The 144,179-nt window shown below is 39.5% G+C and overlaps 11 protein-coding genes and 1 non-coding gene across 16 annotated transcripts in view; 7 read left to right on the forward strand and 5 right to left on the reverse strand.

Annotated features, from left to right (window-relative positions):
- Positions 1 to 18,770: 18,770 nt before the first annotated feature.
- Trnam-cau (transfer RNA methionine (anticodon CAU)) lies at positions 18,771 to 18,842 on the forward strand. Its single transcript has one exon. It is a non-coding gene; the product is annotated as a tRNA-Met (tRNA).
- A 949-nt stretch (positions 18,843 to 19,791) lies between these two features.
- LOC128268539 (microfibril-associated glycoprotein 4-like) lies at positions 19,792 to 20,737 on the forward strand. The gene is made up of 2 exons (XM_053005662.1): positions 19,792 to 20,537; positions 20,611 to 20,737. The coding sequence occupies exons 1-2, from the start codon at positions 19,792 to 19,794 to the stop codon at positions 20,735 to 20,737; spliced, it is 873 nt and encodes a 290-aa protein (XP_052861622.1).
- A 767-nt stretch (positions 20,738 to 21,504) lies between these two features.
- On the forward strand, positions 21,505 to 24,238 carry LOC128278899 (pancreatic lipase-related protein 2-like). The gene is made up of 7 exons (XM_053017625.1): positions 21,505 to 21,515; positions 21,647 to 21,663; positions 21,909 to 21,926; positions 23,054 to 23,126; positions 23,194 to 23,777; positions 23,845 to 24,031; positions 24,124 to 24,238. The coding sequence occupies exons 1-7, from the start codon at positions 21,505 to 21,507 to the stop codon at positions 24,206 to 24,208; spliced, it is 975 nt and encodes a 324-aa protein (XP_052873585.1). The 3' UTR covers positions 24,209 to 24,238.
- Positions 24,239 to 27,437: 3,199 nt separating this feature from the next.
- Positions 27,438 to 32,322, reverse strand: LOC128278252 (neuropeptides capa receptor-like). The gene is made up of 7 exons (XM_053016935.1): positions 31,804 to 32,322; positions 30,373 to 30,515; positions 30,196 to 30,293; positions 29,970 to 30,088; positions 29,744 to 29,853; positions 29,594 to 29,676; positions 27,438 to 27,523 (listed from the first exon to the last, which is right to left on the reverse strand). The coding sequence occupies exons 1-7, from the start codon at positions 32,320 to 32,322 to the stop codon at positions 27,438 to 27,440; spliced, it is 1,158 nt and encodes a 385-aa protein (XP_052872895.1).
- Positions 32,323 to 34,413: 2,091 nt separating this feature from the next.
- Positions 34,414 to 37,198, reverse strand: LOC128278900 (growth hormone secretagogue receptor type 1-like). Its single transcript, XM_053017626.1, has 7 exons — positions 36,362 to 37,198; positions 35,640 to 35,782; positions 35,423 to 35,529; positions 35,102 to 35,220; positions 34,870 to 34,982; positions 34,614 to 34,693; positions 34,414 to 34,539 (listed from the first exon to the last, which is right to left on the reverse strand). The coding sequence occupies exons 1-7, from the start codon at positions 37,196 to 37,198 to the stop codon at positions 34,421 to 34,423; spliced, it is 1,518 nt and encodes a 505-aa protein (XP_052873586.1). The 3' UTR covers positions 34,414 to 34,420.
- A 4,784-nt stretch (positions 37,199 to 41,982) lies between these two features.
- LOC128269234 (melanotransferrin) lies at positions 41,983 to 45,326 on the reverse strand. The gene is made up of 4 exons (XM_053006636.1): positions 45,198 to 45,326; positions 44,339 to 44,772; positions 42,572 to 44,265; positions 41,983 to 42,513 (listed from the first exon to the last, which is right to left on the reverse strand). Exons 1-4 carry the CDS (start codon positions 45,262 to 45,264, stop codon positions 42,276 to 42,278), a joined length of 2,433 nt encoding a protein of 810 aa, XP_052862596.1. The 5' UTR covers positions 45,265 to 45,326; the 3' UTR covers positions 41,983 to 42,275.
- A 227-nt stretch (positions 45,327 to 45,553) lies between these two features.
- On the forward strand, positions 45,554 to 47,184 carry LOC128267236 (kelch domain-containing protein 10 homolog). Its single transcript, XM_053004036.1, has 3 exons — positions 45,554 to 46,056; positions 46,145 to 46,356; positions 46,421 to 47,184. The coding sequence occupies exons 1-3, from the start codon at positions 45,565 to 45,567 to the stop codon at positions 47,073 to 47,075; spliced, it is 1,359 nt and encodes a 452-aa protein (XP_052859996.1). The 5' UTR covers positions 45,554 to 45,564; the 3' UTR covers positions 47,076 to 47,184.
- A 393-nt stretch (positions 47,185 to 47,577) lies between these two features.
- On the forward strand, positions 47,578 to 55,256 carry LOC128268652 (TRPL translocation defect protein 14). Of its 4 annotated transcripts, none has more exons than XM_053005812.1 (10): positions 47,578 to 48,027; positions 48,401 to 48,468; positions 49,031 to 49,068; positions 49,461 to 49,498; positions 50,260 to 50,397; positions 50,591 to 50,719; positions 50,801 to 51,151; positions 51,398 to 51,728; positions 51,888 to 52,069; positions 53,422 to 55,256. In XM_053005812.1, the coding sequence occupies exons 1-10, from the start codon at positions 47,979 to 47,981 to the stop codon at positions 53,484 to 53,486; spliced, it is 1,389 nt and encodes a 462-aa protein (XP_052861772.1). In that variant the 5' UTR covers positions 47,578 to 47,978; the 3' UTR covers positions 53,487 to 55,256. The 4 variants fall into 4 exon arrangements, with proteins under 4 accessions (XP_052861772.1, XP_052861773.1, XP_052861774.1 ...); XM_053005813.1 differs by having other exon boundaries at positions 50,308 to 50,397; XM_053005814.1 differs by lacking the exon at positions 50,260 to 50,397.
- A 483-nt stretch (positions 55,257 to 55,739) lies between these two features.
- LOC128267858 (kelch domain-containing protein 4) lies at positions 55,740 to 57,514 on the reverse strand. Its single transcript, XM_053004804.1, has 3 exons — positions 57,385 to 57,514; positions 56,011 to 57,289; positions 55,740 to 55,921 (listed from the first exon to the last, which is right to left on the reverse strand). The coding sequence occupies exons 1-3, from the start codon at positions 57,496 to 57,498 to the stop codon at positions 55,740 to 55,742; spliced, it is 1,575 nt and encodes a 524-aa protein (XP_052860764.1). The 5' UTR covers positions 57,499 to 57,514.
- A 928-nt stretch (positions 57,515 to 58,442) lies between these two features.
- On the reverse strand, positions 58,443 to 119,365 carry LOC128268925 (ankyrin repeat domain-containing protein SOWAHB). Its single transcript, XM_053006229.1, has 13 exons — positions 119,209 to 119,365; positions 118,323 to 119,056; positions 109,307 to 109,339; positions 109,131 to 109,235; positions 81,586 to 81,597; positions 78,330 to 78,332; positions 71,082 to 71,171; positions 70,972 to 70,977; positions 66,800 to 66,872; positions 65,285 to 65,374; positions 59,174 to 59,200; positions 58,888 to 59,090; positions 58,443 to 58,804 (listed from the first exon to the last, which is right to left on the reverse strand). The coding sequence occupies exons 1-13, from the start codon at positions 119,336 to 119,338 to the stop codon at positions 58,565 to 58,567; spliced, it is 1,746 nt and encodes a 581-aa protein (XP_052862189.1). The 5' UTR covers positions 119,339 to 119,365; the 3' UTR covers positions 58,443 to 58,564.
- Positions 106,261 to 107,429, forward strand: LOC128268926 (uncharacterized). 2 transcript variants are annotated; one of them, XM_053006230.1, is made up of 4 exons: positions 106,261 to 106,389; positions 106,485 to 106,732; positions 106,802 to 107,219; positions 107,302 to 107,429. In XM_053006230.1, the coding sequence occupies exons 1-4, from the start codon at positions 106,311 to 106,313 to the stop codon at positions 107,370 to 107,372; spliced, it is 816 nt and encodes a 271-aa protein (XP_052862190.1). In that variant the 5' UTR covers positions 106,261 to 106,310; the 3' UTR covers positions 107,373 to 107,429. The 2 variants fall into 2 exon arrangements, with proteins under 2 accessions (XP_052862190.1, XP_052862191.1); XM_053006231.1 differs by lacking the exon at positions 106,261 to 106,389 and having other exon boundaries at positions 106,485 to 106,572; positions 106,641 to 106,732.
- Positions 119,366 to 124,950: 5,585 nt separating the features above from the next.
- LOC128275728 (homeobox protein caupolican-like) overlaps positions 124,951 to 144,179 on the forward strand; it is an 87,135-nt gene continuing 67,906 nt past the window's right edge. The window contains exon 1 of the mRNA XM_053014340.1: positions 124,951 to 125,055. Coding sequence (XP_052870300.1) covers positions 124,951 to 125,055 — 105 coding nt within the window. The remainder of the gene's footprint in view (positions 125,056 to 144,179) is intronic.

A 144,179-nucleotide genomic window follows, 5' to 3' on the forward strand; every position in this document is an offset into this window, starting at 1 on the left:
CTCTTCACCACACTTTTCGTTACTTTTTCACTCTTATTTTTCTCATCGATAAAACGCGCCTAATGCACTAACTCGACCACTTCCAAATGATGGGAATTGACGAACGCGCTGAAGTTACGATGAACACGATGATCGAACTAAGAGCGACTGACGGCGGACGACCGAGAACTCAACGGCGTGACCCCACTACAGGCGTAGTTTGCTGTTGTGGCACCGACCGCTGCTGAGTGGCGGGCGCTCTTCAAATTTGGTCGCTCAGACAGTATCTCATTCGCGAATGCCGCGGCGATCTCGCACATCTTTGCCTGGCGTTCTGAACTTTCAATTTTGTTGCGTATCCGCGTAAGCGAATAGCATAATGCTATACTATAAGCAAACGAAATACGCAGAACAGGTGTCGATATTCAGTATTAGATTATTATGCGCCGGTTGATACAGAACCGGTTGTAAAAGTCGCAGTCGGTCGATCGTGATGTAGTTCGTTTGGAGATACGGTGGTTTGTGGCGATTCGCTGGGCGAGCTAATTGAAGTCCGATAAGACCAAATTTATTTATTATGTTTTTACTATTAAATATAAACTTTTTACCCAGTAAGGTAAGGTAAGGGAACAGAATGGAAGATGAAGGGAGAGATTGTGAAATAGGCAAAGGGAGACAGAGGAAGACAGAGAAAGAAACAGCGAGAGAGAGAAGGAGACATAATAAAAAAAAAAGAATCAGCGAAGCAGCAAACGCAAAAGTGAACGAAAAAAACGAAAATGTTGAAAACATGGCGTAAACCGAAGGCACCGTCGGGGTTGTGATGCAAGTATCACATAAAGAGCAATTGTGCCGTACCCCCTGCAAACGCATCCGTTTTTCAAGCGTTGTTGAACTTTCTACTGATAACGGTTAGGAAAAAAAGGGCACAAAAACCTCACAAACCAAACCATTGATAATCGTAACAAATGGGCGCAACACAACGGCTGGTGATAATGTGTTTTTGAACTCGCCAAACCGCTCACCATTTTCGCACGCCACACACCAGCTTGCTGTTATCTGAATGCTAAGGTTTGAGACGTAATCCGTGGAACGATTTTATTGGTTGCCGACGACGATCTTCGCGTAACGTACCGTTACATTCTAAAAACATTGAAACGGACTACCTAGAGGATAGACTGCCCGTTTGAACATGTACTGCCAGCTCACAGTTGTTCTTTGCTTCACGGTTCACTCTACGGTTCTTTGCGTTGACTCTTATCAGGTTATCAAATTTAAGTTCGGTTCAATATGAACTGCATAAGGATTTTTACACCAAAATGCTTTGTATGTTGTTCAGAATCCATAACATTAAGCTCATGTATCATGTATATCTTATACAGTTTCTTCAAATATGAGACGACGGGGTGGGTTTTATTTATGTATTTATTTATTTAACAAAATAATCGTAAAAAGTTAAGATGCACACAGTTTTGACATACACGACAGTTTTCACGTCTGGCAAGCATTTACTGGCTTTTACTCACAGTGCAGGTGCAGTTCGATTAACCGACACGATCAACTGAAAACAATTAACCTACCTGACGGTATGTCAGAGGCGGATCACCCCCCCCATGCTAATCTTGAAGGCCATAGAGATCGCCACTGTTTTCGGGCGTCTTTCCAAAAAGCTACAACCGTCAGAGGCCGGAGTTTGAATTGAAGCGGATTGCGTGAAACATTTGTCATGTTGGCTGGCTGAGGAACTCGATACAGAACTCACACGCACGCACGCACCTCTCTGTCTCTCTCTTTTGCTCTGTTTCACCCTTTCGTACGTACACGTGCGTGCTGCACACACGCAGGCGCATGCACGAGAAAAATAAGCAACCTGGACAGCAGAGCTCGTTTTTGTTCTGTTTATAGGACGGCTCCGTTTTCTTCGGTGAACCAATGTGTGGCGGGGTGTGACGTTCACTTTCGAAGCCTTCAGCAGCAGCCTGCGAAGTCACGCGGCAAAAAGGTGCTGCCAAGAGTGACTTTGCCTGCCGCGCCGTCGTGCGCTGGCCGTTGCCGTTCACTTTGCGCCATTCACTTTGACGAACCGGCAACCACGAAACCGCGTGCAGTGTCGAGGCGGGCGGACGGGCGGGCTGGGCGGGCGGGTGGTCGCGGTCACATCGGGAAGATTACATTATGGCATTTCGTTCGTTCCTCTGTGCACCGCGCGCGCCGTACCACAAATATACGCTCGCCAAGTCGCGCTCGCGCGCTCGACCTTACGGAGACCCCGCCGTACCGGTTGGCACAACAAGTTGTTTTCGTCCACCTCCGCCTTGCAATCGCGTAGCCCCCGCCCCCGCCAGGGCTCCGCTGGCCTCCGCAGCAACGATCTGCCCTTTGTTCGGGCCCCCGTTCTGCCTAGCCGTGTTCTGCCGTGCCCCAGCGGTTCAGCCGCGGTTTGGGTAGTTGGGATCGGAAAACCGGTCTATAAACCGCCCGCGGCTATTAGGGCTATTTCAGCGCCCAACTCCTCCAACGGCTCCCGAAAGAGCTGCGGCCGGGCCGGAGAATGCTAGCCGGTCTTCCGATGTCGATGGCGGAGCGCAGAGATGGTTCGACAAACGACAAACACGCGAGGAAAGATCGAGAACCTTCGGGTTGGCTCTCGCACAATACTGTCCTCCAAAAGAACTCAGCATCTCCGCCATCGGCGGCCGTGCTCTTTCGGTGCGGGAGAGAATGTGCTTCGCCTGCGCTCGGAATGGCGCTTTTGGCGCTCGCTTTTTTCACGCAAATGTCAGCAAACATCCTTTGTGACCTTCTCTAACCGTTTCCAAGGAGCCAAGGAGAGCTTTCCACTTGCTACTGCGTCACTACAGCAACAAACAAATATGTTTCGAATGTGTGTATCGCAGCATCGCATTTTAAGGCAGTGAAGAATTTGTCTACATTCCCACTTACAGTCTTACACGTAAACGCACGTTGCAAACGTAAATGTTGTCAAACTAAATACAGGTCGTTGCGTTGAGAATCGGAATTTTAAAAAGATAGCTGTACCTGTCGATTAGGACTTCCCAGTTTAGCGGTTCATTCGTCCATACCTTGTGTTGACATCTGGTAAATGATTTCAGGTCGAAAAAAAATTATTTCAGTTTGCAACCCATCATTGAAAGGGTTAACTATGTCAACTTTTGTGCCTCAAAATGACGGTTTGCGGGGATTATAATATTTCTGCTCCTCTTGAAGAAAACTACTTCGGAATCGCATCAAATGCTTGTCGGGACTTGTGTTTGGAAGATCGCATTTACATAAAAAGCGTCCAATGATTCCAAGAAACGGACTTTCGGATGAGACAGAAAGGTGTGGTGTTTCACAAGCTTCTAAAATTTGACGAAAACGTTAATTCAGATCGCTACTGACAACAAATAACCAATTTAAACCATGCATTATTCAAAAAACGACCAAAATGACATTTCTAGTGTTTTTCAATGGAGGCGCCTGGTGGCCGGTGTCTGTCGCTGACATGTGACAATACCTTTTCAAAAATTTTAAATGACATTTTCAACGATACCTCAACGTATTGTGAGTTCTCCGAAGCTTCCTTAACAGCGGGTGGGGGCTACTTTCAATGTTAGTTGTTTCAGAAAGTTCAAAAATTTCTTTCAAAACGTGTTACAAGCCCTTAAAACGTGTTTGGATCAGCTGGTTAGTCTATTATAGAGTTCACATATGATCGAGTGAGAAGAAAGCTAGGATTACCAAACGACCGACCAGCAGCCCTGGCAAACAACTCGGATAATATCAATACCATAATACAATACCTAAAAGAAGCCGATCTCTACTACAAAATATAAACCAACGAAACATCAAACCATCCAAAACAACAAACCAACAAACCAACAATTTAAAACCATCCAAAACAATAAACCAACAAACCTGCAAAAAGAGATGAAAGAAGCTTCAAGCTCAAAAACCCTCTAATAAAGATAATAACTACAACAATATAAAGTTCACGAACATCTGAGAAAGCGTAAAGCTTCCAGCAAAGTTGATGCTATATTTGTCCTCTTTGAGAAAAAAACCCTGAACTTATGAAGAAAAACAATCAGTGGACCTCTTTAGGGCCAGTCTCGCTACCTTTGACGGTAAAAATAATATAAAATTTTACTGAAATGCAAATGGGAAATTGAAGTTCAACTAGCGCGATGGGCCTTATCGCTTCTTTATCTAGTTCAGTAAACATTTTTATTGGTATTTTTTGTCTTGGGAAAGGGTGTCATTCACCAAGAGCGTATGCAGCTGAAAATTCGATCGGCTTTGAAGGTGAGCTCCCTACCAAAACGGAGCAGACTGCCGAACGGTTGCTTTCAAGGTCCGAGGTGATAGTTGTAGTCCAATCGGAAAGAACAGGTACAATCTATCGCGTAAGCAGGTCGAAAATTCTGCAATAAAAAGTGGTCGGAGCTCACTTATAAATGTACATATCAAACCCAATCGCCAGACCCGCCCAAGAAGGTCGATAAAATTGAAAGCTGTTTACTTGACTCGGTAGCAGCTGATCACCTTGTTTCCAGTTTGCACGAGTATTATGTCAGTATTATATGATTACCGCACGAAACGTTCTTTCGTGGCTTCGACGTTCGCGTCGGTTACATTAGCATGTGTTATTAATACACGTGCGGTAAGCTTAACATGGTTATGATTGTCATGGTAAAATTACAAACATCACAAGTTGAATACTTGCGGTACTAACTTTGAAAACAAATACGTCAGAAATGGTTAAACTTGTTTCGCTTATTCGCCGTTTAATTGTAGTAGTTTTAGATCTACTATTTAAAGCACTTGCAATTACTATAATATTGTAGCGATTTCGTAAATGTGTTAAGTGTGTTTAATTAAGTGAGAAATGAATTATTAATGAAACATATTCACAAGTATAACTTTCCGCTTTTGCTAGTAACTAGTAACAAAATTGATCACACTCTTATAGTGATCGTGGAAATATTGATTTGTATTGAAATATTGAACCACATTTTTATCGTCTTGAGGGCGCATTTGCAGCAGTATCCTGCATAGTAATTTGAATTTTCCAGGAACACAGGTAAGTTGGACATTGGTAAAGGCGAAATGGTGCACCCAATTTCCAAGGCTACAGATTGATTGCTAGTATGACCTACTCATAGACAGCCTCGTTGCAACGACATTGCAGTATTGAGGTGTTTGATGTCTGTCTTACTAACTGATGGCAAGGGAACTAGGAATGTACCGAATGAAAAGCGATTGCATTATGGGTGTACCGATTTCGAGGGCGACTCCGATCCTGCAGCTATGGCTTTGGTGTTGACTGATGGACCTACATTAGGTGGAGGCCATCTTGAGCAACCTTAAGTCGAATTCGAACCATCGGAATGATAATCGGAATACTCAAGCGTCAAGCGAATGGGACTTTCGACAATAGATTTAGATTGATGGTCGATTGCGAGCAACTATCTGAAAGTGCTAATTTATAGCGTGCAACTGGGTTGGTTGCGCAGAACACGACACGAATATTTCGATTGACAGTTTCGTTAATTTTGTGATAGTCTTGGGAACGACGTACGACCATTTAGGTTTTTTTGTGGCAGGAAGAATGAATCAATGGCTATGATAGAACTGTGCTGGGTCTTCCATAGGAAATGACTTACCAAGCAACTCAATCAACTTTTCCTTGGTTCTTCTATTTCTTTCCGGACCGCCGTGAACGGCATTACACGAAAGAAAGATGGGGAGCGAGTGCACTGCGCTGTAAGATCGAAATAGGTTACTTAGTTTTTAATCCAAATTGTACTGGAAAACGTGCCTAGGCACGTTGCTTCAAACTAATAAGTTAATGAGCTTTTGCGTTTCGTGTTAATGGTAAAATGTGTCAAAGACGAAAACAAGCCGTCAAAAAGCCTTCTATGGTGGACAAGTGAAGGCACTGTCAGTGTAAGGACCCTTTTCGAAGAACAGGCCTAAACAGTAGTTCCGGAAGAGGTTGGGGATGGAGAATTAAGAAAAGCGGTAAAATCTTTTCCTTCTACTATATGTAGAGCCCTGCTAGAAAATGGCCCATACCCACTACTTGTGTTGAAAAATCTTAAGAAGTCTTAGTCTTAGCAAAGTTTTAAGAAGCTGGTGTCTCTAAAACTTAATATGTTATGTTTTTGAGCCAACAGACCATCACGTATAATGGGCGATCATAAAACCATTATAAGTCTGAGTTTGATACAATAAAAGTTGACCAATGTATACTAAACAGACAACTACCTGACATTTACACTGATCACGAGAACGTGGACGTCAACAGACGAATACGCTGCTGCAATATGGCGATCGAAGTTGCTCGTTTCTCGTTCTTTCAATTTTTTCATCCTAGCGACTATTATTTGTTCCCAAAACGCAAACAAATGATTTAGGGCATGAGATTCACATCGAACAAGGAATTTAACGCTCAAACCAAGACGAATTTTGGTTTAGACAGGTTTAAGCATTTTGCATTACAGACAGACTGAGATTTTAAAATCATACAGTCAGTCAAATAACCTTATAGAACTAACAAATGGTGGTACTTCAACCAAGCTCTGCTTCGGCATCGGCGGGAAATGCTTCGTGAATATGCCGCTGGTTGACGTTCGGCGTATAACATGACTACACCATGCCATTGGCCTCACGAATGAGCTATTGTGACTACTTACGAATCTGTTGTTGCTAAGGGAAATTATGAATGCGAACCCAAATCAGCTTCGGTACTGCAACATTTTTGCGTTTTTGATTATGGCACTTGCGAACATAAATATAGATAATACATCGAGAGATGTAGAATGGCTGGTGGAAAAGAACTCAAAGAGAATAGTTATTTGCATATTTGTTATTTTGCGTTTAGTTTAAAGTACAGTTATTTGTACAAATTACTATTAAATTTGTATACTTGGATCATTTGAAATGTTGTAAACTTTAAATAAATCCATAACAAAAACAACGCTTAATGTAGATCTAATTGAATTCAATTAAATATTGTTAACTTTAAAAAAATAGTAAAAAAAAAGTAAAGCTAATACAACATTTACACATTTATTAAACTTTTAGTTTTAATTCATTATGCATTAATTAATGAAGAATTTAAGAAAGATTTATAAGCTTCAATATACTTGTAATCAGAACAGTACAAACGAACCTTCGAACACAAAAAAAATAAAAGCATTGTTCAACAACAACAATTAGAAGGAAGCTTGATAGCGAAGCATATGCTTTATTCGTGATGTTGGGTGCTTTGGTAAGCGAAAGTCATCGTTTCAGTACTAGCCACCCACGCGGTACTATGACGTCATCAAAATGAGATCTTCATTGAGTCTGCGCTTTGTATTGTAAGTTATGTGCACTAATACAGTCCTACGCACTTGCTATATATAATACGGTTAGCTACCCTCAGTTCATATACTTCAGGTTAGATTTTGTCGTGAGAAGTTTATTGCGTTTTACAAAACGTGGTTCAATGTTCTATTGGTTACATTTATGCAGGAAATTGGTCAGTCTGTTACGTAATATAGGATAGGTGGAATAAAATGATGTTGTCTGAAGTATCGCTTTTCCACGAATATCTTTAATAAGTTGAACGCGCTTTACTGTTTTTCAACAATGTAATCGTATATGATCTCAGTATATGATTATACTCATTATATTGTGGTTTTTCTACACATTCGATTGTGGTTACTTTACAGTCGAATATATTGGTTGAAATCGCATATTGTTTGGAAAAACCTCATTATACTTAAAACAATTACTGGAAACTACTCCCACAATTTATGGCTATAACAATCAATCAAGAAACAGAAATAACTTACTTTTATTGTTTATGCGTTACTCACCAATCATTGAATGTATTGGAAGCTGAACTTAAGCCGTGGTTACGTGGTTCTAAGTTCTACTCCCTTTCCAGGCTTCTCTTGCTTGTGAGGCTATAAAGAAATCCGACCACATTACATTGGGTAATTAGGTAGATTACTGCTTATCGCTTTATGATTAGACAAAATCAAACACAACTTGCAATTCCGATGCTTTTTTTTGTTTTTTAGCACAACAACATGTGAATGAACTGATACGTACGTCGTCTTCATGCTTTCCTAACCTTTGCTTTACAAGTCATTTTCTTTGTAGCTTTTCTCTACGACTGAAACGACTTAGCAATCTATTCAATCAATGAATGTGATGCCAATCGACCAGCTGAGTGCATAATGTTTCTGCTAGGGGCAACCGCTACCAGGCTTGCGCTATTCGATCAACAGATAGCTTTCCGTTTGAAAATCAATAATCGTCTAAAACGGTCGTACATAGAGTATTATTCGGCTCAACACAACTGCTGCTCCTGTAGTTGGTATGGTATTGAAGGTTCCAGTAAATTTTTATGAATGAATTTTGTGTTTGTATCGCTCGTAGCGTTTCGCCTCGCAGTATTTTCGAACGAGTTCGTGAGTTACTATTATTCTCTGGCTCAGAGCATCATCACATACACAGACGTCAATATCTCAGCCTCCATTCAAACACTGTTACCCTGCGTCCACACTTACAGCAAGTTGGGCCAGCTTTTTGCTGTCAAACTAGCAATTTCTAGACGTCAAATCTGTGAGCTCCAGTGAGTGAAATGACAGTTCGTTTGTTTATGTTTTTAATTTGGCAGTTCACCATTTCATTCTTTTGCCAATTGTAGTTTTGCAGCGAATAGGCTTCTTCGAATATTAAAATGCCTTTTAAAAATAATAAAAACAAATCTAAATCGCGAAAAATGTGTTTAGCTGGTGCGTCTGTGCTTGTTGCATACGCTCAGTATTTGCGTGTATCACGACGTTGTGGAACGCGAGAGCTTCTCGCGGAGGCTACACACCACGGATTACATTTAATCGACCAGCTGAACGATGGAATAGGGTTCCGGAATTTCACCCGAATGACCGCAACAGATTTTTGGCGCACCGCTGCCATTGGTAGCTATAGCTGGGCAGTGGTTCCTCAACAATTCCGTTATGGTTCGCCATTCTTTTCTGCGGATAACATGAACAACGACTTTTTCTTGTTCACCAAATTGTTCTTAAAATTATTTTCCGCATTTCGCACATATCTTTCCCGAGGACAATTTGCACTTATTTCTCAAATTCACAAACTTGCAATCAACGTAAACAACAGCTGACACCAAACTACGTTTACAAATAATAACAAATGATGTTTTCCTTCTCTTTCTATTGCCATTTTTGTCATAATCTGATCCGCTCTCGAAATGCTGTCCAAAAATTTGGACATCGAAAAAAGTTGCCCGTACCAACTGTCAAATTGAAAAATATGGCCTCTCAACCCGAATCGGTACAAATAACCGATAAGCAAGAGGAACTCAACGGCAACTCAAAGTAGCTCACGGATGTCCAACAAAAATGAGTGAATTTTGCTGGGCCTACATACATTTTTCCCCATTTACTGTAAGTGTGGACGCAGGGTTACACAGCTAAAGGCGTCCGATTCGACACGAACTTCGCTGCTGGCGTAGTAGGGATTTTTTATCTATTTTATCCATACAACCCCATAGATTTCATAGTGTTAGTGTTCAAGCACGATGCAAAATCGCAATTATCATGCCTCCACAAACAGGTCTCCGTATGACGTCATTGGCGCAATAACAGTGCCACGTAGAAGGCAGATACCCGAGTTGGTGACGATAACAGTTGCTACTTCTCTAAGGTACTGTTAGGACGAGTTCACACAATAGTAGTCGGTATTATCTTATTCCATTTAGTGCATACACATACATATTTCAAGATGCATGTATCAAATTGCACATTAGATGAAAAATGCTGGAAAATTGCTTTCTTCGAGCCAAAGAAGTCAATGAACAAGCGACAGAACACTTATGAATGAGAGGACCGCAGCGTTTCCGCTCATGCGCGGAAATTCGCTTCTCTTTTCAAACAAACCTTTACGAAATCTACACATCGGCGGAAGTTTATCGCATGGAGGTCGATCGTACGTTTCATACACTAAAGCTTCAATATGGTGCTTTCAAAGAAATTATTGTGTGTTTATACATCTCTAGTTTATTATCATAACAATTAGCATAGCAACTAACATCAAGAAATTTAATTTAATTTGGTTCATTTATCATTTCGTAATTATTTGCAATAAGACGAGTATCTACCACCATGCGTCTCCATGACTTCACATCGTATCATGAATACACTTGGAAACCGCGATCAGATAATAGTAATGATTGTTAGTAATGGAAAGACACTAGCAGATACATAAATATAGTTTACATCGAATAGGACCAAACGTTTCTAAGTGGTCTCGAAATAAAATTCACCTAATCTAATTTGGATGGTCCTAGAACATTTTATGCTCAGCAACGTATTGGTTCGGAAAATAAAGTCCTTTTTATTATCATTTAAATAGCTCATCGTTAGACTCAATCCATCGCTCCAGTAGTAAAATGCTAGAAATGTGTAGGCGGGAATGACGTTGTGGGAAAAATGTTGTCGCTAAGATTCGAAGAGACTATTTTTAGAAACTCTCTTTTACATTCATTCACTGTTCGTTCCCAACCCTCCCTTTATATCGCAGACTCTTTCTCTCAATTACCTTTCACCGACCGTGAGATGTCTCTCAGTTTGTCGTCCTGTCTCTCCATTTGCATCTAACACTCTACCCTCTGTTGGTATCTCTCGATTTTGCTTCAACTCATCCCAAGGACTTCTAACAGATTATTCCAAAAATGATTCATTCGTAGAAAATAATTGTTTGCATCAGAGAGGATAAATGAAAGAAAGGATATTTATCATACTGATGACGGTATGAACAATTATATAGTACTATACTTGCTTTGATTATTTTTTTATATTCCTACCTTTGCTGTTCTATTCCATGCACTAGATAGAAATACAAATACGTTTTCATTGTGTATCATTTATTAACAATTTTTGTTCATTATCATATTATTCGTTGATTAATCATCATATATTCATTTTTTATTGATGATATGCGAATTTATACAAACTAAAGGACTTGTTACATACACTAAAAGACTGGTTACTATATCGATTGATTATACTGAGTTTTTTACAGGATCCCTGTTTGATGCTAGCTGGAAAATGTCAATACTAATTTTACGTAAAGTACTTCAATCTACTTGTGCAGCAAAGCACAAGTTCAATCGTGTGTTGCTTCAATCATGGCATGAAATGGTAGCGTGCATAGACGCAAGGTAATTCCCATAATATTTTATTCCTTGCGTAAGAATCTTCTCTTCTTATTCGGAACGACAAGCCCCGAGCGGTCTTGGCCTGCAACATAGACAATGTTAATTTTCTATTGTTTTCTGTATTTCCAAACAAAATTGGTTTCAATTGGTTGTTGAGGTGTTCTAGGGAATACCACAGAAAGCAACAGAAGGTTAATATTGCCTTTGTTGCAGACCATGATCGCTCGGCGGTTGTTCCCGGATAAGAAGAAGAAAAAGCAAAATATGAAATTTGACACGTAAGTGTAATCGTATGAATGTTTATTTGTGAATAGTTAAATATGCAAAAATTTCAGACCAATGTAAATCTGCTGCTAGCAATGTACTGTATGAAATATAAATCTGCAGCTAATCTACTGGTATTTTGAGGAGACATGTAGTGTTGTGTTCTTATAAGATACAAGCTTCCACAATGTTGCAAGAGTCAACAATCTTTGAGTCGAAAGATGTCAAACTGTTTTGTGTGTGAGTAAAATTTTTGTGCAACCATGCGAGAAACAGCTTTAAAATTTACCGGATTATATTAGACACATTTTGGTATTCCACTTATATTCATATCAATTGGAACAGAAACTAACGACTAGCATATCTTTACAAGTAATACACACATCTTTTAAACTGTTAAAGGGTATTTAAAATGTGCGAGCAGATGTTGATTCGTGTTGTTGAAATCGTGTTTGGTCCATCAGACACAGTGATAATTTGATAATAACATGTACGATTGCAAAGGTATTCACAAAATACACAGTACGAACTCCATTCCAGCTCCCACTCCACTGCAGAATAGCTCCATTTGAAAGTGAAGACTTCCGCCAAGAACAAACGACTGCTGCTGACGGAGTTAGAGCGAACGCTACCATTCATCCTTCGCGGATAATAGATGATACTACCACTGGTAAACTTTGCACAAAAGCCAACTGATCCACACTAGACTGAATTTTTGAACTGAAACACTAGGCTACGTTCATCGCGTGCTTGGCATTCGTCAAACTCAATTGGCAGTTAAGTCCAAAGAATGTTGTTACTGCACCAGTATTTGATTCGTTTTATTCGTCAGCAAATTTTTGTACTTTTTCTGGGGTTCAATTGGGCCTTAAAGAATTGTTTATTTTGCTTCTGCTTAGGTGCTTTTAAACATTATATTCACCTCCTCTTATGGCGTCTCCACTACGATCGATGCAATGTTTTGCTGATGCTCGTTTTCCTCGCTTCATCGCCGTTGTGTATTGCTTTTATTGATCTTACTTACCGCACGAAAAAATGCGGCTTTTGAGGGCAGCATTAATCAAACCAAACATAAGCACATATCGGGAAAAAAATAGTTTGCCATACGCTGAGTTGTGGATAGGAAGTAGCGATATTTTTTTACGGTTCTAAATTTACGGCTCTGTGTATTATAGGTATCGATTACGAAGTGTGAATCTAACTCCAATCCGAAGCAATTGACAGTTTAGATACGGCATACGGCTGCCGTTACGACTACACTAGGCATGTCTAGGTATAATAAATAATGATCATGCAACAGACTCCCTCAATCCTTTAGTATTAACAGGGATTGAATGCTTCAAGAATCCATTTCATAGAATCTTCAGATGTCATTACCTTTGTGGCTTTAAAAGTTCAATTGCCATCATCAAACAACTTATCATATCACAAATCTAATAATACATCTACAATACAATCAATACGTAGATTAAGAAGTATCCATTTACATTTGAGTAGCACTTCACCGAAACAATATCATTCGCGGACATACTCATAAGCAATGCACACAAGGTTGTAGCAGCTGTAGGCTTCAGCAGCTGGCTTGGTGGCATGTAAAAGTACTATTTCTACATGCTTAAGTAAAAGTACATACATGCCTGCGTAGTTTGATGCCGTTGCTTCCATTCAGTTTGTTTTGAGTGGTGGAAGTATGGAATGGTGTTCTAGTGATATGCGAGTTTTCAAATGCTGAGAAACCGAATATTAGTGAAATTATAATGACGTTTACAGACTGTTCATTGTGACGACACTGTTGATAGGTCTGGCCTGAATCGAATGGGCAATAAAATTTCGTGATTGCATCCTGGAAAAGCCTAAATTGTGGAAAAAACACACAGCGGACGTCCAATCATTACCTCGAACGATAATCGTCGCTAACCCGTTGAAGATTAGATTCAAAATTATCGGCCAATCACTCCCTAAACAGCGTATCGCAAACCAAATTGGAAAAACCAAGGAACGTGTTGGATTCATTTTTGTACCGTAATCTTGCAACACGATAACGCTCGTCCAGACACTTCGCGAGCAGCAGATGAAGTTCTGAAAAACCTAAAGTTTGAGCCAATTCCACCATTTGGCGAATTCGAACGTGTTTCTCGCTCAGCGGTGTTCGCGAAGAAGAAGAAGAAGTAAGTCACTAAACAAGCAAGTAAGTATAAGCAAGTAAGTACAGGATGTGTCAAAACCAAAAATGGCCGTATAGTGCCGGAAGTATTAGACCGAATCGCAGTAAAATTGGAATAAATACTTATCATTTAGACTTAAAGGCAAAACTGTGTCACCAAAAGCAGCGCGATTCAACAATCTAGTTGAACCTAGTTACAAACCAAACCTGTTAGTAAATAAACCCGAGTATGTGTCAGTGAATGGTTTCATTCCAGACCCCGTACGCATTACCATGCTTAATGTTTTTATCAAAGAGTATAAAGTATAAGTATAAAGAGCTTGTGCTAATATGTCAAGCATCAGTGACAATGACCTTATTAAAATTTAGCCTAATCTCTGTAGATTGAGGACAATGTTATCTCTAGGGTTTTACGACTCACGTTAATCGCATTCACTTGACGGTGATAGTAAATTGCACAAAAATGGAGCACGCATGTTCTGCTTTAGATTTTATCATATAAAATATAAAATTTATGAAAATTATCCTTTGTTTTAACCCTCAAGACTCTTTCTCTACGTTAGTGTTTCACATTGAAACATTTTTTTAAGTCGATAAGTCGATTTCCCCAATATCTTCACACCAACATCACTAGGGGTGACTGAACTTCATGCATGACCCCGTTGAAGCCACGTTAAATTTTCTCATGCAACGGAAACGGTATTATTTATAAATGGGCTACCAATTCGATTGCACACGAAACCCAGTAAAGCGTTTCGTCCTTCGTACCACAGAAAATCAACACCAATAGAAACATTCTAGGCGGACAACCGTTTTCTCCTACTTCGACGAGCCTCAAAAAACGACTAACAAACCTGCGAATTAATGTGACCATAGTAGTTTCTATTTTGTTGGACCATTGTTGAGGGCCGACTTTTGACATCTTTGATGATGAACCATTTCCTGGGTGGCACAATGTTTATTGATCAGTCTCGCATTCCTTTGCGCTAGGATGCATGAATGAACGTAGAATATGGAATTTCACATGCATGTTTCATGTAGGTCATTCACGTGTTACAACCGGCTACCAAGCGTAACTTGAAATGTTTTGCTACCTGCACGTTTACAAACTAAACAAGGTACCCTTCGGACATTGCTCGATTCTGTTTGTAGTGGATAAAACTATTACATAAAGCGATGGGGAAACAATTTTGGGTCACTCAACAATAACAATAGTCTTATCAAACCTACATGCTGCTTCAACAATAGCACAGATTTGAGTGCTTTGTTAACACCTTTGCAGTTTGTATGTTATTTTAATGTAACTTAGTCAATGAAACATATTGTCACAATAATACCTAACTCGTTTTTGCCTCCAGCATGATGTAATGGTTTTTTGAATGCCTAAGCGCTTCTTATATCCATGTCCTCTGTCATTTTCAAAAGCTTCAAACTTTTATTCTATTCAAATGCTATCTGGTCGAATAAGTTAGGGCAAACCCGCACGAAACGAAACATATGAGACTGAATGCAGTATTAAACTGTGGCAATATGAAACAGGTTTCTGTGCCATTCACTGCGAACAGCCGGTTTTGCAACATAGCATTCTGGATATCTTGCTCGCCATCTTACTTTTCTCTGAAAACCATTTTTGTATAGGTGGCCCATTCTTGGTTGTCCTTTGCCACATTTGATCTGATTGACCGCTCATGTTGCAAAAGAGTTGCAAGTTGCGATTGCATACTGAATTGGAGAAAAGGCTTAAAATTATTGAAAACATGTGAAACTCTATAAAATTTATTGAACCAATTGAAACTTTTCTCATTGTGTTCCCGACATGCAACGAATATTTCAGTCACACACTACGGCTTTTGCAACTGCAAGATAGCTAGTGCAACGAATATTCGAGTGCAACGAATTAAAATTTTAGTTAAAGCCATTCGAACTACAATGATTCGGGCAGGCAATCCGTTGGCGTGTTTCATTAAGTTGGTGACTGAATCAAGTTTCGCAAGTATGCCACTCCAAAATATTCAAAATGAATAAAATACACCAAATGAAGACCAAATCCTACAGTGTTTGATGTGGTTTGTATATACGGCGAAAGCAATCAACACGTGGCATGTGCATTTCCATGTGCTGCGTTCCAACCCCAAAAAAAGCTTTCACAAGCTCAGCTTCTTCGGTTCTTGTATCGGAAACATTGGCGGGAATCAATGTACTAATGTTGCCTGAAACCTGAAGTGAATGTTGTTTACAGTGCTCATCTTGTCACACCAGACAATGAACAGTCATGCAATGATCTGACTGTATAAAAAATATATATATTTATTTTTATTGGGACTACTCCAATTACATTTTCTTCAAGGAAACGTACTGAGTTGTCCAATAAGTTTATCACTTCAAGAACAAAACAAATTCTAAAAATATGACCATCGGGCGAATTACTTTCATGTTTACAATGAAAGTTATGCTTGTGGAAACAATAATAGCATGATGGGAAAGGATGAGGTATTACAAAAAGACTCACTCTGTATTTGTATCCAAGTTTTTCATACGCCATAATAAAACCTTAATAAAACCAGCCAGAACGGATTTCAAAATTATCTTCGTTGTTTGGTTTGTGTCCCCTATTCTGCAAAGCAAGGTGTTCTAGTAGCACTGTGTGTGTACGACACCAGAGCGATAAAGTGAATGGCTCGCCCTAGTGGCAGCGCGTAGTAGTGCACATCTCAAAGTATGCAAAAAAACCCCTTTAACCACCGTCTTGTAAAAAAATTGAACGGTTCAACTTTGGAGCTTAAAACGAGGTTGAAAAATTGCCTTCAGCAAGGCCGTCCACCACGCCTCACCGTTAGTAACATAGAACGAATAAGAAAAAATAAACAAAGAGAAAATATGCAAAACCATCGAAACGTTGCATTAGTTTCGAACGCTGCTGTGGTTATTTCGAAGAGCTGTGTTCAGTCAAATCAGTTGGACTGTTGTGGTTCGTCCGTAGATCATCCTCTGCGATTTCTATGCGAAAGACGACAGTTTGAAACATGAGTGTTGAGTTCTACCAGTATATACTTTTTTTTGTTAAATTCTAAAACAATAAATGAAACATAAAAAAATAATGCAACTGAAATACGGGACAAAACTAGTTACTATCGAACAGAAGTTACCAGATAGTTAGGTCGCAATCATTCGACCATCGACCAAAAAATTAACAATACGTATCTGTGTGAAAAACTTTATCCCTAGTGTTTGATACGTTTTCATTCCGCGTAAATCTCTAATTTAATAAAACTGTATTCTCTCTAACTGCCTTACTTCGTAGAAAGATCCTGTTCCGTAACTTCTTCACAATTTTCCATGTTAGCAGCTCCCTATTGTTCCTCAAAAGCATCCTCATCGCAAGCTGGGAATGTCTGCTTTTTAGTTAGGCAAAGGCGGTTACGTATGCGTCTGTTATGCTACGATTCACTGCCATTGCTACAAGCCATTAATTTTGAATGCCATTTGTTTAAAACCCTCGCGAACCACACCTGAATGTCAAGGCCACGCACAAGCCAAAGAAATACAACCTACTTCGCCTGACTTCTTTGATCTTCCATCTTATTCACTTTCGCAACTCCACTGAAGCAACTATCATATGGCAACATCTGCTCCGACACTGGGTTCTAAACAAATGTCATGTGACAAACGAGAATGTCAAGAACCAAAGGATTTTATTGAACCTGAAGATTCGTTAGCCGTAAGAGGATATGATAAGTGTGGTTTATCGAAAAACTCACAAAGATGATAGAAACGAGTGAAGCGACTAAAAACAATGAAACAGCTGAGTGCAAAGATTATTTCAACCTTCAAATTTGAACGTTAACTTGTCGCACAGCACGCACTCGATACAGAAAGCAGTCGTACCGTCTATTGTTTGTTGTTAAAGTTTGTTTATTGCAAGAGCTTTGGCTCGAGCCGGAGTGAATCGGAGGGTAAGAAAGTCCGAACGGCGGTTCGGGTATTACGTCAAATTAGGCGACAGTGGGGAATTTGTGATAGGTGTACACTGATGGTTTTAAGAAGAGTCTACGGACTATTTTAATTTGTTTGTTTTCCTTGCATGTGTTTCGATCAAATTCAACATTTTATCTGTGATACACGCGCTTATACATATCAAATTAGCCATTTTTCGATACTACAAGCATCTTAGAACTTTCACTTGTCTCGAGTGATGCTCTGAGCAAGCGTCTAATACTAGGTGTGTGCGTTGAGACCACACCTTTCTGTCCCATCAGAAAGTCCGTTTTTTGGAGTCCTTCGACGCTTTTTTTTGTTAAGTCAAAATCGCCATTTTGAAGTTTTTTAAACCACTCAAAGCACACCGATCTTCCAAAACCAAGTCCCGACAAGCATTTGGTGCGATTCCGAAGCAGTTTTCTTCAACAGGGACAGAAAAATAATAATCCCCGCAAAACGTCATTTTCAGGCACAAAAGTTGGCATGGTCTAACCCTTTCAAAGATGGGTTGCAAACCGAAATATTTTTTTTTTCGACCTGAAATCATTTACCGGATATCAACACAAGGTAATGATGCATGAACAGCAAAACTGCGAGGTCCCAATCGGCAGGTACAACCATCATTCTAAAATTTCAGTTCTCAACGCACACACCTAGTAAGTTAACTCTCTCATAGTTGCCTTCTTTTCGCTCCATTCTCCTTGTCAATTCAACCAGTTCCTTCAAACTGTATTTGTTTTTCAATAAAATTTTAATTTCGCTTATTCTGCGTTGCTTTTGATCTACTTCTGCAAACTTCTGCGTAGATTTTCGTGGTCTACGTTCGTCGTTCACTTTAATGAAATCATTTATGTTCAGCTCAACCACGTTTTTTTAGAAGTATGATCGAAATTATTAGGGGTTAGCTCTGTGACATGCCTTTTTTGCTTAGATTAAATTAGATGAATAACATCTTTCAAAATGAACTAAATTTTGATTTCGATGTTTTAGATGAAAAAACGTGGTTTTTTCATGCGATTTTACTTGCATGCGAAAAGAATGCACACAATGTTGAACAGGAAAGTCTTCTGACTGAAAATGTTGCATGCAATTTCGGTTATATATGGCACTAACGGTTCTTGTACACTATAAATACACCATAGTCCAAAGAGCAGAGTGGCGCAGTGGAAGCGTGCTGGGCCCATAACCCAGAGGTCCGTAGATCGAAACTACGTTCTGCTAATATACATTTTTCTTGGCTGATTCTTTTTTTCTTTTTATGTGTTAGATGGTTGGCCACTCCGCAATTCTACAAATTCGTCAAACTCCTTCATTCTACTAGCTATAAACAGAAATTAGTTATGTAGCAACTATCCAGCTAGTTTAGTGCTAGTACACCTACAATGTTGGGATTTTTATTGAATATAATTTTTGTAGTACGTACAAATAGGACACAATAGGACACAAATACAATAAGGACTACACATGGTTGTAATCACATTTAAGACCAGATGCTCTCCGGATGCTGAATCTAAATCATTCATCACAAAATTCATATTTAACGTATATTTAACGTTAAAAGTGTATATTTTTGTTACCGGAAAATAACATTTCAAATTGTTATTTTCACTCATTAAAATGAGTAACAAAATTCTCCCAATTCTCATGATACAATGAACTCGAGAGACACCGAACAACTCACCTAGTCTTACATATTTCAATTGCATCCAAAGTTATTCATTGAACATTAATTAATTCATCGATCAAATTGTACATCGAATATTTTAAACACCCGAATGGATCATGAGAGATCTCATCTCAGACACTTGAACTACTACAAAAATCTACACAAACCTGTTTCTTGAAGCTGTTCGATTTTTTTTGTTTTAGTTGAAAAAGAACAGGTAACTAGGAAATAGAAATAGAAGAAATAAGTAGAAAATACTAATGCCTTAGAAAATGTAGCACCAACCATTTGCTTGGTCTATTTTGTCCTGGTTATTTATGAAACTTGTAAATATTGACTTTACCTAAATTAAAATTGCACTATGTATGTATTACGATACATTTCAAATATTGGTTTACAATGTTTTCCATTAGCTGATCAGCTGATTAAATATATTTCTTTCAATCGTTTTTCGACAGTTTTGCAGTAGCTTCATACCAGTACAATACCGTCTTTCAATCAATCATGTGGCTGGAGAGAACATTGCTTTTGTTAATTTTGCTTAATGCAGTACAAACCCAACACTGTGATTTTCCTGAATCGTTGTGTTTCGATGCGGAACCGGCTTTATCAAATCTAGATCTACTCGAGGCAGCACTAGAAAATTCTGGGACACCAAGCAACTTTACTCAACCAGCTGAACTCGTTTCCTTAATAAATGAACTGTCGGTGGCGATCAAGGAATCGTATGGGAAAGGTTACAAAACATGTGCTGATGTCCCGGTTGGGTCACCCTCGGGACTATACTTACTCGAGGGAGAGTTCAGGGATGCAATAATTGCATACTGTGATATGACATATAATGGCGGAGGCTGGTTGGTGTTCCAAAAAAGATTCAACAATCAGACCGTGTTCCAACGTCCTTGGAATTCATACAAAGTTGGCTTTGGAGAACTAGCATCCGGCGAGTTTTGGTGGGGTTTGGATAATTTGTACCGAATAACAAACTTAATGCCACACGAGCTGACCATCATCTTGGAAGACTTTAATGGACGAACAGTTTTCGCGAACTACAAGACGTTCCAGATTGGTGACGAAACCGAGCTATATCGATTGAACGTTTTAGGACCATACAATGGAACAGCTGGTGATGGCATGAGACGGTGTCAAAACATGTACTTTACTACAACCGATAGGGATAATGATCTTTATACACTAAATTGTGCTGAAGTATATACAGGTGCGTGGTGGTATTCTGCTTGCCAAGACAGGTATGTTACATGCAGACAAGTTTATATTTAACTTTGTGCAAATGAAATATTCGATTTTGTCATCATTTTGCAGTAATCTTAATGGACAGTACTTGAATGGTAATACAACACTGTATGGAAAAGGAATAACATGGCTTCAGTTTACCGGACAAGACTATTCTCTAAAAGCAACTAAAATGATGATACGTCGAATCCCGTGAATGAAACTAAAAGGGATAGTAAAATATAAAGGTAGCTTCATAATAATTTTCTCAGTGAAGTCTTGGTTCTTATTGACGAAAACCTGTACTAATCGATTTTCACAATATTCGCTTGATTCCAATTCTCCTTCTTCTTATTCGGCTACAACTGCCGAGCGATGTTGGCATGCACCAGAGCCAATGATAATGTCTGTTGCTTTCTGTAACGGTGTGTTTTTACCAGCGGCGATGTTGGCCTGCACCAACCCCCATATCACCAATCGTACCAATTTCTTATTGTGAATAAAACAATACAAAAAACAACAAATTCAACATTTCTGTAACTAAAGACAATAAAAACGAAAGTTGTATGATTCGAAATATATCTTTATTTTGTATGCGCGAACTTAATTCCTTCATATTTCTTTACTGATAGCATTATGGAATGAATTTACGTATCATCATAATAGAAGTCTTGAGAGGTTGCGAATTTCCTTTGAAGGCGGACCACGTCATAGCTGTTTTTGGGGTTGTTGTGGGAGTGGATCCACGGTAGAATCCATTCAAGTTGCTGAAAATAAGTAACCAAGAAAAAGAAGACAAGTATTACTACTTTAAAAAGAGTGATTTTTATAAAGTTAGTATGCGCTTTATACCTGTCGCCACAATTGTTAAACCACCAACCACCACCCCAAACTCTCGCACAGTTAGTTGTATTCGATGCATCTTGGTCTTTGTCGAACGTGGAAAACGGTTTGTTAAGGGATGTTGTGAATGAATTAGGCGTAATGGTTCCATTGTAATTTCCAAGCGATGTCAGACGAAAGTTGTCGCTAAAATTGCCAATTTTAAAGTCGGTGTATCGAACTGTCGCTTTGGTGCCGTCGAAAGCTTCCATGTAAATCATCAACTCATGTTGGGATTTTGAAGTTCTGCCATTGATACGCGTAAGTCCAATCCAAAACTCGTTGTTTGGATGCCCAAAGCCGTCAGTGTATTCAGTGAAGCTTCTAGTAAAGTTGAGTTTTCCATCTGTTCGACGCTGTATTAAGGTCCATCTTCCACCCTGCAATTGCGTATCGCAAAAGAAATACCGGGGCAAGATTCCGTCTCGAATTCTATACAACCCAGGAGGACCTGTGACATCTTCACACGAGTTATAAATTCTGACAGATTTTAACAGATTGGTAAGTTTTGATTGCAAAACAAGCAGGGGATCCAGTGGGTTTTGTGTCTGTCCTGAAACACTTTCCGTTAAAGCAGCAATCGCGTTAGCAATTCCGTCATAACCAGCACAGCTTTGACGTGGTTCGCTCAAGATCGATAATGATCCCTCGCATAAATAACTACAAATGAAGCCGATAGTCACCAGTGCGAACGATATCTTTTTATACTTCATTCCGATGCAAAGACGCTTTGAGAACTAAACGTGTGGGTTCTAACATTTGCTCGTGTTGCCAATTTGTGGATTCCAAATGCTATCATTTTTTTATAATGTTAAGAGTGTTCAAGACACACGTAAACTGTACCACATATGGTTCATGTTTGAACAACATGTTTTCAAATAAGTATGTATAGCTGATTATGCCGTTGGAACGGCGTGAACCGATTAATAATGACCCATTTAATAGAATGCATTTATTAATGAATGAGTCGAAAAAGTCTTGTTGGCTGAATAACAAATAAGAAAACGTCCTTATTGGTATTATTAAAAGGTAGTTGGAAAGCCCAGTAATGTAAAATGTTAAATAAGCCCAGTAAAATGGAATGTAAATGTAAAAACTACCCAAAAGGCATGCATTGATTAATATTATAACATAAACAAACAAAACAAATAATGAGAGGCATGGGGTAGAATAAGCCAAACAACATAATCTATAAAGAGGGACACAAATAAATGAGTAAATTTGAACTTCAAGATCGGTTTCAACAGCCACATCACCTGTTTGCCTTAACTGTCAGCCATTTCCGTCAGCTGCAGCAATTTTTATACCGTACAAAATGGTAGAGTAGAAAAATGCATGATTTCTTAACGCGAGAGCAAGCATTTCGCATTGTAAATAACAACCCTCTCCTCATTTTAATTTCCCATTTAGTTCAAAACTGCTTGAGGATCATTACAAAAATTCTCATAATGACGATCTTATAATCATTGCAAATACTAGCGTTTACTGTCACGCAATCAGAAGACAGTTCATAGTTATCGGTTGATTCAGTGGGTTGCATAGTGTATAAAACTGGAGAGCTCGTCTTCGTTTCATTTGTAGTTTTACTGCGACTAGGCAAACAAGATGAACTGCGTCTGTGCTTTAACGTATTATCTCACACTTTTTGGGAAAATTTATGGAACATCATTGCTACATGAATACCATAAAGAATTGGATGAAATAAAATTGTACCACTACACACCGTGGAACGTTCTATCTTCGATGTCTACACTGAAACGTGATAGTAATGTTTGAATATCATTTTTGCAGATGTTCTGTGCAGGAGGTCAATTTAGAAGACATCCAACAGCTTTCAAACATCAATCCACGCAAGCAACTCCAACTCAAGGTGCTAATTCATGGATGGACGGCAAATCGTGACCATATTGCAACAGCGCCAATCAGAACTGCTTACTTGCTACGAGACGAGCATAACTTGTTGGTCGCGGACTGGGCCAATGCCTCGGCTCTGCTGTACCCTGTAGCACGGAAATTAGTAGTGCCTGTTGCATATCGTATCGCCAGTATTTTATCCAGATTAATGTACCTTTTGGGCATCGATTACAGCCAGGTTCACATCATTGGACACAGTCTGGGAGCACATGTGGCTGGAAATGTCGGGAATTATTTCAGTGGCCGACTGGCACGAATCACGGCGCTCGATCCGGCAGGGCCACTTTTCTCGCACAATGCGCGAGATGCTGTTGGTCCGAATGCGGCGAAGTTTGTAGATGTAATTCATACGGACGGATTGGTTCTGGGTGAACTAGTTCCCAGAGGACATGTTGATTTCTATCCAAATCATGGAGTGCCTTCACAGCCTGGATGCGAAACTCTGGATGTGTTAACACTGCGTAAGATATCATACCACACTTTGCATTAGCGTCGGGAAAGTTTGACATTCTATTAAAAAAAATCCAGATGCTTGTAGTCACTACCGCTCTACGGGATATTTTGCTGAATCAATATTACTACCAAATAGCTTCATAGCTATCAGGTGTGAACAACGGGAATCTGTGGATCAATATAGCGGTTGCCAACCCGTTAAGAAAGAGAATTTCCCTCGTACAGATTATTCCATAAAGATGGGTGAAGCTGCTGATCGTGGGTGAGTTAAAGTACTATACAATCAATAAAAAATTAAATTATAAAAAAAAAATTAGTATGATTAGTTGTAATGAAATTTGTTCCATCTTACAGTTCTCGCGGAACGTATTTTGTTCCAACATCTCCAACATCTCCATTTGGCATTGGAAACGTCAGCATCTTTTGTGCAACAAACTAAGTAATTTCGAGTATTTATTTTGTAAATTTCCCCAGAGAATTTCATTAAATAAAATTAATTCGAATGAGATGGCAATTTGTTTTTTTAAGTAACAACTACCAAAACATGATATAAACATACGCCAGGGAAACTCCGATTTAAAAACGCCGGAAATGACTTAATTGGCTCATCAGGACGTCACAAAAGCCTTACGTCTTGATTTGGTTGAAATTGGGTTATGCGACGTTATCGTCCTAATGTGTTCAAAATTTTGCTCTCTGATTGGCTAAATTATTACGGTGTTAGAGCGAGTATATCGAAGTATCAGTACAATCAATTTTTCATACCACAGATTCCCACGGCTCAGACTGTTCAGAGAAACTGTTCTTGCCCAGCTTGATGTTCGTTCTATCTTCTGGGATGTAGGCTTCTCGGCTTCCCTTCCGCATACATCTAGACTTCCACGAAAAGATGAAAGAAGCTCTTTGCTCAAAGACCCCCAAGCGATAATAACAACAGCAACACACCTATGCTTCCCAACCTTTTTACCTTTGTTGCTCCTTTTTTGAGTTATAAAATATCTGTTGAGCCCCCACCAAAGCAATCTTGAGTCAAATACCCCCCCAATGAGGAGCTACGAGACTGTGTACTATATACTGAAACATGTTATTGGTAAATTATACTATGCTAAATAATAGCCGTTCTTTCGAAATTCTGTTTATTGTTTGATTTTTGCATATCCTTAATGGTTAATAAATGTTCGTAAAAGTAATATTCAGTTTTCTAAACTTAAGTCAGTATCTAAACAACTAGTTTAATTGTCCAAAAAAAGTTGAACAAAGTTAATCAATATTGATAATCGAAGAATGAAATAATGTATTTATGAATATTATTCAAATATTATTCAAAAATATGTATAAATATTTGTAGGAAGTACATTAATTTCACGTCATTTCGTTCTAGTAGGTAGTTTGCTGTCTGTAAGAAATAATTATGGCATACTTATGGTTCTTGTAACAATGTGGAAAATAGTTATAACAAATGTATAAAAAAATAATGTCGTTTATTGAGTAAATGCTCACACAATGAGCGCTTCTAGTTAAGTAAGCACGTACATTCGAACGTACATGTGATGAGAAACAACATGCGATCCATTTTGTTTCTTAGTTTCAATACTACACCAATACAGTGGTAGAGATTCGTTTGGCCGAAGTAAGTTTTTTCCATTTTATTCAATAGTTAAAGATGTTTGGTCATTTTTAAAAAATCTAGTGTTGTATTTCATTACTCTTTATCATAATTCACAACGAAATCAAAAAACAAAAATCAATTCTGGTAAATATTAAGGAAAACGACTATTTTGGCCTAGAAATTCGTTTGGCCGAACTCTTCAAAAATAGTTTTTACAGAGAAGTTTTACGATGCTAGTCAAAAGTTAGTATCTGGTATGACTACCTCTGCTTTTAATTACTTCAAAAATGCGGTTTGGCATTGACTCACACAATTTTTGTAGAGTTTGTATGTCAATATTGGTCCAACACTCTTGAATACTTGCTCGTAAAGTAGCAATGTCGTTAAATTGACGTCCATTTGCATAAACCCGTCTAGCTAATATCGCCCAAAGGTTCTCCATGGGATTACAATCTGGACTGCAGGCCGGCCATTCGAGTAACGGAATGTTTTTATCTTGAAACCAAGCCTTCGATTGCTTGGAAATGCGGATCGATGCATTGTCTTGCTGGTATATGAAGTCCTCATGGCCATCAATTTCAAGGTAGGGAATTAAAACGTCTTCCAGTAGGTCTTGGTACATTTCCGAGTTCATTCGGGTTGAGATAAAACAAATAGGAAGCTTCGAATGGTATGAGAATGCTGCCCACACCATCAAACTTCCACCTCCAAAATTTCGCTTGGATCGCACGATGTTTTTTTTGTTTATGTCATGCCAATAACAGCTATAGCAGTCTGGGCCATCTAGATTAAACTTTTTTTCGTCCGAAAATATCACATTTTGCCATTCTTTCTCCCATTTCATGTACTTTCTGGCAAATTTTAGGCGGTTCTCCTTATGGGTCGAATTAAGCTTAGGTTTTCCTTTCAGTTTTTTCCATCTGATGTTCGTAGAGTCATTAAGGATCTGTGCAATATGCCTAATTGTTACTGGGACATCAAGTTTTTCTTTAATTTCCCTACATGATAAGTTGTTAGTGGCTGCTTCATGCCTTATTTGCCCTTTCAAGCGTAGGGAAATTTTAGTGTTTCCCTTTGTGGGAGCTTTTATTCCGTAATTTGACCCTTTTTTAAGGTAATTTCGTATGACTTTCTCAGATCTTCCTATATTTATGGCAATTGAATTATTGGAGAAGCCTTGGCTTTTGAAGTTTGTGATCAATCTGCGTTCTTCCTCCGTGAGTCGCTTAGCTCTGGTCATTTCTTTAGAAAATAGTTTTCAAAACAAGGGTGTTAGCAAAATATTCATCTCTGATGCTTAAAATAATCTTACTTAGTTGTACTTTCACACTGCCAAACAAATAATCACTTTCGAACGAAAACGATACGACAAACTCGATTTTGCTTCCACTTCGGCCAAACGAATATCTAGCTTACAACAGCAAAATTTTGACGTTTGCTCACGTTTTGCCTCACAGAGCTCACAAATACTAACATACTTGAATCATATCACACAGGTTTATTAGTAACCCATGCACCAACACGAATGCAGTGCGATAACACGAATAAACAAGTTCGTTTGGATACAATACTGCTTTTTTTCCCAGAATTTTTTGTTCGGCCAAACGAATCTCTACCACTGTAGTAAAGGTATGTGAGGAGTTATTTCTCGCGCCTAATAATGTAAGACAAATGTGATTTACCGAAAGGTATTGACCTTGACTCTATCATCTAATTTGTGATAAGTTATGAGGTCGAAGAAAAGTTTTGCGTGTTGGGAGAATAAAAATCGCTTAATTTTGGCATATAGTTTGGCTGAATTTTAATCGGAACCAATATCCAAGAATACATTTTCGTTGCTTATTCTAAAAGGTTTTTTCATATGGAACTATCATTCCAATGGCGTAGAAAACTGGGATAAAAATATGCAAGGTTTCTCTGAGAATCTGTCGACTTTCGATAATAGCAAAGCAAGAGCTGATGGTCAATCAATTCTTGTGGTACTATATGATTTCTACATCCCTAGACTCAGGTAAAATCTAAGGCATGTGGATTAGCAATCTCCTTCCATGGGAAAATATCATTTGTACGATTTGTGGTGGTAGTGGTTGTCGTGGATAGAGGGGTGCTTGCACGTCGCTATGTTACCATAGGCTCGCATAAGTTCTGTAAACAAAATTAAAGCATTATTATTTTGGAATAGTTACAAAAACATGGGCAGCAACAGCGATAAATGATTTCAAAAGTATTTTGAGCAGAGCTTTGCAAAAATTGGCCCAAATGAAACTGTTTATAAGCAAACAATGTTTATGCTTGATGATTCAGCGGCACGGACTGCAAGGGCAGGAAGGGAGAAAATCCAGCATGTACAATTCAAAAAAATATTGAATGAATGTAGAAATAAAATTAGTTTTTTCTGCGTACGATAGGCAGCTTTCTCTTATCCACCTTCCCCGGTGCCATTCATCATATCACTTTTTCGTTATGGTTGAGCTGGCGTACATAATTCTCAGAATTGGGACGATGAATTCTTTATATCATTAAACCATGTTGCCTTGCAATATTGCTTTTTTTTCAATGTTATTTTATTTTGTTACATATTAGGTCTTTCTAAGGAACATGCCTCAATGTGGCATAAAAGTGGGAACTCGATCATTTAACCGCTTTTCTAGTTTTTATAAGATTTATAAGATCATACAAATCCTATCGGATTCGTGTTAGATACTGCCCCTGCTCGAATAATTTTAAAGAGCATTGTATTTGGATTATTTTGCTTCACTATACACATGGGTTTTTTCACTATGGCTGCATCTAATCTTTATACAAAAGTAAATACGGTTGATTATTTGCACATGTTTAAGAAATTTGTAATTTGCTTTTACAATTAGTGTCACGATTATACAACTATAAACTCTCTGTCAAGAATATTAGAAGCAATCTATACCAAATCCTCAAGAAGATTACAAAACTGAAAACCTTCAATAATTAAACTAAACATTGTGCCAAGTAAAAAGTCTGCGGTTTTAGTCGCTCCCTTACATTGATGTCCGATAAATGAGCAACACTAGTCTGATTGTTGCCGAACAGACATTTGTTTGTAAGCTGAAGTTTTTGGATACATTTTTAGTAAGCACGTATGTGTCATTAATCGTTCGTGTAGAAGTATCTACGCAAATACTCCTTTACTTTTTAAGGAAGCCAAACACGCTACCGAATCTGCCGACAAATATATGAAATTTATGGTAAGAGTACTGTTAGTGAATGACGGGCTCAGGAGTGCTTTGCTTGATTCCGTTCCGGAAATTTCAATTCCATAGCGAGGCCAGTCACTGAAAAAGCTAAAAAAGCTGGTGGAGCAGGTTCATCAGATAGCTGAGGCATTAAACATCAACCATATGACAGTTTGAAATCTCCAAAAAAGAGCAGTCTTTTCGGTTTTCGGTTGCCACATCAATGTAACGAAGTTTGACCGAATTAGTGAAATTGATACAATCAGTGGAACGCAGCGAAATAGAACCATCTTTAAAGCGGCTATGGTAGTTAAGGACAGTGCGAAATGGATTCAATATGAGAAAATTAAACGCAAGTGATCCTGGTAAAGCCAGGTAAGGGAAAACTTTCTACAAACGGCTTCAAACTGGAAAGATTGGATCAACGTTAAATATGGTTATGTTGCGAGTTTGGTGGATTGGAAGTGAATCCATCATGAACGGTTATACTCTCGCGAAACGGTGAAGTCGGTTCTGTTCTGTGTGCAACTGGACCGTTTAGACAAAGTAATCAAGAAGAAGTCAGCAGAATTTTAAAACAGATGAAAAGTTGTATTCGATCATTATAAACCCGCACCAAACAACTGTGAGACGGCTCGTAATAAATAGCTTGGTTGGGAAGTTTTGTTAGGATTGGATCAAGTTTTGACGCATTCACCGTATCACCCGCACCTCCCCCAGCCTTATTACTACTAATTACAACTTTGCTGAGCTTTTCAGCGTTGAACTATTCAAGTACTACAGCGATGGAATTATAAAGTTACCCGTTAAATGGCAAAAGGTCATAGGTCATAACGGCCAATATTTACTTAACTTAACCGCAGAGAATTTTACATGACCTAATACAATGTGTTAGTAATAAACCCATTTCTGGGTAAACCACGATAAACCATGCAAAAATTAGACAACAGAATGTCCTAACCACAGACAACATTAAAAGAAACTAGTACACGATGCTGCATTATACCTGAATTCGTAGCGCAGCCACTTATTGGTTCCTGATTTACTGTTCTTTGGTGATGACGACGAAACATTTCTATCACAGCTTTTCTATAAAAATGATAAAAAGAAACCTGTCACTTTGAACATCGTATGGATATTTCAAGAGAATGCATACCGGAAATTTTGTCCACTAATGCAATATAAGATGAAGTTGATTCCAAAGTTGGTTATAAAAAACAAGTAGCAATAATATTGCACCAATATCGAAAGATATGAATGGCCAGTCTAGAAGGGTGTGCGAAAAATATGAATATGAATATTTTGTTACGTCCACTTTAACGCAAGTGTTGTGCTTTTGAATAGCTTTTTCCTACTATTATCAGCATACTAAATTCACAAACCTCGACAAATGCGCGGACACGCATGACGTAGCTTGGCAAATTTAGGCAAACGAAAACCGATGACACAATGAGTAACATTTTGGTAACTTTCATCTGAGAGTATAGCATTCGATTCTCTCCTGCATTAGAAGAAAATGTCAAACAATTGATATTTAAAAAAACTGGACATGTTTCAGAATGGTATTAAAAATTAGAAGCAAATAAATAAAAAAAAGGCATTATTTACTCATGCTAGACCGCCGCAGTATGTTATTGTTCCCATTTGGGTGCGACGAGAAATACTGGAAGCTAGATTGCCGTCGAATCTCCAAATTAGATGGTTTTCTGCAAAATCGTATGAAATCGTTTAATAAAGAGCTTGGCATTAAAACAAGTATCAGGCTAGTAATTGAAACACCTTTACCTTCTCGAAAGTGTCATGTTTCGTCGCAGTCTCGCAAACCGCCATACTGTGAAGCTGGTAACCGAATTCAAGACAACGATTATCGTGAACGGAACTACAAATACTATTACGGTGTCAATATAATTGAAAATCTCCATTTGAGACTGTGAAATATAAACAAAGAGCGTTGGAAAGTGAGAATGCAATTAAACCTAAGATAATGTTAAAATAAAGTTGAACCAATAAACCCCAACCAACTGAACACCAACTGATGTGTACTGATTTGCCTTTGGTGCTACTTTTGTTTCATATTGTATCTGAAATTTAAGGGATTACTCGCATTTAGTCAATTTTGAAATATTCGTAATTGGAATGATGGTCCACATGATTATTTGTTTTCTTCTTATTCTTACAGCAACGGACTAAGCTTATAACACGATAAACGCTTCACCGAACCAACTTTATTGGCTAGATTTGTATCGTTAACGAGGTAAACTTATCATAAATGAAAGAAGAAGTTACTATTTGGTTAAGAAGTTACCCCCAGTTATGTTTTATATCATGATGTGTGCGTTCTTTGATGGCAACAAAAACATTCTACAGCTGTGCAAATTCAAGCGGCAAATTAGCATAACAAATGGTACGAGCGTGTTCTGGTGTAGAAAATACAAACAACAATAATACTAATGTTATTTTGATCATTTTAAATCATTGTGCCACCGCCAGAAAGCAAGAAACAAGACATTTTTAGATACATTAGCCATTGCCGCATTTTCATGCGCATTAATGTTAGAAAGGTACTGTAAATAATGATTGTGGTATGGTGCGTAAAATGCAAAAACTTCTGTCGATGATGATATGATATGCTGTATTTAGATTTAAATAGTGAGTTCCCAAAAACAATCAGAATTTGGTAGCACGGTTCGTGGTACATTGTTGTTGCAGTTATTGGCTGCGCTGGACAAACATGGTACATCTAGCAAGTGTACAATAAAATGTATGTATAATAGGTGTATAATTAAAATTAAATGTATGGGGTGTATAATTTCCCAGCAGTTTACATGTTTGAAGAATTTATTTTGAGTGCAACGCAAAAGCAAACGTGTAAAGGTAAAACAAACAGATACAAAATAAACAAAAGAAAACAATATTCGCTTAAAACTCGAAAAAGACGGCAAACATGTACTGCTTTATTTTCAAAATGTGCATACAGAGTTTTCAATTATTCTGTACCCTTGAAACTGAAATTATTGTACCGGTACAGAATAATTCAACACGGTATCTATTTTAATTGAGTTGTCAACGACACTTTTACTCTAGTAAAGATGCTAAGCGAATTCACGCAGTCTGTTGACCGACGGTTAGAAGTTTGGATTTGTGAATCCTAATCCTTTTACAGTTATCACAACTGGTTTAAGATAGAGCCTCTCTCCCAAAACTTCTGCTACCTACCGTGTATTCCTTTCGCATGTCGCATATGGTGTCGTTGTTGCGATCCGAAAACTGGGTTCCGGCATAAAAAAAGTATGGTATACTATGCACACTTCCGACCATTGTTAGGCAAGCAATAATTGTCTTTGCACGCCTAACGGTGCACCAACTTTGCCTTTTTAGCGGATAGCGCACGACGATAAAACGCTCGAAAGTGAAGGCAACCACGTACCACACGGAAAGGAAGCTGCTAACACCGCTCGTGTAAGTGAACAACTGGCAGAACGGTTCTCTCGTATAGATGTGGACTTGGAAGAAATTTAACCAAGTTACGAACAATCCCACTAGATAACAAGTGTCACTGACTCCTAGAGCCGCCAGGTAGTAGGAAGAGGAAAGCTTTTTCAGTTTGGTGCCAAAAAACACAAGTACCGACAGAATGTTTCCTATGCTTCCAACAACCACCAACAAAGGAGTGTAGTAGAAATTAAGAAAATTCCCAACTAACTCCATAACTGCCTCCGTCTCGGTCAGATTCATGATGATGCTACCGGCGGTCATTGTGTTGTGTTGTACGTAGACAAGATATTCTAGTCTGCCCACAATTCTTGGTGCACGACACAGCCAAAATATTTTTGAAGCACGACGGCGTTCCATCCGATCATCGAGGAGATAGCAGAAGCTGCGCACGGAAGACTGTCGGCCAGATAGGCCCTTCTTAACGCATTTTTGGAGCGTACTGTCGCTTTTGCTTTCACACTATTGCTACCTCGAACACGACCGACCGACCGTAGTCACATGCTCATTTGAGCCTCTTTCTACTTTGTTTGCTGCCAAATTCGTGGCCAACCGAGCAACAACTGAAGCTGACGGTCCCATCGCTACATGTTAAATGGTCAATGGATTCTCGCTCGTTGGCCTTGGTCATCCTCGTTCGGACAGACGAAACCAGACAGACGAAACGAAGAGTTCCGTACTCAACGAGGAGATCTTTTTCCTGTGCGCATTGCAATGCGCATTACATGATTGCTATATTTTTTCGACTTTAAGAAGTTCATCCGAATACAGAAGCTCACAAGGTGCACATGCGTGACCAATAGAAAAGACATTCATTTATGTAAGGCAAGAAGGATCTGAAACTAACAAAAATTCGGTTCAGTGTTATTTGATTGCTGAAACCAGAACCATTGATGTTTGTCTCACGTTACGGCAGCTAGACGTTCACATAGACGTTTCGATAATACAACTGTTCTACAAAAATATTAGACTCACCAAAAACGCGATAGATCGTATTTTTTATTTTTTATTAGAAAGGTTGCTTCGCTACGAACTACGAATTGGAGAACTTAAAATTTGTAATTAAATAATGTCGGCATATTTTTAAAAACAACATGATGTAATAAATTTAGCCCACAATGTATTATATTATCTATCTTCTTATTCTTACTCATGTAATTTTTTTATTACCATTTTTATTATAATCATATCTGTTGGAACGGCTTTTGCATTCGAGTTGATACAGTCACTTCCGTCGCTTTCGTGCAGAGTAATCCATTTCAATCACCATAAACATTCTGGAATATCTACCATAGCCCTCCAGCAGGTGTTCAATGATTCTAAAATGAAGCTAATTGGAACATCTTTCGTTTCTGGTGTCCGTTTTCACATTCACATACTGAATTTCGAAAGACATTTCCTAACCGTAGTCAAACTTCTTTATGCCGACGACGATGACTCAAGTTTCAGATTAAACGATATCTTGTTTCAGGTTCATGTTATCGGCCAAAACGATTTGCAAATCTAATAAACATGATTCATGACTGAATACGAATGTGTGTGTTTTGGGATGGGAAGTGGTTCTAGGCTTATCGCACCTTCCTAGTTAAACAATATACATGAAGGAGTTTTCTTTGAATGAAGCCTGGGAAAACTGATTTTATTTTGTATGTTTAAGCAATTAACTTTATGGCATCCTAATAACCTAATTATTTGTTTGTTTCATAGATAGGAACGGTCATATGCAATACGCATATCACTAACATAATTAACACACGAAACACTGAAGATAGATGAAAGAGCATTCACTTCTTTTCAATTTTGTTGATTCATACTGCCAATGCCAAACCAATGATGAAAATATTTGCAAAGCATCAAAAATAAGCTGTGTTTTCAATCGTTTTTTTCTGAAGTTAGCTCCACTTCTTAGTTTAGAAATATAGACGATTTACATTATTTCATATAGGTTGGAGGGTGGCTTATGTCCCTTTTGTATCGTATTTTGTTTTCAATCTACATCCTTGATAGTAATGCGTTGTAATGCCATTAAGTAGACTTATTCCGATGCTATTGAAAGTAAGTCGTTGCGAATGCGATAAAGCGAAGTTAGGAGCATTAAAAGATGCTATGGGCATGCTTTACTTACCGTTATTAACAAATTTTTATCATAGTCTGTTTGCGGATTTTCAGTGAATTAACTCAGCACCACAATTCTGATATTATATATGAAATATAAATATATATATTTATTTGCATTAGTAAACATCACAAGACTATTCAGTTTCATCTATCATGCTGAAAATGTTTTAAGAAACTAACAAGGAATATTTCGGTGTTATTTTACAACCATGATGATCAGTATTTACTTAATGAAATTTGTGATTTCATAATCAGTGAGATCTCGCCACGTTGCTACATCTCCAGTATCCGAGATAGTCGTGTTTCTTCTCATCTTGGAACCATTTGAGCGCAAGAAAAACTCTAATGAAATTATAATAGGCAAAATAAATCAAAATATTACCGTATATTTACCTTATACAATTTTCTTAATTTACCTGTTATTTGTGTTCCTGAGGTATGCTCTAGATTTATTTGTCTCTGGCTTCGTTTTTGAAACATCCCAAACACTGCTTTTCTGTGATATAAAGAGTAAGTCACTAAAGTAGTAGTCAGTAGTAAAAGTAGTAAAGTAAAGTAAAGTAAAGTAAAGTAGTAAAAGTAGTCATTAAAGTACGTTACTTTTGATTCACAACTACACGTTTCTATTTATTCTCAACGCTTATTACTACTACACCAATTCAGGGAACTTACCGAAAATTCTGTCCACTAAGGCAGTATAATATAAAATTTATTCCGAAATTTGTCATGAAAAAGAGCTGACAACAGTTTTGTACCAGGTATAGATTCATGTTGGTCTGCTCTGTCTGCAAATATGAAGCACATGCAGAGAACGTCATTGCAATATTTCTAGCAACCTTTTGCAATAGCGTGTTGTAATGATTGATATAAGGAAAACAGTAAAACCATACTTCTATAATCTCACCTCTAAATAAATTTTCACTCTTATTACGTAACTCGGCAAATTCAGGCAAACGAATACCGTTGATACGATAAGAAGCATTTTCGTGACTTTAATTTGAGAATTAGCTACTCGACTCCGACCTAGTTTTAAGATAGAAAAGGCTATCATGAACACATTTAAATTTTATTATCAATGTTCCAATATGAAATATTGTCAAGCAAACCCGTCCTTCGGTTAATGTAATGTAATGCACATATTCATATAATAATCCAATAGTCAATATAATTAATTTTTATTAGTTAATATTAGTGGTAGAATTATTTATTGATTAAGGATACTTACTGAGAAGCTGAATCTGTTGGACGGCAACCGTACCACTTCCACTGCCAAACGACTGACTGTTAGACATGTTTACAAGTCTTCGCGAACCACGCACATTTCCGCTATACCTGAAATAGAACGAAAATAATGCTAATGAATTGAACTGTGCATGAGCACAATTAATATGAAAATTGGCAGCGTTTAAGTTGTCGATATCGGACAACATTAGCTTACATACCCTCGTGGAATGGTCATCGTTCGTCGTATGCTAGCGAACTTCCATACCGTTAGTGCTGTAAATGTGTTCAGAAGAACAATAATCGTGAGCGGCACTACAAAAACTAGAATGAAATCCAAGAAGTTGAAGACTGCGGCTTGGTACTGCAGAAGAAATGGCGAAGCATTTATATTCATATCAGAAGGTGTTTATAGAAAAAATATGAAGATAAAAAAAACTTAAAAACATTGTACCATTGTATATTGGAGTGCAGAAAAGTACGGTAGTCGTGCAATGCTTTGTACAACATTCATGATAATTGCCTGGTATTGCGTTTTGTTAGAAATATAACGTTAAGAAGAATCGAAATATAAACGTAATAGCCACATTTTGTTTCGGACTGCTCATTATGGCTTTTTGCAAATTTAATGACTGTTCATGAATGTAGGCTAGTGCATATGCAATACTGCGACCGTAACAAATTATCTTGTATTGTTTGTGAATCAGAAGGCAATCAAGTTGAATTTCTGTAGTTAATTCCAATGTTATTTCACAAACAGAATTTTGGCAACATTGCTAGGATTCCAGGATTCAAAGTCATAGAATCGTTAGGACAATTCTTACATCGAACAACGCAAACCGGAAAGTACTTGTCGAAGTAAATCTATTGAAATAATAATTGTTGCTTTACTATACTACATGCATACTGGTTGCACTTGTTTAAAATTGAAATTGGCACTTACTTTATATTCCAGCACAATGTCGCAGATGGTATCATTCATCGAAACCGAGAACTGTGGCGAGGCGAAGAAGAAAATCGGTAAGCTGATAAAAACTCCGCCCATTGTCAACGCGACGATAACGATCTTGGCCCGTTTCACAGTGCACATCGTTTGTCGCTTCAGTGGGTAAAGTACAGCGATGAAACGTTCTACGGTAAACGCCACCACAAACCACACCGACAGAAAGCAGCACAATGTGCTCGAGAATGTGAAGAACCGACAACAGATTTCCTGTATGTAGATTTTGAGATCTACCAAATTTAGCCATGCAACGAACTGGCCAATCAAATAAAATGTATCACTTAGACCTAGGGCTGCGAGATAGTAGGAGGATGATAGCTTTCGTAGTTTCGTCTTGAAAAACACTAAAACGGACAGAATGTTTCCGATACTGCCGAACAGTACCAGTGCCGGTACGTAGTAAAAATTTATCACACTCAACACTTCGGCATAGTAGAAAAACGTTTGCTGATCGAGATCCATTGCGGATGGGATTGTAGCATCCGGAATATGGGCGGTGGCGTGTAAGTAAACGGAGGACTCATTGCTTGCGGCAAAACTGGTCACGTTGAGGGTACTTTGCTGCGTACTCAAAGGAAACTGCACATAAGAACTGTAGGAAGTCATCACCATCACGGCGGCCGAAGGTTCACTTACGAACAACGCCCTATCCACATCGAGCAAACTTCTGGATCTGTTTATCCGATTCGCCAGTAACAACATATGCTGACTGGACTGATCATAGCTGTAATCCTCGCCCCGGGGAGCTATGCTAGTTTGCTCACCAGCCCTGGGCATCTTGGAACTGTGACACTTTTATGCTACCACTTCTGTGCAAAACTGCAGTCTACTAAATCACTCATCTTCCTAAACTGCGGACGTTTATTCTATGCCCATCAAGGCAAGCACACTCCTAAAATATCAGTTAATAACACTACTTGATCGCAAGTATGAATTCACGAATCTAAGCGAAACACCACTTATAACTGTACTGCGCTGTAGATGGTTCGCTAAACTCCTTGATTTTGTTTCTCTCGTAAAATGAAATTCTATATTCATCAACACGTTTTATACAACCATGGGTTTTGATGGCCAACGTAGCACTGGGATATTAAGCCAATACTGTGAAGCAACAGGGATTGATTGAAGAGACTGTCGTTCGTCAAAAGTTCATTCACCGAAGATACCGAGGAGTGGGGATATCTCTTGGCGACTTCCAGGACGCGCAAGTCCGTCCGTATCAGGAGAGGGGATAATTCATACACAATTCATTTTGTCAATTCGTCCTGATGAACTTCGTTCTGGTGAACAGTCCAGTATAAACGGATTCTACAAATATTTACGCATTACTTACCACATGATTACTGTTTTTTGCGCTATAGCGCTAGCAGGCAACAGGTCATTCTACAGTCTGAGGAAACTATTTCACGCACATCTCGTGTCGAGACCCTCGAAGCGTGGGTTATACAGAAGCTTTATAATCCCTGTACTCAAATATGCATCTGAACTGACAAAATTCCCTTAGGAAGACGGAAAATGGATCAGGAAGAGGCTCAAATTGATAATTGGCCCTGTATACTAGGTGTATGCATCAAAAATCGGGATTTTTTATCACACAAAAAACGTTTATAAAATTTTTATGCAAATTTCTATTTTATTCGAAGTATGTGCCATCGCTAGCTATACATTTCTCCTATCTCTCTGCTAAATCGTGGATTCCCAGGCGAAAGAATTCTTCTTTTTTTTAAGTAAACTAGTTAGTCATCCAATTTCGACTTCCTCGTAGAAAAACGAAAAGCTGCTCAGCCAATACGTGTCCCATCGATGAAAAAGAATGATGTTCGGAAAGAGCCAAGTCTGGTGAATAACGCGGGGAGGGACAGCAGCTCCTATCCAAGGGATTTGGTAGTATCCTGAAACATTTTTGCTTTTTGGGGCGGTTGTTGCCACGGGCCACCAGGCGCCTTCATTGTAGAAAACAGGAACGGCTTTTTGGTAGTTTTCGATCAATGCATGGTTCAAATTGATCATTTGTTGTTAGTAGCGATCGGAATTAACGTTTGCATCAGGTTCTAGAAGCTTGTGAAACACCACACCTTTCTGTCCCATCAGAAAGTCCGTTTTTTGGAGTCCTTGAACTCTTTTTTTTGTAAAGTCAAAATCGCCATTTTGAATTTTTTTAAACAACTTAAAGCACTGCGATCTTCCAAACACAAGTCCCGACAAGCATTTGGTGCGATTCCGAAGCAGTTTTCTTCAAGAGGACCAGAAAATATATAATCCCCGCAAAACGTCATTTTCAGGCACAAAAGTTGGCATGGTCTAACCCTTTCAATGATGGGTTGCACACCGAAATAATTTATTTTGCGACCTGAAATTATTTACCTGATGTCAAAACAAGGTAATGATGCATGAACAGCAAAACTGGGAAGTCCCAATCGGCAGGTACAGCCATCTTTTTAAAATTCCGAATCTCAACGCAACGACCTAAGTAAACAGAATGCTCGGTATGATAATTCACTGGTTCTGATTGAGCTCATTGGTGTTGTAGTTTGATGTGTTCAAGTGTTCAAAGTTTGATTTCGGTTGCAGCTTCAATTTGGAACGTAGAATATCCAACTCCTTCAGTCCGAAACAGACACCAAATTTGAACTTGAACTTAACCCTTTGCAAACGCAAACGACAAGACTACTCATAAAATCATGGTCGGTATGATTGTACTTCACACTTAGAATAAAAAGATTTTTTTCTTATGGCATAAGTTTCCGAACAAGTACTCAGAACAAGAACTTCTTCGGTTCATGAGTATATTATTTTACATTATTACTTTTACTTGATTGTTTTTAATATTGTTAAACAAGCTTTTGCAGGCTTTCGTAAAGGCTTCCGTTACTCTAACATAAAATATACTTCTTTCTAAAGGGTACGATGGACGATGGACGTTCGGTTAGAAGTACAGCGAATTGATAGCGGCTTTGTGTTTGGAGGATACCGACTCGCTCTATTTGTTTCGATAGATTGCTACCGATAACCGTGATTGGCATGTGTCAAATTAAGTCAGTCACAAAAAAGGATTACTCGTTAACAGCCACAAACATGCAAATGATGCCACTTTGGAGCATTGCTTTTTGCTTTTATCTATTCAAAGCAATAACATTTGTTATAATGGCCATATTTCTGCTGCATGGAGATGAAACACATTCTTGAAGGTCTTATACTATCATCCTTATCAGGGTAGGTATCATCCTTTTTATTTATCCTAATTATCTACTGTTGTAAATTTTAAAATTTTTTATAGGTCTGTGAACAATAAAACAATTTTTCTTTCACAGTTTTGATCAGACAAAACTGTGACGTTACTTTCAGCTGGCAATACAATTGTCTCTCTTTTACTACAGGAGTTGGTCACTGATATCAAGACAATAGAGTATGTTTTATAAGTACGAGGTAGATGTGCAAATCCAAAATGAAATACCCACAGCAATGTTCTAGTAATGAAAAAAATGGAGGGTAAATTTTTCAATGAAAAAGGATTATCGTGTATCCCCACCTAAGAGAATTTCTATTTCCCCGCTTGGTTTGCTTAAGATGAATTTTCGAAATTGATTCATTGAAATCATTGGTTCACTACAAGACATGAACAATATAGGAAGTGCGTCAATGATTGTTTTTGGGTTGAAATGAAAATCCTTTCCAGCGATTCGATTTATGTTATCAGCGTATGCCAGGATCTGGTTGGTCTTCGAGTGGTCCCTGAGATCTTTACTCCAGAGTTCTGTTAGGCTCTCTTCAGGAGGTCAGCTACATCCCCTTGGTTTAATCCAGTGGTCTTAAGCACGCATGCGGCCCTCGAAACTGTTTTGTGCGGCCCGCGGCCACGTCCGCGGAGTATATAATTACGTTACACCAGTCAGAAAGTCAGCAATAAATCACAAGAAAATGTTCTTATCGGTTCAGCTGCCGGCACAGAAATGACCGATACGATTTATTTCAAATCCAAACCAAATCAAAGTGCATAAAATTTAATGAAAAAACATTTTCTCTATGTGGTGACTAGCTGTTGCTTTCCACTGGGGCCCGTTGACTAGCTGTTGCTTTCCACTGCGGCCACCATCTTAATATGAGTTTGAGACCACTGGTGAATCCCTTGGTAGTAGCAAAGGGGTTAGAGAGTTTTCCATGGACCTCTACCCGGCTTTTATAACAAGCCTGTTAAGTTTGTCCTGTATTCCGAATCTAGTCATGATCTTATAGCATAACCGGCAACCGGAAAAACTGAAAACCTGCTCATATTTGGAATCATATTTTTAAGTCGAATAATTTAACGGTAAATTAATCAATAAAATTTACGCAGTTCATCCTGCTGTACGGTTGTATGGTTACTTTAAAAAATCGCAACTAAACTCTTTTCCAATGTGACGAAGGCATATTTATGGCCCTCAAAAGAAAGAGGAAAAAAAGAGTACACGGTAGAGGCACCTTAGAATGTAATGATTAAATAAACCAGGGCAGTCGTCTTGTCGTCCCTGTCCTCATTGCCAAGTGTCGGCTAATGAGTATAGGGAATATTATCGTCTGATACTTGTCTACCCGGAGACGGAGGTAACGCACGCATCGACGCCCGAATCTCCACAGGGAAAGGAACTGTGGGATTAACGGTTACTTGATTGACATCAAGAAAAAAAAGAAAAAAATATTAATTGCACTAATCAATGAAATTAGAGCGGAATTGGACCATCAATGAACATTGATAATGGTCCGAATGCGGAAAAACAAAACTCAAAATCACTGGACAAAGAAGACCATATCAAAGCGATGTTTTCTCAAAGCGCTCAAAGCGATGCTTTCGGGCTGCCAAGCGATGCCAGGCTGTACCCAGGCTCTTTTGCGTTCAGGATTCTCGTAATAAGTCCCGTTTTTCGCACCAGCGATGATTACAAGTACAAGACCCCTCCTTTTCTGCCCTGCAAGTTGTAATTCGCAAATGGTTTTCCTTCTTTCAATTCATGTGGAACTAATAGAATAGAATAGCATGTTCACCATAAACATCAATTAAAATACAGTGACTTTCGATAGCACTATTCTTACAATAGAATCACACTTTCATCGATTTCAACTCGGCATATGAAATATTGGATCGCGATTAACATGGCATATAGTGCACGAGAAAGAGAAGATCCTCTCCCGGGAATCATCGACTACTGATGACCACGGAACATTGTGACAATGAAGGACACCTATAAAACACTAATCACCGAAGTTACACGACTTAAACTGCTGATCAATGTTGTAAAATCGAAATACATGAAGGAAAGAGGCTCCAAACAAAAAAAAAATACAATTGATTAAAGTTTCAGCATGATTCAGTCCGACTCTATCCTAGAAGTAGAAGTAGCAGCAACAAACATCACAAATATGTAGAATATAACAATTGCTGAACAATGTTGAACAATTCAATTCTACTATACTTATTCTGCTTCGTCGACTAGAACAAAATTTCCCTGTTATGGAAAATGGAGATGAAATCACGGCTTCAACTTTTCTATGTAATACCAAAACACCATTTTCTCCTTTTCCGCTGTTATATATTTCTACACGTTCATAGCGCGGATCCCTTTCACGGAATTTTAAACTAATCTTAATCCAGGTTAAAACGTGTTTCAGATTCAGATTCAGATCTGTAGAAAATGTAATGATTCAATTGAAATAACAGGGCAATAATTGTATTTTGATTACAAGATAGAATGGAATGTTCAGAGCATTAAAATCATCATTCTTACTTTATCTTACAATATATTTGTGTTTGGATGTACGATTGGACGGAACCGTTTCCTGTTGTTAAAGGTTGTGTTGAAAAGTGGGTCAGTTACTCCTCCTAAAATATGAACTTCAGAGAGAATAATACAGAAACAACTAGCATACAACTATTTAAGGCACTTATATACAAAATTGAGGACCCAGCATGGCAGTCCGTAATGCGACGAGCGCGCATGAAGTTTGGCCCTAGGTAAGCATCGAACCAGCGTTTATCGGAATCTACTACGCGCAATCCTCTGGTGGCATCGGAAAATATCAGATCATGATACGGAGGAGGTGAGAAAAACATGCTGAAACTAAAAATGGAAAATATTACTTTTCAGCGCCTTACTCTTTGATACATTTGATACACACCTAAATTCATCGGAGAACTTCCTTCCGTAGAACTGTTGAGCGTAGGTAAACAGATTGATGTAAGCGTTCATTTCCGTACCATTGTAACCACGTCCTCCGCGGGCAACAATAGCATTTGCCTTGACTACACCGAGATTACACTTCTTGAACTCGTTCACCTCAGCACGGGTTCCATCCGGACACAGTAGCTCAAAATCATCCGGAAAGGCATCTCGGGCCCACCATTCGCGCTTCTTGCCTCCCGTGTTTTCTATAACGGTTGTATGACGAACAAATGCAACATGACCACCGCCTTCCACCAAGCATCGGAAGGCACCGGTGTTGCCGTAATAATCTTCCGACGCATCACGTCGACAATAGCGGAAGCTATTACCATGGCACAGATCGCACATATTGTCGTATGGAACACCCGTGTTGTACTCTTTGCTGATTGCACCGGGGACGCACGACTTTGTGAAGTATTCCGCGGCTGCTCGAATACTATCACAACCGTACGGACGAATCCAGCCATTCGAAATGAGATAGGCCATCGGATAGACCCAGCCTGCCGCAGTATTGATCCCGGAATGACACGTGTACTTTCCACGCAGGTAAGTAAGCTCGGTATCAGGATCTTCTTCCTTGGCTACCGCCACCACGTAGTACTCTGGTAGACCCAGATCATATATTTCCGACATAAAAGGCATCAGATCGTAGTGAAGTCCCGCTGTGTATACATCGCTTGCATCTAGCACAGCCACATCAGCTGTGCCTGATTGGATGTGCTGCATACACGTTATGTGAGAATGCGCTTTCAAACACAGCATATCGGGCTTTATTAACTGCGCCTTCAATGCAGTTCGCATCTTGATGCATTTCTCGTATTCCGCGTCGGACGTAACGCACAACATCATTCGGCCCACGGGACAGGAACGGGTGCCGTAGATTTGTTCGAGTGAATTACCGAGAAACTTTTGATAATTTTGCTTATCATCATCTATCGGTGCCAGGTGACGAGTTGAGTCTTGAAACATCAAATTCAAACGTCTTCCGTATCGCTTTGATTCGAATAGATCGAAGGACTCGTAAGGCTGAGTACTGTAATTTGTGGATCCCTCGTTGAACGGAGAATATGTAGTCGTTGTTGTGGTGAACCTATTTTGATATGGATTGTAACGATCGTCCTGCCGATCATAGGCCGAGGATGTACTGCTATTGTATCGTTGCTGTTTCGATCCATACAAATTGACTGCTTTCGTAAAAAACTTTTTCAGTTTTCGCCGCTCCGATTTTGAGACAGCACTCGATATTACTAGTGCATGAGACGGCACGCTGCTCCACTGGCATTGGCGATATTGAGCAATCGGTTGACGAGTTCCATCCTTGCACAGCAGTTCAAACTGATCAACGGTCAGGCCCGGTAAAAAGCCACTTTCTACCATTTCTTCCACTGTGGTGTGTTTCAAGAAAGCAATGTCCCCTGCTTCCACCAAACAACGAAAAGCACCCTCAAAACCAGCATACGGGTCTGAAGGGCTACATTTTCCGCCTGGAATCACCCCGGTACACAGAGAGCAGAGATTGTTCGAATTGTCTCCGATCGGATTGTACTTATCGATCAATGCATTGACGGCACACGATGGACCGAAAAAGTCCGTCGTCGTTTTCACAATGTTGTTGCAGTCCGTTATGACCATTCCTCCTTCACGTTGCAGCTATAAAAAAGAGGCGCAGAAAAATATGGACATGAAACGTAATTCCCACCAGAAATGTGATGTGTTTCCTTACGGTATAGATGGGAACCGTCCAGCCTGCGTGGCTACCAACCCAAGCAAAGCAGCCTTTTTTGCCACGCAGATGCCTTAGATGGGTCACATCCTGAAGCGATCCTTTCTTGATAACAGCAACGGCGTGATACTGTGTAAACCCTCCTTCGTATCCTTCTTGCATAAGGGGGATCAACGAGTGGAATCGGCCACCGCTAAAAACTTCTCCGGCGTCCAGCGTCATCACGTCGGCCTTGCGGTCGTTGATTAACGTCATACAGTCGTCGTGATCGTATCCATGGTGGCAGGAAATGTTTAAGAAATAATCATTAAACAGTGCCACATCTCGTTCGAGGGCCTTTGTGAAGTTCTGGCATTTGTACGTTTCCTCCAAACTTGTTGTACACCATACAAAGTTATTATTCATTTCTTTCTCTTCCTCGAAATAATATTGTCCTGCGAAAAAGTAATGAAAAGACGAAATAATATATTGTGTTAACGGTGCATAGAACGAAGCATTAACGAATTTTGAACAACTTCTACAAATTGATTCAGTCATTTTGTTTGTAAACATGAGCGTCGGTTTTTTTGTTTGTAGTAGTAGTGTTACCGTTTTCACCATTAACCATCAATTAATGACGAGCAAAGAAGCAACGCCTTCATTATACACGGGCATATGATTCATATTCACCGCATAAAAGCAATGTTAGCTGATCATTAAGCAGAAGAAAAATATGAAACAGTTACTCTGCTTTGCATAGTAATAGTAATTGTTAAAAAACTGAATTTAAACGCCGTAATACTGAATCAGCGGCGGCGGCTCAACCAAGCAAGCGAACTTTGTTCTATTCCACGCTAACGACAATATTTTAATATCATACCTGAAGAAAGTACTGCTAAACACAGCAATATCGTGCCAAGGGGCACTAAACTATGCGGAGTCTTCATCGCTATACGAAAAACATAAACAACTACCGAAAATCAAACTAAACAGAAATTAATAGAAGCACTGAAAAAAAGCAAATACCGAACACGCCCATTACACATTAAAATGACTCGAGGTTTGACAGCATGGGTGAAAGGTGATTATAGCAAGGTGTATAGATGAGATATTCAAAGGTGTTTTTATAGCATATATTTGGAATGTCTGATGTTACGATAATTTATTTTTACGTATCTTATATTCAAGCTCGCTAGTTAGCGAGGGGAAGCTGAGACGTTTCGGTTTGTTCATGTTGTTTTGCGGTGATGAAAATTTTGCTCTTACTCGTTTTCAAAACACTCGCACGCTTACTTGTTCATACTGTTAATAGGTGCTTTAATGTGCTTTGCTTTCGCTTTATTCGAGAAGTAGTAAACGTGGAGGAAGATCAGCAAGTGTTTAACGTCGGGGAAACTATGGAACGAAAGACTTTTTACGAATTTCGCCCATTCGAAGTCTGTGCCATCGATTATCGCAGCGAATTGGCTGTTAGAAAATATCCGAACGCCAGAAGTGGCCATCGAATCGTCTGCAGCGACTCGGCAGTTTATTGCTTTGGTGGATACAACCCGAGGATGCCTGGTGCGGGTGCGGGTCGATCTGGTAACAATGAAAACACGGAACAATTATGCTTGTTTCAAGAGCTGTGGAAATACGACATTATACGCAAGGAATGGTCTCTACTGATGGACGCGAACAATGATTTGCCGTTAGAGTTGGCATCGAACGCAATGCTGTTGTGTGGGGAAACGATTATGGTTCGTTTTATTTTTAGATCTTCTGCCCTGCATCTGCATGTGCTTTTCAGATAGCACCACGATTATGTCAAATGGATGTTTTTCACAGATATTTGGCGGAAGTGGCTTCCCGTTTGGGTTAAATTGCTCCAACAAGCTGTATGTTTGCCAACCACGTAAACTACCGAAGGAAATGCTAGAAATTCAAGTTAAAGGAGACCCTCCTCCGCCGCAGTATGGCCAGGGAATAGTCTACACTGATAACCATCTGTACACTGTTGGCGGAACAAACGGATTCGACTACACTTTGGATGTGCATAGGTGAGTGAAAGTCAGGCAATGCAATGACCCAATCGTTCATATTTATCCATCACACTCCTTGCAGATTACACCTCCCAAGCAGAACATGGGAACGTGCCTACGAGTGCCGTCCTAATATTCGTGAAGATCCAGCGGGGAGGTATCGCCATGAGCTGGCTTACAATGATTCCAAAATCTACGTATTTGGTGGTGGCACCAGTGAATCCGCCTTCATTTTATCCACTATACCAGTGTACGATATCAAGACGAATCAATGGGAATATGTGGTTACAACGCCGGATTCAAAGGCAAGATTGCCAGGAACACCGGCCGCCCGAAAATGCCATTCTTGTGTCCAAATACGCACCGAGCAAGGAGTGGAAGTGATAGTTGCCGGTGGATACGATGGTAATGCCTACTTTCGGGACATATGGAAGCTTAACCTAATGAGTTTGCAATGGACGTTGATGAAAAAATCCCGATTACCGTACCCGTTATTTTTCCACGATGCTACGGTCACTACCGATGGGTGCATGTACGTATTCGGAGGCATCAAGTTTAACAACAACACGGACGTTCGCACACACTCGCTATACAAAATGTGGACGACCATTCCAAGGCTCAGTGCCATCGCTTGGGAAGCATTGCTGCATTACATTCCCAACCTACATAGCAGAACGAAGGAGCAGCTTTTGGAGTTAGGTATTCCTCGCCAATTCGTAGACAGGATCCACGATTAAGCTCATTGGCTGCAACTTACCAGCAGCTCATAAAAAGAAGCTTCTTATTTTGATATGGTGTGTTAGGCTGTCCAAATGTAACGATTCTATTCAAATCAATGACCGTCATTAAGAAGGTTAAGATACCCGCAAATGCTTTTAAGGTTTTTATTGCATACCACACTATTTAAATTGAATAAAATTGGTTAAAAAAGGCGTAAATATGATTTGGTTAATAAGTTTTTGATGTGTCTCAAAGATTATGGTAAATTTAGGAGTCCAAGAAGCAAACAAGATGAATGAACAGTTGAATGAACGAATGAACAGAACGATATACAGAAAGCTGTCAAACTGTCAAACTCAGTCCATTTAAACCATTCCGTGATGAAAAATCGCATGGATTGGTTGTTGTATTGCGTCGCCGGTCGGAAGTGAAGAACAAGCCCGCAAAATGTACATATTTCAAGTCATTTGATAATAATTTGCTTCGTCCGTTCAAGGCGCCATACTAACATCGAGCTGATCATTACTTCGTTCGCGCATTGTGAAGTGTGGTTTAGTTTTTGGGGAAAGATAATCCTTGGAGAGTGCTTGTGCATGTGTGCGCAAACGTGTGCTGAATGCACTGTAACACAAAATTGTACATCGTAGAAAGAGCGGGATTACGAAAGGCAGCGATCATTTTATTACTATACCACAGGCAAAACCGTGACAATCATTACAACCACAGAAGTTAGCAATTTTGTATTCACCTAACAACCCAACTCATACATACATCAGTAATCTCTTTTGAGGTTGCAAGTAAAGGCCCTGTGGATTTATATAATTTTGCATCCTGTTCGTGAAATTGGCTTCACCGGTTAGTCACAAGTTGTAGAGAATATCGCGTTTGCCAAAATCTCCCAAAGCCACATTTTACTCAGCATGGATGCGATAGAGGAACGCAAGGTGTACCGCCTGGTGCTGACGGGAGGTAAGTCGAAAAAAATGAAATGACTACAGGGAAAAACATATCAGCTAGTTAAATTTAGCACGAATAGGGTGTCATCTTTGCCCGGTGGCGAGAGCGTGGCGCGCTGGTTGCGATGTTTGCAATGCTTGCTGTGTCTCAATAGGGTTTTTGCTCTTAGTACGAGCTCCGTTATTCAATTGTTCAAGGTTAAGGCCGCAAGGAACTGTTTTCGGTCTCTGATTTTCCGACAGGGTGTGAAGCCATGCAAATGGCCAGATTTGACGTTCTAATAAGTTGTAAATGGTATTAGAAAACTTGCTGAAGCAAACAATGGAGCCAACTCACACGTGCTAATGGTCGTTTATTCCTGTTTTACGCTTCACTCACGCGCCAGGTCCATGTGGAGGGAAAACAACCGGTCAGTCCAGATTGTGTACCTTTTTCGAAAACCTAGGATGGAAGGTAAGTTTTAGAATGCTGTCTAGGCATATCGAAGTACATTTTACTTGTATCTTGTTTTTATAGATGTTAATTTTTATTCATTTTAACATACGTGACCGAATACGTTATTATTTGATCCTTTCTTACGGTTAAATGAAATAGTAATTCGTCTTCATTGGTTGTTTTAAAGTAGCACATTTTTGTTTTGCACTGGGAGTTGCAATAGAAGGTTTACGAGAGTCGTCGATCAAATTGAATCATTACCATATCATTTAGTCTGTTTGCGTTTAACAATAATTATTTAAATGTCTAAGCAGGAGAGAAAGTACTGATTCATTGAAACAAATAACTATTTCTCTATCCTCAAAATGTTAATGAAACTCGCACAATATTGTTACTATGAGGCTTTCGTTAAATTGATCTTAATGTAGTTAATTTCTTGTGTGTATGTGGATGACCATATTCGCATAGAAAACATATCAAACGTTATTCATTCATTGACCTCCATACGTTTTTGTATTAAAGGATCAAATAGTTTGTTCTATAGAATGGTTTTGTTCCATTTCTTTTTTAATTTTTACAGGTTTTTCGCGTGCCTGAAACGGCTACAATTCTGCTCAGGTACGGCATTGAAACGTATCCATTTTTAAATCAAATTATCGGCAGCCTCGAATATTCACGAATATTCATAATACTGCAATTATTATTCGAATGCTACGCTGGCGAGCTTCACAGCGAATCTGAAAAGTAAAATGTTTGTAAGATTTACAAGCGGTTATAGTTAAACAGCTACATTGAAGCTCGCCGCAAGCGTGCAACAGATTTGATACTCATCTTCTGTATGTTTTCTGAATGGAACAGTTAATTCATACAATACTTTTCTCGGTAGTTTTAGTTAATGTTTTCGCTGTAGAAAAGGTAGCCGGTGCCTTTAAAATACACAACTAGTATGTGTATGTTGAGTAGGTAGCAAAATGTATTGATGGTCTTCTTGTCATAATCTCGTTTTATAGCGGTGGTATCAAATTCGCTGATTTGGTCGCTGATGAAGGTAAGACATATTGTTTAAGTACTAGGCTTTTGTGTTTGTAGTTCTCATTTGTCCACTTGTTGTATGCTTACAAATCTGATCTCGATCTTTTTGGTTGTTGTATGTTTCGTATGAAAACATTTCACATTGCTTTAAATATCATACTTTAATGGTACTATAAAACCTGAGAACGATGGAAATAGCTGGCACGCGAATTCAAGCATTCTAAGTCATAAATGCATTTGCTAGTATTCTAATGATTCATCGACAAAACACTTTTGCAAACTTTGTCCGTGTATCTTGTTGACATGCGAAATCGACAGAGACAGGTAGTCTGTCTGTCTAACCTTGTCCATGGCTTTGAACTTTTGTCCGATGTCTTCAAAAAGTTTCTAAAACGTTCAAACAGTTAGTTTCATGCTTTGGTTTGCTGCAAAACATGCTTAATTGTCATTTTTCATAATTTGAAACTAATTTGTTAGAAAACTTGTATCACCGCAAAAGTGAAGTCAATCCACACACACAATAGTTCATCAATACATTGAACTGATGGCACACGTGATAGCACGAACGGCACGTGTTCGACTCTTAAATGTCATCGACTAACATCTTCAAACTACTACAATTCAATATACTAATTATAATTAATCGATGTGCGTTTAGAAGCACGTAGAATATTCAAGTCGATTGAGTGTACGATAATAATAATCGCGGCTTTCTAAAATCATTACATTAGCTGTGCACAAGATTGTCACTTTAAGAAAATAATTGTTTTACGTCAGATCGAAGTAAAAACAAGACACGCGACAGTACAAAGCCTGTCTTTAAAGAAGGTATTCCGGAGCATAGTGCTATTGACATTAACGAAATTACAACCTGTCCCCGGTGTATGGTTGCTGCTGTCGGAAAAGTCGGTGATGGTGAGTTGAATTTGGCTTTGATAAGGTTCATAATGTAAGAAAAACTCACAACAACTCCTTGGCTCACACTTTTGACGATCTGTAGCTCGCTGTCTCGTGGCTATGCAAAGTTAAGCTACTGCTTTTTGTTTATATGTTACACATATTTTAATGGCACCGTTTCTGTCTTTCTCGAAAATATTTTTGAAAATAGTGTTCAAGTTTCAAGAAAACTTGCTTCGTACCATGATACAAATCGAGAATACGTACTTCGAACTAGGCAGGACAAGTACCAAAAATTGTTTGATCATCTGCGATCGTGGTTTCATGGATGCCAGCGCCTGTAAGTAGAATCCACTATGAAGAAGCATGACGAATAGTGATAATGTAACTGTATTAATTTAATGGTGTCTTGTTTTGTTAGATATATCGAAGGAAAAATGGGACCGTATGATGCGTTCCAATCACTGGAATCCGGTGGAGTTGCGTGACAATCGATACAACCAAATCATCCATATGGTATCGGCTGCGAACGGTGCGGAAGAGTTTTATGCCACCGAGGAACACTCATGCCGGTCGGAAGGCGTGACTTTGGCCCGAGAGCTCGACTACAAATCTGCTTCGGCATGGATTGGCCATCCGTACTTCGATGTTATCGACAATTCAACAGACTTTGAAAACAAAGTGAATCGTATGATTGAATGCGTATGCCAGAAACTAGGTATCGATATCGGCGATAGGTTGTCGATCACATCGAGGAAGGTTAAGTTTTTGGGTACGTATTGTATCGTGTGTCTGTGTGTGTATGGAGAGAAGGTGTCCCTTCATTCCATATGATATCTACAAGTGTTATGCAGTGTTTCCCTTAAATTTTCGGTACTTGTCTAAAACATTAGACTTTAACAAGAGTTTGAAATGTTTGTCCACAATCGAAATTTTGTTCACAAATGTCTCGTAAAAAACCCGTATGTTTATTATTTCTGGTAGCTATAGATATAGCTTTTCTCTGTCACTCCCACAGTTTCGGGTCCAATGCCACCCGATTCGAGCTTCCCCGCGTATCAGGACTTCGAGGTGGTACACAATTACTTACAGTGCGCTGGTCCTCGCGTGCAGGCACGTTTACGCAAACGTGGTCAAAACGACCGTTGGAGTTACATTCATACGATACGCCGGCCCCAACAGCATGGTCAATCAATAGAAGTGCGCACACAGCTATCCCATCGCGACTATTTGAACATGCTTACCCAGAAGGACGATGCACATTTACCCATCTTTAAGAAACGCCGTTGTTTCCTTGTAAACAACCAGTATTTCCAGATGGATATCTACAAGGAACCCAGTCATCCCAGGTACGCTAAGTTTGTGTTTTACTCAAATGCTGTGCTCAAGATATGCCGCAGTCGTTCATTTCGCAACATGTTGCCCGTTGTTCAACATGACATGGATCTCCATGAGGGCAAGAAAATAGTAACACTTTTACATCTTACATCCTTCCGGGTTTGAAACAGGTGCAAAGGGCTCATCCTATTGGAAACGTACACCTCACTGACAGGTGATAAGTTGAAAAATATTCTACCAACATTTCTAAACATCGCAAAAGAAGTCACCGGCCAACCGGATTATTCCATGTTCAACTTGTCACTGCGAGAAGACTGGAACAATACCAAGAAGTTCTGCTATTCGCTAGATGGTAAGACCATATGTTGTCATCAAAAGGCTGATGCTACGTACAACTCTAACACCACATCCACCACCACTCCCACCTTTGCCACCGCTACTGCTACTACTGACACTGGCGTAGATAAAGCGAACGAAATATCTAATAATGCAACCGATGACTGATGTAATGAACCTGTTATAATGATGCAATGAATGACGCTTAGGTTTTTTTGTGTCCCCGATTTTCGTTTGTTTTCCGCTTTTGTAATATTTTAGAATTATGTATCCCATCGTATTTGACTGTTGTGGCATTGATGAATGAATTCGTTGTCCATAGTTTTTACTGTCAGATTTAATTCCATTGATTCTTCTTGCGTTCTAGAATTGAATTTGCTTATTCCTCGAATAAAAAAAGGCCGTGATGGCAACGATCGATTAGGCAATGTCGTTTGTTGCCATGTGTCCATTGTTTATGTTTTGCTTTGCAACACCTAAAATAAACTTTGCGCATACTTACAATTAATCATCCTGCTTTGGATCAGCATGACTAACCAGTTGTGTTCGATGTGCTAGCGAAAACTATTTGGTGTAAATACGCATTGATTTTCGATTGCAAAATCGATGATAGAGAGGTGTCCAAAACTTGCTTTTAATGTTTTATTCATCTCGCGTTAGTGCCCTACCTTGCCAGTATGCAGTCTATTCTTCCTTTGTTTCAGAGGCTACATTAAAGTAAAACCCTGAGTTTCTACCACCCGAGCAGTAAACAGTTTTGGGATAAATAAGCCATTGTAATTATTTGATGGCTTCTCAAAAGAATCAAATTTAAAAAAACAAAAACCATAAATTCAACAATAGAAAAAGACTATGCTAAAAAAAATTTACTAGGAACGAGTGCCATGCGCTAATGAACTAGGAAAGGAAATTCCCTCAATGGTTAATTATTAAAATTCGACGTCATATTTGGTAATTTTTTCTCCTTGCCAATGATATGTTGCCAATTTATGTTGCCAATATTGATACAGTGAGCATTTTAAGTGCAAACTTTTGGACTTTTCGATCCATCGAATTTCCGTTGATTGCCAGCGAGTAGCTTATGCATCGTATCTTTATATTTACATCATCAATAACATTTAAAACATTTTCTGTTGATCTTTGGTGCTATAAAAGGTGTGTTGCTTTATCGTTTTTATCGGTTAGACATTGCCTAACGATATATTCATTTTTTTTTCAAGCGAAATTTCAATAAAAAGTTGAACATTAATCACCGACGTCGATTTAGAGAACATGTTACAAAATTGTACTACAACTCTAGAACACGTTTGTTTTTTTTCTTTTCTTTTTCCACGATATGCTTCCTTTTTTCTCTTTCAATTCCAATAGATCTAGATGATGGCGATGTTAAAACGAATGGTCATTCGAAAAAAATTATCAATGGTACAGCGTAGTTGAAGCGGGTTTTCCTTCAAAGGTGGTGTTCGGTTTTCAAATTGGCGTGAACGACAGTCCGAGAACGGTTCAACTCAGGAATGTCCCCGATCTGCTGAGTAGTGTGTTGTTGTGTGAACTGAGTAATCTACCGGAAAGGCAAACATTGCATTGGCATAACAGACAAAAGTAACTTGGCATTGCGTTCGCCATTGCCATCATACTCAAAGCGTTTGTTCCTAATTTTACTTACTACGAGCGAACATTTCACTATTATTGCGTTATGATATCGGTTTGTTTCGGTCGGAGTATGTTGTTTACCCCCACGAACATTTATAAACGAAAAAGTATGATGTTGAAAACATCGTATCATTTCAATGAGTGCCTTTATTTGTCCTATTCTGTGTTGGTTAATGTTTTTGAAGACTATTGATTCTTGGGGGATTGTACTTAATTTGTGTTTGAAACACACACAAAAAATATACCGGACAGGCTAACTTCATCCAAAACGAATATGATGTTTTACACTCTAAACTATTAGTACGTGTATTGTCTGTGTGTTTTTTTATGCTTCGACAATCGAAATTTTCTAGGTCCCCCCAATTGAACCTCGCACAGCATTGGCACGATTGGTGAAATTGTCGCCAACGACTTTTGATTGACAATTATTGTTTAAAAAAAATGCCACCCGACACATTTCTACCTCCGCCCTGTAATAGAGACAATGCTCCGATTAATGTTCAACTTAAGGAAATAACGTTGTCTTTTGTGATTGTCTCTTTTGTGTATCTAGGGTTTTTACGGTTTTCTTGTACTTTAATGTGTACCACAACGATCTAGTCGTAGTCTACTTTGAAGCCATGCAAAAATGCTACCGAAACATAGTCCTAACGTCCTAACTAGCGAGCGAACGATATGGGTCTGAATTAAGTCATCCCAACGTGTGCGAACGGTATCGAACCGATGGAAGAAGGATCATGTGTTTTAGATTATGCCTTTTCTAATATCTTAGAACAGAATGATTGTACTACAGAAATACTGTTGTAAATGCCCAATTCTTTGGAATTGAACATAACAGAGTTCATACCAGTACTTAATGTGGCTCATCGAAAATTATCAGCTTCCGTTACTTCTCTACACACTTCCTAAAGGTCCTTTAACTCGAAAACTTTTAATCCGATAAAATCTATCGATATCTCAACAAAAAACCTGCACAGACCATGTTATTCTGTCGCTATAGCATCACGCCACATAAGGAACAAATTTAAAAATTAGTTCTTACGTTGTCATTTTTATGTATAGCTACAACCACGAAACAAGAAAACTTAATATTGGCCGACTTAAATATATGGTTAGAAACAAGTAATTTCTGCAGCAATAGAAGCAGCACTACTGGTACTTATTTGAACAGGGGTGCTAAAAATATTACCACAGCCTAAGTCGGACGGAATAGTACAATAGCATGAAAGAGCGAAGTCGGACGGACCATAAACACGATCAATAATGTAGGTAGCGGTCAAAACTTACGACCGAGTTTTTCGTTCTCAGATCATCGGGCTGGAATCTGCAACCAGAGAAGAACTAATTGGGCAGACGGGGTAAACTTGGCACACTACTTAGCAAAGCGAGTGTTAATCAGCGGAGAGCGAAAGAAACACTGTTATTGATGTATTTTATATTAAAATGAGGAAAACTTCCGTAAATCACTATCTGTTGAAAAGACGCAAATTATATTTCGCCAAGAGAAAAACAGGCGTCACGAAAAGATCAATAAATTGCATACAAATCTTTTCGCTTTCTGTGTTTTTGTTACCTAGATGACCGTTTGAGCAAGAATACGGTATGGACTTATGCGTTGAAGGAGCATAGATTATAGTTTGCAGTTGCAGTTGCAGTAAGTTGTAATGAGCTCTTTTGATATATACATACATTACATTTAACTAGTTTTAAAGTAACTCATTCAATTCAGTCGGAGCATTCAGTTGCATTTCATTCTTATCTGTGGGTCTTAACTCGGCCTCATTCGGTTATCATGTTGTTGTATGTTGTTCTTCAGTGGTTTTTTCATCAGTGGTATTTGTCCTGTCCTTTCTTTTCCACTTCTTTGTAGTGATATTAAACCAAAGTTAACATTATCTTTAATCATCATTAAAGTGGGTTATATTGGTTTTATTTACTGACTTGAGACAACAATATTTGCCACTAACTTGTTGTGACTGTCAACAAAGGGTTCGAAAAAAAAAACGCAAAAGCATGGTTAGAACATTTAGAGGTTAGTCCGTTTCCATATCAGACGAATCGCCGTCACTGTCCTCAGTACTTTCATCGTCATCTTCCTCCTCATCATCGTCCGTATCGTCCCCGGAAGACTCTCCTTCACTGTCCGAGCCAAGCCAATCGGCGGAATCTGAACTGTTGGCAATCAATGTTTTCCATGCTCCTAGCTTATGAAGATCTGTAATTTGGTATAAAACAGAAAACACAGACGTTGGATTACATGTTTTGTAATGATTGGTGCCAAAACTTTGACTTGAGATTACACACCGAGAGAATGAAGATCGCTCAAGGTGTACTGTTTGGACCCAGTTTCAAACAGTCCACCATAGACGTACAGCCGGCCCTTGCAAACCACAACCGCTGCATTCATGCGAGGTGACGGGCCATCTGAATCCAGCACTCCCTTATCCACGGTGACGGCTTTTGCACTGTTTTTGCTGCTTGTTCCACTAACGGTCATTGTAAAAATTCCATCATCTGACACCACTTTGGAACCTTCAGCAGCATCCGTTTTTTTATCGGATAGGTTATCTTCTCCGAAGCATTCGGAGTCAGCACCTTTTCGGGATTTGGCACTGGACTCAAGCTTTCGCCACGTAGTTGAACCGAGGTCAAGGACGTGCAGTTCGTTACTAAAAAGACCTTTTAGGTTTTCTTCGTCCTCCTCGGTGTCCATGACGCCACCAAACGCGTAAGCTTTCCCATTCGGTGCCATTGCAGCGGACATTCCGCTGCGGGGTGCTGGTTTTTTGCCACTCGCCTTGACACTGGTCCATTTGAAGTTGGTCTGCAGATTTCCTTTCGGATCGGCTTGGTCGGTGCCCGAAAGTGCGTACATATCGGTGTACGTCGTGCCACGGTCGACTTCTTTCTTAATCGTTGTTTTGGAGTATCCTCCCCAAACAAGAATTTTACCATCGCCGGCAGCAACCATGCAGCAACCGGACCGTGGCGGTGGAATTACACTACCGCTGGTCTCGATTTTACTCCACACATAGTTCTCCAGCGAGAAGACGTATAGATCATTGAAGTAGCGATAGGATGCGTTGTTGTCGTGAAAGCCACCGAAAACGAACAGCTTCTTCCGGCTTGCGACCATTCGATGACCACTGCGCGCGCTAGGGCCATTTGGTGCGTTCAGTTTCTCCCACTGCTTGCCGGACATTCGGTAGACCCAGAGGTCTCGGTAGTGGTAGAATTGGAGCTGCGAAGGTGACGCATATTCACCTCCGAACATCCAGATTTGTCCTCCATCAGAGGCAACGGAAACCATCTGGTGGCCACAACGCGGCGCCGGGCAGGTCGACGAACGTAGCGCTTTCCATTCCTGTTTGGCAACATTGTACGAGTAGAAGTCGCCGTAGATGGTGCTCTTTTGGCCATTGAAAAATTCTCCACCATGAAGGAAAATTTCTTCCTTGTCGCCAGGATGTGCACAGATTCCCACGTTCACTCGGGCGGTTGGAGGCGCACAAACGGTTTCAGTAAAATCCGACGATTTTGTGTCCTTTGGCTCAAACTTGGCGATTATATTTTCAATGTCATCCTAACGGCACACGGAATAAAGTAGTTTCCAATCACATTCTTCGTCTAAATTCATTGACTGGTTAGTTTGCCGGTTGGCAAAAAGTTATCACTCACCTCGCCCAGTTTGGTCAGCATCCGTTTTTGCTTTGCAATCGCTTTCTTGTCCGTTTTCATGGAGGTCTTTTCGGCCCCCAATCCTTTCTTTTTGTTTTTATCTTTTCGACCCATTGAGAAATTTCTGAGAAACAACGATACCTTGAAAAATGCCGGTAGAATTAGGCTTCGCGTTCGTAGAACGATGGTAAAACGTGTTTTCGGTTTGTTTTTGACGTGGTAGAGATCCTTAGAAACAGATGTGTAGGGAAGTCGTTTTGTTTACTTGCTTTACACACTTCGCTGTAGCTGCAGCGTAACATGCACAATAGTGGAGAAAAAAATGCACAAATAACTATTGCAAAACTGTCTCTAACTGTTCAACTCAATGCCATGCCATCATAATTTTTTTAATAAACCCTTAACATTAGTTAAACCATTTGATTATGGAATAATATTTGCAGCACCGATAAATAGAACTAACCAAAACTGACTGTTGGGTTTGTGTTTTGGACAACAGCAAACTAATATAACAAAACAAATTCAAAACGGTTTTGTCAATAGTTGTTTGTTGTAAAGCTCCGATGAGGTTGAATTTTTTTATATTCTTGAGAATGGTCTGTCAAGATTTTTCTCTCTGCAAGATTTAGTGAGACGAGCCGATTAGAGCGGCTGCGGCTGTGTGCGTGAAAGGTTCATTTTTTTCTATAAAAACTGCTCGATTTTATTCGTGTTGCAGAAAAAATCGACCAGTTGGTCTTTTTTCAAACATTCACATTTCCGTTGATTGGAAAAAATAGCTGCTGTTCTCTGCTGTCCGATTTGTTGAGAGTCGGAGTTGATTTTTATAATTTGTAACACTCACAGTTAATTAATATGTTGAGAAGTAAGCACAATAATAAATATGCCCTTCATTCGGAGGAGAACCATTTGTTTATTTTAAAATTTCGTTTGGCGAACAATGCGAAATTCCATTTCACATGTTTTCGCGTAAACCTGAAAAAAGGACTTTTGAAGATGGAAAATAAATGACTCCGTTCGGATTACGTCGAAAAGAACTACTCATCACTGGCTTTGTATTTGCATATACAAACAGATCGTTTTATTGAGTTAATCAGTACGCCCCCCATATTTCGCAACAAGGTTATTCCATGAATGTAAAGTGTAAAAAAAGTGTGTATATGAAAGACGAAGCAACCCTCTAAATATAAGTTGGTCGCCAGTTTGAATCAAATCCACAGGCGGTATCCGAATCGGAGTCACCCATGGACTCTCCATCGGGATTTTCCGACAGTGTACTAACTGGCGCACGCACCTGAGATGGTGTTGTGGGCACGCTGTGACTGAAATGATCGCCGCCAGAGTCGTACTCGATGTCGCGCTTCTGACGTCGCTTCTTAGTAGAGCCGAGCTTCGGTGGCGGCATGCTCGAGATATCTTCCTGTTCGACCGAGGTTAATTTCACGTGTGCGCCGTGTTAATGGGATAATTGAAAAAAGTCCACCGTAGAATGGCGATGCTTGCCTGAATATTGTCTGCCGAGCCCCAATTCTTGTGTATCTTGTCGATGAAGATACCGCCGTGTGGCGGGGCACTAGACCTAACCACTGTCGCTGCTGGCATCCGGGTCTGGTTGGTGCCAACTCCCAAAAAGTTGCTGAAGGCTTCGGTAGTTTTCTTCACTCGTACGTTCAGAGAACCAATCCTCAGGAATCCCGAGTCTTTTTCTGTGTGAACGAAATGCAGAGATCGCGCGTGGTTCCAGCATTAATCGCAAGGCTTCGCAAACCATTATCCTGCTCCGCCTTACCTGAGTGCTTTTTCCGGGCCTTGATTTCTGCGTTAGGTAACAAACAGAGTTAGACGTTGTGTACTTTTCATTACTAGTGTAACTTTTTAAGGATAAATGAAACAAGGACGTAGTTGCTACTGCATGCAAAACAGAGATTACATGCTTCCATGGGAACACACCACACAGGGGGACGCCCGAAAGTTACGTGTTAGAGGCTAATATCTCTAAGCAACAGCATTAGTATTACGAGAGCTGTCTACCTTAAAGTGTTAAATAAAAGGCTTTATAAAACAAAGTAGTTGCGTACAATAATTGAAACACTTGTAATCAGATTACATCCTACCGTAGCACACTGTAAACCAAAAGATGACGTTGGCGCAGTTAACTGCCATCAACTTAAAAGCTACCAAACTACTAGCAGTTGAAGCAAGAGTGAAATGTATTTTTATACAACCCAATTTTTAGAGGTATCGAAACGAAACGAACGCGGCTTCCGTTGAATAAAATAAAAACCTTTCATCGTCTAATCTTTTTTGTAGCAGATTAAATCTAGTTACAGGTTTTGGTACAAGAGACTACAAGACGTATGAAATGGCACCACCCATAGCAGCAATTGGTGTTATTGTGTTCCACATCAGCATCAGCAGCAGTGTGACCTGTTCCGGATTCACATGCCTGCCACAGCTTCTTTCTATGCGTGGCGACAAGTCCATCCAACGCACCACCGCATCTTCCACGAGTAGTGTTTCACACCTTCCCCACACGATGATGATGATATGCAAATATGTGTGTGAGTATCGTAAGCGCGTGCAAATTAACGGGTTCCAACTGACGACCCAATGGCAGACGACAACCTTTTTCTTACGTTTGCGCGGGTACGACGACGAATAATGGTATTTTTTCCGCCATTACCCCACACAATCCCCACCATACACGAACACGCTCGCCGCCGCCGGCTAAGTAAATAAGCGGAACGCGATGCTAATAACAATAATAATAATAACAAAACAGGCCTGCCTACATTGGGCCGCGTCGAGAGAAATCTCGTACATGCGGATTGAGATCCCCTCCCCACACCAGAAAGACGACCGTGGCTTACGATCCAAGACAATCGAAGTGCACCGCGAGAGGCCCGCCTTTATAGAGCGCGATCGAGCGCGGTTTATCCAAGCGTTAATCTACTGACTACTAATACCCCAACCCCCCTGTTCAGCCTAAGGTATCTCCGCCTTCCCCTTTGTGGATACGCACTAATGGCGGGGGGGACCTTCGGCCCTCACTACTGTGGAAAAGATTTTTTCGTATCGGTGTCAATTCATCGTAATTTCCAATGCAACAATTAATTGTGTAAGACACGTGTACCCTCACTATTGTGTTTCTGGTAGGTGTATTTTAACATTTTGTTTCCTCCGACCGAGGTTTTTTTTGTTTCGTTAGCAAATGTTACAATTTGTCCAACATCCAAGATGGCTCATCCAACCGGCGCGCCTGGCCGTGGCATTCGGAGCGCGGGCAAACAAACGGAATATTCTGCAATTCGCTTTTGGCACACACACTAAATTGATCCATCCACCGGTTTAGGGACGTGTTAAGGCGCTTGTGTAGCATATTTTCTGAACCATTCTAAGTAGCGAGACACGTAGAGTCAAAGTATGCTTAGATTGTGCTACAATTTGCCGAAAGATGCGATTGATTGAAACCGATGAAGCCACGTACAATGTTCGACATCAATCGCTACGGTGGCACACGGGCGGGGTTTATGAATCCCATTAGCCGGTACAGAGCTATGAGCTGTTTTCACCTGGAAGGTACCACGCGAGTGACACCTTTCTGCCGCGTAACATGTGTATTTATTGGCGTTGGACATTTCTTCCGTCAGAGAGGCAATCGCGAGAGCAGAGGAATGCTCAACGGCAGAATGTGTGTGCTACGTCTTGTGTGCGCGCCAGGACCAAGGACGGTCTGAGTGCACTTTGACATCATTACACGATAGCTGTCGGGCCGGTGGAAACCGAACTACCGAACAATGTGTATGGCGTGAGTTTACATCGGTCGGCCGTGGGTCATAAGCGCGATATCGATGGGCACGTATGCCGGCGGTGGTATGTGCTTCTTCGCCATTCCTCCGTTCCTCAGCACCACAAACTATCCGGCCAGAACCGTTCCTAGCTACTACTGTCAAGACAGTGCGCGCGCTATAGAGATGCCCACACTTCTTCGGCTCGATCGATCAGTTATTTCGCATTTCGTAAATTGCTCGGTCTTGGGGTTCAAATATTTCAACTGCACTTAACATTGTATTTCGGTGCCTCTCTGCCTCTGTGGTGTGTGGTTGCGCTTTTCTGTTTGTTTTTGTCTGACCACGGGCTTGTTGTTGCGGGCTACGAAAACACAACTCGGAAGTAATCCATACGTTTCCCTTGTACACACTTGTACCACGCACTTCTTGATGAGTGGTGGGTATTTTGCTGCTCGTCAACATGAACTTTTCTGTTCTGCAGTGCGCGGTAAGAAAAGCGCTTTAAACGAACCGGAAAAGGATTAATAGCATGCCTCGTTTAAAAAGAGCAACAATTCTTGCGCATCACACACATAATTGAACTCACGGAGGTACGTACGCGAAAAGACGCCGTGTGTGCGCGAACGACATGGGCCCTACACGTGGTGGTGGTCCTTGTGCTTCGCGCCGGAAATTTACATATTCGTTTCTGTTTTTTTTTGCATGTTTGTGTGCAAATGCAAATTATAATTAATTTTCTCTTCAACGGGGTCAAGAATTGGTTCGGGTGATAACGTTCGTTAACGGAAAGTAAGCTTTGGAGACACAGAGAGGACGAGGCAGGAGAAGAAAAAAGAAGACCGGAAGGGAGAGCGAAAACGAGAGCGGCTGGCCACTGGCTACTGCAAGCTGCCATCGAGCAGACCTCAACTCCATTCATATCCATCCCATTTGCACATCTTCAACAAACAGAAATTACCATGCGGTACGGAGAAAAGGTCCTGCATCTTACATTACGCGGCTGCTGCCACTCGGAAGCTTATTGGTGCGCATTGCTGCGAGCCGTATATCAGGTGGTCAGTGGCGCGCCCGACCATGAATGTGTCACATATGCTGTGATGCGTGATGGAACGCGGGTCGTTGCGTGATCGTTATGGCAAGGAAAATTGATAATGGATATTCATAAATTAAACACGCGACGCGCGCGCACGCCCGAGCCGGGCCGGCTGATAAAAGTTGCTGTTTTTTTGCTTTGTTGTTGCGACCGTTGGTCGTCAACAGACCGGACCGCAAACACACCGGTGATCGACGGCCGTATGGTTGCCGTCTGTAAAATGAAGCGGCTGCGAATGCATGTTGCACTCCACAGTGCGTTGCGAGTATCCTATGAGATGTCTCCGGAAGCTAATATCAACTGTCTATCATTACGGTGAAAGTCGCAAGCTGCTCTTTACCATGATCCGTTCTGCGCAACGAATGCACTGAACTAGTTTGACAGATATTTTGTAATTTAACCTTTTTTACGTTTAATTTTTGCCAGCATAATACCGGGAGCAAGCTTGTGCGAGAACGATACGGTGGTGCTAGGAAATCAGTTCTGCACAGTGCGTAAACGTTTTATTGTTGTGTTGTGGCAATGCATCATGTTAAACAAAAACAAAGCACATAAAACAGAGTGAAACTATCTAGTACACAAAAACACAATTGTTGATTAGGCCGCAAATTAACACAACAATAGGTATCCTATTGACACGAATTCTTTCGTTTGCACGTACACAAACTTGTCACTGGTTCTCACACAATACAACAAATTGAAAAGAGGTGAAAAAGATAGCAAGGAGAAAGAAATAGCGACGTAACAAACATCAGTCAAACAGTAACAAGAGCTGCAGCGCACAAACAACAGGATCAACATAACTTGCCTCCTGGATGACGATAGGGCGTGCCATGTGGAAAACCCGCTGTTAACTGCCTGTAATCGCATGGCTTGGATTTCTTCGTTAATGCAAACGACCAACGGTGGGACACGTGTTACGAGGAAGGAGTGAACCGCCGTCAGTCGAGTGTACGCATGATCCGCACACAACACGCTCGATTCCAGCGAAGAACGCCAGCAGCAGGCAGGATGAAGAGTATTGTTTTCCGGTAGCGTTACACCGGCAAGACGTCGCGGATTACGCCGCCGCCGTCGAAGATGATGGGTTTTCATAGCGGTTAAACGCGACCCATTGCGTACATCCGCATAAGCAAACAAAGCATACAAGATACAAGTAATAATGATCGGTCGACACTCCTCCGTTTGGGAGATGTAGTGTTGTGGAGCATCATATCGGAAGGAAGTTGATAAGAGATCCGCAGGGCGCAATGTGGTTGGTTGGGAGTGTGATTAGAATGCGAATAAGAGAAAAAGAGAGAGAGACGGAAAAAACTTTAGCCAAACAGGGAACATGTTGAATCCACACCAGGAGCTAGAATTATCTGGAATACCTTACAAATAGCAAAAAATGGGTACGATTAAGTAGTAAATAGTAGCGATAAAAAAACAACGTTACGTAAATTGTAAAAAAGTAGCCAAAACTGCACGAAAACCCAAAACACGGTTAAAGCTAGTGAAGCTACGTAGTAACAAAATAAAAGAGAGATATAGAATAGGCAGCATGAGTGTCAACATACAAGATTTACGCAATTCCGTTCTTCAAGTCAAGTTCAAGTCTTTAGTCCGTTCTTCGAGGTAAAAAAAATATAAAAGGGCACGTTTTTTCAATTTGAAAATTGCAGTAGCTGAAAGCAATTGCACACGACTGACGGTAGCCACCGTCAGTATGCAGGATCTTATAGAGTTAACAAATTGAGCCAATGGTCGCCCTTTAATTGAACGTAAAATTTTAAAACATAGAGCAACAAAATTATAAATTATGGGAACGTTATAATCGGGCTGGTCGGGCGCCAAGTTCACGCGATAACGAGCAGCTGGTTGGTGCGTGCGTATGTTTTCAATATTTTCGCCTTACGCGTGTTAAGTTCCTCGGGGTTATGTCTTCTCTCCCCTCCGACGATGTTGGCAGAGGAAAACAGAAACAGTAAGCGATGGGCTACTTACGGTCTTACTAAGCCTTATGGAAACGCTAGAATACGTTGTAAAAGTGCATTCAGTATCTAGATTGGATAGTTACACGCTGACTCATATTGTGCCGCTTTTCGTTACGCAGCACGGTAACGCGTTTAATTAAAACATCATAAGCCCTGCCGCCTGCCGTCCTTGGTTATGCGAGCTATGCGTGCAAGCAAATGTTCGAGAATGCTCAGGAAGGATACATGCTTGGGCAAGATACAAAAGAACAGAAACAGCTGATCTTTTCGTGAGTGTCGATGAAGAGAGCAGAAAGCAGAAGGGTAATGCATAGTTGACATATCATTCGCAAAGCGCGAACATGGCAAATGAGACCAGGCGAACGTTAAAGCACAAAAAGCCGAACAAAAACGGTATGAATGGTTAGGCATAAATGTTAACAAAAATAATGAGACTATAATAATCGCTATGTACTAAAAAAATTTATAATGCATGCATTCAAATCTTTATTTGTCGATTGATCCAACCAAATCCTAGGCGTACTTGGTAACAATACTTGGCGTAAATCGTAACGTAACTCTCCTAAAGGACATTCTGAGCAGAGCTCAGCTGATAAGCGATAGTAATAGTAGCAGGGCGTAAGATATTTGAGTAATAAATGAAAACTGGTTTACAATGGCCAATATCTAGACAACGTTAGTGGGATTGCGTTTTTTGCGGAAAAAACTCTGGTTGGAACGGAGTCCACGACCCGAATCACCCTGTGAGCTGTCACGGGACGGGGAAGCATTGGTATTGGTTGGAGCGGTTAAAGTGGTAGTGTTTTTAGTTTTAGCTTTAGCCAGACTATTCTTGCTGTTATTGTTACTATCCCCATTATCGCGGTCGGTGGGAGAGGTGAAACTTTCTACAAAAGTCTGCAGGGTTGCTTGGTCCGTCGTCGATGGTCTTTGGCGGCGCTTTCGGCGCATAAAAGTCCCTCCTCTGGTCAGCGGGGACAGTGTCTTCGAGGGCAGGGTGAAGAATTTCTCATGCTTAGTCAGTTTGGGTTCATACTCACTGCTGTAGGTCGAAGCGGAGACACTCGTCATCTGCTTCTGGTACTCCAACGGTTTCTTACCGCTCCAGTCGAGCAAATCTCGATCGGCCTCTGGAAAGATTAGGTCAAATGACATGTTGTGATTACATTTTCGTGAAACGACCAAAAGGTTTCGTATTGTGCAGTCAGCGGTTCAAGGTCTTTGCCCGTGGCTGTATGAGACAAAGTAGCATACGTCGTACCTGTCATCATTTCCACAACCATTTGCGGTGTCCACCCTACGTTTGGGCGCCGCGTGACCAAAATCGGACAAACAGCGGTTGATATGCCGCGAAATGGATGACACTTCAATCGATTGGTCCTAATTAATTTATCTCCTAAACTAAAAATAATTAACCATTCACCCGAAAGAGGCTCAGTTATGTTGGAGCACCTTATGAGAACGAGTTCCGAACGAGAGATGGTAGATAATTTCTCGTGCGCAACCCTTCCCACGTTCTCACTTTCTGATAATGTCAATTGATGATCAATTAAAGCTTAGCCTCATTAGCGCCCACGGCAACGGCAGTACGATCTGTCAAAAACGTTAAACAACGCTCGTACGAAAACGCTTGTTGTGGACAGATGAGTCGTCGCGGATCCACCACCATTCGGCTGTTTGATGACCGCCAACCGTATGAATGATAATTTGGCCGGCCCGACAGTCGTGTCTTTGCGTATAGAAATAGGTTCACTCGAACGCTCCGTTGAAACAAACACATTGAAATGAAACGGAATTGAATGAAAGGATTTAAAAAGAAACAACCAAATCGATAGCACCTTCAAACGGACGATGTCAATGGATGAGGATAGCCGCCTTTACCAGCCGGCTCGGGGAAGCGAATGACGCTTGGCCCTGTGACGGACCGCGCGTGCGATTATCATCTGTCAATCAAAAGTTATCGATCAATTTATTTTCCTTATCACCGTCTTCTGGTGACTGATTAAAGCGGGCGACAACGACAAGGTAAGAAGTTGGGCTCGCAACCTATCCTTTCACAGGGCGATGACAGTATAAAATACATAATTTGACAACTAGAGCAAACACCGCTTCAAAAACTCCTTCAATGTGCCGCCTCGTGTTTTGGTGGTGGCCGCGGTTTCATTACGCCAGCATAGCATTGTCAACTTCCTAGTCGAAACACTGCAGTATTCAAGTTTAAATGGCAAACGAACGATTTCTAAATCACATTAGATTTTTCTTCAATTAACGAATGCTTAGTGGTGCTTACGTTTTAAAACTTGTTTCACGGACTTTCATCAAGTTTAAACATGTGGCTTTGAAAAGTGCCGTTCAATCCACAAAATTCCTAAACATTTGATACGACAAAATGCTATCAAAAAAGCAACCGTCAATTATAATAAAAAAATAATAAAATCGGTAGACTGTTTCCTTTTTGGCGAATTGATCAATGTTACCTCCATTTCTACGTACGGACAGTGCAGTGTACGTTTATTAATGACATCTCAAATGTGAACTAGAATAAAAATACTTACTGTATACGTTGCAAAGCAGTTCAAAAATATCATTTCTTCCGAATTGAGTTGCAATATGCAGAGCAGTGTATCCCTGAAAGTAAAAAGGTATATTTTCATTAGGACACCGTTCATCTAATTGAAATTATTTTATAATTGATTGGTTACGCCGTAGCAAAAGAGAATAGTCGAACCTATGTGTGATTTCTACAAATGCTAGTAAGAGAAAGGATAAAGTGATTGGGTTAAAGATTGTTGCAGAGTGAAAGTTGCTCCTAGGTCACGTATACAGTGTAAGGGTTCAGGGTGAGCAGAACAATGATAGCAGGACCGCAGCCTTTAAAATTTGACTGACACATGACCAAACTATGTTCCGGTTCCGTAAAATTCACATCCCCTACGGTCATAATCAACCGATAGAGTATTGCTATAAGAATCACAGAGCGAGAAAGGCAATTATGATTTGGTCGGAATGACAAACAATTTGCAGGCAGGATGGTAGTGGAAAAATCTGGTAGCCAAAATAGGCGTTTATAAAAAATTACATTAATTTTCTGTTGGATAATAAAAGCGAGCTTCGGCATGGCGTTATTTACCAATAAACAACATGCTGAAATACATCAATTTGAAGAAAAAGGAACAAATAAATCAAATAATTTGAATGCCGAAGAATTGTATGAATGTCGTAGCAAAAATACAGAGGAAGTTGTAGAAATGAAGGCAAAGCGACAAGAAAACGTACAAAGATTGCAAACTTCAATACAGTGCCGTTTGGCCGCCGCTGATTCCTTACATATCAACACATGCATCAAATGTTTATAATGTTGTCACGTATTCCACGATAAGCGTAACTAATGCATTATTTCCGGTTCTCCGATCACTTCCCTTCGTATGCGATAGGTGTTGTAACCGACTGACAGTCACTCTTGCGCCCTATTTTTCGCATTCAATATTTTCTCCCGATTCGGACTGTTTGGTGCCGGCTGGTTCGAGAATAAACGCGAAATTAAAAATTTTAAACTGGAACACAATCTTCGCAAAAGGGCTCTCAAAGGGTTCTCACACTGTAACCGATGTCGGATGCTTGGTTCGATATCATGCCTGTTCCGATGTTTTTGGCCTATTGAAGAATGTAAATAGCCAAACAACCCATGGAGAAAAGATGTTTTTAGAATCGATTTTTCAGATGGTGACTGTTGTGAAGTAATGTATTCGAAGCATATGTTACTTAGAATGGTACTTGTTCGTTATTTCTGGATAAACAGATGGCAAGTGATAGTGGATTCATGTTAAATCTGTTTATACGAACCACCGCAAGAAATACTTTTAAAATAACCACCGTAGAAATACAGATATTGTAAATATATTGTATCTAATCCTCTCGTGTTTTACTAATTTCTGAAAATAATTGAGGAGAAGTTGTTTCGAGAAATATCCTGGTCATATTGAATGCTATTTTGTTAACGTAAAAAAATTAAGTCATTCCCAGTGTTTTGAAAACTCTTAATTGGTATTAATTAATAAGTATGAGCACGGCAGAATTTACATATGTTTTCCTGTTATATTTTGGAGCATGTATTGTTTTGCTTGTTATTTGAGCTAGACGAATAAAATACTTTCGGAACATATGTAGATGGTCACGACAGGAACGAATCAGTGCTGTTCAGTTAGTTGCTCGTAGTCATGGTCTTCAAACATAAATAAATTAAGTCCTACATCAATTGAACTGGGTTTGAAATATTTGTCTTTTTCCACATAACAAGGCGGGCAGGAGTTTGTCCTCTGCAAAGGTGACATTCATCACAGACGTGCTTACTTACACTCGTCACACTCCATGAGGTTTACGCCCAGCTCTTGAATCAACTTTTTGTCACTTTTATTCAACCACAAATAGTGCTATTTCTGAAACTTCCGATCCTAAACTTTAGGGCCCGCCACTGTACATAATCTTGACTATCTGCAGACATTAGATCTGACGAAACACTGTTGACAGTGCAAACAAATTCATCTAACCTGAAACATACATGAGTCTGTTCGGAATAGTGTCAAGCTCCGGTGGTTTGGGGCCTTTTATTGAAAGAAAATGAAACGTTACATGTGCCATTTTCTCAGCGCTATTTCAGTTGGTGTGTCTACAAATAGTCAAAGTTCATAAGAAACATATCGGATGATTGAACTGAATATCAACAATTTCAATCAAAGTAGGTCGTGATCAAATGTTTCTCGTTTTAGTATCCTTATACCATTATCATTTAATGTGTTTAAGTACACCATTCCTGAATAATAATAAATAGATGCATAACGCTTCCGATACGGCGTGAAAAGGTTTGAGAAAAAGGAAGAATTAAAACACGCAACTGGAATGAAGAAAAATGTATCTCAAACGACGTTCGAACTTAACCGACATAGACTTGATAGTTGGTTAAATTACTAATTAAAAGGGTTGACAAGAGAAGTACAAGTTGTTCCACATTTTACGTAATAATTTATAACAAATTGCCAAAGTGCCTTCCTATTGCCCTGACGCAAAAATGTGCATAAGTTATCATTTCAATAGATGCAGATTGGTTTGAATTTGTATAGCTGCTCTACAAATAAGTTAGAAGGGTTTTGTTTTCGTACATCTCATTATTTTAATTAATACCTTAAAGACGCTTCATATCCGGAAAACGTCAAAGTTATGCCTCCTGTTAGGCAATGCATACTATATTGACCCGTCCCTTCACAAATCCGTGCAATTAAGCCGCGCGAAATATTAAACGAAATGGTAAATAAAAAAACAAAGTCCACAACGGCAAAGTGACATTGTGACGCTGCTAGAAATGCTAGTACAAACGGGTAAAGATGTACTGAGATACATTCATGTCCTAAGAGGTAATGCAACATTTGGTAGCATTCATAACATCAAACAACACATTTCTCCTGTAAAATATTTGTGCAACAGTGCCCTTAAAACAGATTGCATTTGCACATGGCTGGCATCAAACAAGAATTAATGTGCGTGCATAATTTCTCACAGCCATTCAAATTAGTCGCACATAAACAATTAAGATAATATGTGTTACAACGACAATGTTGACTTGATACTCGCACGATGACTTATGGATTGGATGTTCCATTATTACAATGAAACAACTTTGCGTAAGGTGTCCCTCAGACGGCAAACGTAAATTTCAAATGGTCCGTAAACTATACACGTATATCAAGAAAGCATTTACATAACCTGCGGGAAAAACACGGATAGTATGGTATTCAACTATGGTTAAAGAGTAGTAGATTAAGTGATGACAAGTACAATCAATGTTAGTTGAAATTGTATTGTGTAAACTCCGTTATTCGTGTACAATATTGTTGAAAAATTAAACATCAAATAAACAAATCATGAAATATTAAAACGTACTTTCATTGTGTTTTTCAAACAATCGGCAAAACACATTACAAAAGATAATAATAACTTGAACCCAAATAACCCGTAACCCAAAAATTAGAAACGCCAATCCGTCTACCCAAAACCAATGGTCTTTTGATTTTTTCTCGATCAATTTAGGATTTTTTGGTAACCAAACTAGTTTGTCATACTGAGCGGATCTGTCTTCATATACAATGGTTACAATTTGCCTACGCCTAACCTACTCAACGACAACTATACAACCTTTCGACTATAACCAGGTAGCAGTTTTCTGGGTTAGTGTTAGTTCTTCTCCGAATTGCTTCTGTTGAATTGCTTTTTGAATTCAACATAGACAAACCAGAAAAAGCAAAAGGCCCATTCCATTTGAATCAGTGATCGGTAGATCGTTGATATCTGTAGGTTATAGCTGGCTCAAGTTGATATTTCATGGAGGGTTCGACTAATTAAACCAAATGTATTTTTTACAGATGTGTTAATGAAATTATAAAAACTAATTAGTGCACACGGGAAATCTCTTTGTATCTGCGCTATGTGTCATTTGTATAACGAAACTAAGATTCCTGGTTGCTGTCGACGAATGTGGCCACATTACTTTAAAAGAATGTCGAATATTTCACCATCAACATTTAGTTTGCTGAATTTGAAGAAAACAATGATTACGTTTTTTTTCAATTTTGCTTTTTAATACAATTACTACATTTACCATATTTCAAAAAACATTTAAATTCCTTGTTGTTTATGTTCCGACACCCATTTAAAGAATGATAGTGACATTACTTACCCCGTTCTGATAAGACATTGACGAGCCATAGAATGTAATCAAAGAACAAAAATTAACCGAAACAATTATTGAGAATTTGTGTACGGAAAATTTGTTTTTGCAATACATACCGTTCTAGAATTGACATCGGCCTTCAATTTTCCTGCTACCAATTTAATGATGTCTTCGTTACCATGTTTCGCTGCCCAGTGAAGTGCCGTCTGTAAAATAATAAAGAAACGTCACTAGAAATTTTTTACCAAAAATAGAAATGTTGCTAAAATATTCTCCATAAATAAATAAATGAAAATAAACCAAGTTTTGTTCACATTTCAAAAACATCCACATAAGAGAGGCAAAAGATTCTTATGAAAATTGAAACATTTTTTACTTCCTAATATTACGCCATTATCAAAGATAAGGTATTTTATGTGATTGAAATGGCACATTAATTTAAAAAAAATGATTCAACACTTTATGCGGAAACAAGAGCATATGTGTACTAAGAAGGCCACAATGCAAAGTGCTCTGATCAGTCGGCTTAGAGAATAAAATGTAATATGTTTCATATGACTTTTATCAAGAATCTTTTGAAAGATCGTATTTGGCACATATTCATTTCTGCAGATTTCTCATGCAGTCGTCCAACCGAGAACATCATAAATCCTTCAAAACTAAATGCATGTTGCTAAACAAGTAAAATACAGCTACATAAACACGAGATCAAAGATAGATTTATATCGACAGCTGGATCTATTCGCTTTCCGGAACCAAATTCTAAACTTCTGCGAAAAAATCTTCAAACACGAATAAAAAAACACCTTACTGTTAAAGACCATCTAGCGTTTTGGCGCAGATGCATTAGAGTGAGCGATATAAATTATCGTTAATATCGAGCAAATTGTTGCAAAGGAGAGCTGTTAGTGCAACGTACAAGCTACCAGCAATTTACAACAAAACACAGCATAGCTCAGGTGTTTTTGTGGTTACTGCATCGTTTTGCGTTCCATTATATGAACTGAGTTTCATAGAATTGAGTTTGTGAAAAGATCTGTTCGGCGACGGAACACCAACATGTTCCCTACGGATAATTAAGAGTCACAGCTTCATGTTAACCTGACTAAAACTTGAAATGTCAAAATAGAAATGCATTGACTGCATGATATTCACAACTTCAATCAGGGAAACATAATACATACATAATCACTATGTAAAACTAATGGCCGTTTTAGGAATAGTTAATATATGAGTATATATATGAACAACAAATGAATTTGAATGATGATGATGGATGTTTTTTTATATCTACCAACGAAGTAAAATTCAAAATTCGGTGAGATAAAGTCACATGTACGGCCTATGATCTGTCTTCGAACGCAAAGACTGATAGCTCATGTAAGGTCATCCATTTCGTAGTTTCAGAAACCAACTTTAAAAAAAAAACACATGAAAAATAAGGTTTTTAATGTGATTTTTCTTATCATAATGGCTGTAGTTTGCCATTATGCGTAAAGTACAATATCGTTCAGATGGCCGCCTCGGGGCCTATGGCAACAGTCGATTCTGATAAGATAATTCTCAATAACTTTTTTGCACATTTCGGGTAGTATCTCGACCATAATGTCGAATGTTATTTTTCAAATGCTCCAAAGTTGCAGGCTTGTCAGCATAAACACGATCGTTTGCGTAGTCCCACATGAAAAAGTTGGTGTCAATCTTCAATTGCAGTCAAATAAAAATTGTTATCATCTGGTGGTATCGCTCCAGTCACCTTTTCTGATGTAATGCTCTCTTTTCAATCGATTGAAGGTTTCAGTGCCTCAGATACGGTAATTTTGCTTGTTTGCCAAGCTTTTTCTTTTGCTCCAAGTAAAAAATTTGCGTTTTCGCATCCTCACTTTTGTAATAAGTTTTAATAATTTTAACGTGTTGTTCTGTTGTTAAGTGATTCAATTTCCGATATGGCAGACATTCAACTAAAAATATGACACTTGGGTATATATATTCAAAGACTGTTAAATGCCAGTCATGTGATTTCGAAACTGTGACTACGAAATGGACATCCCTGTATATGATGAAACAGAGGAGAAATATAATATATACAAAGAAATACCAATCACGGCGCCGACCAAGATTTCAATTGTGCTTTTAGACTTTCTCTCACATCCTGCATCAGCTGGTTGACGATCATTCGATGCCACGGTTTACGAGAACTCGTTATTCATCTTTAACCATCGATCTACGGTTAGCCTGGATAACCAGACTAAACCGAAGCTGCACACTGCCTTGGCCGGCTACCCAGGCAACGGAAGGTTGCCTTCTTTTTAGCAAAGCCTTCTGGCGACATAAGGAATGGTCTTTTCATTGTCAAGCGCATCATCTGATTTCGGGTTTGGATGGTAACAAGAAAAAGGGGATGTTAGGAAAACTTTGCAATTGAAATTGAACTTACACGATACACCGGCGCCACCGTGCGACGGTAGCGGAGACTTGCGCCACAGGCTGCTGTGTCGAGTCTCGTGTGAATCACAGGCGGTTCGTAAGGTGAACGATTAACGAGGCCAAAGCAACGTTGGTGGTAGCGTTCCTGGGTTTGCGGAGAATCTTAGATTTTTTATTATCCACAAGATTGCATGGTCATCATTGTAAGTCCTGAAGATATGTATACTCCAAAGCCTAATGATAGCAACACGATATCCCACAAATAAGCATTAAAAGACCAAAGAATCAGCATTGGTGCATCAGTTTTGGTGCAATAAATGGAGCAAATTTTATACGTTCATGATCAGTCTTTAGGACAAGTTATACAAGGGCAAATTGTGAAATTTTTCAGTACACAATCAAAATAATAAAAACTTTATTTGAAGTGAAAACGCACCAACATCGCATTTTCTCGAACATCTTTTTTTGTTCATTGTGCAAGTCAAGTATTGCTAGTTGACCAATTATCTCAAACATGGTTATTTCAATCCCTAAAATGTACTTTTGATTTTTATGTTTGCTACTTTTGTAATCTTTAAGTGGTAGACTAAACATGGAATTCAACATTGAGCTGACAGTTTCCACTGACCAGATTCCATGTAGTACTTTATAGAAGCAATCATGTTTTGTTTAGACTTTTTAGTGTGGGATATGTCTGTATAACTTTGATAATGGCAAATTAAAAAAAATATAATTCGAGTCACAATTTTGAGCCACATCGAGTCACAGTCGCAATTGAAAGGAAACGTATGTATGAATTCGATCAGACGACAGAGATAACGCCTAACTACTTTTATATCTTTCAAATACTATCAACTATTAAGCTTAGTGAGCTTTTATTAAATATATACTTATTAACAGTGTTTTGCAATGAAAATTATAACCAATTAAAAGATAGAAGTAAAACACTCCAAAATTATACTAACAGCTTTATACTTTTCTTATTAGAAACAGATATTTTTCTCATTTGGATTGTATTCTTTATGCTACCTCAATGACGTGTGGCAGAACCTTTAAACATAGGATTCATTAAGATATTTGATCCTGTTGAGTCACACCGCCGCAAGTGATACTTCAGACGCTTATTTAAGCACTTTACTGAAGACAGAACAACGATCGAAATGTTATTGTTTACCCCGCGCCGATGACCCGCATCCATTTCGCGAATTTTATCTTTGAACTTGCTTTTGCGTATCAGCCGATTGTAGAAAAAAAAGTCTGAGAAGATGCTTTCAATCCATAGCTAAGGGGCTTAAACCAGAATTGATCGTGATGGTAAAAGCGTTGCGGTTATTTATTTATTTTTTCTGCAACCGGACAGCGTTTAAAATACTTTCAATTTATATAACTTGTGTATGTGGTAAACGGTCCGAAACCTTAAGTTTGGTTTCTCGGATTGGCTATACGCGTTACGAAAAGATTGAATCTCCACGGAGGCAGATGCTTAAGATGATCGCGACATTTCTCGAAGAATTCTGAAAATATTTCTTTTGTGGTTTGCTTACATTAGCGTTCGTCGAAGAGCTATTCGAGCACTCCAAGCGTATGTTTCTTCAACTCCTTTCGTAGTGGAAAGAAAAGCAAGAATGTTACTGAGATTTGGGAAGCCAGCGCAAAAGAATGCGTTACACATACTAAGTGACACAAGTGACAAAGCTTTTTCAACGAAGAACAAGAAATCCCAATACTTTCTTGGCTTTGGTGTTTTGTTTCCAACAAAACATCAAAAATCCTTTTATAAGTTCTCAAATGTTGGAACATAAAAAAAAAATTAAACTTTATATTGCCTTATAACCTGATAAATTTACATTATTTTCATAAATTTACATTTACATTATACAGCAGTCGGTAAACGCTCGTCGATGTAACGCAGCAAGCTATGGGTACGAATTGCACCGGTTGTCACGCAGCCGGCCATGAGTTCGATTCCCGATACCGGCGTGACATGTTGGTTGGCGCGGGGTCAACAACTCCACCCGTAAAAACACACCACCGTTACAGAAAGCAGCAAAGATTCACATTGTCGCTAGTGTAGGCCAAGACCGCTCAGCGGTTGTAGGCCGATAAGAATAAAAAAAAATAACAAAAAAGTTTGACAATACCAATTTCAATAGATACATGGATTTATTGACAATGTCGACAATTGACGTTGTCGTTGTCATTGTCACAATTTCTACATAGGTTATTTTATTTTATGTGCACACTTTCTTCATACACTTTTTTGCATGTAGTGCAAATGTTTGTAGTATTATTGTTATTGCAATGTCCCATTTGACACCATTTGCATACAGAAACCGCCCGACTTGTAGCTGGTATATCAGTTTCGTGGGCTTTTTGCCTTGAAGTCTGACATTCTGAAGCAAGTTCTTCTGCCAACTGAAACAAATAGTCTTTCCGTGAGATATTTTCACCTGTTGTGTTTATGTACAATATCCAGCCATTTATTCCGGCTAAATCTGAATTGAAACTGCTCTGTCAGTGAAAAAGGTTGGTCTGGTAAAGGTGTTGTGTGTTGTGTCAAAACATGTTCAGTAAAAAAAATGTTAAACCAAACTTTAACTGAAAATTGTTTACTTTAATTAACTTTAACACCGTTACACTCAAGAGGTGAGAAATATTTATAGGCAAAAGAAATATACAGAATGTTTACTGCAGACAGCAAAAGAGAAATAAAGAAAGGAAATACACAATATAGATAGAATGAAAGAAAGAGAAAGAAAAAGAGAGAAAGAGAGAGAAATGCAACATGAAAAGACAAAACGGAAGTATAGCGAGAAAATGAGGAATGCAAACAAGCAAGGTCGGAATTATGCTTCCATTTTATCAAAATTTGTATCTACAAGCAATTTATTATCAGCGCCGTTTAAAAGATCCGGTGCGCGATGTGGCCAAATGCGATGTCGAAAAAAAATCTCAAACTCCTTTTAGAGTCTACATATAGTAAGGAAACAATAAGTTTAGGTCAGGTCGATTAAGCTCAACATTTGGACACGTTTGCAAGGCTTTGTACTGTACAATGCGTATGTATGCTCTCGGTACGCAAACTGACGGTTACACTGGATCAATATATCCTTTAGTGAGCCATTTCAGAATTTAGTGCAAAAATGTTTGCTGGTCCGTGTAAAGGATCTTTTCATCTCTGTTTCGGTACCGACAATCGTTAATGGAACAATGATCGTAGAGCACCACTGTAGCCTGTGCTACTTCACATAAAAGATGCACCGCATTGGCTTGGCCGCGCAAGATGCCAGACCGACTGCAGACTGTTGATATAGATCTGCGAATCGTAATAAGGATCGTTTTCTGTAGCTTGCTCTCTCTCATGTATTCTTCTCGGTTTGCACAGTAAACAGCTTGTTCGATGATAGTTTTATAGCATAAAAATGAAAACAAATAAACTAAATACTCACATACTATAAAGCACATACGCTCGTTTCCCCACCGTGGGCACCCAGTATCGTGTTGTCGGTCGGCGCATCGTGCAGTTTCCAGGATGTGTTGCATAAGTTAAAATGAAGTATTTCGGGTTTTCGTATCAGCCGTATCGTATCAGCAGAATGTATCCGTTTCGAAAGATGCGTCGAATTTATGATCGGAGCAATCAGAAACGCCGGGTCGGTAGCGCAAGTTTGATCATAGAGATGCACATGTGAAAGAGGGAAATGCGGATAATATTTAATAATTTATTCCATCGTAGACGTGCACTGCATCCTATAGATTTTTATTCATGTTGTTTGCTGAACTGGCTTATCTGACTACTGACTACTTTTCCTCTGAGTACGTCTTTTTCGCATGGGTATATTTCGCACAATTACTTTCGAGTATCCCGATATTTATTATCCTATATTGAAAATAATTATAAAAATGTTTATATTACTGGCCACCGAAAGTTCAAGCAGAACCGAACGAAAGCAATATACTGATCTGCGGGAACTAAAGTAAAAATAATACAGCACAGTGTACAATATCAAAATATATTTGTTAACCCAACTACCTACTTTACTTCTCTAGGCCCACACAAAAAGTAATTGAAAACTGGCGAGGAACAAAACGAAACCCCAAGAAACCACGGCCAATCCGAAATCAGCGGTTTGTGAAGCCCACTCCTAGCAGCAGATCGATCTTGAAGCGTTCTTGAAAAATGTTTACAATCTCTTCGTGGCTTTGCAGAATGTCTCAATTTTAAAATGATTTTGTCTTCATTGAACAGCAGGTTTACAAACTATGGTGCCAAAGGACGCCATGATGATCATGGGAAGCTAAGTCGTGTCTTTTCCGATCGGGAACCATTTGCCATCGCTTAAGCCTTTCAGTTTTCTTTTCGCAGATACGCTTCTATCTCGATGTAAACCAGGCAATTCAACCTCACGATGACAATACACCGCCACCAGGACTAAACGGTTCCTTAATTTAGCATTGTTCGTGCCGGTACAGCTCCCAGAAGAAAATATAGCAAACTCCGGTTGCATGCGTGTGGCACGGATTCCCAACTATCAGTAAGCACTCGACGCAAATCACTGGTTTGCCCTGAGGGCCGAGAGACTGTCCCACGAAGATTTCCAATGGAACTTCTAAATGCAGAGTGGAACCGTCCCAGCGGCGTACAATCGATATGCTGAGAAGGTGGTCATGTTATGGTCGAGTCGGTTAATTCGTGAACATTAAACAATCGTTGGCATCGTAGGTAGCTTAGTTTCTCCCGGCTGCTGCTGCTGATAATCTGAGGCCAATTTATTTGTGACCTTATTCAAAAACAAATAAGGGGCACGTTTGATTACAAGCGCCCTCTTATGTCGTGATATTTGTTGGTGGCACACGGTAAAAAGGAACAAACTGCAAAACTGAATTCGCCCTTGGCGTTCTACATGCAAGGTATAGGGAAGATCCAGATTATTAACGTACTGCGAAAAGGTTTTTCGTCGTCGACGGCGTACGGTGTAGTCTCTTGAACAATTTAATCCCGCGACAATAATGATCATAATCACTGAGTTTTCGCAACGCATTCGCAGGTATTTGCACGGTTACTGGAATATTTCAGACTATATTTCCACATATATACGTAGATAAAAAAAATTGACCATATTTATATGAGTGATGGGTAAGACTTAATGGCATGTAAACAATCCTATGTTCAAAAACATGACTAAAAACCCAGGCTGATGTGTGTCTATGAATGCATACTTTACAAGACGGAGGAATTGTATGTTAGAAGGCATCGCCACCGCTTTTGCCGCGGCTTCCTATCCTATTCTGGCCACGATGCGTGTTGATTTGGCGTCTCAGATAGCGACCAATTCGATGGCGGCAATTTGTTGCAATCATAATTCTTTAAAAATACGACACCAGAAAGATGACTGAACAGATTCTCTATCATCGTTCGTGGTCTGGCAGCGGTGGGGTTAAGACTTATGGTGCGTACCGTTTTCCGCACCACGCAGAATATTGCCGTGTTTTTTATCCAACAATCGTTTTTGAATGAATGAAGTGTTTTTTTCCTTTTCCATTCGTTAGTAATAACGCGTACGCTCCAATAAAGAAAGAGATCAAGAACCAAGGTAAAGGATGATTGAAGATCCGTTACCGCCGCACTGTTAAGATAGCGAGCAGACCGACCCGAAAGACCGAGAGAAAAAAAAACTGCCGAGGGAGGAAAACATACAAAAACGAGAAATGAGAAAAAACTAGATGGCCGAATAAGAAGAACAAGAGAAAAGCGATTTGAAGCAGAGACAAGATAAACTGATGGTGAGTAAACTGACGGTAAGCAAGGCACAGACCTTGGGCTGAAACGCTGATAGCAACTTTCTTCTGCAATAAATTTCAAATTTTAGGCTGGTAGAAAACGGCAGGTGGCGACTAGTAGGTGGCTTGACCCCATGCCACCAGGAGACGGAATGACATTTTTAACTATGTCTCTTTCTGTCTCTTTTCGCTGTCTTGTTCTCCGCTTGAGCTCGTCGCAAAACTTGCAGCGAAGGAAACACGAACGAACGAAAACAAGATTGTTTCAACGAGATACGTCTGCATAACACTACCACCAAATCAACATTGAAACGGGGTAAGCACGTGGAATCAATGTAGGTAGGACGGCGATGGACCATTTCGCGCCACAAGAAAGATATATTCTTCAACTCTTTTATGATTTCTTAAAAACAAAATCAAAAAATTTACAGCCGTCCCTTTCCTTTAGTCCCATTTGCGTGTCACACCATAATTCTCCTCGCCGAGGCGCGTATTTGATGCTCTGGGCTATAGGTTTTCTTGTTTGGTTGTCATATTCTTCGTCCGAGGGAGTGAAAAATTATTCCAAGTGAGCCACGGGAGATTAATTCACAGACATGTTTTAGTTATTTTTAATCGACCGGAGTCGAAGTGACTAAATTGTGGATATCTATAATACGATTAATTAGATGGGATTATAAATTTAGTGTAATTTATACGGATAATCCTGGGCGAAAATGAAGCACGCGCAATGGGCCAAGTAGCTTAGAGAGCAATGTTTGGAAATATTCGTAATATTCGGTTTTGAATAACAGTTTCTGCGAGAAATGTTTTTTTAAACTGATGTTTTTAATGTTAATTTATCAGACACATTCAATACCTCTCGAATCCTGTTAGTTTTGGTGAATTGTTTGATAAATTATTAACAAGTAAAAATCATATACAAAAGATTGCAAGGCTTATCATTTTCATTTCATTAATTAGATTAACATAAATTGCTTAGCAATTGTTGCGAACAAACAAAAAACAGAATAAAGAATGATATTTTTTAGCACCCATCTGTTTAACAAGTAGGAAGAAGTTTGAGAGTTTGGGATTTGAAGTTTTGTAGCTTCATTACGCATCAATTAGCTAATCATAGATCTACGTGCGCGTTCAACGAATGGATATTTCAAACTATATTTGTTAATACAATGAGATGAAAAATGCTTCCGTCTGTACGCTATCATCAAAACCATCATTACCTTTCGGCTATAATCATCCTAGCAACTATTACTGTAACTACAATACCCATAATTTGACCATATTATCCTAAATTTAGATGCATTATAGATGGCACGACTTGTTAGTATCATAAGGTGCCGATGAGGATAAAAAATACTTACGCCCTTTTGTAGTTAGTTTTACACGTCGTTAATGCGTCCATATAACATTGGGGTAAAAGGAGCATTTCGATCGGTTTCACGTTTCCCCCAGCAGGTATCATTAGACGGCATCCACATTACAAGGATTATTAGTGACGATTGCCGACGATGCCGTCGGTGAATCGTCAAAAAGTGTTGGGTAGTTTGATGAACAATCCCACACACGGGCAGATCACGGACAGTAGAAAGATGTAGTTTGATTGTCCACATTAGATAGTATGTGAAATTATAGGTTTGCCAAATTGTGTCATTTCAGAATAACGGAAGTCCAGCAGCGAAAGATAGGATCCATCATCGTGCAACAAGGTGATGATTAGGTACAAATATTTGAGAAGAGAGATGGTCATAAAGATTCCACGTGATGACATAGAATCAATTTGGATAATTTTTAGTTTGAAATACGGTACACGAATGCATTGTTTAATATTTTTGAATAATAACCACAATTCAGCGCCATTTTTAGAATCGTGTCGTACAAATGTCGTAATGATTTTCGTGTTGCACGATTGCATGGAAGATTGTTGAAATTTCTCGCCGATTCGTCATTTCCACAGCAGGATTCCGTTGCAGTACATGTAAAAAAAGGAAACATAAAAAAAACACAAAGTGAGTATGAAATTGAGAAATACAAGTTCTTACTGCAACTGTAGTAAAGGAATCATATTTGCTAGGGAAGAAAAAGCTATTATTGCAACTATACAGGGTAGGCTCTATGCAAAACAATATAAACATTCATTGTTTCAAATCGAATCATTGGCGGTATAAAATGGAAAATAATTCAATTTGCTCAGAGTGTAAAGATGAAGAAGCGCAGAAACCATCGAATATATGATTCGAAAATAGCAATATTACCTGCTAACATAATTCTGATAGATAATACTTAGGATAAATTAAGAAGTAAGCCAGCAGAGAACACATTGATCGACAACTCCTTTGGTCGAGCATCACAAAACTATAGTTGCAGTAGAAGCAGTTGTAGGCGCTATCCAATTTGTTCTCCTTAACTCACCGTGCTGATGTCCTGGAAAGAAAGGAAAATTGAAAACGTAAAAACAACTGTTCCACCATTCAGTCAATTTAGAAAAAATCTTAAATTATGCACTACCAGTATGGTGAGAATGCCGTTATTGGCGTTTGTCGCCAATAAACCTAAAGACAAATCACCTGATTACGTGTTTATGGAACTGTATAAATGGTAATCAGGGTCGACGCCGGTGTCGGTGAGAGTATTGAGAGGTCAGTTGGACCCCGCATCAGATAAAATGTATACCTTGTCTGTATATAATTTTTATCTTGTCGTAGATCGCACAGGAATGAAATATGGAGAAATTAATTTGAATTCATATTTTAACGCTTTATTCTTTCAGCACACTAAGTGATAATAAACACTAACAAGAAGTTTCGTAGAATGTGAAAATAAAATGCGATTGCGGATTCTCAAAATTTAAATTTTTGGTTTTTTAAAACACACATACATGCAACATAAACACTGGCTTGAATGGTCAGCAACAAATTTTAACAACAAGGAAGATAAAGGTAACAACTCAGATACTGGGTTGTGCAATAAGTTTTGCGGTTCGATAAGAAAGACACAATTTTATGTTCTGAAATAAATGTCAGTATAGTTTCCCTGAATATCATTATACTTCTGTTGAAATCTTTTGAATACAATAGATGCTCCAACAATTAGAACTACAATTCATGGATTTTTGCCATTGTCCAAAAGCTCTTGTGGCCCGGTGCATTGCCCTGATGAAAAAGAATCTTTTTCTTCTGTAAACAGGGTCTATTTCACGAATTCCTTCAGCTGGTCTAAAAGGTTACAATAATATTCAGAATTTATTGTTTTACTAGTTTGCAATTAATCCACAAACAACATTCCTTAAGCTTCCAAAAATAAAAATTCAACCACTGCACGATACTTGTGTAACAAAAAAAGTTAGGTTAGCAGCGGCGCCCTCTGTTATTGATGCTCAAAACTTTTGGAACAGCCTAGTAGATGACAAACAAAAACCAACGTTCACACACAATTGGAGACAATAAGCCAAAATTTATGTATTTGGCTGAAATTTATTCTTTGTAAATTATAATATCGAGTCATGTTAGAATGGCTGATAAAGCATTTAATTTGACTAGAAATAACTTCATCGCCAATTCACCCCCTGGTTCAGATTGTACGGAAATAGCGGGCCAATTGAATCTCGTATAATGTCTGTGGTCTGCGTGCCTCGCCAAAGCTATACATGTGTGTTTGTGTTTTAGGACCCTGTATTTGGGTACGGTATGCGTGTTTTTATTAGAGGTCCAATGTGTCGATGGATCGTTTGTGTGGGTCAACAGTGCGACAACAAATCATTACTGCGGCGACACCGTGGGTCTGGGTTTCATTGGCCAGTTTCGTTCTTTATATGGCGGGCACTTCCAGTATAATACGCTCTTCTGTGGCTTCGAACAACGATGTTTATGTTTTATTTACATGAGCAACCACAATAAAAAATTCAAATTTTCTTTAGCGTTTTTTCATATTTATGAAGCCACACAGCCACAAGAGAGTGCCTATGATTAAGCAAGTGACTGGTCCCGGTGCTAGTTAGGCACTAAAAGTATACGTCAAGTCTCAGAAGTGTCTGAGTTGAATATATCGTAGGTACACACCAGATAAACAGTTGTACGGTAGTAAATGTTATCTACTTTCCGAACACTTAAGGAAACTTTTTTAAATTATTAAGTCACGACACAACGCCAAGCGATGATATAGTTGATTATGATATTGGTAAAAAATCAGCTGTCACCGATTTTACTGTTATATGGTGCCATGAGAAAAGGTTACCAAATTATTATGCATGATTTATGGATGGTGCGTATAACTTTTCTATTAATAAAAAGTCGAGAGCGAGAAAGTCCCAAAGTGCCAATTCATGCATATTTGATTAATGTCAACATTCTCGTAAAGAAACCGGCCATGGCTACGATTCAGTCGCGGTGAACATTTTGATTATTCTAATTAATTCTGCGATTTTACGGCGAGCTATGGTGCACACTTATATGCTACATGGACAAGCGAAACTAGAAAATCTGTTACAGATTGAGTTCTTCAAATGTGATTTATCCATGATTTCTTGATATCCTACTGTACCGGTTTGATAACAAATGGGGTAGCGATATAACATGTTGGGGCTTTCCGCACTTTGGGTGTTGCGTGCGTGATCACCTCGTTAGGATCTTCACGAAGGATGTGAACGAGTATTATGGTAACTTTAATATGTCAGACATACGCGGTGTGCCTCGACGTAGTCCGCGTGATCCGCCAAACTTGAATTTTGGGTAGCATCTCCCCTAGTGCTTTAATTTAATGTTATCGGCATCAAATTCCTAATAACTTACTTCCTCGCATACAATGGTTCAGCAATTGAAATTGGTGATATCCAACGGATTCGACGAGCTTCAACTACGTATTGCGAAAGGTATCCCGGAATCGTCGAAGCACGTTTTGTTTGAATGTCTGAGGTTCAAGGGGACATGAAGTAATATAGGTTCATGCATGTTGCCAAGGATTTTGGACGACATCCACGCGGGCACACGTGATAGTAAGAGAAAGTATGATGGGGTGACTAGTCGATGCAATTGAGAGATTGTGCACAGAGGCCAAACATTTGGAGCGGCATCGGTCTGGGTTTATCGGTAAAAAATGCATCAAATTTGAAATGGCTGAGGTTTGGCCACTCTTTCCAGAGGTTTGTCAAAAATGGGACACTAAAAGAATTTTAAGGAAATAAAGTTGCATGCCCGGTAAAATCAATTTCACAAATATCTTTTGAAACATAATTTTTTGCAAGAGACAATTGACCAAGTTCATTAAAAATACGCACTACAACTGTTGGCAACAACCCTTGGTCAAATTGATTGTTAGATTATGGCTTTTGGTTCCTTAAATTATGTTTCAACAAATTTTTATGGTTTTTTTTTTCACATGCTGTTGAATGAAAAATTGTCTAACATGAACATTATATTACATTCTCGCTTCGTGGATGTGGCTGAGTTATCTCAGATAAAAATGTGTTTATGCACAATCTACGCGTAAGATAACTGAAAAACATTTTGTCTTAATTATCTACACTTTGTATGAATTAATTGTTTCATTGTTTAGTGCAAACGAATCCAAATTGCTGCATATTAAATATTATTCATGAAGGTTTCGGACAATTTTCACAAGGCGCGCGCAGCGCTCCAAAAGTAGAAAAGTGGAAGGAAGACACGAACTTCACAAAACACATTCGTGCTAAAAGAAGTGGTGCGAACGGTTCGGCACGGTTTATAAATATTTCATTTTGCCGCCACTATTTTATAAACAAATGTGCACATAATTTTTTGGCGCTTCATTAAAAATTATAATCTTTTGAAAGTAAATGCTAATGTGTCCCTTAAGGTATAAAAAGGAGAGATGGAACTATTCATGCTGTTTGCAAGTGAAAGTGATTGATTCTCTCTTTGACACTACTCTGATTATACTATCATCACCTCGATTGCAATGTATAAACGTATCATGCGGAAGTTTTTTTAAAACACTTTCTCAAACATTTACGCTATATATCGTTGTCATCATTGACTTACTACGCGTATCGTCGTTGACTTATGTTTATCGGAAGTCACGAACAGTGGTAGGATGATTACATCATTTTACTTGTAATCAAAATAATGATAACATACTGATGAATGACGATAATTCGATGCCTTCAGATAATAAACAGTTGTGTACGGTATCCAAGGTTTTCGTCCTATCCGTAAAGTAGAAGTGATGAAGATTGTTATGTGTTGTCGCTCTTAGAGTGCAGCAATATCTTACAAAAAAAAACCTGAAGCATGTGGCGGCGGTAGATCAGTGCAATTCGTTTTGATGTTTAATCAATTTTGACTTAAACAAACTTGCTCCGCGTTGATGGCGTTCTTTTTTCATCATCCAAAAGTGCTCCGCATGATGGTGCGCTTCTTTCATCATGCCAAAATGAGTCTTATGATGAAATCATGATGGAAATGAAAGGCACTCGACATAGCAAAATGACCAGCTTGTGATAAAGGTGTGATTGAAAAGAAAATAAAAATTAGTTGAAAATTGATGACTACGGATAATGTTTCCGGCTACTTTGTTATTAAGTTGAGATACCGAAGGCTAATTTTTCGAACATGTTAATGACGAAATGCATGACGATATTGTATGTAACATTTAGAACGCAATCGCCAGTATGTTCGATGCTCGATAATACAAATTGTAATCACAGAAGTTTACTAACATATTAATGAGTAATGTAATGTAATTTAATGTAAACGTAATCACTAACACGCGAAACTGCATTTTACAAGATTAGGAATTAAAAAAAGTACATATCACAAATCTTACCCTTTCCTCTCAGATTAAAAACAAGTACAATAAAAAACAGTCCTCTATTGGAGGGCGATGGAGAATTAAGGCGGGATCTTGAAGGATAATAGCTTATGCTTTTAATATGAACGAATGTCGCAGTTCAGTTCACATGCGACATTCATGATGCATCACAAAATTGCAAATTGCAAAAGTTACTGTAAAACAGCAAAATGCTTTTACTTATTCGTTATTTTTAAAATTCGTTGTTCATCTTGATATTGTTCAGGGTGACTGCTTCATCTATCTTTTCCCCCAAGCCTGATTTCAACCCCAAACAGCAAGCCTTCAGACACTAAAAGATCATCTTTACCACCCGTTTATATTCTTATGTTTACAAGAAATTAAGCTGATAAAATCAAACAAGTTGTTTTACACAGGTTATTATTACGGCACATGATGATCACAGTAGATGAAAAAGAGAACTAATTTAGAAAAATAATGTTTAAACCATCATTGCTTTTCAAACAATAGTTTGAAACTTCAATCAAAGCTACTCAAAAACTATAAAAGCCCGAAACATTTCCAATTGGATTTGGTTTTCACTGTCTCGCACATTCTGGGAGAGCGAGGATCTAGTTGTTTAGTGAAGTGGAAAAGATTAGGGCAAATGTGTAACTTTCGCCTCTGAGGTGTCTAGCATTTGAAAGCAGCGTCTATGCAATTTTGTAACTGCAGCACTTTTCGTTAATGCATTCGGCAGATCTTGTCGCCTGACAGTGTCGGGTACTGGAAGCAAGATGTCTTTGTCTGGCATGTTGGAACGTTCCAAACCTCGCTTGTGAATCGCTCGACCAAGCTAAGCTAAAGAACAAGGTTGACGTGAGAAATCTCCGGTACATGACAGTCCGGTAATTTACGATTGTCTCTCATCGAATTCATCTTGGGAAAGTAATTTTTGCAATATATCTTTCTCGGAACTGACCTGCTGCAGTTCCTGTTACAGTTGCAAATTAGGAATAACAGTCAAGCAACAGAATTCCATGGCAACGCATTAGTGATAGGCTACATGCTGTCGGTACCATTCGGTGCTGCTTGCTTTTACTCCTCAACGTTATCACAATTCACAACGAATGTATTCATGTAGTGATGGTTTCTTGAACGGTTCCCTCTTACATTTTCTGCCCACATTAGCGGAAGCTTCTTCGTTTACAATGCCAGCATTAGAACTGTACCAAGCTCTACAAACCCTCTATCTGGTGGATTGGAATAGATTCGTTTAGAGTTGGGCAGCCATTTTCCCAATGAAATATGTTTTGAAATTGCCCTTCTATTCCAGCAATAATATTGCTCTTCCATACGAAATGTTATTCATAAACTGTATTAAAAGTAAAATAACTAGATGACCAATAGTTGACAATTGACCTAATAATCTTATAGGAATAATTTTCAAATTTATAAATGAATTACTGTTACTGTTTATAAATGAATAAATACTTAGTGTGATTACGAATTAACGAATTATAAAGGTTGTGATCACATTCCAAAAAGGTAAAATTCATTTCGCCTTTTTGGATCTTTGGAATCAAAATAGATTTTTATATAATTAAAAGAACATTCCACATTTGCTACAAATTATCATTCAGCAGATGGGTACGGATCGGGAAAGTAACAATTTAAGTTTAGATAACAAACAGGCATAATTTTCATCAATAATAAATTATTAACCCGCACATTATTTCTTCAAAAGTATTAGCAGAAGTTCGAGGACAAGGAGTATTTCATTTTAGGTTTCGTTCGGTTATCAGTGATTTGAGGTACCACTTCTGAAAGCAGAACCCAGTGTTCTGCTTTCAGAAGTACCTTCAAACCGAAAGCGAGTTCCTCGGCATGTCGTTTCCGTAATGCGAACGATGGTTTCCTCTATATAGACATGAGATTGTAGCAAACTGCCACAAAAAGCAAATAAAGGTGTTGTAGGAAAGACTCCACATGTGCCGCTCTAAGGTCCACACAACTCTTGACCCGCATTTTGCAGCCAATGCTGTCGGTGTTTCTTCATTATGGAAGTGTTTTCCACTTTGTGACACGTATATCAGTGCCGCTATGAAACATAGTCCTCATATTTAAATTAGTTTAAAAAAGTGGTGTAATGATTCATCATAAATCACAGAACTAACGAGGCCGAAGCTATTAATCAGATTCAAGATGCTGATAATGCCGATCGTTCGTAAGATTTAGTCGATGTTTTATTATTGAAATGCAGCCATATTTTAATGGGATTTTGCTGAACTACGAACTTTTATTTTGTTAAAGAGATAATTTGGTCAACAATAGTGAACAATGGTGAGAAGGAAGCGAACTGCTGATATAATTAAAAATATTATAACAAGTTACACGTTCAACATACATTAGCCATTTCGTTGAAGCGTCCATGACAAACTTTTTCAAAAATCTATTTAGCAGTGTTTTCAATTTTTCAAACCATAAAAAAGGATTTATATGCTATGCGCCTAAAATATTCAACAGCCCCTTCAAGAAATGTAATAAACTCTTGTAGCTCTAGTTCGGTGAACAAAGGGAATACTGTTGCTAACGAAGAGAAACACTGGCGATATAATAGCGGCATTGGAGAAAAGGGATTCAACAAGTATAAAAATCAATGCACACCGTTTCTTGTTCGACTTTTATAACACGCTGTGAGAAGAAAGTTCGACAACAAGCAAATGCACTCAAGATGCTAAATTCAAGGAATGTTGTTATTTGCATCGCGAATCCTTCCCGGGCAGCTGTGTCCAGCACATACAATCTTTTCTCATTTCAACAAAACGAAATAATGCATGGTCGTTTCCACGCCGATGTACAAGAGTATAGGGTAACAAAAATAAAACTAACGGCTAGCCGTTAACGGTTGCTTGCCGTTTGTTCAAGCTGCTTGTAGTTAGGCAATTACGGGAAAAGACTACTAGCGTAGTCTACTGTTGGATTTAGTTTCAATTAATAAGTATTTGTAAAGTTTGTTTTACTTCATGTTTTTTCAAGATTTTTTGTTCAAGTTTTATTAATAACAATAGCTGTTCGTTGCTAATAAATACGACCGGGTCCGTTTTCCTTAGATTAGAAATACTGCTGTTCACTTCTAATCTAAAAAAAATTTAATATTTTTTGGTTTGTCTTGTTTTGTCGACACACAGACGACATCAAAAGCCAACTAGCGGTTTGGCCTAAATGCCGTTTTCTGTTTTCCAATAAATTGGCCCTAAGACTTATACGCTTACGATAAAATTGAATTTAGTGTTTTGGTGTTTAAAACCTTGGTGATTTGTAAACATTCCATAACTTTATTTCATTATTCGTTTTAACATAAAATCAAATTCAGTAGTTATGAAGGATATACGACTTCACCCATTATGTACGAATAATCATCGGATACATCGACCCGTTGGATATTTTACATCTCATAAAATGCTACAAAATTCTTAAAGCCTTTAAGTCAGACGTTCCAGATTATTTTCGTTTACACAGTATGTTGTAATACATACTAGCGCGCGTATGGAAAGGTTGCCTTCATCAGCGCTTCTTATACGTCATTAAATGTTCATTGCGTCCTGCGCTCAGAAACCGGAATGGCAATGCTGTTATTTCAAGCCGCCGACGTGCGAAAGGATACATTTCGATACATGCCCTGGAAAGAGGTTACTCAACTTGGCCGAGTATCGAGTTTGTTCGTTTCGCTCACTTGCACTCTAACGGTCAGCAGCTGCTCTATAGTGAACGCATTGACGAGTGATGCCTGTACTATATGATGCATCGGCAACAGAACTACAAAGAACATGAGGCGGGCAATAATAAGTAGAGAAGCACTGGAGTGTTTTAAAAGCGATGTACATTTTTTAAAACACAATTTTTCTGCATATTATTCAAATGATTTAACATCATTTTTGTAGCCATGTTTCACATTAGGCTATGTAAATTATGTGGCATGAGTTCCTCAGGCAAAATCGCGAATCGCGAGAAAAACCGCGTAAAACGCAGTAGCGACGAGGTGGTCGCGCATCAGGGTTCGCGTTTTTATCTAGAGACGAGGCGCAATAGTAGGATGGGATCTAGACCCTCAAAAATGTAAAACTAAGCGTGGTTTTGCTACACAGTTGAGCAAAAAATCTGTTGTAGGCATATAAAACAATTACATTCGCGAGCATATTAACGGAAGCAGAATTGAATCGTGTAGAAATGGGTCCAAAGCGCAGACAGCAGACGTTTACTTAACTGTAGACGCGCCGGAATCCGATCGAATGCGTTTATGATAGGGGTATATTGACGTTCATAGAAAAACTGCATGCGATTTTCCTTCAGAGCTCAGAAACGCAAAAATGATGTACTCCGTTTGCTGCTGTGCAGTTACCCTTCGAACGTTGTATACAATTGGTTTCCGTTGAATGCGTATAGCTATGTTTTGCGAAAAACATAAGACCTTTCACGCCGAAGGGCAATAGCTGTATTTGGTTTAAACACGGCACGAATGAACTTAATGATATGTAGTTGGTACAGCGCATATAACTTTGGAAGTAATGCATAAAATTTATAGGTTTGTAAACAGGTGACCCATGAAGTAGACATTTGTTGCGTTCTCATACTTGACAACTTCTAGTTTGTTTTAATGGATTGTTGATGGACGGCTTACAATAACCTGCTGATGTCAAAATTAACTTTACTTACACTTAACTTACAAAATTAATAAAATTAGTTAAACAAAAAATATACGAATTTATATTGAAGTAAAAACCTTGTAATTTCAATTTTCATTTCATCAATGTTCATCGTTGAAATATAAATAACTAACTCTTAGGAATACGTTCTTCCAGATGAACATTCTTCACAAAATCATAGGCATTTTTAAAAAATAAAAATAGGCATTTTTATGATACCAGATTGTATTGAAAATATACTCTGGCCCTGGTTACATTATTATATTTGTCATTAAGACAATTTTCGATCTAGTCCTCAGGAATAATAGTTATCTAAAATTGAATTTAAATGTAATAGTATGATTGCGTCACATGCAGCTGAATAATTGAAATCAGCTATTGTTGATAAAATGTTCTGGATCGCGAATTATGAATCGTGGATAAATAGAATGTTAAATAATGTAAAAGAAAAAAGTTATGTTTGTTTAGTTTGGCTAATAGTTAACTTGCCGGACCATCTGAATAAAAAATAATTTTGACCCTTAGTTAAATTGTTAGTTCGATATACTTAAATTGAAATGTTTTTTCCTCAGATAGAAACACGTTAGTTCGCTGCGTCATTAATTTTGTAATACTGCTGACTGTCGCTATGACTGTCGATGATGTGATATCGCAGGTCAGCAGAGGTTACTATAGGATACATGCCACGAAATAGGTGAGAACTTCGTTCTCTTTGGGCGCCTTTGCCCTTAGTGTTTCATGCATAAGAGGTAAGTCGTCTTGCATGATTGTGACAGAATGATAAGCAGAACTGCTGAACAAGCATTGACCCACAGATCATTCTGCCGCGTCGGAACCACATTTCAGCAAGATTTTATTTAGTTGCAAATCAACATGGCCTAATCTTCCATCAATGTGCACGATTCTCAATGAACAGTCTATTTAACAGGTGAACGTTTTCCGCATTACAGCAAAACTATGAAAATAAATCGGTTTGATTATCGTTATGCTTCACATTTAACCTACTTGGATAGTTTTTCAACTGTGCTATCAATGATACAGATGATAGGTAAGACACGATGAGAAATGCCACCAGCCGTAGATGAAGCTTAGCAAACATATTTCATTTGAAATGCCATACGCATATCAATACTTGGGAAAACAATTTTTCAATTTAATTTGATCTAAAATCGACTGGAGTCCGTTAGTAATAAGTATACAGTTATCATAAGAACCAATGCATTAACTGCGTATTAAATTGTATAACACTTTCAATGTAGCCTTGTCAAAAAAAATTTACAATCGTGCAAGTCAACATGAAAATATAAAGTTACACAAGCTTTACATTTTAACATTTTACTCAAAAGCGTTTTTAACTAATCGACAGGATGGCAAAACTTATTGCAATTAATTGGTTAATTATGAAGATAAAAAGTCAATAAACTTGACAATATTTTTCGATAGGTTTTCCTATAAAAAAACAGCGCGATTAATCAACAAACTGTTGGCCGTAGCAAATGTGAAATATGACAATTCTCTATCGATTAACTAGCAACTAACACTGAATAAATGAATGTGGGTTTTTTTTACAAGAATTTTCAACTTTTACAATAATTAAAAATAGGCATTTTTGTTTCCTATCTTCGTGTTTCACCTTCGTGTCCCTTTGCTCAAAAAATACAATTCCCATCGGAGAATAATTTGGCTGTTGTATGGAAAGCTTTTTCCGCACCAAACATTTTCATTATCCAATGAAGCGAATACCACAGTTATGTCCATAAATATCTGGAACTTTTTGCCGAACACTGGTCACGTTTCCTACATACTTACACTGCAATGCAAAGCAGAGATCGACTAAATTTTGCACGGATGGTTTTGGTTACATATGGGAGCACACAAATACTGACATAACGAGACAGGCCGCTTTAATTAACGCACCCTGATCTCTCAAATCTAGCAGGAAGGGATATTCATTCATCCTTGTAACAGAGGTAGCGTGTAGGAATGGGTCAGAAGGTAGTGGCTAACACTTTTTTGACCATTGGTCACCCGGGAGTAGTTGAAGCGAAACTCATTCTCCACTAACGTTTGCCAGCGTCCCTTGGCTAGTGAAGAGTCCTGCTACAAAACCAACCTTCCAACCAACATTCCATCTCCTTTCTTTACACTGTCAGATGAGAGCGTTTGAATTCAGTAAAATTTTACAGGATTGTATTTGAAAGCAATGGATGACATATGCGCAACCGTAATACATTCTTCGTGGAGTTCAAGAGTTGGTAACTTTTTAAAATTTACAACTATTAATCTCTACGGATAATCAAAATTTATGGCTCAACCGAGCGATAAAACTTTTTTTCAAGCATCATTTTCTACCCTTTCATAAAACCAGAAAAACTTTATATCTGCTGAAAATATGTACCGGTGTTTTTGGAATCGGCTCTTTTTCCCATATGTATGGGTAAAAACTTTGAACATTGCGTCACGATAACGGAATTGCGTTCAAATGAATAGTATAAAGTAGGCAAATAAAATACATAATAAACTTCCAATACATTTACAGAAAATATCAATAAACAAAAGAGTACTAAGCTAAGCCATTATAACAGGTCCACAGGCGATCGAATGACATCGGACAGCACGGGTAAGGTTTCTTAGGTGTATTTTAAGTTTTTGTAATTGACTTGAGTCGCCTTATAGACCACGATAAAATGTGGAAATTTAAGATTTCCTCATCTCATCATCAACAAACAAAAATATAACGTTTTGATGGTCAATTCAATTGCGAAAAAAACAATTTTCGTGAATGATGGATACGTTGAAGGTTGTTTTTTATGTCCGTAGAACGTCGCTGCAGATGAGCGCAACTAAATCGCCATCAACATATAACACCATCTCTTGTTTACGATTTCTCAGAAGAGAGCAGAAACACTCGGCCTGTGCCTATGGGTAAAATTATCATTCCAGAAATTTGCCAACCCTTTCTAGTGTTAGTATGAAAAAGGATGAAAGGCTTTTGGCAATTAGCGTCACGTCAACTGATAGTAAAGCTCTACTTGTATTGCAAGCAATACATATTCAAAACGACGGCATAATAAATTCTCAGCAGTACGTAACTGAACTGTAAACGAAGAAGGAAAGCAAATGGTGAACGAGAAATTTCAAACATGTCTTAACTTCAGGCATCTTTAACTGATGAAAAAAATATGAAAATTAATTTATGACAAACCGTGAATGCCATTTTCTATGCGTTTCAAGTTGTATTGAGAGAAAGGCGAGTGGGATTGAGTCTGGGCTATGCAAAAGTTCAGCGAAAGAGGTGAATAATTAATTTAATTTATTGGTACACACATGCGGTGGTATGTAAAGAATTTTGTATAAATCTTCATCCTAACACATGGAAAGAAATATGTCCTGTCGCCGAGAGTATGTTAATTAGGAGCATTCGTTGAAATAACCCCTTCAGCGACGATGAGCTACACAGAAGCTGTCAGCTAGAGAAAGATTCTTTTTTCGATTTTCACAGCTCGCTTTGAAAATATGTGTTATTCGTTCTCAGTTTGGTGACCATTTTTTCCACGATAAACTCGTCGGTTGGTAACAGATGGATTATTTGTCATAAAAAATATGTTTAGATTTTTTCTATGCTTATGCTACCATTTACGTGATTTCTATCTTTCAATAAGTTCCGAAACAACCATCCCTGGATCAGTATACTTGAAGCCAGCTAAGCTTAACACCAGTGTTAAACCAGTTCAGCACATTTTTGACACTATCGATGAATACGGTTTTCATAAACCGTGACATCATCAGGCACCACCAAGATTTAGATTTTATGTTTCACGATGCTAAATCTGGTAGAGAGCTGGTCTGGTAGTGTTTCTATTTCCGCGCGTATTACAAATATAGGTCGGCTGGTCAGTTAACATAGTTTTTGTTCAAAATACAATATATTCAACACATTTCAACTGCTTTTGATTGGGCAGATATTCGGGAACTAATCCAAGTATTATTTTCTTGTTGAGGACAGCATTACGAAAAAATTGAAACACTTAAAATTTGGATAAAAATGAAAGATAAGAGATGTGGTTAACAAAATCCTAATGTGTGTAACTCTTACAATATTAAACTAACACTAAATAATCTATGTACTCTGAAAATCTCAGAAAATCAATTTACTAAAGAACGCCAGAAATCAAATAACTGAAAGCAGTTTACAATTATTTATGATGTTGGTTTCAAATAAATTTGCAGAATAACGCCACCGGTTGATTGAAGAACCAATAAGGTTTTAAGACATCAAATCTAAAATATTTTTCTTTAAATACATTCATTTTAAATTGTTTGACATACACATTTTATGATGCTAATTGTAGAAATATATTTTCCATAAACTGCAGCATATGTAAAATGCATTAAGTGATGATGTAATAAACAAAACCACAATGCAATCGAATTTATTGCGTCTTAATGGTGGGGGTTTTATGTACTTTACGGACGACACTAAAAGAAGCCATCAGTTGATGCACTCCCTTCGCCTTCCAGCAATTGAACTTACGCTTTCCATTCTTTCCTAACACAATGCTGCACCCCACTTAAAGGAATTACACATGTGTCAAATAAGTGCATACAAAACAATAAATTTCCTTATATATGATATTCTACCAACACATTCCAAACGTGACATGCTGAAGACTACAAAGTTGACTTTCTTATTATTTACGATCTGCCTCTGTCTTAGGCAATGTGGACTATGCATTCTTAAACCTTTTCAAAAATACCTTACTTGGTAAAACACATACTAGCCACGGGTTCAACAAACGAATAGCTGATAGTTTAATCACTTTTACAATGATTATTGGAATTTTTTGTTCTGTTAATGAAAGTGCTATTAATTATTTCCCCACACACACTAACTCATACAAGTTTTTTTTTTAATTAATGCAAAAAGGTTCAATTTTCTGTAACACCCTTCAATACACGATACATTTTTCTCCAAACAGATACATATTTTGTCGCGAAGTGTTGAATATCCGCGGCGTAATGCACTCCCCAGCCATGCCGAAAAGATTGTTGTACGCCAATCAAATCTTGTCCCTATGGTAGTATAGTTAATCATGTTTAGCGTCGTGTTAGATGGATGTAAATTGTAAGCCCGGATGTTTACATAGGGGCATAAATAACAAAAAAAAGAACAGATTGCAAGAAAACCATGTGTGGAGTATGTTTCCAATTAGACAAGAGGAAGATGATAAACTGTACGTAATTAGTAGGAATTTAATGGCTTCGTAGAACCAAAGACCTGCGGTGTCTAAAAATATCCTACGTCTGAAAAATAACTAGTTCATAATGCTTAGATACGTTTACGACAATCCCCCGAAACACATTTTGCCGCAGAAACGCGTAGCTGAGGAGATTGCACAACTATAACTTAACTAACTAGATGTAGTTTTACTTTACATTGAACAACAAAATACGATATTTTGGATCGCTAACGGCATAGTAGGATTTTTTTGAAGTCTATAAAGATTTGTTCCTGCAACCAGCTATTGCTATTATTTCACAACAGAAAGAACAGAGCAACATGAAAGGTACTGCCGAAATCGGTTGGAGATTCATTAAAACTAATAAGAGCCAATAGCATCCACATTAGACGGCTCTTCAATGGAAGGTATATTTTGGGATTCAGTTTAGGGATATCCGTTTTCTGTTTTCATTCAGGCAACATTGTAACCATTTCCAACTCAGGAACGATGCCCACTGGAGAACCTCGTTCCGATAAACGTATTTATTAACATCCCTATACGTTTTTGCAAGTCTTCTACTATACCACAAAATATATAGAGAAGAGCATTCCAACCAATTTCGAACCGTTTCAACACAGTTTAGCGGATCTTTGGAACCGACCCCTTTGCGTTTAACTTTCAACAGAATACCGGTTATGCACAAAAAGTGAGTCAATTATCGCTAATAAAGGGAGCGCTAAGACCTGTTAAATGCAGTATGACTGTTTGGGTTCGTGGCTCGTGGATGGTACTTTATTCAAATCAAATTATTCTATCAAATTATTTAACGTGAACGGATACTCTTTGGTGTGTCATTTGGCTACTAAATTGTTGATATATTTTGTTTCATGACATTGACGTTCATTCCTACGATTCCGGAAATACCTACGAGGAAAAACCTAATTTTGCGCCTCGCTTCTAAATGAGTAATCTTCCCGAAATCATCTATTATGTCTTATTTTGATTAAATGCTCTTAAGTAATATAATGTCGATGCAGATCTCCATCAAACCATAGGAGGATATACAATTACATATTTGCCATATTTTAGTTAACGTATCGCCCAGTCAGGTGATACTGTGCGCTCTGCTGCTGGCTGCCTGGTTACACCAATAGCCCTAGCCCTGCAGAGGCAAGGTGTTGGCTAACAAGAGCTTTCGCCACACTTCTGTTTTTGTTTCTTCGCCACATTCGCCACAAGAAACACAAAAACAGGAGTTGTGTCCAACGCAGAATGAAGCAATTGCAATGTTAACTAAACAACAATGAAAAGCACTCGACCAATCTTGCCTTTTTCACGCGGTAGTCCGAGGATATTTGGTATTGAATTGAATTTTTCAGCAACACACCTCGTTCATGCTTTATCGGTTCCGACAATATCGGCGAAGGGTGGACAGCTAGTTGGTAGACTTAATTGAAGAAAATCGATTTAGGACTTGTAATTGTTTGTATTTCAATTTGAAGGATATATATCTTTGCCACATGTGTTATTTATTTACGTTTTTTTTTTGTTAGGTTGAACGATGGACCACCCTTCTGCGGCTGCCAGGATTCATCGAGCAGGGTCGCCGCAGTGTTCATAATTATTTTTATACCCTCTCATATGTTGACAGGTCCGGTTCCCGTCAGAGGCTGCGCTTTCGCATTTGGGTTGCCCAGGTAGCAGGAACGTGTAGTAGCTACCAAACTGTTCGATAATGCCCTGCAGGACTTGTTTTCAATACGCAATTAATAGCCACGGTGATGCTGCCCTCATGCGATCGTGCGTGCATTTTGCTGCGGTGTCGTCGAGCGCCCGGCAACACACAAACGCTCTCACTTTGGATTCCAGTGCTCAGCGCTTTTCCGATCAAGTGACCACCACGGCGTCTAAGCGAAAACATAATTTACCGGGTTCTGCTTTGACTGTCAGAAAATCAATTTCACCGGTAGTTAGCTGCCACTTAAAACATGGCTACCGGGAATTGATAAATATGTAAATAATAAATATTTCTTGCAGCGCCCTTTCATTTGAAGCTTCAACAGTCGCGGCGTTTGTGCGAAATGACCCGGAAACAAGAGCTTTGTCCGAGCGAGTGAAAGCCTTCTGTAACAATTTTAACAATATATTCTGACTTTATTTTTGGATGGCCGGCAACAATTAAAAAAAAAATTAAGAAACGTAATGTTTTTGGGATGTTTTCAAACGGATGAAAAGAGCATTAAAAATGTCACGATTTTTTTATGTAAACATTGAACAGTAAAGTTACCGAAAACAATCAAACACATTGTCGGTAGCTACTAGTTTGGCGAAATGATGTTTTCCAAGGGTTAAACAGACAAGAACTGCGGATAAGAACTCTACCAAGCTGTTTGCCATCTCATTTCTCATTTTCATGACGCCCCGCCAACCAAACAGAAGCACTTTTTACTGTGGGATGATATGTTAGAGATATAGAGGCGAAGTTAGAGCAATAAATAATACTCAATTTATCTAATAAACATAGTCCCAGTTTCTCACGCGCATATCATTCACATTGTTGGACCACCAACATCATCAGCCGTCGGTGCGGTGCTTCAACGACCACCTCTTCGTCGTAAACCCATCCGCGAGGCTGAGGTATGACTAAATCTTAGCGCATTCAGAGCATGCGATCGTCGGATGTGGAAGACAGTGGTGTAAAATATAGAAGAAAAAAAACACAGCAAAGCAGAGCCCGGGAGAAAGACAGTTTCGGCAGGCCAGAACTGGACGAACCGACCAAAGTCGAACTGCGTGTTGTGCGGTAATAGGAAGCGTGACAGAGACCACGAGCAAGGAGCAGAGAAAACTGAAACTATGAATAATAGGTTCAACAATAGCGGCGGGCTAACTACGACCTACTACGAGACGGAGGAGCAGAACGAAGAGTGAAAAAAAAAACAAACAAGAAAAAACCTTCGAATGAATGGACGCGTCTCACAAGCGTGTGCCGAACAACAAACGGCACAAAAAATCTGAAAACGTTGCCCATCTACCCCGAGCGCGTTGCAAACGCTATATTTTACTTCAAACATCGCATAAATCATTTCGTGTTCGGTGTTCTTCTCTCTGCGTAGCCCCCCAACGGGCCCAAACGGTGTGTCCTATAAGGCTTTTCGCCTGCAGCTCATCTGTTCTAATTTTTGTTGGCTCATTTATTTTTCTTTAAATTCCTCATCGCCCTCGATCGAGACAGTGTCACTCCTCACGTGCGACTGTTTTGGGTGTCACAGGTCACGTCATCTTTGCTTACCGAGACAAACGACGGTGTAGTCAGCAAATCAGGGCATGACAGACGATTACTGCGGCTACTGAAATAGTTCGAACGCGCGCTCGTAAGGTTACCAAAACTGCCATCGGAAAAACCATCGGCTTAGAAAGTACCGAAAGCGGTCAGCTATTAAATCATTAACAGCACTTCGGTCGCTCCTAGACACCCAATGCGCTGCATCGTACCGTACGTACCGTCGACGATGTGAAAGGGCGCAACTGCACAGCCAATAATCATCGATCACCGGCCTACCGGTTTGCGGATTGGCTGTGAACAAACAATGCAGCAGTCAGAGTTTGCGAAATTGGATGCACCACCGTGCGGTTTTTGGAGGACTCGTCTAGATTCGTTCGCCTCTCTCTGGCTGCTGCTGCCGTGCGCTGCTAACAAAACAGCAGCATTTAAATTTATTATCCGCAATTTACTTCGATTACGAGTACGACCAACCTTTTAATTCGATGCTATCTTTTTCAATTGGAATTTTCGGTAAACGTTTCCCGGGGAAGGGAAAAAGAGATTGAAAACATGCGGTTGCACGCAAGACGCATCGGCGTGAGCATAGAATTCCACGGTAGTAGATTGCGGTACGGTCCGCTGGGCTGGGCTGGGTGCGGTGGGGCAGCCCATAAACTTTTCCACCACGGTACCGGTACCGATTCTGAAAATTTATTAATTTATCAATGACCGTTTTCGTAAACATGGGGCGTTCAGCATGAGCCCACTTTGCGGCCGTGTCGACGTACCCTCGACGCGCCATGCGAGAGTATGCAACGCGGGACAGTTATTGCACACCGTGGGCGAGCTGCTGCTGTGGCTGGGTCCGAATTTAAGAAATACTCGAATGCGAAACGCGCTCATGATCTACATGCGGTATAGGGCTGGGTGGACGCGAACGGTGGATGAAATGAAGCTTCCACAGCATCATGCCGCATTTGGTTGAAACGAAACGAACAACAATGAAGCCTGAAGTTCAGTGTATCTAATTGTTGAGGATTACAGTACCCGTCTTAAATAGGCTACAGCATTTTCGGTGATTTGTTATGGAATAATATTAATGGAATTTTACACTCGTATGTCTGTATGTTTTAGTTATAACACTATTCAGTGGCGCAAAACCTAATTCATGCAAAAAGAATTATAAACAAAACAATCTAAGCAATCTTTGATATGGGTGCGCGAGAACGTTTAGTAACGAAAATATCACTAAAACAACAAACATTTGGGCCAATAGAGTGTTATTCCTATGTGCAGTTGTGGTTTTGATTGCAGCAACTACACCTCGATGACGATTGTGGAGAGAAATGTACGAATGCTAAGCTGGCACCCGCTGCAGCACTGAATTTTACTCTGATCATCTAAGACCGCCTGACCATACCTGACGGGATGACCGGGGAAAGGACGATTTGAAACGGAAATGCAGCAACCATTCGTACTAGTTGAAGAGAAGGTAATTTAGTGGTTCGTGCGCTCTGCCACCGCCTATGGCACAACAGCCAGGGAATGGGCGGCGAGTTTTGGAATCCGCACAAACCGTGTGTTTGTTTAATCCGTACAGGCGTCCGTAAAAAGCGTCGTGTACCATTCCGCATAGCAACGCTTTAACCACGCTCTTCTCGTCAACCGCTTTCCCGACGCCGGATCTTAGCAACCATATCTTTGCAACTCCGTGGTTTGAGTACTGTTTAAACTACGCAACCAGGATGCGTTTGAAGAGCGATCCGACGAAGGAGCAAAACGAATAACGTTTTATCGCTCCACGGTCAGCATCACTACCTACCTACCAACAGCAAGGACAAAAAACACCCACGCTGTGGTTTTCGGGATGTTAAGCAATTTTCAATGAAGTTATGCTGTTATTGCAGCCCTCCCCACCATTACTCATGATGCTGGCGATTGAACCGCAAGACTGCAAACTGCGACGAAGCATCAGTGTATGCAGTCGATGTCTTTCTCACACACATAACTTAAACAATTCGCGTATTGATACCCAAAAAGTAGTCCGGTGCCAGTAGTTCTGCTTGTTGTAGTGCTTTCCTCTATTTTCACCGTGTTGAGCTTAGTTTGATTTTTGACCGAGTTTAATCCCTTTCCTAATTCTAGAAGCATTTCGTAGTTATTGTCAGTGTGTTCGTTAGCAGATCAAATTTGCAAAAGTTTGTTTGCTTGTACACTTCCACAACAACAAAAAATCGTATCAAGTCACAGTGATAGTGATAGTGAAGTTCACGGTTTTGAATGGAAAAATGTAGAGATTTTTTCAAAGAATTTCGCCAATATAAAATCGCAAATATTGTGTTATTTTTCATATATAATGTGTTAGTTTTTATTTATAAACACTTTTCTTAGTGTTCAATCGATATGAACAATAAAAATAAATAAACCATGGCCGTCCGTCGGTCCAGTAATAGGCTAGACGGCCGTAATGAAAAGTGGGGATGCATTACGTATCTACTATAAAAGGATCAAGCTCCTCCGAAAATAATCTCAGAAAAATAGAATTCCTAGCATCCGAAGAAAAATGGGTTCTCCAAAAGATTTGTTAGAGGTTGTCAGACGATTGACACCCCAATATCTTATAACAAGTTTACGGCGTGGTCGAAAAGCTAATTCATTTCCTTCTTCTTCCGATACCATTCTTTACGTTCCTGCTTCCTTCCATACTACACAGGTACGTTTTCTATGGTACCATCACCGTGAAGATAGTGTTTTTTGCTGATACGATGCTGCTGCTATGTGTGGTAGTTGTCAATAGCACCCGATTAATCGGCTACAGTGCAACTCGAGACCAACTGCAACTACCTTGAATTCATAACTTTAAGTTGACGAAAAATCCGGCCACGTCCCATCTGGCTGCAAAATTACTAGACAAAAGCGAATGTTTGTAGTTTACGGGAACAACCTAATTATTTAATTTGTCCAATTATGTGTTAAAAAAATCTTCTGTATAAATATGAAAATAATATCTCATAACTATTCCACAAAAAAACAAAAAAGCAGCAATATTTTTTGTATATGTTTGTATACAAAAGAACGACAAATAGATTCCCATAGATAGAGAAAGTGGAAAAGAGAAAGCAAGAGCGAAAGAGAAAAAGCGCACAGCACCTCTAGCAATATACGCAACTTACTGTAGCTTTGTGTATGGAGACAAAACGTTTCAATATGTTTGGAAAATAACACAAGCTAAACAGACATCGCATCTGCATCCGATATGAAAGTTAGTGAGCACACAGGACCAGATGTCCATATACACCCACTTTGGTGAAACATGTTTCCTCTTAAAAGAAGACCTTTCTTCACGCTACTGGCAAGTGGCTTGAGCTGTTCAAATGTTCACAGAGACAATTCAATAAAAAAATGCCAGCGTGCTTCATTTGTTCGTTTTGCATGTACGAATTGAAACAGCATGTTTTCCGATTAGTGATTGGAAGAACAGGAAAAACGTTGATACGCGATAGGAAGAGACAAACCCGATAAGGAGAATGGCGACAGATTTTATATTGATTATCAATAAAACTACCTCATATTATTGCACATTAGATACATTAAAATCATTGACCGCTATTATCTGGAACTGTAGTGAAGACGGTAGACATACTATGAAAGATAACACACTAACTTCATACACTATTTTATACCTTTTGACTTTAATAGGTTTTTATTTATGTGATAAATATATTTGTTTCCTTTCATAAATATTACCAATCAAAATTATTCGCGTTTCACGATGGTCGTTGTACTTTTGTAACAACAGATTTATGCTTATCAATTAGTTTGAACGTTTAATAAATGAATCTAAGGCATAGTATTAGCGTAATTTATGTTTCTCATTTGTGTGTGAAGTGCAAAAAAACAATTATCCCAATTACACATCGGAATATTCGATGGTGCTAGGCACGTTAGCCTTGAACACCAAACTCATGTGCGTTTCGTTGCATAAATTAAAAGACACCCATGCCTTCGTCGCAATGAGAAAGGTTTACCTGACAGTGTGCTATTAAAACAAACCACTGAGAAGCGACTCGAAAAATCCGTTCGCTCGGCATCGGTGGCATCCTGATGATCCGCTCTTCTGCGAAAAGCATCTTTTTGCCACGCGTCTTTGCCTGTTTATGAGCACAACATTAAAAGCACGCTAAAGGCATTTAATAATTTTTGATAATATTCAACATGGTTCGTAATAAACATTACCGCGTGCTCCGAGCAAGGACACTGGGACACAACAGTCATCTCCATCATCTCCGTAACGTCACAGGCTCGAATTGCCCTGCACATATTGGACATACTGGAGCTGGCTGGGTTTCAAGGCGCAAGACATTCGAAACGAAAAGGCTGGCAAAAGATGAATATGAATTTTAATGTACTCATCACAACGCTAGCTGCTAACTAAGCAGGCGCGTAGCCTGCTTAATGGTCTTAAGCACATCGCTTGTTGGCGTCTTACGGGATTTGGTTTCTGGCGTCACCGACAGAAACAGCGGCACCAGCAACAATAGCCATCTTGACAACCGCCTTCTTGTCTTCCCCACTCTTCACTCGATGACAACGTCTATTTGTTGTACAAGTGATATGGCAAAACATATGACCCAACGTGTAGGTACGTGGATATTAAAAATGTGTTGTTCTCTTGCCTCTCCGCACACACATTCTGCCTTTCCGTTGCAAAAAGAACGCAAATGCGCAACGAACTGAAGCTTGAAGAATGCGACACGACAACCTCCAATGGCAGGTTCTGCGAGGAAAATTTTAATAAGCGCCACTCGTATATTATAAATACCGAGAAATAACCATATTAACATGACATTCTTCTCGTACGCTAATGTTATGTTTTATAGCAATACGCTCTCCTGCTAGGGACTGTTCCGAATCCAATTTAGAAGGTTGGGGCCTCGGGTAAAGCCTATGACATTGCTAGGAGTATGGACCATCCTTTGTAACGAACCATTTTAACTGCGCGAAGGATTTGGTTTTATCCACAGCTTCGGCTTCGCACAGAACCATCGTAAAATCTTTCCTGCCCTGCATGTATTAGCACCGGGCGAAGCAGCGCAACAAAGTGGTTAACAGTCTGTGGTTCATTTTTCGTGCCTCTCAAGTGGACACAGAACTTGCTGGTTTGAAATTTGAAGTGTCGCCCTTTCCTTTCCGTTGTTTCTTAATTTTGAAACTGGAAAGAAAGTTACGGACCATTTGCTGTCTTGGTTTGCATACCACCATCGAGCTTGTTTAGTTTTTCTTGTAAGAAAATCCTTTTGAATCGCCTTCGTCGAGTCGAGCTTCACACGAAAATGTATTGACGGCGCCATCCATTTACACCAGCAACTGTAACCGAAAAAAGAATCTTACGTCCTTCCTAATGCGCGGTCTGTTGGCATCAGGGTCATTTTACGTCTGTCATAGACATTTTTCAAAAACGGTTTACTGGAAATGACCCAAAGCACTTGAGGCGAGGTGGAATTTAAAATGGAAGACTAAAATTTACACATGTATAAAGGTGAACGATATGCAATTGACGTTGTAGTTGATGCTACTCTGTGTTGAAGTTAATATGTTGAACTGCTCTATGGAAAATTCAAACTACTTTCATATAAACACTAGCAAATAATATCTACTTTGTGCATTGAAAGTTCAAAATATGCTGTGATGTCGTTGCTCAATTTCTTCGGAAAAAGGTTGTTCATTTACATATGACACTTTTGGAAAAAGAAAATCACATAAATAATCCATCGTTTGCCACTTTAATGGCAAACATCGGCTCGCAGCATGGCTGTCCCCGGTAAACGGACTTGTGATGCATCGCAGGCAAAGAACCAAAAAAGCAGCTTGTCTGGAGTTCTCGGAAAAATAACCAAGAACACAACTCAAAGTGGTTCCCTAATGTCGGGTTGCATGGCATCATCATGCTTGTAAGCAGATGCTCTCAATTGCTGGAACGACATAGAGATGTAACTAGGATCATATTTGTAGGATCCTTCCGATGATGCTCATAGCTTACAAGCGCCACGAAAGGATGCACAAATATTGTGGGCGTCAAAGAAGTGATCGAATTTCGGTATTTTGGTGAAATACGATAGGTCCTTGTGTATGTTTAGCTTGTAGAAGGTTCCAGAGCATGGGTTAGAGCAACAACGTCAACTATAATAAGGTCCTTACGCATGTTTAGGGCATACAATATGCTTTTGAATGTGCTCTTTCTAGCCAATTTTTCGATGATTCGTGTATTGGTTATGAGTTGGTGGTGACGGAATAAAAACCTCGTATCTTCGTTCTTGAGAAAACCATTGCAGTATCTTAAATTTAAGCAATCACCATTAATTTAGTCATAATAATCTGCAAACTAAGTACTTTCAAAATTAAATATGTCATCTCTTTCACTATCAATATACTTCTCTAGTGCCCTCTCTATCTTCCTCTCGCTCTTTTTCTCTTTTATAAATCCAACATTTTCTCGCGCTCGCTTTCTCTGATAGGCAGATTACCATCCTTTCCACAGCCCTACAGCTAGCTAGGGCTCATTTTAGCATACAAGAGGGGTAAATTTATTTATGGTTAAATTCAGGCATGTCACAGCAGCAGCATATGGCATTGTTACATTTAAATTAAGTCCATGTGGTATAATATAAACTAAATTAAGCAAAATGTGTATAAATCCCCTTAAGCGCACAAACCAGCTGTTACCACTTGGTACGCACCTGAAACCCATTCCGCGCTGCCCTTTTGCTAGTCGTTGTAGGGAAGGTACTTTATGTACTTTGACACACTTGTATAATCGTATCCGGTTAATTGCTCAAGGGTACATTAAATTCACACGCCCTAGTGCCAAAGTTTTTCAACACGAATTACTGGCCTCTGGTAATGCTTTCACTGTGGAGAATACCATTACTTTAGCCAGGCGTACGAGTTCCTTTATTGATAAGCCGATGCTTATGGAAACTTTAGCCACGCTGATATGAGACCCACAGAGGATGACTGATAACGTCAGTAATCGGTGAAGGTTTATTTCATAACATCAGTGTGAACAGTGCTATCGCTCGTTCCTGCAGCTGATATTGGCTCCGAAAATAATGTCTGCCTTAGTTGCGCGAAGGTTCTCAGCCACGACAAATTGCACCGGTCTCACGGTGTAAGGCATTTCAGATGAGTAACCTCTTAAAGTTGGGCTTTCTTGGTGGAGGAAAAATGGCACAAGCTATGGCTAGTGGATTTCTATCAGCAGGTGAGCAAATTTCGACGTGCTCAGGTGCTCAGGAATATCAGTGCAAGGTTCATTCGTTCATTCGAAATTCTACACGTTAACGTATTGAATTACAGGTTTAACGAGAGGAGAAAACATGACGGCAAGTTTCCATCCATCCGATACAGCAAACATAGCGGCGTTTAAGACACTGGGAGCTGAAACGTATGTGGAAAATTTGCCGGTTGTGAAAAAGTCGGAGATCATATTCGTTTCTGTCAAACCCTCGGTAGTTTCAGGCGTACTGGACACAGTGCGCCCGGCCAGTTCCGGTAAACTATTCATATCGATCGCGATGGGTGTTACGTTGAGTGAACTGGAAAATGTGACTACCTTTAGAGTTTGATCTGACCCACAGACCAATAATGTTCCGCTCCCGCTCCGTGCCTTACAGTCACTGGAATCCGATGCCCGGGTGATTCGAGTTATGCCAAACACCCCAGCGTTGGTTCGCGCCGGAGCCTCCGTTTTTGTTCGAGGATCTGCCGCTACCGAAGATGATTGCCGAGTGACGCAGGATTTGTTTAAGGCCGTGGGTACATGTGAAGAGGTCACCGAAGCAATGATGGATCCCATAACAGCTCTTTCCGGAAGCGGTCCGGCGTATGTGTTTGTGATGATCGAAGCACTAGCGGACGGGGCAGTGCGCATGGGGTTACCCCGTGATTTGGCTTATCGATTAGCATCACAAACAGTACTGGGATCGGGCAAGCTAGTTCGAGAGACTGGTCGCCACCCCGGACAGCTGAAGGATGATGTTACCAGCCCAGCCGGATCAACTGCAGCCGGACTATGTTATTTAGAGCAGAACGGTACAGTAACCGCCCGCCACGGTGCATTAGAACGTCTTTCAGAACAAAACATTAATCACATTTCGTCTGTATTTTCCTGCAGCTTTTCGACATGCTGTTAGTGGAGCAGTAGAATCGGCCACTGTAAGATGTCGTCAAATTTCTAGCAAATAACGTTCACCGTTCATCACCTACAAGGCGAGCCACAAAAACTTTTCGATATACTTACCTCCGAGGAGGAACAATCGCCATCTCATAGAATAGAATAGAATGTAGTAGCTCCCCCAATGTTACTTTCTCTATATCTGCTAAGCTAGTAAGCTAAGCAAGTAAGCTTGCATGTTGGTACTAATTTTCCCCAGAACGCATTAATTATAAAACAATTGCTGGCTGTGTGAAGGAAGAGTTTCCACTTTGCTTACCCTAATGCGAAACCAAATTTTCCGTCATCACATCATTGAGCCCATCACCCTTTCCCATAATTCATTATTCATTGTCGCGATTGTCACCTTCACCCACGAGAGGGCGCTAATAATGCATCACTGATGTTTGTTTTCTAAATAAAAGTCTCGGCGTTAAAATCTTCCGACGTTGATGCCTCTGCTTTCCGGCGGGCTAAAAAGACACGCGCTATCAACCGAAAATCATCTCCTTCTCGCCAGCAAACCGTGTAGAAGAATGATAAATTTGCTTCTCCCCCATGCTTTTGATTTGCTTTTATTTTTGTTTTACTTTCCATGTCACCTTCGCTCGTAGCGAGGGCTCCGTCTCTCTCGTCGGTGGAAAGAAGATGTTTGAATGCAAGTTCTGAATGGTTTCTATTACCGCCATTGACTGACAAGCTATAACGACGGCAGGGTTACAGTGTGAAAGAATTGAAGAACCCGAAAGCGGGAGTTCCTAAATTACGGAAGCGCCTTCGTGTGCACTACGTGCATTTCACAGTCACCGCATTCCCTGCTGTCGTTAGAGGTACCAAACCGACGGCAGCCCTCGTGACACACCAAAATGCGGCGATGGAAGAAAGAGAACCACAGTGGCAAGGGGCAGTCAAAGATATGTGGCACACATCTAATTTACGATATGGATACCGCATGGAAATCGTATGATTGTAGTAAATTAGTGGGATCTCCGCTACTTCTACTTCTATTTTCCCTGAAAACGGCAGTCACGCGGATACCGACACCAATCATAGTCATGCCTAGACCGTGACAGGTTATTGCGGCGTTGTTTAAATCTTACCAGGCCACAATGTTAAGCACGGCCCAAACTGGCGTTCGCTGCACCAGCGCAGGGAAATATTTACTGCCTAATTTGTGTGACATTGATGGCGTGATAGCTTAGTGACAAAAAGAGTTAATACCGACACACTAGTTTAGGGACCAAGCGAGATCGAACGGGCGACAATTGGCAGTTTCAATAGCGGGCGTACTAAATTAGCACTGTTTATTGTTCTTTCTCTTTATGAACATAATGCAAAAACCGAGAAAAAAAGTTTTGATGGTCTCTGGTCTTTGTAACAGTGTGTTTTATGGGCAGGGTTCTTGACCACGCGGCACACACCCTCCCACCCCCACCCTGTTACGCTGGTGACAACCATTCCCGGGTATAAATACCAGTAAACATTAAAGTATCATTTTGTCCATTGAGGTTTTCATTCAAATAACAGAATTAGTGCTATCACTGCCAATGCCGTCAATTGCAGTGATCGACTGTGAAAAATTACACGCTTTCGGGATCTAGTTTTTCACGGTCACTTTTTCTATTGACTTGTCCAACAATTTGATTCTGATATTGGAGCTAAGGATGTTTAATCACAGCACTGTCAATCAATAATTACATATTTTGTTGTTTGTTAATTACAGTCATTCAATGAAAAAAACCTGATGCTATTTGTCAAACTTTTGTCTTCTTCAAATCCATAACACATACCTGCAGTTTCACTAAATTGGGATGTTCAATTGAGAGTTTGGCCAACAGTTGAAAATCCGATTTGGCAGCGGCGATTAACCATTCCTTAGCCTTTGGGTGCTGGAGCTACGAAAACAGTACACATTAAACTAATAGTAAGAAGGATGCATCGGAAATACTTGAAAGTCTGTAATTACCAAATTTTCGGAATTCATTATCTCATCTGAAGCCTGAAACGACAAATAAATGGTAAATACTATTTAGTGATGTGGTATTTTGAATTTAACAACATGTAATAAACATAACTCCAATAAATGAGTTTAACTTGTAAAAACAAATGAAATATTAACATTTGCTGAGACGATGACTGATGAAGATGCTAAAAGTAGCTATTTAATTTAACAACATTACAAATGCTCTTTAAACAACCGCATAGTTGATTACTTACGACAGAAGTTTTAAGCTCAATGTCCGGCACTGAATTCAAGGGAGGTATTCTGCCTACGTATTGCAAAATTAGACAAAATGTTCATCCAACCCATATTGCATTAGAAGCGTCACCGTGTTTAGGTCTTCTAGCTCCTACAGTCAACTTGATAGACTTCTATCACTCATCGTTTGATGTTACGATGGAAAGTGTAGCTCCGTTTAACCCGTGGCTACTCGTTGCCACTACTGTCGATCACCCTGAGCGAGCTGCTTCAACAGAATCTCCACCGTTGAATGTTTTCCTCACTGGGAGCACTATCATCAAGACGAACGTTGCAAAATACAGGTGAGGTGGAAATTGGGCGCTAGTTCATTAGAGAAAGGTACCTACAGTGTAATTCCTTGCCATCATGGTAACTAACAACGGGGCATTCGCTCTTCTTTCATCCTGCACAAATTTGCCATCGCTCTCCATCATGATAACACTGTGCCTTAGCTCGGATGCTGCAATGGAAGACCCTACTTCAAAATTTTGTACAACAATATTACCGCGGGGACTAATGAAGAGCATGTCCGGATGAACGACTACAGTTCCGCTGCTATCATCACCATTTGCATTGCTATCGTTTCGTTATGCTGGAGCACATAACGCACTGAGCAACGGAATATACCCATTCATTGTTAGGATTTTGCGAACCAATGGAAACAATGGAAACAGGAACGAAATGCTTGCTTGAGCTCGTTGTTGTGTAAAATTTAATACTTTTTCTGAAAAATTTACGAATTGAACAAAATCATGATTAAATATAGATTTAGATCAAAAAGACGTTCGTACTCACAAACGCGAACATATTCACAAACGTTGGTGCATTGTGAGTATATCATATATGAAAAAAGAGTACACACATTGTGCAAATTAAATTGTATATGGGCTTTTATGAAATTTTTTGTAGCATTTTGGATAAACTCATTGAACTCTGATTAATTGGGTGCTGATTGTCGAAAGGATAACCATGAAGCACAGACCGTTCGGTTCAGAGCAGAACAACAATTTCTATCAGAGAGTGTAATCTTCTACAGCAGAATAGCTCGATATGGTAAATAGTCTACCTCCTTGTATGGTATACTATGGAATATTTAATCAAAATGTACTTCTTTCGGGGAGGTGGTTTGCAGCCAATGTTTCAGTCTGCTCCCTTGTTTGATGCCCGTGTTTTACCATGACAAAATTACAGACATTTTCAAAAGCGACGGAGGTTCCGACGAGTATACCTACAGCTGGATAGACGTTTTGGAGTATCGATTCTAGCCAGGGTGGAAAATCCGGTTCCAAAATGTTAAAGGGTCAAACTCTGACTAATACAGAGCAATTGACAGCTACTCGAACGGTGAACGATGGTACCAGTAGTCCCCAAGCAAACCAATGTTGAAAATTTAGCTTCCGCATGTTTATTCGGTTAGCTTCTTTTGCTATTTCCAAACAACCAATCACTACGCAGGAGACATCGCTCAACGCCTATGTCTGCTCACTGGCAATCGGGTACCCTACCGTGCTCTGGATGGACTCTCAATCAGAAGAATTTGTTGATTAAGTCAAGGGGTTAATTTGCATACGTCGTATATTGAATCGAAGGAAACACCCATACGAACCAGAAAAGGTTGCCGAATTTAATACACTTCCTACAACCGATGACATTTACATAATCTATGCAAATCGTCAAGATACAAATAATTGTCTTGCGCTTCCTGCCAGTACGTTTTATGCGCGTTACCTGAAGTAAATTGTAAATTTTAATCAACACAGAGACTGCGAATGGCCAAATATGGAACACCTAATGTGACTACCGAGCAAGTGCTATGTTGCGCTGTGTCTGGTAATTAGGGAATGCTGCACATATTAGTTCATACATTCCATTCAAAGCTTATCGAATAACAACTCGAACAGAATTTAAAAAGCATTGTCTTGCGTCCAATCCGCGTGCAATCAACTGCTAACGTGGCTTCTTGCGTTCTATAAATTATCCTGCAAGTGCAAAAAATGTAAATTTTATCCAACATGCGTGAATAAAAACATGGCCTACTAATTACACACATTGCATTTAAATTATGGCGTCCGCGTGGAAACGAAAATTAATTTTCGCGGAATATAAATTAACTGCAGTTAGCATCGGTGAGTAAATGCGTAGCGATGTGCCCGGGCATGTCTTCCCCGGGCATTGAGCGGATTATACTATCGTCCAACTTGTGTTTCAAATGCCAAACCATCGCATCACGGATTGAGGGTGGCCACGAGAAAGCATGGGGTGCGAGAGCACACAACGCTCAGCCCACATCGTTCAAGTACTTGGTTGAGCGTTTTAACAGAGCACACACTTACCACTACACACCGACAAGCACTTTACAATGCATGAAAGAGGATGCGTTAAATGATCTCTGACTGATTGTGCTTAATTAACCGCTAAACATTTCTGCAAGATAATGATAGCCACTCCAAACTTTCAACAGACAAAAGATACATAAATGGATTCTATATACAATGTCTCTAGGGCGTATGCCTTGGACTATACAACGAACCAGTTACCTTTATGAATGTATAAAAAAAATTGTGACAGAACAACTGAAATCTGTTTATTTGGGGCCAAATATTACTTTTTCAATTTAAGCTCATATTTAATCTTATTTTATAAACGAAAAATCCTAATTATATTATTACCGTGACGTTTAACTGGTTAAATAAATACACTTAAAAAGCCATTGAACATCATTATCAGTGCGTACATTCGCCGATCTTTGTTATGACCTCATAGCGTCTGATACAATAAGACTAATTGGGAACATAAATCAACCACTAATGTTGCATGAAGATGATCTCTCGAAAACCCAACTACTGCAGATGTATCGCAACGGCACGCGACAGGCGCTAGATGATGAGAATTCCGAACACAATTTGCCCGGAAGCGATGTAGAGTTCTTTTCTTGTTTGTGTTACAATGTTCCCTATTTTTTTTCATGTACTAAATGTTAAGCATCGGTTTCAAAAGGACTGACGCGTTTTTTGCTTACACGGGAATATGAGAAAACACCAAGGATAATGGTGCACCCATTATCAATGCGTAAGGCGAGTTTTGTTCAAGTATTTTCGGTAACCGACTGACGTGCACAGTGAAAACCACTGTCGTTAATTAACGTCCGTAATAGTAATTATAACCAAAAATACATCTATCACATGCACAGTGTCTGTAGTGAGGCTGTTTTGGATCAATACTGTTCGGACATCCGGGGCCCCTTTTTTGCTCCTTATTAGACTTGCGCTTCAGCGTGACTACACGCGTCATTATAAGTGTACAAAAATACGGTTCACCAGCGTTCGATTATACTTGAAGTTTCTTAAAAGCTGTACCCCTAAGGCCTAACAGCTACCTAGCTTCAACCAACAATTATGATTTGAATAATATGGCACTACTTTCGATATGATTCCGTGAATGATGGAAACGTAAATAGCATACCCTGCAGCATCCTCGCAACATCTATTTGTTAAATAGAACATGAAAGCAAAATAACTAGCGAAAAACACAACTTATAGGTGACAAGGTAAACAATAATAATTTAATTTACCTATAACTGAAATATATACTAAAAAATATACTTAAAATTCGCATGCTAATGTTGGACATTGGCCTCACATACGTTCTTATTGTATAGTTAAGTAGAAAAAGGAAAAACCAATATCTTTAGATCAAAATAGATTTCCTACATGACCAGGCGGCTTTTCCCTTCAACGCAGTGACAGCGACGGAAAAACAAAACTAGAGTGGATAATTTTTCATCAAATGGTGGAAGTGAAGCTAAGCATCGTGTTGGCAATACGGACGCTGCTTACCGGGTGGGCCGGAGATCGCGTCACAGGCCACATCTAGACGATACCCGATGCATGTCACGGACGAGAGCGTTAAAAGGAGGATGAGAATCGTCAGAAAATCTCTGAAACATGAGTTGCACCAAGCCGTATCCACGGACGGTTGTAACAAATGACATAATTTCCTCAAACTATTGACAGACTCGTGTCAATTGTTGTTTACTCTAGAAGCGATGAAACGCACCTAAGACATCACAGTTCAATGCTGAAAATGGGGCTATAATTCATAAGACACGATGCTTCAACGGGTCTGAAGCAGACGATTACGGTGTCGTTTCCAAAAATAAACCGATGAATTCATCACCCATAAACGGTGTAGTGCGGAGTGCGGCACACTCAAGACAGAACACAGCTCTGACATGCGTCGTCTCGGACAAGAGCCCAACCGAAAGGTCCGCAAAGCCAGCTGTTCCGAATTTTCCTGAATCGTGTGACATGCTAACATTTTCTTTACGATGAAACAACGCGACAATATACAATGGCAATTAACCATGGTCTCGATTTTCTCCGACTCTCCTTGGGGCTGATCCTGACTTCACTACGAACTGTGACACTCCATGGTTTACTTTTTCCAACGCTTTACTAAATGATGTGCGATTTACCTATTCTACAGAATCGAGCCTGCACAAAGACCGACAGTGCCTTCACTAAGAACTCATGCAAACAAACATGCAGAAACAATTGTTGTTTGGTCCAGAGAATCTTGTACAAAGCATCAAGGGTGTTCACAATTATCGCCTGAGGTAACTTTAAGCCATAGACATTAAGTTGTTAGTGGATTATATCCCCTGAGGTAAGTTTAAACCATATAAATCAACTTCTAAGTGAATCCTTTTTTTTAATTAAAGCGATAAAAGTGTGTTACGCACCCTGACTTCTCTCAAAAATTGCAGTTACCAAAATGTGGCACGTCTACGATATTAACTTTTTTCTATGTCATAAAAGTGAAACGTTAAAACGTTTTACTTTTAAAGGACTTTACATTAAAGACGTGCACATTTTGTGGGACAGTTAAATTGTTGCTCATTAATAGGGCCGTTTTGTTCCCATGCCAGATAAAATGTTGATCATTCACAGACTTTCTTTAAGATACGGTTGACAGTATACATAAAGTATACATTACAAACAAAGACATATGAAAATCTGAAAGTATGAAAATTTCGGATACTGTGTAGAACACGCGAAGTGTGAAGAAAACCGGTCGAGCTACAGTCGATTATATTTTATGTATAAGAAAATATATGAGTATGAATGTTGGACAAAGTTATGTTTTTCTTGTAGTAGTTACTACATCATTTGTAGTATTTAGAAGAACACTACAAACTTAACAGTCCCATGGCGCCCGGTTAAATCGCTAACAGCTCATCGACCAGAGCAAACATTCTCTCAATTCTACCAAAGTATTCGTAAATGTCAACAAAAAACCTCGATAGAACGATACTGCTGCTGAAAATGATGAATGTGATGCTTCAGTTTTTTTGGTAACCCTTTGCTTTCCTTCGTCGACGATTGAAAGCTTTCGCCCTCTGGCGCTAGCTGACCAAACGCGTGCAGCGTGTGTGTGGTTCCACGCAAGCAAGAACTGTTTATGGGGTTTCGTTGTATCTCGCTCAGACTACACCTCATTTGTGCAGCGCATACATTACTTTGACACTTCGGTGCGCTGAAACTCAAAAAGAAACCTAAACCGATGGATGCAGATGACAAGCTTCACGTGCTGCAAAGTTCAACAAATTGCCGTTCCCACTCCACGCCAGATCCTGACGTCCATTCATTCAGCAGCCTTCTACGGGCAACTCGCTTCTTAACGAAGAAGCGTTTGTTTTGCACCGTGTTTACAATCGCAATTAGTTCATGTAAATTCGCAATCATTTGCAATTGACATAATTGAGATTGGACATGCAATTACCAGGAAAGATTGAAGAACTTTCAGGTGAAAGGCCACACGAAATATTAGTATAGTGACTTCATCGCACAACCCCCATGTCCTAAGTAGGGTCTAAATCGAAGCACGTGTGTGTTCTTGCCCATATGTCCGTTTTGACACCGCCGGCGTTCGAGGCCTTCGAATGGCTGAACCACCGCAGAGGTACTTTCAATCCCAAATGATGTAATCCTTTTGCAAGAAGCAGGTGAATCCTAAACGCTGCCGGCACACATAAACGCTCACGTCAAGTCAGAGGCGATTGTACGCGGCATCCGTACACAAAGATTCCGTCATAAACTAAGACTATGATGATGAAGACGCTTCCGTTAGGAGATGGCTGTACTGAACACAGGAACATCAAAGGTTTCCGGAGAAAAAGAGTCATTATCAACCATTAATAGCCTTTCCTGCTCAAAACGATGAAACAAGCGATGAAGGGAATCATTTAACATCAATAAAAAAACCGTTGCTAAGTATTCAAAATGAACTCTGCTTAAATCTTGTTCATGATGCTGCATGTGGAATACCACCTATCGTTTATTTTTTACTCGCCTTGTGGACGACGAAGAAACTCCCGCGGCTATCGTTCCGACAGGTATTTTGTTTTCGGCTGCTGCTAATTAGACAACCTTACGATGTGTTCCGTTTTCAACTTTTCCACTTTAGTTCCAAAGTCCTCAACAACCAATGGCGCCATTCATCGATGCATCGGTACGACTGAAGGTTCGGTGTTACGTGAGTTTCATGAATGAAACTCTTTTTTCTTGTTTTGTTTTATTTTTTCTTGTAGAGTTTCTGTTTTCATTAAATATCACTATATTACTATGTGTTTGTTATGTTTAATATTTGTTTTCCGCTAGTGCATAATGTATGTGTCTACCACTTTAACTTAACCAGTTTGTTGAATACAAAGTGCACTTCGCTGCGCAATATAACATCAGTCTTTGATTTTGATGGACTGTTTGTCAAAAATCGATTGATTGATTGGTCAATTATCAATCATTTTGAATACCTAATCCTTCTCTTGAAAAAAATGAATGGGCACTGTAACAAAATATTTGTATAGTTTAATTAAAGGCTAATAAACCACCCAATCACCAGGGAAGGCTACAGGATTTAATTGTAAGAGACTGAGAATTCGGACGTTACGGTGAATAACAGTGCAAGCAATATCTTAAACAGCTTGGAGAATGTAGATATTTTGCATTCAACAGGTTCCGACTGTTTGTATAAATCAACGTTCAGTTTCACAAGCGACGACTCCTGTCACAGTTTTATCGCGCTTGAATAATCTACGCATGTTTCACATGGTTAACAATGCATTGCTCGGTGACTGTGCTGTTTACTAGCATTTATCTATCTATCATATGGACACATCGTTACCGAATCGTAACTCTTTAGTGATGGAATCCATAATACCACTGGCTGAACAAAAGCACACGCTGAACATAATACCATTAGCTGGTGATATTACCTATTTGTCTCCAGCTGGTAGTTGAAGCGATGAAAACAACATCCCATGGACTTTCGGGAAACTTTTTAATCCTCTCATAGTGACACGGCAAATTTTTCTATTCGATTTCGGGGAACCAATGTGGCTTTGCACATCATCCGCCCTGTAAACTAGTTCTTATTGGTAGTTTGAGCGATGATAAATAACCCCAGGAGATGAGGTCAAAAGCAGAATGTGTAAAGACGGAAGGTGATAACATACAAAATGAAAAAGATTGAATGGTACGCCTAAGGTCCTTGAATGAAACACTCGTTCATCAAAAGAATGATTTTATCAAATAATTAAACTCCTTCATAGTTATAAATTACATCGTGAAGATTTGAATAAAAGCAAATCTAAGGCATAGGAATGAGCATATCTGATGAGGCATATAACAGGTAGACGAATGACAGTCCACCCCCGTTGGGAGGTCGATTTGATTTCGACGATGGAGGTATTCGGACGTAACTCGTTACAGCTGTTCAGTAAATGGTTCCTCGCCCCATTATTTCGATCAGCTTAATTGAAAATCAATAAATCGTATTCAATTAAACAGAAATTAATCGTGCATCTTATAAGACGAACGATCGCCTACCATCAGCCTCAACCATTGAAACGTAAGGTCGAGTAATCGTGACGAAGGAAGTTTGGTAGCGACCACAGTTTTGGAAGCAACCACAACGTTTGGTTTGGAAGCGACCACAACACTAGTAATAATTTACAGTTTTGACAGCTCGTAAGCTTATTTGTTTTGTGTTTTGGGTGTTCCCTTTACGTTACTTCTTCCGTAAAGCAGTTAACAGCTCACTACGACGAAATAAACGGTGAAAATGGTCAAGCATGTACAGCATGAATGTAAGGAAAGAAGCTGCAAACGAAAAAGCACCGTCACTGCCAAAATAGATACACCGTTAAAACGTCACTTTCCCACTGTAAAGTGGTATTTTTTTAATTTTTTAATATGGTATTTGGGAAGAATATTGAACGTTCGTGCAACAACTAGTTACCAATTAAAAAAATCTTTGTAAAGCAACGTTTTAACCAATTAAATACCATAATCATGGTAGATGATATTTGACAATGCATCCCGATTTCCGCTTTTTTCGATTCGATTTTGGGTTTTTAAATGAAGAAACCATTTTTAAACAATATCAATTGTTTATCCCTATAACCCTTTCAATAAATACAGTCAAATGCAGTTATACATTAAATTTTTTTTAAATTGAATTAGGAAATACGACCATTAGTACGATTTGCTATTACCATCAACCAGACGCCAGAGCCAGTCTGCGTAGTAATTAAAATGTGTAGTTCCAATTTTTACCAGAGTTCGATTGTAATGATGTAAATGAAAATTGATCTTACCAATAGTAAAGCAAATCAAATAAATTTTGAAGTAAATCGAACATTCAACAGCTTATTGAAAACGGCAATAAAAAATAAACTTACCTTTTCCGGTTTTTTCTTTCCGATGGGAGACGGAATTTTAGCCTCTTCTTCCGAAGCGAATCGATTGAACTTCATCATCTTCTCCTTAACACTTAACTTATTTTCTTCCGTGGATTCTGCATGTTTGCCTTCTAGTTCCGAAGGTGCGTTCTCCTTATTTTCAGTGCTTGCCGCTGGATACTCGACGGAGTTTTCTTCAATGGAGTTTTGCCTTGAAGAGGACCCAAACGTACTATTTTTTCTTCGCGGTGGAATTGCAGGTGGTTCCTCTCCATCTCTATGCGTTTCCGCAGTTTGTTTTTGCATGCACTGCTGCATTAAGTATGCGTCACTACTGTCACTACGTCCGAGAACTGGATTCATCTTTTTTATATCCACATGCGAGAAATCACTGCCAAAACTTATTTCGGATTCACTTCGAGCACATTCTGAGCTATTGCGACGGTTTAGTGCAATACTTCCGCGCGGGCTAGGTTGATAATGAATTGCATCGGCCGCCACTACAGGCGGAGGTCGGTACGGCGGAGGCTGACGCATCGGTGACTCTTCACCTTCAGATGGTACAAAAGATCGTGAGGCGGGACTCGTTGGCAGTGCGGGGCTCATATTCGGTGACTCTTCCAATGGTATATCATCATAGTATTTCCTCCGAAGGACGAGATATTTCTCTGTCCCTTCATGTTTAATCGAAGCCAACTGATTAACGTAGGTTTTGAAGCGTTTTCTCGCTTCATCTGTTGACATTCGAAACCACAGAAAAAATGGATTTCAACCAACATAAGAATGTATTGAATGCAGTGTAAAAAAGCGATATGAAGATTGGATAGGGTGTAAGATGCGAAACGTGAATCAACAAGTGATTGCGAGTTGAGTCAGATGACCTCACCTTGTGTGTCTCTGTTGGTCAGAAAACTGCGAAAGTGCTTAACTAATTCGTGATTGGTCACTTTGCAGTTGTTCTCCAACATGAACTTGCGTATTTCGAACATCGAGAGTTCTTTGGGATACATTTCCATAGCTAATTTGCTTAAAATTTCACAAAAACAAAGCACTTCGCAGGAAAGCACTTCCACACGCTTGTAAACACCAAACGTAAACACGGATGACTTTGACAGTTCTCATTGACAGCCGCTTTGTTTACAGCGGTACTGCATTACTTACAGCGGCACTTAAGAGCCGAACTGTTTTTTTTTTTTAAGTAATCGACGTTTTTCACAACAGCTGCCTTTTGTGATCGATATCTCATGAAGTATCGATCGTACAGCTTCAAGTTTAGGCTCGTTTTAAAGCTGATACTTTACACTTAACAAACTGCTTTCACTGTTTATTGTTTGTTCCATTCGTTTGTGAATTGCAGGGTGTAAACAATGGAGGTCAACTAAGAGAAAATTCGGTACATTTTATAGTTTTTGTTTGAAAATGGTTAAAATTCAAGTTAGGCCGCAGAAATTTTGCATAGTGTTCATGGTGCCAATACTCTAACAGCTAGCTGCGATAAATTTTGGTTTCATTGACCCGTTTCGGTTATTTTTTGTGTTAAAGATGCATTTCGCCCAAGCAGACCCGTCATCGAAAATGTCTATAAAATCACAGAAATAACCTAAGTTCATCAGCAGTTTAGTAATCAGAGCATCGGCCAAGAGCTAAAGATCAATCATCAAAGAGTTTTAAGTCATTTGTGCAAAGCTGGATTCACAAAGAAGCTCGATGTTTGGGCGCCACCCTATTTACATAAAAAACATGATAGCCATCTGCACAGTTTTGGCCCAACGGAATGAAACCGAACCATTTCTTAAACGGATGGGTACTGGGGATGAGAAATGGGTCACTTACGACAATATTGTGTGAAATCGGTCGTGGTCTAAGCGTGGTAAAGCTGCTTAACTGGTGGCTAAACCAGGAAAAACGGCTAGGAAGGTTCTACTGGGTATTTGGGTGGGACTTGAAAGGAACTGTTTATTGTGAGTTACTTCCGTGTAGCCAAACACTAAATTCAGATCTCTACTATCAATTACTGCACCGTTCGAAGCTAGCAATTGACCAGAAATTACCAGAATCGGCCAACGGAAGAGGTTTTGTGTTCCACCAGAACAACGAAATGTTACGCACGTCTTCAGTGACTCGCCAGAAAGTTCAGGAGCTTGGATGGAAAGTTTTAATGCATACACCGTATAGTCCGGACCTTCCACTAAGCGATTGACACCTTTTTCGCTCATTACAAAATTTTCTGTGTGATGAAAAACTGAGATCAAAAAAGGATTATGAAAATGGATTTCTCGAGTTTTTCGCCAATAACGACTAATCCTTTTACAAGAGAGACATTATTTACAAGAGAGACTTGAAAAGACAACAAAATTTCGAACAAAATGGTGCATATTTGACGCAAATCGGACCATTGGAACATCTTAAATAAAGTCCACGCAAAAAACGTCGATTTCTTTTTTCCCCAACCTGATATTTCATAGGAGAATAAAGGTACCTCATTAGACTTTTTAAATTATTTTCAATTATTCTAAAACTGATATAAAACGATAAATGATTAATGGGAAAAGTAAAGTATATTAATGCTTGTTAGATGCTATGATGTTAACCATATTCATATAAAAAAGGGGTAATAGCTTCATGGACATAGTAAACAGAAAACAGTTGTTCAAATCAATTAACATGGTGTACACTTGTACACTTGTTCGTTCTTAAACTGTGAAATTGTAATGATAAATTAGTTTCGTCTAAAGCGTTGCGAAAGAAATTAATCTCATTTGAAGATTCTTTGCCCAGCCGTGATGCACGGAGTTTGATTGATGGCAAGTAATCATAGCAAAGAGGAGAACTTAATATCAACACCTCATCGCTTGCACATGAACATCAACTGTCTTCCAGACGCTATTAATAAAAATTTGTCTACCAACAGGAGTTGTTTCTTTAGGTAAACTGCAAGCGAAATCGTTGGCCAACACTAACTCTGTGTTGCCTGCAGATGTGACTGCAGATGAGATGTATGTTAATTTCCTGGATGACAACGTATGAAATTGGCCGAGATAAAAATATCACGTTTATGTCTCGCTTGCTACTCATGTAGGAAATATTTACGAGTGATATAAATTAAGACGAAACACCATTCGGATTCTATTTTATAAAAACAAACTAAGATAAAGTACGATTTGCTGGTTGATATTAGTTTGTATAGCCGTTGGTTTTGAATCATCATATCAGATTTGGTTTTTCAAATTGCACATTTGTTACTCATTTACTTTTTTGAGAATGTATTGACATTTAGATGTTTGAATTATTTGAGGGAAAAGTTATTCAAGTGTAAAAGATGACTCAGTTGTTCATTTGGTGTATTTCGGATTATAAAAAGATAAAAAAAAGTTGCTCAGTTTCCAAAATTCGGGCGCTATTTAGATAACTTTATAGACCGATCTAAACATTTTTGTTTGTATTGCCTGTGAAAGGTGCACGTTGGTGCGAATTACTACGGCCTGCCGCCAAAATTAACTTGAATGGACCACCAGAACCGATCTTCCAAACGATAGGACTAATTAAAATTATGAGGCCAAAAACCAAGAGACCGCCATCACTTTCATTGGCCAACGTGTTGCGTTATAACATGCGAAGGAACACACGGTGGCAAATAGCACTGACGACCTTTGGTTTTCGCTGGGTCGCGTTAATTGCCTCAACAAGACGTAAAATCCCGTTTCGTACTACTACAAGACATCAAAATCATTCATTCTACTGGTGGAAGCTGTCATCAGACATGGCTTGGGCAGCGGAAGGGTGGCTTGGGCCAATTTTTTCAATACAGATGAAATCCCAAAATAGTTTTTTGACCAAAACCCAAACATAGAGGATATTGATCTTTCTTAAAAGCCAATACTAGAGAATGCATATGCAGACTTTCGTTGGAAGACATGTGCCTAGCTACAGCTACTAGTGCCTATTTAAAAGATGTTCTAGGAGAATCGGAACTATTTACGCAACTGGGACAGCAAAATCCGGTATCAAATTGTATATATCCGCCTGAATGCAGGATTGTCGATTGTGTCTTCGAAAGGTCTGCCATCAGGAAGAATCTATAATTTATCATATCTTATTGATTATTTACTTTCAAATGGCCAACTATTCCTTCATAAATTATGTAGTGATGTGCATTGAAGGTATCGGGAGCTGCAATGCGAACACGTGGAAGATATTTGAGCACACGCATAGGCTAGAGGATTGAGAGAATGTAACGCTTGGATAAAATTAAGGAAAATAAAAAATTATGCATGTGTTTTTCAACATACACGATAAACGATACATACACGATATCTATCATTCTACCATCTTACCAATAATATGACTGCGACTTTTAGACTGCTACCTAAGTATTTCTGGAAGACTGAAACCAGAAATACTTTGGACTTAGATACAATTTTTCGCACTAAAAGCACGGACTCATATTTATTTTACGAACGTTTAAGTTTATGTAATACATTTTATTGAATGTTTTACATGCTGATTGCATGCTTTGTCAAAGCCCTAAGTATCGTTATTTTCGATCATTGAATGGAAAGTCGATGACACTATAAAGTATTTTCTGTAAATCGGTTAAAACAGTAATCGGTTTCGTTTCGTCAGCAGTTTCACATGTTTGTAAAAAATGCTGAACCACGAATCTCTGCTTGTAACCTACTGGGGTAAAGGTGGATTGGGGACCTTCCACTTATCAACTTCCTTCGCGAAGTTATCAAACATCCCCAAGTCGTACTATCTCTGCTATCATTTCTAAACACCCTGCACTTATTTCGCACAACAATCACTGTTACCTCTATTCTTTTTCACCTCTTTCAGCGGAGTAAGTGCACTTATTAATATCGTTCACTCTGGAGGTTCAAACTAAACGAGAGGAAACTGCTCCTTCTTTCGCTTCCTTTATGCCGCTGCTTGCAGTTACAGCTTGTTTCCGATCATAATTTAACGAAGCTAAGATTTGAATGTTGGCGATGGTCGATGGACGATTCTTATAAAAAATACTACTGCTACTGCATACATCTACTGAAAATTACTCTGAACTGTATCTTTGCTTCGGAGAAGTTATGCAGGAATTGGCTTAAGATGTATTCCAACAACATCCTTTCAGAAGTATTCATTGATCTGACATTTGATTGCAACAATTGCTTGCTTTTACTAACCCACTTTCGAACCTTTATTTAGTTCAGATATCGTCATTTGGATCAATCGTTCAGTAACTCCTACCTACTAGCTTTGAATTAGTTTTTTTTAACACAACCAAAAAAGTTCCAAACTTTGCATAATTTTTCAGAACTTTTCCAAAACACTTTAAAAAATGCAGTTGGATCTGATGGATCATTCCTAACAAAATTGTCCGAAGCCAGAAGCGGTGCGATGTCAACATGAAAATGAGGCTGCCGTGGGTAACATACTATGTACACACATTACCGAGCAGCTCGGAAAGGCAGATAGTACACTAACGGACAGGATAGTACAGAGACCAAAGGCACTGTATGTGCCCGAGTCCAAACGAAGGATACTGCACATACAGCAAACTGAGACGAGTGAGAACCGCTCGGATTCGGTAAATAACCGGCCGTATTATGTACGCCTCGGGTCTTTTGAAGCCGAAAAGCGACTCCGTTTGAGCCAGTGTCAGCACTGAGCGCCTGTATCTCTGCGCGACGGGCGTCGTGTGGATGATTACGACGACGGCGCAGATGACTGTGCCACCGGTACGTTAAGGCAAACGAAGCCTTACCCATTTCACATCCTCCCCCTCATCCTCGGTACATACCTCTGTACACATTCCATGGATAGCAGTTGCGATTGATTCCAGTAGGCTAGTGTACAGCCGGATCCTGAAAATGCTGGCTACCCAACTCCTCATACGCCGGTTGAGAATGCTAGTCACATTTACTAGTGCTCAGTGGTACGTTGCATATCCGGCAAGACAAGCATAAATAGTTTACCGAACTATAATTACCCTGTGGTGAGTGATAAGAGAGTGTGATCAACAACGTTTCATCCATAGAGTCAACTATACGATCAACTAATTTTGAACCAGTAATTAGACAAAAAAGCGGAGAATTAAATGCTGCTACGAATTATTCCAACTATACCACAGCATTGAGCATTTGCAACTATACCAGTCCATTGAGTTATTCGGAAGTATGAGTTCAATGTGCATTTTGAAGCCTTAGTGAGTGATGGTGAAATTTCGATCGTGGACTATCGAAATACTGCTAAATTATTCGAAAACAAAAAGTGCATATGATAGAGGGCAAATTTTAAGCCAGTGGAATTGTTACCGATAGTTTACGGCCCTCGAATAGTTCTGTCCTGGTTGCAACACGTGTAACCTGAGCGTACGTTGTTTTCACCATGTGAACATGTGCATTTAAACGATTCTCAATTGAAACTAATTAGTGAAAAAACTATTTCAACCAAAGTTCATTGGTATTCAACATTCTTTGTACAAGAATTTATATCAAACATGCCTCAAAATTAGTCAAAAAAAACTATTAAATGTTTAGGCTAATGATGTTATGACTGTTAAGTGGATGGTGGTATATGGTAGTGTTAAGTTGCATGGTGTTGTAATACGCTAAGTCCAACGTTGCGTACGACAATGGACATTCCAGGTGTTACAGAGAGATGGGAGCTAGAAATGAATCCCCTCATGAATGAAATACAAACTGAGCATCGGGAAGAGGAGTACTTTCATCCACAAGAGGTAGGTATAAAAACTATAGTTCTTTTACCGTTTTCAAACTTGAGATCCGTCCTCTCTTTGTATTAAAGCTTATATGTACGTAAATTATTTATATATTTCGTGTTTTATTAGAGGCATTAGTTTGAAGACAGTATCCTATATTACTAAACATAACAATCAAATTTTATATTAATATATATTTTCTATCCTGAGATATTATCCAGAAAGCTCAAGTTGCATGTTTGTATACAATATATTTAATATGTTCAACAATCTCCATCAAAAATCTATAATTGCAAAACGTGTAACAGTTTACAAAGAAAGATTATAACAAGTAGATGTTGCTTTAAAGCAGCGGTACATTACATTGTTTGTATGGTTTCTTGGTATACCTTCAGGCATTAGGCCCTTTGACGTACTTTCCATCCATTTCAATCCCTTTTCGAGCGAAATTGCTGGTTATCCGCGTGAAACGAGGGCTGATATTATATCCCCAGTTTATTATGAAGAGCAAAACAAGCAACCCAATGATTTCACAAATTTTTAGAATCGTCGGGCACGATGCTGTTTCCATTCCGGCAGCACCATGTTCTAACAACTTTATTTTTATTAACCCATTTAGATCATTAATATTATGCCTTCCTGTCCGTTGTTCAATCCAGTACAACACTTCCCTTCATTAAACATCTTAGTTTTAAGCTTTTCCTTCGAAACGTATAAAGAAGACTAAGAATGAAAATGTTTAAAATAGAGATGCAGATGCAATGTTATTCAGTGTCACTGTAAAACAAAATAATCTAACGGGTGAAGCTTTTGTACAATTATTAGATTAATACATTGCTTTATACACGGCATTTCAATAAAAAATGTATGCAAACGTAACGTTAGTTTTTATTTTATAATGTTGCCTTCTCCTATATTTTTTCATTAACCATTGACCAGTTCTTAATTTCATCTTATTTGTAAAAAATTGTAGGTTTCCTAACTATCTACTGCAAAGTAAAAATAATTGCAAAGTGCTTGAAGTTTTCATACCGGATTCGGGTTTTTAGTTAGTACGATTACACATTGTGGAACGATAAACGAGTGTTACACAACTTCAAGAGACCACACAGTCGTGAGAAAAATTTGTCCTAATTTTAGATCCAAAAATTGCACGTCTACCTTTTTTGTTGTCGCAAATAATCGGTGACACAACGAGTAAAAAAATCATGAAGTACACAACAAAAATATGTTCTCTGGTTGGGTCAGAACTGAAGCTACTTACAGGAGGATGAGAAAAAATAACCGTACAAGAAACGCGGTAAACCACGATCGTTCTGGTAAATGTCCGATCATCTGATAAAATCGTAAACCCAGCGTAAAACCGGAACGTACTGGTCTGAAGCACCGTCATTTGTATCGCCTATCGGAACCGAGCAGGGCGGTGTATCCTAACCCAACCTTCTCTTATCGTCGCCCGTTTCATTTACCGTCTCAGATAGGGATGGGAGAACCGAGTAGAATAAATTATTGCTCATGTACGTACACTTGTCCGGTAGCCAAAACCAACCAACCAACTTTTGGCATCCCGACCTCCATCTTTCCCCATCGACAGCATATTCCATGCAACGACCGATGGGAAAAGGGCCACTGCCAGCATCATAGCAAAATTGTTTGTAGTTAAAAATCGCCACAGCTGGTTCCAATGTCCAGAGCACGGTTCAGGGAAAGAATAGGAACATTTCGGTGCCAAACCCTTGCGGTACCATGTTCTTTTTAATGCTGTCAAATTGTGGGTAGCTTACCACAGCAACAGAATTATAGCGAAACATCCATATCTAAAATGTTACATTTGCATAATCGTAGCATTTTTAAGCTTATTGTAGTTTTACTAATAGACCACTGGCCAAACAGTTGCTTAATTTGATTATTTTATGTCAGGCAAATAACGAAGAGACAAGAGTAGCATTTGTTCGAAGTTTTTCTAATTTAAGTATAACAAAACATAAATATCTGTACCCACAAAGATATCCTCTTGTTTGTGCGTGTTGCTTTACAGGAATATGTTGATTTTAAAACAATTTTATATTAATGCGAAATTGAAAACATAAAAATAAATTAAAATGGGCGTCACCGCCGAATATGTATGACAGACAACTGCTAATTGAGTGTGGATGGCAGTCTGTGGTCGCTATTTGGTCATTTGAACCGGATGGAAAACCCGGATCCGATTCGCGATCCGTTTATGTCAGTTTGTAGTTTCCGCGTCAATTGCTCAACTTTTGTGGGTTTTTCGATCTATCAAACCCGGATGCAGAAATGCTGGGAGCACACATGTCAATCCGATGCCGGATGAAATGGAAAAAGTGCGGTTTTCGCCTATGCCGAACAACCGTTTTTAATCTTTCCACACCACTTATCAGAAAGATGTCACATAATTACATCAATCGTTCGATATGCTTAATTTCACTTTAATCTGAGGACATTGTAATGAGTGCAAAAGCCTGACGCGGCATTATCTATGTATCTATGGAGGCTCTTTCAGCATACAAAGATTTCACGACGTTCTATAAAAACATTCATGAACTTTCGATATTACTATCAGGATATGCAAAAAGAATACAATACACAATGATAGATGTTGTCAATGTGATGTTGACAAGTAAACATTTAATTTAGGCACATATAATATTGAAATAGATTTTCATGCCTATCCAAAAGCATCACTATCATCAAAATAAAGATATCATACAGAATCACTATCACGTGTTTATCACTATCACCAACAAACAGAACGAAAAAAAATTCACTGCTCTACATGTTTACTCATGCAGATAGTTTTTCCTGGAACCCATTAATTCCGCGTAAAAATGCAATTTACACCAAACCAGATTTTTTACGTCTGCATGTTCCAACAACAGCTCATCCCACAAATTTTGATTCTAGTGGCCCGCTGTCACTGGTATAATTATGCTGATCTTGCGATCCTTTTTTGTTTGTTCGATGCATTTTTTTGCACGTCTCATACCGCTCAATGCACACAATGCATACATAAAAGATTGACTTTAAATGATTTTTTGCGTTCGCTCGGGCAATAATTATATTTCAATTTCACCGACAGTACAACACTGTTTTATGCTGCTACGCCGTGAAATCCAATTGATTCTTTCGTTGCGGTAGTTGTGGTGGAAGGAAGTTAGGTGGAATCGGAATACAACGGATATGGTAGAAACATATACAAAACCGGTGTTTCAACCATTTCACTTTGGCCAGGTACAAGCACAGGCCGGGTTTCGATACCATATGTAGCTGCAGAATGAAATTCACAGCACTACACACAGTCGAAAATCATTAAATAATGATCTGATTGAGCCGTGATAATAGTAAAAATAAAAATATTGATCCACACAAATCGCTGTAGTGTGCCGCAGTGCGTTGCGATGCCAAAGGTACTGACGGAAGAATGTACGGTGTTTTCCGCAAAAAGTAAAATTGTTGGCATAATATTGAAAATTTTGCAATATCAATAAGGCTGAATTGATAAATGGGCAACATCTTTGTCCATCTTTAATAATCCGTAGCTTTAAGCGCTCATGTGTTTACCTCAAGGTAACACGCATGATCACTTGATAAAACCCACAAAAAATTCCCATTTTCCAACCGTTGTGCTCAGTTTGGATCGAAACCAGATTGAAGTGAAAGTGAAAGAATATAAACATACGAATAGTTACTGAAGTGATATCTATTGAATAAAGATCGGAAGTGCTACGAAGAGATTGAATTTAGAATGAAATTTTAGAATATTGAATTAATCTAGGTTGAGTTACAACCTTTGAGTTACAAAGCAGTTTCTCGTTTAAATGCTGACAGAATGTATCAGATGTGATTTGCACGGTTTAAAAGTGGTTATTTTGGATTGTACGACCAAGAGCATCCCGGACAGCCAAATAAGTTATTTTGATGAGGAATTGGCAGCATTGCTGGATCAGGATGCATGTCAGACGCAAAAAGAGCTTGCAGAAATTTTAGGAGTTGGTGACGCGACTGTTTCCAAACGTTTGAGCGCCATGGAAACGACTAGAAAAATATCTTATTGGGTTCCACATGAAGGAAACCCATTTGCAAATTACAACTTGCAGGGCAGAAAAGAATGGGTTTTGTACCGAATCGTCACTGGTTATGAAAATGGGAGTTATTACGAGAACCCTGGACGCAAAAAGGCCTGGGTACCGCCTTGTGAACCAGGCTATCGCAACCAAAGCAAAATGTTCACTGTGCTGTGGTGGGATATGAAAGGTGTGGTATACTTTGAGCATTTAAAATGTAACGAAATTATTGATGGACAATGCTATCGAAGATCAATGCGTTTGAAACATGCTTTGGTCATAAAACGACCAGAATGCGATAAAATACGTATTGAACTAATTTTTAACATGACAACAATGTGGTTGAGCCACATACCCCATAACCGATCAAAACCTATCTCGAAAATATCGGTTGTTAACTGTTAATCTCCCGGCTGTATTTACCAGATGTTGCTCTTTCGGACTACTACTTGTTCCGTTGCATAAATAACGATTTGGCCACACAGCGATTCACTGTTTATGAAAGTTTTGAAAAATGAAACTGGAAATCCCTTCTAAAGATGAGGAGTTCTATTTGGAGTAAATCCGGGAATTAGCTGAAAAATGGGAGAAAGTAGTAGCTAACGACGGACAATTTCATTAAAGTGATCATATGTTTAGTTGTTCTAGTTAGCCCACAATTGTCGAATAAAAAGCGCATGAATTAATTCAAAATCCTACTACAAAAAAGTACTGTTAAAAATTTCATCCGTAGAAGGTCTAAGGCAATAGAACACTAGAAAGCAAAATTAAACTCCACCAAAAAAAATCCACCAAATTAAAGAAAGACTGGGTTTACATTTTGGTTATCGCTGTATTAGTCCAGTACAAGTGTTGTTTTCTACTACAATTAAAAAACTTTTAAAAGTGTGGTTCTGGGGAAAATTGTTTGAAGTTGAAATAATTGTTATGCCTGTGGATGGCTACAAAATTCCCTGATTTTATTAGATCAATCGGTTTCCTTTGTGAATACGACTGAATGTAGCTTCTTCATTGCATACAACTGAAAACTATTGTTTTATATGAACTTGAACTACTTATGAAGGACAATGTTTGAAATGCAACTGCCACAGGTCGTATTCGCAATGGTCCTATTATATTGGGGTTTTGATAATGTACCTTTTCTGCTTCAATTACTTCATACCTCATACGCACATTGATTTACTTACTAAGGCTTCAAAGTTTATATATTAGGTCTAGGTGTTAATTCGTGCGGTTTTACAATACATGGCACTGCTCACTAAGTATAACCAATATTTTTTAAATGAAATATGTGTTTGATAGCTACTGTCCTTACGCATCTAACGCAGTAAAAGTTTTTTTGCTAAAGTGTAAACAACACCTTTTATAAGCATTTGAACATGTCAAGTTTTGTTCCTTGTAGAGTAGTTTTGCGGGGAGTACTTTTTCATTACTGCTTGCACGGCAGCAAAAGGGGTTCTTGTACCGAATCGTCACTGGTTATGAAAAGGGGAGTTATTACAAGAATCCTAAACGCAAAAAACCCTGCATACAGCTTGGTGAACCAGGGCCACCGCAACTAAAGCAAAATATTCCTTGCGCAAAGGTTATGCTGTGCATATGGTGGGATATGAAAGGTGTGGTATACTTTGAGCTTTTAAAACCTTATTAAATTGTTGAAGGACAATCCCATAAACCACAATTAATCCATTTGAAGTAAAGCTTTGGCCATGAAACGACGGAAATGGGATAAAAGACATGATAAGCTGATTTTTAAAAAGGCAAAACTCGATCCCACATCGCAAAACCGGTCAAAACCTATCTCGAAAATGTCGGATGGGAACTATTAACCCCGCGCTATTCAGCAGATGTTGCTCTTTCTGACTAGTATTTGTTCCGTTACATGAGTAACGATTTGGCAGCACAGCGGTTCTTCTCTTATGAAGGTATAGAAAAATGGGTCTCTGACTGGATCGCTGATAAGGATAAGAATTTCTATCGACACGGAATCGAGGAATTACCCGAAAGATGGGAGAAAGTCGTCGCTAACGACGGGCAATACTTTCAATAAGTTAGTTATACGTAATGTTGTTGTAATTAGGTTATAAATATTGAATAAAAACCGCACGAATTAACACCTAGACCTAATATAAAAAATCACAATACCCAGCATATCCAGGTCTAATGTACTTGTGCCATTGTGGATGAGTACTAGCAGTTGACATATCAGTTCGTATGCCGAATAACTTATTTAATATATTTTATTCGAACATTTTTCGTTCATACATAAAAGTATATAGATAACTCTGAATAAGAGATTATGAAGGGTAACAAACACCGCGTCAGAGGCTAATCACCAGAAACATACACATAGTACCTTAAATTTATATAAAGCGGTCAAACGTATTCAGATCACTTTAATCCACAGCATGACACGATATGGGTGGAATCTGAATCGGCCCTCCCTGGCAAACATCACCGTTGTGCTTAAGAGGCGCTAAAGTGTTCTGCCCAGGAATCTCAAAACCACAGGAGTCGAGATCACAAAAAGTAAAGTGCACCCATTTGCAGAGAGAAATGAAATGCCGTGTATGTGTGATGGATTTTTTTCGTGTTTGCTGAAGTCCTCCCCTTACGTCGCCAGTGGCGTGTTTCGTGTGCATGTGCCTGCATTGCATTGCGTCGTTGTGTCCTTTTTGGCACCGAACACATGATATGTTTCCCTGAGAGTTGAACATAAAAAAGGCGCTACCGTTCGGGTACTTGAGGCGAAAATTAACGGTTCCACTCGGCTCCAAGGTACGACATCTTTTAGCAGGCAGATCGTTGCCCGGGAGGGCTGTGCGCACGATGAAATAAAAAGCACCGTCCTTTACCTAGCTTACGCTAAAAGCGGCACGCGTGACAACCCAAAAAGCCTGCGCCTGGAAAGAAAAGAGCATAGATACTATTTGACCCATTTTCTCCACCACTAACTTCTCCACGGCTAACTTTTTGCTACGTACAGTGGATGTGAACGAGAATTTGGAACTTTTTATGATCTAGAAAAGTAAATGCATTTCCATTTAGGCCAGTCCCCGTGCGATGTTGTTTGAATAATTTGATTTAATGGATCCACAGTAATAAATCAAAACGAAATGTGAGGAAAACCAAGAACCTCGTTTTTATTATCAGCAGCAACTTCCGAACGTTTAGAATGTTTCGTCTACGGGTTGTTTTCAAGAAAGTAAAAGTTTAGGTTCCGGTGTTCCGGGAGCTTACGAGTTGAGGTTGATGTCGGGATCTTCAACAATTAAGATGAAGATAACGAGACACTTGTTGCCGTTGCTTACGACTGAAGTTACTTCTGACCAGCAAACATAACCAACAAATCACATTTTGATGCTACTGGGACCTGCAATACAGCGTTGAACGGGATAGACGACGGACTATCTATTTTTTATGGTTCTCTTTCGCAAGTAGCCACCCATCCATGCACACAAAGCTGCTAGCTGCACAATAGCTGCTTACCACAGGATATTTGAATTGTTTTTATGCCCATGGGTGATAAAATTTGGTGTAACTGGGCGTGAGGAATCATAAAACAATTACACTACGTGTTGATTGTGGCCAGCAGTAAAAGGGATTTGGGCGAAGCAATATCATTCCTTCAGGTCTGGTGAACTTCCAGAACTAAGTAGTTGCTTCACGGGCAGCAACTGCTGTGTGTAGCGAAAATTAATTTTTCGGTGTCCTAATAATGGTACTCGTGTATCGTAAAATAACATGTGTTCGTTCGCCTGAGACTGAGTTTGCTCCGAACAGGCCGAAACACGAGCAGTCGAGATAGTTTTGAAGTAATTTAATTTCGCGGCTGCAACCACATTGCGTCGGAAGTTGTGTACCTCTTTCCGTTACTTGTAGTTTATTTATTTACTTCTCTAATGCAGTGATGCTTACATAAATTCTGCTCGGTTTGCCTGTTTCTTTGTTGTTCTTGAATATTTTATTGCATGCTTCACTTTGTTACGCGTTCTCAAACAACTAGAATATGCAATTAAAATGAGTCAACATTTTGGGAAAACTTTGTCGAAGAAGATGAAGAATTCGTAGTGAAACACTTTTCTAGCTGTGGAACTCTTGTAGTTTGCTTCCGATCAATCATTTATTAGATCATTGCTGCCATCGCGATCCTATCTTAAAATTTGGGCATCTTTGCTGCAGCGTGGCGAGCAAAGCGCCCTCGGTCGGTGTCGTTACATAAATCCGCTGAATCCGTCTGCGACTAAATGCCTGCCGCCAGTCTGACCCACATTATTTGGATCGACGCTAGGCTGCAGGACACTTTCCTAATTACGATCCCTATCAGTAGCAGACAGGAGTGAGTCGTCTGGACCCGGGGCGGTCGAAACCGTCGAAACTAGAAACCATAAATTAATCTCTCCGTCTTGCGCTGCTGTCATCATTGAAATGTACACCGACCGAGTGACGCATGCACCTCGCCTGTTGCAGGGTCAAAACCAGGCGACAAGCGAATCTCCGAAAAGGTTGATCTACAAAAACCCACCGGAAGATGGAACATGGGCTTCCTTTTTGCGGTGCGGTTTCCTACCTTCCGAGGAACGACCGAGACCCTTCGTGACCCTTCCGAGTCGACGACATCGTGTTCACCGAAACTGCGTTCCCTGGTCAGTGTGCGATGAATGCGGCTACCGGCACGCCATTGCATCGTTGGAACTACCTGCCCTGCCCTGTCCACCTCGGTTAGAAACCACAGGGACGGGCAGCAGATTTTTGAGGGCATTTATAATCCACTAATTGTTTGGCGCCATCCATTTTTGAGTACTCTCCTTTCATGGAACGTAGCTTTTTGTTCTTTTCTCCGTCTCTGGCGCTGTCTTTGCTAGCACAGCAGACGTCGTCGTCGTCGCCGTGGCATTCCTTCATAGCACGTCGTGCCAGTGCCTTCGGGGGCACCAGGGGTCGCTTTCGCCAAGTTTTTTCTTCGAACACCCAACGTGTATCCCGCACGAGCAGGGAATCGAAAAAGCCATCGGATGAACGTCTCGCTTGGACATCGTCGCCATCGGGTTAGCTGCTCGGCCAGCATATCCATGTACGCTGGAAGGTGTTTTGCCTTGGGTACGGTTGCTGCAAACCACTTCCTTTATGTGTGCTTGTTAGGGCTCGCTCGCTTAGAGGAAGAGGGTTGAAAGTTTTCATAAAAATCGTGAAACTGTGCCTCCGTCTGCCAGCATGTCGAGGCCAGCATGCCCGGCGATGGCCCGGGACCACGATGGGACATCGTACGCAAAACCGCATCTCTCGCTGCACTAACATAAAAGTTTTAGGTTTGTTTATTGTACTCCCCGTGCCCGTGCCTCATATGTTTTATGCCTTCGTTAGTTACTTGCTTCTTCAAGCGTGCTGTCGCTCGTGTTTTGGGCGATTCGCCTTCCTTCCTGCGCGCTCACGGCCCATCGGAGGTTGTTGCCGCGCGCTTTGGGCTCGCTCGTTCGGTTTTTGTCATTCATCTGTTTTCCACCAAGGCGCCAACGTCTCGAGGAAGATTTTATTGTTATCGCTGCGTTGATGTTGATCATACAAATAAAATTATATTATTTTTTATTGGCAGTCAGTTTTGCTCTTGTGCTCGGTCGCCGGTTAATGTGCGAGGATGTCCGTTTTCCGTTTTGTTTCGACCGTTCCCCGTGGCCCATTCTCTATCTGGTTTTGTTGCGATACCTTCGTCGTTTTCTTCCTTACCTGTCTGGGATGGACACCAACCACTCACCAGTACTCATCACCTACATTGGCCACATCGCTTTATTCTCTTTCTTGGCTGCACCACATGCGGAGCGCGCCAAGGTCCCGATCGCAAGGAACGTGTCGCCGGCGTGGTCAACTCCGCCGGAGGTAAAGTTGTTGAAATAGCCATTATAAAAATCACATTTTTATGTATTGATTAATTGACGCTGTAAATTTTTCTGACGTTTCCTGGCCTTTTTCATCTTTCCCTTCCGGTCCGCCGAGGGTTTGTGATTGACATGCATTTCATCGGTGCGTGATTATGACACTCCCGATTGCCGGCTAGTCCGCATTCGAGTGGCAGATTGTGTCAGAATTATTAATCCCTAAAACGTCCGCTGGATAAGTTTCATTCCAATTCCGAAAATTAGTTTACCTGAATAAGAATGTAGATAGTTAAAAGTGGTTAGAAACTGTGAAATTAAACAAATAAATAAACGAATCAATGTAGTATCGTTATGCAACATTAAAATCTATATGAAACCTCTCACCAATGCCGTATTCATGCGAAAGCCTTCGAAGATCACGATTTCAGAAACGCTCTTGCTAGTTGAGCCAGGTCGGTCCCCAGTGTTTTATTTAGCCAAAACTTGCTCAGATGTTGAATGTTGAAAACTAGTTTTTGTGCTTATTCAAGCCAAGGCGGTATCACCTTGAATTGATGCAACGTGTTTTGGCCGCGGTTTGAATGCCGTATGAAAAGATGCAAATGAGCGATAGTACAAACAAACCTAAGCCACTAAATAGGGCTGCAAAATGGGACACTTGTTGCAGTGCAGACACTTCCAACTTGAAGCTTCCTACTGGATCTAGAAATACTGGTTTCCGTACCGTAAAAGATGCCTCTCAGAGATGGGAGTGCCCTCATTATTGCGGATTCGGCCAGCCAGCGCATTATAGAAACGGCACCTTTTGATGGATGCCTAATAACACGACACAGGCACTGCACCTCGCTGCACTTCTACAAATTTACATAATCAATGTACCATCAACACTCCGGGCACCTTGACATGCCGACATTATGTACGACATTTAACGTTATCAATGTTTCGGGAAATTGTCAATAGTGTGTTCAGTTTCCCTACAAAGATTCACCCGTATGTCGCTGCCGTTCCATCATTAGGATAATGTTTGTATTGACCAACAGTTTAGTTATTAGTCGTGTATAAACAAATGAGCAAAACAGACACAAAATAAGGGCAATAAAATATGAGCGGACTAATCTATGAACGACGAAAAGCATGTTAGTCGTTGGCCCTACGGCAAGTACGTTTCTGCTGGCATCACACTTCTTTTGGAGTTTTCTTGAAATCGCTCGTTCTGTCTGCTTCAGAAACGATTTTAAAGGCCTTGAATCGCACACAGCAACGTTCACGGAAAACTATAAAATGTTAGTTTGGCTAAAATAATAAAACCTCTTCAAGTCATTTGTTGCACTTCGGGGGGTTGTTTGAGAATAAAAAAAAATATGAAGAAAAATAACTGAAGAGTCTCGAGGTTTGGAGTAGGCATTGCTGTTTTATGGCATTTTTGTCTGTTACGGTGTAGCGCCGGCGGGCAGGCAGGCTAGGTGCGTCTCCAAAAAGCGAAACCCGTCTCACCCATCAACCGTACGTTTGTTTTATATTTTTCTCTGCTGGCCCGCTGGCATCCTGGTTGCAGCCGACCGCCGACCCACTCTGGTGGCGGCATTCGCGACGCACCGTGACGCCAGTTGCATCAGCTGCAGGAGGATGCTCCTTCGTGTCAACGAAAACCGGTTCAACGGGCGAGTATGGCGCGTATTGTAGAACGGAGCGTGCCAGCAGCGACGTAGAAATGACTAATTCCATAAACATTTATGTCTGTTGATATTGCACTTTTTATGATAAATATATTTAAATGGGCCCTCTGTGGTGAGACTGAGCGCTGCAATGCTTGAGGCAGCATACAAATGAGTGCACCCAGCGTGTTCGGGAGCTCCAAAATTTCTCCAAAGGCGGTCTGAAACCTTGTTTCAGGGAAACTCTTATTTTATCACTGTCTTGTACCCGGTATGTGACCAATCGATACGAATAAATAGATTTCAGGTACATGAAACTAATTTAGTGTAAAATAATCATACCTATCCATTCTAAATGACGTGTAACAAATTAGATTATGTTTCTTCATTTTACAATCAGTTTTTTTATTAACATAATTGCTGCTTCTTGATAGTAAATGTTCAATAAAAAAATGTTTTTTATCGCAAAGTACTTCCGTGAACAGCAATCCACTTTCTACAGCGAGTTTACGGTGGAGCGTGCGTCAATGATACATAACAGCGTAAATCATTCAACTGCCATGGAAAACCTTATTAATCAACGCGCCCTAAGCATTCTGGTGGGGAACGTACTAAACACTAAAAGTGCATGGTTGTTTGCTCGATCACTATCTCAACTCATTTGTTGAGTTTGATTGTGCATGAAATTCGCGCAACAGGCGTTTGATGCAAATCATGGCACCTTACATTTAATTCATAAAACAGCACACAATAGTATCGTGTGCGAACAGAATCTCCAAGCTATATTCTGTATTTACCGACGGAATTATTAAATTTCAACAAGTTCCGTAAACCCGCATTCCATTCGAGATTTTACATTAATCTTAATAATATCCATAATATTTTTTTCTTTAAGTTGTCTTTTGCCATGAAAGGATTGTAATAAGAACCTCACAATAACTCACATAATCACCAAAGATGGTGAAAGGTAGTACATTTAAAGTGGCCGCCAGTGGTGAAGTTTTGCGCTCCTCCGTGTGTTTTCCTGGCAATGTCAATTATTGTCTTACCAAGAGTGTTATTATTGTTGCATCATGTGAGCTTTACAATGCTAGTTTTCGAAGCCATTGTGTGTGGTACTACGCATTGTACCTGTTCCAAAACGAGACATATGGATACCGTTAACGCGTTAAACAGGTAGTGCGAAGCCAGATTCGGATTAATAGCGTGTGTTGTGGATACGCTTAAGTTTCTTCGATCGTTAGTCGAAGCTAGCCGTTTGTTTTTTTCCTTTTTGCTTCTAGTCGGAGTTGAGTTATTAAGGGAGTTTGGTGTTATGTAGATGGAAAATAATATATGATACTACGTATTGAGAAAGGCGTACAGTGAGCAATGAGAGCAGAACGAGGCGCGGATTTCTGGATCAAATTTACTAACGGATGCACATCGGATGTTTCTCGTCTCTATTGTTTGTTTTTTACCAGTCGATTTTGTATGCAAGATGGCTGCAGTTTTCAATACGATGACTGTGAAAGGGAAATATATTTACACCAACAAGATTGTTAATATTGTTGAAGGTGTTTTGTATTGCTTTTAATGATCAAATTTCGCTTAAAAGTTAGTCATATTTTACACGAAAGCTTATTCCTTTGACTGACAAGTACGGCTGAATGCTGCTAATTATTTAATTACTGTTCAGAGTGGCCTTGCCGCTAACCTTCAGTCATATATTCGATAATAACCAATTTCCTTCCAATGTTTTCGCTTTTGTCTCACTTGGTGCGCAAGAAAGGTTCGCCGCCATCACCTTCGATCGAAGCCTTGGAAGTTCTGAGAAGCTTCAAAGAGGGGTTCCCCTGTTGCTGGTCGTCAAACGTCAAAGTAATACATCATCGTCATCAAAACCGTTGGAATACCGAAAGGTGCGCACGGTTCACGGAGCGTACCCTTTCTTCCGAAAAATAAAACGAAGGCACCCTGCGGGCCGCGGCGCAAACATCGCGACGTCTCGCGACGGCCGGAGACAAGAACACCACCATCGAAGGATGATGATTGAAGAGAGTCGATTGAAAAGTGCGGCACTTTTATTGATAATCTAGTGCCGTGTCAACCGCCGCCACCGCGCTTCACCTCCGTCGTCTTCTTCGCGGTGGTTCACGCGCATCGTGCCGCGTCAAACGGCGACAGACGGCCAATCAATATTGGTCGCTCGTGCACTGTAGAGTTGACTGTCGCTAGATGTCGCCGTTCCGTCCGCCGGCTTGCACGGTCCCTTCGGTCTTCCGGGATCCGATGGATCAATCGCTCCGTCAGCCGGGGCCGACCCGAGCCGAGATGGCCGAGTGGAACATGTGTGGAAATTGATATTTGACGTGGCCGTTGTTTATTCTGTTATCTTTAATTCATTTACCGAATGTTTACGCCCCATGATAAGACACCCCCGCGCTGCGATGCCTCAATGCCGCCTTCGAGCGTCCCAACGTGCAATTGCGTTGTTGCACGAAGAAGCAAAAGTGGCTATCCAAATGACCACTTCGACAGGTGGACCGCACAGTCGCAGGATCGACATTTTTAATCCAGTTTAAATACCGGACGGAACTCTCCTAACGAGCTTTCCCGATTCGCCCGAAAACTTGAAATCGGAAAGACTCCAACGATGGTAACGAAACGAAGAGATTCGGTACATTGTTCGTGGAAAGAAAAAGAAAAGTCGCTGGCAGCCAAGTCGTGAGATTAAACGTAACGAGAATACGGGTGAAATGGATAGTGTGTAGGTGGAAAAGAGGGTGAAACAAATGAAAAAGACATTAGTCTACCTTTTTTTTTGTTTTGAGAAAAGCTGCCCTTCATTTTTTGGCTTTCAGGTGTCCTTCATTGTACCCTTCCTTGCTGCTCAGTATCCATCTAGAGCTCACTGTTCGATTGCTGGTGCGTAGTTTGCACAATCTCACGATTGTTTTCATAGCCGACTTTGGGAAGATGCATTTCCGTGCAAGCGTTTTGATGAATATCGAACCTATTAGAAATAGCTACGGTTTTGGTTTCTGTTTTTTTCAACGAAAAAAAGGTCATGATGGCGAGATTATGACCGTGACTTTTGTTGAACGTACCACTTTAGGGACAGAGCCTCTCAGTCGATAAGGCAAATTGCAAAATTATAAGTGAACACTATCATGAAAGGTGTACGCAAAATTACTGCCATTACTGGCATCGGTAAGTAATTATTTTTTGTATATCATACGAAAAAATTGCTGAACATTTTCAACTTAATTAGGAATTTGTGCACAGCTAGGAAAGCCTTCGATAAAATAGCAATGAGCCGTAAGGAGGCACTAAGAAGGCACATTCATTATTGGCTTGTGGCTCTTTTCATGAAAGGAAATTTGTGTAATAAATTTGATTGTTTTTCTTCTTTCTCATATCCGGTGCATTGACCACGGTCATACGTAAAAGGTTTCTGTAGCACTACAAGATGGCTGAACGGAGGCGAAAGTGCTTTAGCAGAGTCCAGAGGAAGTCATAGTAGCTCGCGCCTTCTGAATCGCCCAAAACATCAACGCACAGAAGAAGCGTTATGTGTTGTTTCATCTTTGATTTTATGGTATCATCAACTTAATGGTTATGATTTATGATTAATTAATTACCGGTCTCTCATCATCCTGCCACTGAATAATAGCGTTTCATTAATTGACCGGAATCGACTGTTCCGGTTGGGACCAGATTGTTTTTTTTTTTCATTTTTGAGCTTCATCTTTGTTAAGGGAACACGCAAGTCAACTTTTCATCAAAGAGTACTCTTTGTAGAGTTATTGGATGGCAATATATTCATATTTTTATTTTAGAAGAACCGACCGGGCCGTATTTTTTTAACAATATATTCATTGTTGTTGATACAAAAAAGTGTTATTATTAATTTGACTTTTCAACCAAATAAGGTATACCACACTGTTTTAGCATTATTGTCAAAAAAGGATTTATTGATGTTCGTTTAATGTTATTCCTTACGCTCCCATGGTTTGAAGAATGTGTCTTTTTCTTGCTTAAAAGAAGTAAAACAGAAAAATTTAGACCTTATTCGAGAACTTTATTAGGTTGAACAGCATAGTTGAACCTGAAAAATGTTCGATTGTTTACCGATAACTATCTTTACTTCAATATCAATATATTAAAATATATCAAAATCAATATATTTTAAAATGAACTTACACATAATGTGTTTGCAAAATATTAAGCATCAAAACCTTAAATCATTGCTGATTTGCTGCGCTACGCTTGTCACCGGAGCGCCACGCTTTATTGCCAGTGCGCCTACGCAATTTATGTTGATTACTCATAAAACAGATTGTAAACACAAGCAATGTGCAACATATATAAAAAGTAAACCTAAATGTGGCGTACTACCTGGATCAGCTTTGTTCTATAAGTTGTTGTGGCAAATAAAGCCACAAATACGTAGCCAAAAATCACAAAACAAAGTGAGGTAATACTTTATGTTCGAAAAAGAGTGTCAAAACTATGCAATCATAGCTGCAAACCTGAAGAGAAGGAGAGAAAAAAAAATAAGAGAGAGCTCGAAAGAAAGAGAAACAGAAGTGAAAGAAAATTGAGTTGACGAAGAAAACAACGCTTCTCCGTTGTAAATCTCACGCTGCTACAGAACAATAAAAGTGCCAACATAAATTAAGTTTTTCTAGTCTTTTGGACCTTTTTTGATTATTTCTGCCAACCAGTTTTTTTCACAGCAACGAGACCGCACACGTTCCGATTTTGACTTTTTGCAACCTCTGTTGCTCATGCGGCCTCCGTGCACGTTCTACTATTCTGCAAATGGCATGACAAAAAAACATATGGCCATCGGACCATTCATCCGTCGAAGGGAATCAACAGAATCATTCTGGGGACTTTGGAAAAGGAGGAGTTTTTCTCGTTTTGTTTACGAGTAGATGTTTTGTCTCTTGGTTTATGATTCGAAATTGTTGTTGCTTTTTTTCCCTTATCGCTTAGCATGTTGTTTTGGCCCTGTTCGCACCATGCTACGTTATTGCACACCATTGTTAGAAATCTTCCAACTACCCCGTGGCGAGTGGTAAATTCTTTATTACAGTGGGCGATTTAGGGTCGCTCATCAGCAGCAACAGATCCATTTCAGGAACGTGACAGAATATGGTGTTCGATGATCGGTTTTGGTTTGTTTTGGTTTGGTGTTCGATATGAGAATGTGAAACATTTGGTCGATCTGCAGTGGGTTCGGAATTTGCTCGAATGAGAGATCATTTTTCACAACGCCATGGATGGACCAACTCAGCATACTCATCATCGTTCGTTCAGGTTCGGTTTTTTTGTGTTCTCTACCTTTAGGTTGGTTGCTCAGCATGGACAAATTGTCAACAGGTAGATTGAAAGACCCTTCTTAGAATAAAATAACGATCTTTTGCCCACCGTCTTGTGGTCACTGCGAAATACGCGAGAGAATGGAAACATCGTTGGTGGTAACTTAGTTGTTCTATGTGATACAGTCGTGGTTGCAAAAATATGCGTTTCAGTAACAATTACAAATCGTGTTAACATCATAAAATTTGGGACTTCTGTAAGGGCATTAGTTGCTATTTTGATATATCTGTATATCTGATATTAACAATATTTCTTGAAAAGACACAATATTTTCTAAATGAAAAGACTGATAATAAAAAGACGTAATTCTATTCATTGTTCCGTTTGTAGCACACTGGTTAAGATATCAACACTACCAAAGTAGATGTGCTTAGTACTGTTGATGAACGTTTGTTTCCACGTTCTGACGTCTAAACCACCATACTTTATTTCCTGTACGGAAAATTCAAGGATGTGTTTCCAATGCCGCCCCGTAACGGAAACCAATAAGAGTCACTGGGGGCCAGGACAGTGGTATCAATTTGCAACGTACAATTCTCGTAAGCTCCCTCAATCGAGCAGCAGGGCAGCGGAGGATGACAATCAGTCCACTCTATTGGCCATTTGGATGGAATGGCTATCGATTGCATGAAATACAGAAGACGGCTCGTTTTGGTCCCCTACCTAAAATTTGGTGACCAACCGGTAGCAACGTCACACAGTAGATTCTATAACAAGTCTTCTTAAAAGATTCTTTGCCCTCGTTCTGTTAACTTGCTCAATGTCGTCTAAAACAGTATCCGGCACGGCACGGTGGGAGGTAAACCTGTGAAAATATACACTTGTCGCGAAATGCTCCATTAGACGGAGCAGAAAGTGCTTTGCCAAATGCATCGGTTTATCTGTAAACAGCAATACCTTGTTTCGCTGTCTGATTCAGTTGTGCAGTGAAATCTTCGATTGATTTGTTTTTTTTTACTCTTCGTTCAACTAAATTAACAATCATATGTAAGCTGAAAGTGTGAACAATGCCGAACAAATAGATATACCAAAGTCAACTATTTTTTAAAACCTAACTGATTATGAAAAAGCAAGAAGAATTGTCAAGTAAACAAGTGACTATTCAGTATCTAAAAATGATAGTAATGTCTGAGTAGTACAACGCCTTTCGTTCTTTTGCCTACATTTATTTATTCACAATTTTTGTTTCAAGTTTTCCGCTGCCTTAGTAAAAATAGAAAATGTATCAATTGCCTACTTCGTGTAGTGATTTCTTAATTGATTCTGATACATCCAACGACATTTCTAAGAGTTGAGCACTGCATTTTAATATGTCACAAAATTTACATCAGTGCAAGTTCATTCAAGAACTAATTCCTGACGTTATTTGTCAGAGATCGATATTTAAAAGTGGTTCCTTCGTATTATTCGGCAACTTACACCATTGTTCTCGGATATAATCATGGATGCTTTCGTGTGTATGAAATTAGCATCTTCTTTAGGGCAATATTAGACGAAAGGGCAGCTTCACAAAAATCTGGTCGAAAACCGAAATGCCCCATAGGGGACAGTGCATCAGTGTGTTTCTCCCATTGGGGAGAAAAAAGGCCAAAACGCAAAATGCTACATAATGCACGGCAATAAAATTTTTCGCCCTTTGGCAATGACAACCGAAACCTACTTTTCGACCGCCGCAAGTCTCTTCAATGTGCGGAATGGGTAAAATGTGCCCTATAACAGCCCACTCTGGACGCCAACGAATAAGTGTTGTTCCGTGTCACCTGGAAATGAAATCCAAGGGATCGTTGTAGCTCAAGGATCACTAGCACTAGATGTAGTATGAGTTGCCTCGGATGTGGATCGAGCGTAGCTGTCAAGCCACACGGGAGGGACGGTGAGAAGTGACAAAAACAGTGTTATGCTGCAAACAAAATAGGGAGAACTAGAGTACATCGAACTGATGAGGGCTGACGCAAATGCAGGACACGGGAGCCTTCGCCTGGGACGAGGCGAAACCACAACCCAAATCCGGCAATTCTTTTCCACTGTTGAATAAATTGTCTATTTGCACTCCGTTTAGGATTGCTCCTCAAGAGGGAATAACCATCAGCGTTGGCGCGAGAGAGAGAAGGACGTGCGTTTTGTTGCTCTTTTGGGTTGCATTTGTTTCGCTGGATGAG

The sequence above is a fragment of the Anopheles cruzii genome, chromosome 2, assembly GCF_943734635.1.
Source record: "Anopheles cruzii chromosome 2, idAnoCruzAS_RS32_06, whole genome shotgun sequence".
Classification (NCBI taxonomy): Eukaryota; Metazoa; Arthropoda; class Insecta; order Diptera; family Culicidae; genus Anopheles; species Anopheles cruzii.

Coding starts and splice junctions, on each gene's coding strand:
- LOC128278900 (XM_053017626.1), bottom strand. CDS start 37,198: ATGCCCAGGGCTGGTGAGCAAACTAGCATAGCTCCCCGGGGCGAGGAT. Junction 35,783..36,361: donor ACATTGTGCTGGAATATAAA/GTAAGTGCCAAT, acceptor TTTCTTCTGCAG/TACCAAGCCGCAGTCTTCAA. Junction 34,694..34,869: donor CTTAGTGGACAGAATTTTCG/GTAAGTTCCCTG, acceptor TTTATATCACAG/AAAAGCAGTGTTTGGGATGT.
- LOC128267858 (XM_053004804.1), bottom strand. CDS start 57,498: ATGGGTCGAAAAGATAAAAACAAAAAGAAAGGATTGGGGGCCGAAAAG. Junction 57,290..57,384: donor TGCTGACCAAACTGGGCGAG/GTGAGTGATAAC, acceptor GTGTGCCGTTAG/GATGACATTGAAAATATAAT. Junction 55,922..56,010: donor GAGCGATCTTCATTCTCTCG/GTGTGTAATCTC, acceptor ACCAAATTACAG/ATCTTCATAAGCTAGGAGCA.
- LOC128278899 (XM_053017625.1), top strand. Junction 23,127..23,193: donor AAATTGTACCACTACACACC/GTGGAACGTTCT, acceptor TCATTTTTGCAG/ATGTTCTGTGCAGGAGGTCA. Junction 24,032..24,123: donor GGTGAAGCTGCTGATCGTGG/GTGAGTTAAAGT, acceptor TCCATCTTACAG/TTCTCGCGGAACGTATTTTG.
- LOC128268925 (XM_053006229.1), bottom strand. CDS start 119,338: ATGGAAATGTATCCCAAAGAACTCTCGATGTTCGAAATACGCAAGTTC. Junction 109,236..109,306: donor TAATGAATTCCGAAAATTTG/GTAATTACAGAC, acceptor CTGTTTTCGTAG/CTCCAGCACCCAAAGGCTAA. Junction 65,375..66,799: donor ACTGCTTTGCAACGTATACA/GTAAGTATTTTT, acceptor TAATCTTTCCAG/AGGCCGATCGAGATTTGCTC.
- LOC128278252 (XM_053016935.1), bottom strand. CDS start 32,322: ATGAATCTGACCGAGACGGAGGCAGTTATGGAGTTAGTTGGGAATTTT. Junction 30,089..30,195: donor ACTGCGGCGGTCTAGCATGA/GTAAATAATGCC, acceptor CTTCTAATGCAG/GAGAGAATCGAATGCTATAC. Junction 27,524..29,593: donor TGGCTGCGCTACGAATTCAG/GTATAATGCAGC, acceptor TTTTGTTTACAG/AACTTATGCGAGCCTATGGT.
- LOC128268539 (XM_053005662.1), top strand. CDS start 19,792: ATGTGGCTGGAGAGAACATTGCTTTTGTTAATTTTGCTTAATGCAGTA. Junction 20,538..20,610: donor TATTCTGCTTGCCAAGACAG/GTATGTTACATG, acceptor ATCATTTTGCAG/TAATCTTAATGGACAGTACT.
- LOC128267236 (XM_053004036.1), top strand. CDS start 45,565: ATGAAAATTTTGCTCTTACTCGTTTTCAAAACACTCGCACGCTTACTT. Junction 46,057..46,144: donor TGTGTGGGGAAACGATTATG/GTTCGTTTTATT, acceptor TGTTTTTCACAG/ATATTTGGCGGAAGTGGCTT. Junction 46,357..46,420: donor TACACTTTGGATGTGCATAG/GTGAGTGAAAGT, acceptor CACTCCTTGCAG/ATTACACCTCCCAAGCAGAA.
- LOC128269234 (XM_053006636.1), bottom strand. CDS start 45,264: ATGAAGACTCCGCATAGTTTAGTGCCCCTTGGCACGATATTGCTGTGT. Junction 44,773..45,197: donor TTTAGCAGTACTTTCTTCAG/GTATGATATTAA, acceptor ACTTTTTCGCAG/GACAATATTATTTCGAGGAA. Junction 42,514..42,571: donor AAGTTCTCCGATGAATTTAG/GTGTGTATCAAA, acceptor TTCCATTTTTAG/TTTCAGCATGTTTTTCTCAC.
- LOC128268926 (XM_053006230.1), top strand. CDS start 106,311: ATGAGTAACCTCTTAAAGTTGGGCTTTCTTGGTGGAGGAAAAATGGCA. Junction 106,733..106,801: donor CGTTGAGTGAACTGGAAAAT/GTGACTACCTTT, acceptor CGTGCCTTACAG/TCACTGGAATCCGATGCCCG. Junction 107,220..107,301: donor ATGTTATTTAGAGCAGAACG/GTACAGTAACCG, acceptor ATTTTCCTGCAG/CTTTTCGACATGCTGTTAGT.
- LOC128268652 (XM_053005810.1), top strand. CDS start 47,979: ATGGATGCGATAGAGGAACGCAAGGTGTACCGCCTGGTGCTGACGGGA. Junction 48,028..48,400: donor CCGCCTGGTGCTGACGGGAG/GTAAGTCGAAAA, acceptor CTCACGCGCCAG/GTCCATGTGGAGGGAAAACA. Junction 49,499..50,259: donor TGATTTGGTCGCTGATGAAG/GTAAGACATATT, acceptor GTTTTACGTCAG/ATCGAAGTAAAAACAAGACA.